The sequence below is a fragment of the Mytilus edulis genome, chromosome 10, assembly GCF_963676685.1.
Source record: "Mytilus edulis chromosome 10, xbMytEdul2.2, whole genome shotgun sequence".
In the NCBI taxonomy this organism is placed as follows: Eukaryota; Metazoa; Mollusca; class Bivalvia; order Mytilida; family Mytilidae; genus Mytilus; species Mytilus edulis.
This window is the reverse complement of record NC_092353.1, coordinates 68416530-68538064: the sequence shown is the minus strand read 5'-3', so window position 1 is coordinate 68538064 and position 121535 is coordinate 68416530. Positions and strand designations below refer to the sequence as shown.

General features: G+C 31.7%; 8 protein-coding genes across 13 annotated transcripts; 4 read left to right on the top strand and 4 right to left on the bottom strand.

Moving 5' to 3' along the window:
• Positions 1 to 3395: 3395 nt before the first annotated feature.
• On the bottom strand, positions 3396 to 28078 carry LOC139491762 (neurofilament heavy polypeptide-like). 2 transcript variants are annotated; one of them, XM_071279611.1, is made up of 21 exons: positions 27968 to 28078; positions 25540 to 25622; positions 24699 to 24836; positions 24299 to 24390; positions 23729 to 23897; positions 23211 to 23341; positions 21167 to 21296; positions 19002 to 19115; positions 17699 to 17914; positions 17201 to 17279; positions 14781 to 14835; positions 14339 to 14495; positions 10372 to 10672; positions 8943 to 9208; positions 8154 to 8233; positions 7379 to 7678; positions 6346 to 6508; positions 5826 to 5985; positions 5264 to 5347; positions 4699 to 4766; positions 3396 to 3799 (listed from the first exon to the last, which is right to left on the bottom strand). In XM_071279611.1, exons 1-21 carry the CDS (start codon positions 27975 to 27977, stop codon positions 3521 to 3523), a joined length of 3075 nt encoding a protein of 1024 aa, XP_071135712.1. In that variant the 5' UTR covers positions 27978 to 28078; the 3' UTR covers positions 3396 to 3520. The 2 variants fall into 2 exon arrangements, with proteins under 2 accessions (XP_071135712.1, XP_071135713.1); XM_071279612.1 differs by having other exon boundaries at positions 17234 to 17279.
• Positions 28079 to 31103: 3025 nt separating this feature from the next.
• Positions 31104 to 35456, top strand: LOC139491742 (uncharacterized). Of its 3 annotated transcripts, none has more exons than XM_071279576.1 (2): positions 31104 to 31314; positions 33938 to 35456. In XM_071279576.1, the coding sequence occupies exon 2, from the start codon at positions 33989 to 33991 to the stop codon at positions 35372 to 35374; it is 1386 nt and encodes a 461-aa protein (XP_071135677.1). In that variant the 5' UTR covers positions 31104 to 31314; positions 33938 to 33988; the 3' UTR covers positions 35375 to 35456. The 3 variants fall into 3 exon arrangements, with proteins under 3 accessions (XP_071135677.1, XP_071135678.1, XP_071135679.1); XM_071279577.1 differs by having other exon boundaries at positions 31287 to 31532; XM_071279578.1 differs by lacking the exon at positions 31104 to 31314 and adding an exon at positions 31726 to 31830.
• Positions 35457 to 37298: 1842 nt separating this feature from the next.
• On the top strand, positions 37299 to 40112 carry LOC139491741 (uncharacterized). Its single transcript, XM_071279575.1, has 2 exons — positions 37299 to 37456; positions 38410 to 40112. Exon 2 carries the CDS (start codon positions 38470 to 38472, stop codon positions 39856 to 39858), a length of 1389 nt encoding a protein of 462 aa, XP_071135676.1. The 5' UTR covers positions 37299 to 37456; positions 38410 to 38469; the 3' UTR covers positions 39859 to 40112.
• Positions 40113 to 46116: 6004 nt separating this feature from the next.
• LOC139491760 (charged multivesicular body protein 2a-like) lies at positions 46117 to 56537 on the bottom strand. 2 transcript variants are annotated; one of them, XM_071279608.1, is made up of 6 exons: positions 56457 to 56537; positions 55504 to 55684; positions 54708 to 54887; positions 53680 to 53810; positions 50993 to 51054; positions 46117 to 48684 (listed from the first exon to the last, which is right to left on the bottom strand). In XM_071279608.1, the coding sequence occupies exons 1-6, from the start codon at positions 56468 to 56470 to the stop codon at positions 48551 to 48553; spliced, it is 702 nt and encodes a 233-aa protein (XP_071135709.1). In that variant the 5' UTR covers positions 56471 to 56537; the 3' UTR covers positions 46117 to 48550. The 2 variants fall into 2 exon arrangements, with proteins under 2 accessions (XP_071135709.1, XP_071135710.1); XM_071279609.1 differs by lacking the exon at positions 56457 to 56537 and having other exon boundaries at positions 47930 to 48684.
• Positions 56538 to 56699: 162 nt separating this feature from the next.
• LOC139491757 (cold shock domain-containing protein E1-like) lies at positions 56700 to 77408 on the top strand. 2 transcript variants are annotated; one of them, XM_071279602.1, is made up of 18 exons: positions 56700 to 56775; positions 58838 to 59026; positions 59772 to 59897; positions 60829 to 60925; positions 61788 to 61948; positions 62848 to 63002; positions 63656 to 63857; positions 64195 to 64358; positions 64974 to 65145; positions 66432 to 66575; positions 69039 to 69180; positions 69973 to 70094; positions 70949 to 71121; positions 71582 to 71708; positions 72453 to 72564; positions 73133 to 73323; positions 74188 to 74351; positions 75602 to 77408. In XM_071279602.1, the coding sequence occupies exons 2-18, from the start codon at positions 58988 to 58990 to the stop codon at positions 75753 to 75755; spliced, it is 2445 nt and encodes an 814-aa protein (XP_071135703.1). In that variant the 5' UTR covers positions 56700 to 56775; positions 58838 to 58987; the 3' UTR covers positions 75756 to 77408. The 2 variants fall into 2 exon arrangements, with proteins under 2 accessions (XP_071135703.1, XP_071135706.1); XM_071279605.1 differs by having other exon boundaries at positions 56712 to 56775; positions 73136 to 73323.
• LOC139491759 (uncharacterized) lies at positions 77203 to 86609 on the bottom strand. Its single transcript, XM_071279607.1, has 2 exons — positions 86514 to 86609; positions 77203 to 80086 (listed from the first exon to the last, which is right to left on the bottom strand). Exon 2 carries the CDS (start codon positions 80041 to 80043, stop codon positions 78880 to 78882), a length of 1164 nt encoding a protein of 387 aa, XP_071135708.1. The 5' UTR covers positions 80044 to 80086; positions 86514 to 86609; the 3' UTR covers positions 77203 to 78879.
• LOC139491758 (protein arginine N-methyltransferase 3-like) lies at positions 86602 to 111235 on the top strand. The gene is made up of 11 exons (XM_071279606.1): positions 86602 to 86680; positions 92922 to 93214; positions 94119 to 94224; positions 94871 to 95093; positions 96466 to 96607; positions 98311 to 98498; positions 98821 to 98999; positions 99683 to 99870; positions 105289 to 105426; positions 105967 to 106054; positions 111110 to 111235. The coding sequence occupies exons 1-11, from the start codon at positions 86614 to 86616 to the stop codon at positions 111217 to 111219; spliced, it is 1722 nt and encodes a 573-aa protein (XP_071135707.1). The 5' UTR covers positions 86602 to 86613; the 3' UTR covers positions 111220 to 111235.
• A 1193-nt stretch (positions 111236 to 112428) lies between these two features.
• Positions 112429 to 121306, bottom strand: LOC139491761 (uncharacterized). Its single transcript, XM_071279610.1, has 4 exons — positions 120887 to 121306; positions 116722 to 116796; positions 115785 to 115846; positions 112429 to 115159 (listed from the first exon to the last, which is right to left on the bottom strand). The coding sequence occupies exons 1-4, from the start codon at positions 121191 to 121193 to the stop codon at positions 115100 to 115102; spliced, it is 504 nt and encodes a 167-aa protein (XP_071135711.1). The 5' UTR covers positions 121194 to 121306; the 3' UTR covers positions 112429 to 115099.
• Between the last annotated feature and the right edge of the window lie 229 nt (positions 121307 to 121535).

Here is a 121535-nt window from a genome sequence, read left to right as displayed (position 1 = left end):
TTTCGTTGTCAATGAAGAAAATACACTTCTAAAAAGAATATCTATATTTAGAAATAAAGATGAAGTTTGATGGTGGTAAAACAAGTTAAAATATCAATAATCTCTTTATAGAGCAAAGGAGTAAGTAAATGTTATCAGTTCTGTTCATGCGTGTAACATTGACAGAAAAGTAAAATGTTGTATGTCAATGTTACATACATGAAGACCAGAAGATGAAAGTGGTGTGCTTAATAGTCAACTTTGGAGAAATAATATAATTGCTGCCCAGTAATATCTAATTAATCATTTAGGTTATAAAATGTTATATAAATGTCTGATTTTAAGGAAGTAATACCTTTGCATGTAACATAGAAAAATCTTGACACAAAATATTGTTGTCAATGTTACTAACTAGTGTTAAAAGACAAATTAAACAGGAAAACATGAAAACGCTTTAATTTTGTAAAATAAAAATAAGATAATAGCTCCATATGGCAGTAAGTTTTGTTTACGCATGTAACACTGGCCTGAACATGTAAAAGTCTAAATAATAGACTGTCAATGTTACATACACAATTTATTAATGAAAAAAAAGTTTAATTTGGGTTTACTTTATACAATATTTTTTAAAATAGGTATCATAATAATAACTTTGAATATTAAAAATTAGATTAACTGTTGATTTCAACACAGTAAAATCTTCTCATGTAACACAAAAAAGACCTGATACAAAAATCGTAGTCCATGCATGTTACTCATAAAGTTATCATAGGAGCATCGAAGAAATTGTGTGATGACAATATTTCAGATGTTAGTCATTAATAAACTCAAATAAACTCATTTTAAAGCTCATAACAGAGGTTTGGAAATCAATGCTTTTAAAACATTATAATTCTGGGTTATGTATGTAACATTGACAGGAACACCAACAAATGATGAAGAAAAATTGCTAGTCAATCAGGAAAAAAATAAACACAAATAATTACAACTCATTTATTTCTTTAATATCATTTTAATGAAGCAAATTTAAATTTCAACAAGATTTTATTGATTGAATAATTGTATGCACATTTATTAGGTTGTAGCATGTAACCTGGACGCAGAAGATGTGTCAATGTTACATGCCTTTAAACGATAAGAATTACAAGTAAATATTGTAAAGTCTAGAAATCAAGAAAGATCAACAACTTCTCTGTTAAGAATTCAGCATAAATTTACATTTGATTTAATATTATGCACTGGCCAATTCTGCTTTAAGTGTAATAAAGTAATATTGTTTTTATTCTGGTGTCAATGTTACATTTTATGTTTTCAAATTAAGTGGCCAGTTATCTTTATAATGCTGAGAATGAATACAAGTACTAGTTAATCAAATTGGCAATTAATCTGTGGTATTTCATGTAAAAAATTAGATTGATAAGGCAAACCGTACAAAAAAAAGCTTTTGCATGTATCATAGACACCTTTCCTTTGTAAATATTCTCGTGTCAACGTTATGTACAGAAATCTCCCCGTCAATAAAATGAATATCGTAAGGGTCAAACCTGTTTAAATACAAGATAAACTTATATTTTTTGACAAAATTGCAAAGCAAGTCACACATCATTATCAAAGAACCTAATTTACACAGAAAGTGCATGTAACACTTCATTGTGAGGTCAAATTAACCTGGTCCCACTCTCTTATCATCTGCTTGATCACTGGTATATGCCTAGTGTGAAAGATGACAAAGCCACATTTTAATAGAATTGTCAGTGTGTTGAAATGTGAAAAAAATAATTATGGTAATGCTTACTATAAAAAGTATACAACTGTTATAAAAAGATGAGTATAATGGGGCAGTATTGACACGAAAATGAAATAAATTTTCTTACCTTCTATATTTTTCAAACTTCAGTTGATTGATAAAAATCATGAAATCCAAATTGTACCCATTGTTGACACCTTTCAAAACTTGCCATGCTGGACCAATAACTTGTTTCCAAAGCTAATCAGCTAATGAAAAGGTGCATGTAACATTTGTTGACGGGAAAAGTTACATGCACTTGTCCATTTTCAAACGTATTTTATTTGCAGCAATAATCGGATTCTGTACAAAATGGGGTTTCTAAATGATAGAGGGATCATTTTGCAGTTGATTTTCAACTATTATAGTAGAACAATTCTTCAGGCATATTCTAAATATGACTAGGGGTTTTGCCACTGCAGAAATGTCACACTTTTTGTCTACAGTTTTCAACTACCAGCACATAACAAGTGCTGATTTTTTGTTGATTTTTTTAATTGGATCCATTTTTTTTGCATTTGGCAATAAAGACTAACCCACTTTGATATTTAAACAATGTTTATTCTCCATATTTGCATGATTTCTTTATTTTTTAATTGGATAAACACTATTGACCCTAAAATTTCACTAGCGAATTCCTGCCCAGATACAAAAATAAAGAAACAAAAATATCACAGTCATTGCTTACAAAACATGTTTACCAGTTATATTATAGAATCAAAATGCACTATTATAAGGCGACAATATGGAGTCAAAAATGCATTTCCTATTTTAGTATAAAAAACTTCAAAAATGTAAAATCAATATATGAAAATGAGGAGAAAATAAGAAACTTCAAGATAAGTTTTATCAACCAATCAATGGTCAAAAACATGATTTCAAATACATTATACAAAAAAAATCTGAATTGATATGATCAATTGCAGGAAAAACTGGTTAACAGAACTGCTGGTTCTCACAGTACTGGTAATATTTAAAAAATCTACTGCAAGATAACTGCAAGATAACTGCAAGATAACTTATCATATATCAAAAGTTAAAATATAAAGTCTTTGACCATGCAAGATCCACATTGTTAGAGAAGGTTGTTACAAAAACCCTCGTTCATTAATTTAGAAATTTCAAGCTTTCATTGTAAGTTTTAGAAAAAATGACATCAAGCAGAAGTTGATAATTTAACTGTATTAGTTCATGGATTTAAGAACTGCATCTTTGAAGAATGTTAAGGTTATCCTGAACTTATCCATAACTGTAGTAAGACTTTCTTTTCAAAAATTTTCAAACTGTTGAAGAAAAAAAGCTTATAACTGACTTGCATACGATACTGTATTTGAATACAGTTGTGTACTACAATATCTTTCATATTGCATAGAGAAACAAAAATACTAGAAAAAAAGAACTTTCTACAGGAAATTATCATAAAAATGTCGCTGTAACCCTGGTTTGAACCATAATCAAATATAAAAACAGTTTGAAATATCCTTTTCCAAATATCATAATCACATGACTTATTTATCAAAGTCTCATGACACATTATTTAATATTCACATGACTCATTATTAAGTCACATGACATGTTATTAATAGTCACATGACAGATTATTAATAGTCACATGACACAATATATATATATATAGTCACATGACACATTATTAATAGTCATATGACACTTAACTAATAGTCACATGACACATAATTAATAGGCACATGACTCATTATTAATAGTCACATGATACAATATTAATAGTCACATGACTCATTCCATTTCCATTTCCATTTCTGCATCTAATTCCCCAGGATCCCGTAAACTGTTTATTTGACTTTGGTTTGAGTTCATTCCTGATGACACTTTATCTTGTTGTGGAGCTGATTGACCTCGGGAGGCATTAGTTATTGTTGGTACAGGTGTATGGGGGACAACTCCATGCACATTTGCAACTGGTTCCTGTTGCTGAATGTATTTCTCCATTAACCAAGCTTGGCCTCGACTTGAAAAGTTTCTACTCAGTTCAAATAAATTCACCACAGACATTCTCTGTGAATCAGTTAAAGAAAAGTTTTATTTAGAATATAATACTACTAATAATAGGACGTACAGTGACCTATAGATAAATTCAGTGTTATTTGGTCTCTTGTGGATAATATTTGTTTCATTGGCAATCATACCACATCTTCTTTTTTAAATTGAAGATTATCTGTGTCACATCTTTATATTCTATATTTCTGAACTTTAAGAGAACTATTGAAATACTGAAATTAATATCAAGAAAAGCATGATCTGAAAATTAAATATCAGTTATAATTCATTTGAATTGTATGATATATATTTGCTTCAATATTAAAATAAAAGAATATTGAAAGAAATTATCACTCACTGTCTCAATTTAAGGTTAAGATATGACCAAAAAATATATGTCCCATAGATTTTTATTTGAGTAAATAGTGCAAATTAATGGGAACGACTGTTATCCCAATTTATTTAACCAAAAGCTATATGTAAAATGGACGTATGGCTCAAATATGCAAACCTTGGGTATAATTTAGTTAGATATCATAACATATAATGTTTTCATACATTAATGCATAATGTCCTGCCTCAACTGTTGCACTCCTTTACTAAAACATAGTTCACACAATATTTTAATAGGCAGACAATTTTCTATGACAGAAAAGCTTGTAATTTTCAAAATTCAGAAATTATTGCGACAAATGCGACAGGGTTATAATCACAAAAATTAAAACTCAGTATTTTGAATTATTTATATGTATCCAACGGAATTTTTCTGAATATTGCAAAAATTAAAATCGCTCTTTTGTCTAAAATGACAAAATCGCAATAATGAATGCATGCAATAATTTCTGAATTTAAATTAGTATTACCAATTACTCGTTGGTACCTCAACCTTTAGTAATTGTTATAATATTTAAGGATACACTTTTGGTAGGTAGTGGTGGTAACTGGAACATAGAAGGTGGTTGTGACAACCTCAAATCAGTCGACCCTGAAAAAGATAAAAATACCAATTTCTATAATCTAATAATAAGTCATTTTTGTCTAGGTCAGATAGAGCTGCTGTTTATAATTTTTATAAATCATATAACATGTGTGACTTGTAGTTAATCATATAATTGAGAAATTTTATCCTATACCTATATCATAATAGCATATCCCTGGTCACCAAATTTATATTTTGTGTACATTGAATAATAGGATACAATATAATAGGTGACCTTTTGCTGTTGTCTGTTCTATGGTCGGGTTGTTGTCTCTTTGACAAATTCCCCATTTCAATTTTTAAATTTTAAGATATTTTAATGCATTAGATTAAATGCTATTTAATTTGATAAAACTAATTGCAATTGTGTCAGAATTCAAAAAAAATAACGAATTTCTGTGTCATTTGATCTCTTGTGGAGAGTTTTCTCATTAGCAATCATACCACATCTTTTTTATATTCAACATGTGGAGTTACAGCTAAAGAAGAAAAACAAAATTTACCTGTGGCGTGGAAATACTGATGAGCTCTTGGATTAAATATTGTTCCTGTTTTGAACGGCATAAATAAAGCTGGTAAACTGACATCTGCAATTAAAAACGGTTTTAATGTTTTATAACATTTTATATAACATGTTAACTGACGAAAATGATGACGACAACGCCAATGACGACAGATACCAAGTGATGAGAAATTCAAGCCAAGTGAGCTTATAATTGGCAACAAAATGTCAAAGGTTGAATTATAAAGAAGGCTGTCTAATTTTTACAATTGGACAAATTTAACACATTTTTGAAAAGATCTTTTAATCTTAACCATAATTTCACCACATAAATTTGATGAGTTAACATTAAAGTAAAATTCATCTATTCAAAAGTTACTAAATCAGTAATTTAAAATATTTTTTTACAATTAAAAAATATTCATCTTCATCAATATCATTTTGGAGCAAAAAAAATGAACTAAAATAAATCTTAAGACCTATTAAATTAGGAGGTTATCAATTCATTTCAATCTAAAGTCTAACTAACAGAAATTTTTATATCATGACAATAGCTTGCTCACCTTTTAAAGCATCATAAATTTCTTCCTCATGTTTACTAAGTTTATGCTGACCAGCCAGTTTCTTTTCTAAATCATCCCTGATGGCTTTAGTTGTCTTTTCCATCATCTCTTTTTTATGTTGTTTGCTTTCATCTTCAAAGAACTGAAGGCGCTCAAAGAACTGAAAAACCAATGTATCCATTACAGAAAATATTTTGTATAGAAATATTTTAACATAGTCTAAAATAAACATCTAAAGGTTATTACATGGTTTTTAACTAAACATTTCTAGCTAAATTGTAATTAATTTTAACAAGACTATTAAAAGATATACATTCAACACTAAAATCCCATAAGGACAAAAAACATGGCTTTCATACAACCACTTACAGAGTTTTTGACTTGGAATTTTATATGGTCAGAATTATGTAGATTCTGTGCACTAAAATCATCCAGACCCTTTCGATGAAACTACACACATTACACAAAAAATATAAAATAAATTCAGAAAAAAATAAAGAGGGGAGATAACTGTACTTACATCTTCAGGTACTCCTGTTGCTATATGTTTATCTGGTTGTTGTGAAGCTGGAGCAGAGGTTACATTCTGTCTGGGAGCTATTGGTTTCAGTGTTTTACGAGGTCTATGAGGAGGTGCTGGATGAGGCTGAGATTGCTGTGGAATACGATCAACAGAATCCGATCTGTAATTAAAAAAAAAATATGAAAACATACATTCATTGAAGGCAATACTTTGACCTATAATTGTTAATTTTACATACATTGCGACTTGAATGGAGTGTTGTCTCATTGGTACTCATACCACATCTTCTTATTTATATTCAAGTGATAGAATGAAATTCAAAACAGTGTAGCTGTGGCCATTGATTGACACATTAAAATCATCCATTGACTGGGACAATTTAGGTGAACGTTTGTATGTAACGACCAATGCTCACTATGTACTTTTTAAAGACACTTAAACTATGGGGTCACCAAAGGTTCTCAACACCTAAATAAAGTAATTCGAAAAATTAATCAGAAATAAAACGATATTTTAATTTATATCAATTATATAAATCAAAACACAAAGGTTATTCCTGACTAATTTTTCGAATTATTTTATAATTAAAGGCGTTAAGAAACCTTTGGTGACCCCACAGTTTAAATGCCTATCGTAGGTACGTCGTGAACAGTGGTCGTTACAGACAAACGTTCACGTAAATTGTCCCAGTCAATGGATGATTTTAATGTGTCAATCAATGGCCACAGCTACACTGTTTTGAATTTCATTCTATAGATGAAAAGGGAATATTTCATATATTGGAAGTGTACAATAATATAATAAAACTTGAATTTTTTTTTAAATATTTTTTTCAATAAACCATCAATATTTTCAAAAATATTTTTACATCTATCATTCTCCAATTCTGTTTCCTGCAATATAGCAAAGTTTTAAATAAATTATAGTTATAACTTTGTGATTACCTTCAGATTATGTTACCTATAAATTAATAAATTTATAAGGAAAGAACATTTGATTTTTCATCAACCAAAAATTTGGATCAACTTACATTTCTACAAGTTTCTGAACTGGTGGTGGCTGTTCATTAGGAACCTCATGTCTCTTGTCAGGGGAGGGAACCCTTGGAGACAATCTAGCAGGTGATTTAGGAGGAGGAACTTGGTTCTGATTGGCTGATTTCCTTCCAGTACTTCCTGCTGATTTCCTACTCTCTGATGATACTGGTCGTTGATGTACCAGAGGTGGGCGTTGCTTCTGTTGTTTTTGTTGTTGTTCCAACTGTTGTTTCTGCTGATCCTGAGTTTGTTGCATTTCATGTAAGTTTTCCATCAACGACTGTAATCTCTTTCTGTTATGAAAAAGAAGAAAAAAATATATTATTTGCCATCAAAGGACGTCCATTGGTTACTTGATGATTGCTGGACATCAAGCTGTAAATCTAGTGTTTGTATATATAGGACTTTTCAATGGGATAGCCCCTTGTGTTCATTTCAGCATAGAAGCGACAAATGTTTGTTTACATTGAGTTATATTTATAGATCATGTTAATCTAGCACATGTTCCAGCCTTAATCTCAATTTTGTAGGTAATTTGATATATATCCTGTTGAAGACTGGTTCCCAGTGATTCCTGTATAAAATAATTTAGGGACAACAGTAAAAGGTCTTAACAAGGTCAACCGTAATTTTGTAAAATTTCCTTAAAATAAAATATTAGTTAGGATTTTACAAATGCTGTCAGATGTTCACTAGATCAATCAGGCAATCACCAGTGCTTCTGTACTTGTGAGTTTCTTACTAGACAGGGTCAGATTTGAGACTTACTCATATTCTTGTTGCACAAGTTCTAATTCAGCATTATGTTTATATACCAGATTTTCAACATCAGATTTCTTTACCATTTCCTTAAAAAGAAAAATATAGACAATATTCATTTAATTATTTCATACAATACAGTAAATCAATAATTGTTGAAGACGTTACTATGTTGAAAAACTAATCCATTTGTCTCTTTTTGGAACAATAAAATATGTTTAAACTAAACTAATAATTGTTCCATACTTCTAAAATAACATTAAATAATTCAAACAAGTCAATATCTTAAAAAATAAACATATTCTCAGTTGTGTTTTTATTATTGAAAATATTAAATGATTTGAATTTATAAAACAAGCAGCAAAGATAGTCAGTCACCTGATACACAGTCAGTTGGATACTCAGTTAAAAAGTGTCAATCCACCTGAATTTACAGAACAAAATAGACCATTACTCACCACTTACTAGATATCTAATTACTGTTATTTCAGAAATTATTGTGAGGTTTCATTAATAAGAATCAAGTAACTCCTTGATTATCTCAATTATATGAACTTGAATTCAATATCTAATGCATGTATTTGCATCTAGCTTTTCCTAAAATCATGCAATAAAATATCTCCCAATTACGTTTATTCTTCAAAAAAAAAAGCAAAAATAAGTCTACATAATAATTTCTCCATTTTCAATACCATGAAGTTACAAACTGTCATTGGCTTACACATGAGCACTACTTTAGAAGCATACACATGTGCACTACTTTGGAGTAGGTAAAATATTCTGGTGAACAATTCTTACCTCTTTCACAGGAGATCTCACAGGTGATTTGGCTGGCGAAGGAGGCTTTTGAATTTCAGGTGTTTGCGGCTTTGGCGGCTCTGGTGTTTTTGGTTTTGGTGGCTCAGGAGTTTTAGGTTTTGGAGGTTCTGGTGTCTTAACCTCTGGTGAAAAAGAAATGGCTGACAATGCCTCATCAGCAAACTCTCTAAACATATCATCTCTCTTCCATGATGTCAAGTCAATACCAGCAACTTCAAAAACGAGGTCATTGAAGGGCATTGTACCTGAAAATAAATTGTAAATAAATATATACCTATATTTTCTTTAAGACAGGAATAATATTAGAATTGACAAAGCGAAGAAATCAGTAACAAATGAGCAAGCAATAAAAAAATTATGAACAAAATGGGCTTTTACTTTAGAAAAAGAGTACTTTCAGTTATGTCCATTACATCTATAATGAGTTTATATTCAAAATTCTTAGAATAGCTGGCACCTTTATGGCATCATGTATGGCTACCTGCTAGATAAGCTTCTGTATCTCAGTCTTTTATGACAGCAACTGAGGCAATATCCCACAACCAAATTTGCCCTTTGACTAGTGTGTTTTCTTTTAAGTTGAACATCATTTGAAAAACAGAAATTTAAGAGAAGTATTTGCAAAATTAAGTTGGTTAGACACATAACATCCCTCACTTGAGGTGATCCAACAACCATGACACCAATGGGGAATTTCAAAAAACAAAATGACAGGGAACTCTATATAAAGTTTGGTAAGCCTTTATATAGATAAAAATTCAAATTAAGGTGGCTTGTGGGTACAAAAATTTCAGCAAAAAATTAAACCTTTATTTTTTCATTACAAATTTTATTTATTACACTATTAGTTATTACTTTATGATATGGTACAAAAATCAACCCTAAAAATCGATTGGGTTGGTCCCAGATGACTTTTAAAATGTTTATATCATTGAAAATGCTCCAAATTAACTCCCTTTGGAGCAAAAATGCCATTTTTGTTGCATTAAATTTGAAATATCTTTTTTTAACTCATCGGTGACCTATATTTTTTATTATTGTTTTCAAATAAGCTGTATATAAACTAAATAATAGTAAAATTTAAGCGATTTCTGTAATTAGGATATTTTTTTATTTGGATATTACCCCTATTTCTCCTGTTAGTTCAACAGAAAAAAAGGACATTAATAAAAATGAATGCTTCTTCCAGAGGCAGATTGTGAAATTTAATGAACAGTTACCCCGTTTTTTTTATTTCATTTTTCTTTTAAGTATATGATAAAGTTCATTTATAAAAAAATATAGTAAAATCCTATATTAGAAAAAAAAAATGATTTATAACCAGGAGCCCCCTAAACTAAAGAAAACACAGTTATTCATAAAAGATACAAACTCTTCATCAAGACAGACAACAAAGAATTATAATTACCTGCTTGTCGAACAAAAGTTCTTGGTTTGAATTTTTTGGCATAATAAAATGTAATTGGTATGTAACCACATGGTTCATGTTTTCCTCTCGTTTGATTCAGAGGATAAACAGGGAAATCAAAAGATGCAAATTTAGCTGCAGGATCAGCTTCTTTCTTTTCGTCTTTAACTTTATCTACAGATTTGTCACCCAACATTAGATCAATATCTTCTGATATTGATTCAACGTCATCACTGTCACGTGGTGTATGTGGGGCGTCATCATCTCCGTGAGGTTCAGGCAAAACAATGGTTGGGAGTTCCTATAAAATCATCAAGTAAAAAGCATGACTGTCTTATATCTACAATGGATGTAGAACATAAAGTATAGTGGGTAATTTTCTCGGCGTGTAAATTTTTGGGGATAGGACAAAATCGCCAAAATAAATTCTGCCAAATTAAAAGTGTATATGCAAAGGTATTGATAAATGTTTTGAATCTGCCAAAATAATAACCTCCAACATATTTCGTATACCTAACTGAATGAAAATCACTAAATTTTACACCCGCGAAAATAACCCACTAAATGGTACCATTGCTGTCCTTGTTGTAAAAAAAAGTAGTTTAGTAAATTATTTTGAATAATATCTGTGTTTCATAAAAAGGATTTTGTAAGATTTATTTGTAATGTACATAAGAAACTGTGCTGAAAACTTGTGATTCCAAAAGCAAATATCCCACATTGGTTTGAAAATGTACACTCTAAGCAGTCGAAATTCTTACTCACAAATAACAACTCTGGGAATAATAAAAAAAAATAAAATAGTCTACTTCTTGAACATTTCAATGATTAGGGCAAAACAATATTATGAAAAAAAAACGTTTTTTGTATAAAGCTATTATGACTAAACTGTTCCACCAAAATTTGAAAAATTCAACACACTCAAAACAAATGGTTACTAACAAAAATCAAAAACTCTAAAAAAAATTTATTATAAATTAAAAAAAACCATAAAAGTTAATTACAATTTCCTACTTCAATCTATAAATGACATTATACTTAAGATTGTAAATCATGGGGGTTTTTTACGAGCAATTTTCCTCCTTAAAACTCTGCCCAATCATGCATGCATTGCAAGCTTCAGTAAGCTTAAAGCTGTTTCTGGATAAAGGAGTAGGTTCAGTAAGACCCCTTTTTGGCTCCAAAATATAGCAGTTTTACAAAATTGTGAAAATGTGATCTTTTACCTATTTACTGGAAAGTAGAATACTTCTGCTACATAAATATGGGCTGTTTTTGACAATACTATGCACATTTATCGGGTACTAGCATCATTAAGTCATGCTAAATTACTGAAATCTTCACAATTTTAGCATTTTAGTTAAATTTTAGATGGTTTCCGTCTTAAATGAAAGTGGCTGCATTCGTGTTCATTCATAATATTGAAATGTAAGTTGTATTTGATGATATTACCTAACATATATAAAGGTTGAGGATGAACACGGATGCGGCCACTTTTAATCTTGACAAAAAACATCTGAAAAGTGACGTTTATTTTGCATATTTGATAGATTTTTCATATTTAAGCTTGAATCGAAGCGTTTTTAATGACTAAATCAGTTAAAATCTTTCACATAAACTAATTGAATCAATTGAAATAAACACTTTCAAAGTGTTTAAAAAATGTCCAAAATCTTTCGTTAGATGAACCTGAAATTTGAGGCCAAAATCGGCCCTTACCTGACCTACTCCTTTGTGATGTCTGCACGTTCATAATCTTTCACAAAATTGAACTTTGATTACTTATCTCATGTGTTTTGATGCAACAAACATTTTGCTGCCGCTATTATTTATGACTATATAAACATGTTTTTATATATAGTCACTGACTTTATATGGTTACAACTTCCAACATATTTCAGAGGGAATAAAGATACAAAGGATACCAAAGGACAAAGATTTGGATTTGAAAAAGAATATATATGGTTCTTCTACAAGTCATGCTGGTTGACTTAGAAATAAGGATAAAGTTCAGGATTAAAAACAAGGAAAATATCTGATCAGGTGATTGGAGGACAAGGATGGATATGGGAAATAAGTATGAAGATCAAGATTTGACATAGGATGTTTTTTCACCAAGATATTACTATGGGATATTTCTATACAGTATAGCTTCAATCATATTCAAACAAATCAGTAAGTTGTGAAACTTAAGATGGACAACTCTTGCTTGTCAAATAAATGTATTCACAAAAAGTTAAGAGTCTTATTGATGCTGAATATTTTTGATGGAAAATAAATCTCTTCTTTCAGAATGATGCACATGCAATATGATTGTTTTCTAAAAATGAATCTATTTAATAATCTACTTGTACATTTCAACACTACTTTTGGATCAATAAAAGAGGCAATCCTAAAGGTGAGTCCTAGACTTTCAATCTTGTATAAACTGAAAGTCATTTCCTTGGTATGGAATTTACTAAACTGCAAGTTAAGGATCATCAAAAAAGTAACTAAATGAAATCATTATATGAGATTATGGTAAGAAATTGTGCTACAACAATTATTTAAAAAAAAATATTGACTTTATTGCATTATAAACCCTTTTCAAGGCTCATATAAAGAAATTCCAGGATCAATAACTGCTAACAGACATAAAAGCTGTCCTTAGCTGTACTATAAAAAGATTGATTGATTGATTTTTAGTGTTTTAATGCCACTTTGGGGCTATTTCGTTGCGGTCATTATTTTATTGATGGAGGAAGTGCCCAGAGAAAACCACTGAACTTTCTATAAAAAGAATTACCATCTCATCAAAATCTCATCAAAATCTTGATAATACTGGACTTGTGTGTTTAGAGAGAACACGTTCTTCAGGTTTTAAATATGTATATAATTGATTGATTGATCAATTGGTGTCTAATGCCACTTACAGCACTATTTTGCTATTTTGTGGAATTTGGTTTAAAGCATTTTATTGGTGGAGGAAGCCTGAGTGTCCAGAGAGAACCACCTAACCTTGGTTGGAACTTTTAATCCCATTTGATGCAAGATTGGAGTCCTGCACACCTGCCATGTGTGGGATTCCAACTCACAACTCAAGTGTTGACAGGCTAGTTATACAGTAGTGCAACGTCTACGACCACCAAGGTCCCTAATATGTACTTTAGACTTGACTTTGTATTTAAGGACTTTACTTATGTATTTAAGACTTTACATATGTATTTAAGACTGAACATATGTATTTAAGACTGAACATATGTATTTAAGTTTTAAGATACAAGACATATACTACAGAAAAGAAATGACACTTCAAACATTGTTTTTACAAACAAACATGCATCAATCCACTAAGTCATTCAATACTGTAGCCATTCTGCAATCTACTTACCCCACGCTGTAGCAAAACAATTGTTTAAATTAATACAAACACACAGTATACAGAAAATGTCATGACAACCCAATTAAATGACAATAAAATAATTCACCACCCATGCAAAATTAAGTTTTGTTCTTTTGCATTCTGGCCTTGAATTCATAAAAAATCTTTCGAGTCATGTACTCATACTCCAAAATCAACCAATCAAAATGTTGGATTTCATTTTTCGAGCATGATTTTTGTACTCCCGAGCACTGAGCAAAGTTTTATGACTTCAACCCCTGACGTCTGAAAACTTTTGATTGTGGCTGTATTCCATTCTCAATTTTACATAAAAAGAAAGTATCCAATGATTTATCAAAATGCAAGAAAAATATTACTGTGCATAACATCAAAATGTGGCAGCTGTAAAAGTTTATATAAATTGTGCAAGTTCAACAAAAGTGAATTATTCAGTTTTATCATGCTATTTAAAAAATTATGTTCAACCTAAATGTGCATCATACCACCAATCTTTTTCAAACAAATCATTTATTTCTAGTCCCTTTAAACTGAAACTATTTACACAATTTATGTCCTCCTTATTTTCTAAAAGATATTTAAAATTACCAGAACTTGTATGTCCTCCAGATTAATGGTTGCCATGGCAATCATTTCCTCCATTTGACCTGAGTGAATAGAGACCTTGACATTTTGGTCTGGTTCCTCTTTATTAGGAGTTGGCAGACGGTCACCAGGTAAATCAAATACTACATCTTCATGAATCCTAAATAGTCAAAAAAAATAAAAGAATATTTATTGAACAATTATATTATTATTAGTTAATAAGTTCTACCAATACAACTGATGAAATTAAGTATACTGTGGCAACACTTAATATGTAATCAGCACAACAAATAGCAAAAAATGCTTTTTATGTTCTTCATTTTTTAATAATAATGGAAAAATTCAACTGATTATCATTTATTACTCTTCTATAATGAAAGTGTCTAAACAATACAATTTCACAATCAACCATGTACAAGTGGTAACAAGCCCTCTATAAACTTACGATGGCACGTCTCCTCTCATCTCCTGCATTTTCTTCTCCAATACTGCCTTTTTGTCTAAAACAAAACAATACAATATACTTATAATAACATCACTTTATAATGATCAGACAATCTTAATATAAAATATCTATTATTTAAAACTTTGGTAGTTGAACATGTTTTACAGTAAAGATAGTCATTTGACTCTAAAGGACGCTACATTACTTCAAAAAAACTTATATGGTTAATTCTAGACGTAAGAATTGGATAAATACTGATTTAAACAAATGTTTTTTTTCTCATGAATAGATTTAATATCAGATAAAGTTTATAATCTGTATTAAAAAATTGAACATCAAATGTTAGAGATAAAAAAAAAAAAAAACTTGCCCACGACTACAATAAACACTTTCTGGTTCTGTTAAATCTTTTTACAATTACTTTAAACTCTGGGCAATTCAGATATAAATATTTTATGGACATATGTCTGTTGTTGATTCTGTTTTTTACTCAGCTTCTTTGAAAAATGTGATCCCAATTTTTTTGAAACTAATCTTTCAATCTTTTCAACATTCCTTTACACAATATCTCTTTTTTAAGTTTGAAATTAATATAAATCATAACTTAATACTAAATTTGAGTAAAATGTAGTGAAACTGCATGTGAAGGGAAGTAATTATACAAAAAAGTTATATAAATGTGAAAGTAAAATTTGCTATAAAATTCATTTTTTAAACATGTGTATAAAGCAAAATATAACGGCAAACTGTTGTATTCAAATTTTTCTCAAGTTGCTATTATAATAAAATGTTATAAAGCAAGTAGATTTCAATAATCTACACACATGCAAGCTAAATATGTAAATATTACAAATTATGTAGGGTTAAAAAATATGAACTCTCAAAATTATATACTATTCAGGCTACACAACATATTTAAGTTTTTGCTTCTCATCCACTCAGTCTTGCTTTAAAAAAGAGGAGACATCAATAAATTTTACTTTAATCTTCATATTTCTTTCTGTTTTAATGATAAACAAGAAAAGAAACAAATTTCAAAGACTCTGTAAACAATCAGAAAATTATAACTAGACCCCTTGAAATCAATTAACTATGTATGAAAACATTGTTTATTAGTAAGGTATTTCAAGATAAATAAATTAAAAAAAAACACATTTGCACTTATAAATAAGCTCTTCTATCCAAAACCAAGTATGTTAAAAGGCCTGCATGAGAAACAAAATCTTCAATTGCATAGCATTACTATATCAAGTGACAAATCTGATAGCTTATTAAAATTGAATAAAACTTCACACTTTTGCTTCATAATCATACACTATATATGTCTGTCAGCATTAATAATATTATATTTAATATATACCAGTTTACATTATGCTGTTTACAAGAGCATTTAATTTAAACATAATACCTAGTATTAATTCAGTAATTTTTTAATGCATTTATCATTAAGATTGGTTGACAATAGACAAATAAGTGGAGAAAGTGGCCATGGTACAATAGATGCCCCTGCTTTCATATAATATTATAAAGGATCATAACTCAAGAAAAGTTAAAGTTATGCAACCTAAATTCAAACTTGTTAAATGGAAATAAGCATTGTGTATAAGTTTCATGTTCATTTGGCATACTTAAGTTTAGAGAAGGAAAACTTATTTTTGAATATATGTATAGATAGACAGACAAGGGTAGCAGTTGATGCCCCTTTGCTGCCGCATAAGCACAACATATGTCAAAAGTGAGTTTTTAATATTTTCAAAATGTATAGTGTCACAATTTGATATCCATGAGTTTCCCTATAGGGTATAAAAGCTAAAAATCTTGTAAGGTGTAATAACTTATTAAGTACAGCATAATGTAAGCATAGGTATAGCTAACCTATTATATCTCAAACTATAAGTATTACCTTAAGCATAGGTGTCATAGAAGGTTTAATCTGAAATTTTTCTTGATTCAAATTAATAAACAGGATATGGTTGAAAAGAAATTAATTAATCTTTGTTAAAAAACAACTTCCCAGAGCAGAGGAAAGAAGGAATATATTTATCTTAAATATAAAGTGTAGGTTAACTACATAACTATAGGATTTGTGTTGGGTATTGTTTGAAGTTGGGATAAGTTGATATATTTGAAATGATATATAAAATTAAGATTGTACATATGAAATGTATTTTTCAAATATTGAAATTTAAAGGAGGCAACAAACTATTTAGAAAAAAGACAATAGTAAAATCTATATTTTTGAATTTTAAATATATAGTAGGATTGGGATAATAAATTTTGATAATAATAAACTTGGGTATATAGAAGGATTGGGAATTACAATTTTTGATAATAATAAACTTGTGTATAAAGAAGGATCGGGAATAAAAAGTTTTGATAATGATAAACTTTCTAAAACTCCTGATGTTAGCAGCACACACCTTCAGCAGGTTTAGCTCTAGACCCAATCAAACCTTTCTTAGGTTTCACTTCCTCTTCTTTTGGGGTTTCTGGCTTCACCTAAAATACAAACAAAATTCAATCATTTCTGCAATTTTAAGTTTAAAGTTTAATTGAAAATAATGATATACCATTTTTGGATCCTGCTATCATGTTTAACCCCACCAAATTCTATATGTATGTGCCTGTCCCAAGTCAGGAGCCTGATAGTCAGTGGTTGTCGTTTGTTGCTGTGTTACATATTTGTTTTTTGTTCATTTTTATGTACATTAATTAGGCTGTTAGTTTTCTCTTTTCAATTGTTTCACATTTGTGATTTCAGGGCCTTTTATAACTGACTATGAGGTATGGGCTCATTGTTGAAGGCAGTACGGTGACCTATAGCTGTTAATTTCTGTGTCATTTGGTCTCTTGTGGAGAGTTGTCTCATTGGCAACCATATTAAAATTCAAATTTATGAACTCAATATAAATTCTCACCTCTTCCACAACATCCAGCCTACCAGTTTTAAGTATTTTATTTTGGAATGTGATCATACATTTCAGTTCTTCCTGTTTGATAGATTTTGGTGTGTGTACCCTGACATATAAATAATGATCATATTCTGGTTCATGTGTCCACACAGCCACTTCTTTCATTTCTGGTTTGGGTGGCTCAGGTGGCTTTTCTTCCTGTTCTTCTGCAAATCTTACTTTCTACAAAGATAAAAAAAAATCAGACATCTTACCTTCTTTCTGATTTGATTATAAAGATTTAGTTAATAAAGTTATAAAAACTTACAGAAAACATGTTTAACATTTTGTATGTGCTCATTACATTTTGTATGTGCCATAAGTGTCATAAGTCAGAAGCCTGTAATTCAGTGGTTATCGTTGCTGAGTTACATATTTTGCGGTTTTCGTTTATCATTATATACATAAATTAGACCTTTGGTTTTTCTAGTTTGAATTGTTTTAAAATAGTCATTTCAGGGCCTTTTATAGCTGACTATTGGGTATGGACTTTCCTCATTTTTGAAGGCTGAGTGTTGACCACCAATAGTTGTATATTTCTGTGACATTTTGATATCATGAGAAGAGTTGTCTCCAATCATACCACTTTTTGTTTTTATAGCTCTTCTGCCCATAGGTTACTTGAACATTTAATCTTAAATTGGGTTGCAGTTACCTACAATTCTTTCAATGTATACCTATATATTTAGTATAACTGCAAATTAAAAATTCTTGCACACATAAATTTATGCGAATAGGCAAGAAAAGATAAATTCAGAGACAAATTACTTTAATCATTCATTGACAGCATTTAAATAAGATCCATTTCAGCTCTACATCTCTATCATACTTTTGTTTTTAAACATATTTTCATAATATCTATTTGAAAAGTTTTTTATTCTCTACAACAATGTTGAGCATAGACAGTTTTGCAGAATTTCCACAAGCCTCTTTTTGGTTTCATGTCTGCCAAATAATGTACTGCAGATTCATTTATTTTCATGGATTATAAAGGTAAACTTATATTACCCATGTTGATGGATTTTTAATTTCTTTGTTATGCAGAAATCTGCTGAAAAGTCTTTAGGAAACTTTTCATACATTAAATATTTAATTTAGTGGTTGATCAGTGATTTATCATAAATGTTTCACATTGTTCTTTGGTTTAATGATCTCTCTTTTTTTAAGCCTTCCAAAATTTTGATTTTAAATATACCCTGTGAGGATTATTACATAAACATGTTAACCACAGGCTCAGCATGTGTTTTTTTGTCAGCCATTCTAAACAAACCTTAGGAGATTGCTCTCTTTCTGCATCACTCTCGTATTCCTCTAGTCCTAGTTTCTGATCACTATCTACACTTCCTTTGTCACTGCTAACGTCCTCACCCTCTTCTTCTAAATCCTAAAATAAACAGAAATACATTACACATGAAAGATATCACAGGGTCATTCAATCTCATAAGTCAACAAAAACTTATAACTCCATGGCTAAAAAGAAAAAGACCAACAGACAAACAATAGTACACAAACCACAACATAGAAAACTAAAGACTGAGCAACACCAACCCACCATAACCTGGGGGTCATATCAGCTTCTCTGGAAAGGTAAGCAGATCCTGCTCCACATATGGCATCTATAGTGTTGCTCATTAAGTACAAACCAGGTAAAGGGGACTGGACTGTATTTAAGACATAAGAACATATTCGCTATCATTGGTGTATTCATCAGGTATTATTGTTTCTTTGTAATGTTTTGTGGATTTTTGGGCTTAGGTTTGTCTATTTTTTTCTCTTAGTCATGTAATTGTCTCTCTTGCTTTTGAGATTTTTGTCAGATTTTCGGAGATCTCCGATTTTAACAATTTGAATTCCTTAAACATTTTTGCCCATTGACCCCCAATTTTCTATTTATAAATCTTTTACATGTATAATTATAAGCCATCTGTAAAAGTCTTATTAAATCTTTGTTATTCTTTAATAGTTTTTGAGATCTTAAACTTGTCAATGATAAAGCAATAAAAAAAAATCAAGAGATTTCATTTTCCCGCCAAAATTTCAATGGCTAATATCTTGAAAACAATTTTTTTTTTTTGCTCTTTTGGTTCCTTTATTAATTCTCTATGAATATATACTAGTGTTATGAAAAGTGTTTTATTTTGAAATTAAGTAGCGACCTTCCTTAAATTGATAATGGTTCATTTACCTCCCTTCTAGTCGTCTTCATTTTTTTAATGATATGAAATTAGTCAATTTGATTCAATACACATAAGGGTGCAGACATTGTTCTAGAATATTTGTTTCAAGACTTTTACAAACAACATAGACTCTTGCATTTTTACCCATAGTGTATAAAAATGAAGCAACAAAGTTATTCAATTTCATATTTTTATAACATACATATGTTTACGATTTCTTTAGTTTTGAAATATTTTTATTTTCAAATTCAATTAATATAAAATCGAATGGGAAATCAGAAAGTTTAAAAATTTTAATTACTATTTTACAAAGAAAATGATCTGAATGCCATTAAAATATACCACTTTTAAAAATCTATTCTAATAATAAGATATGACTAAAGTAAAAAAAGTAAAAGAAACAAAAGAAAAGAAAATAGAAGGTTCATAAAACTAATAAGAAAACCCATGTCACAGAACAGATAAAATAAAATAAACTGATAACTTCAGCAGAGCTCAAACAAGATGGATGATAGAAATCACAACTTAATCAATTCAACATTTTAAGAATCTAGCTGCTAAAGTCATGTTGCAGAGAATAACTAATCTTAATAAAAGATTATATCCTTTAAATGAATATTTTAAAGTAAAGATAAATTAAAATAAGATTTTAACAGATTTGAGTCAATATCACCAATTTGAAATTTACTTACATTTCTTCCCTATAAAAATAGCAAAAATTATTAAGACTATATCAGACATCAATTGTTAAATAACTAAGAAAGATTTTTAATTTTCTGAAAATAAGCAAGAGTTTCATCTGATCCAAGTTACAGCAGATCCTATGCCCATTTTATGTATATATATATATTAGTTCTGCTTTGCATGCATTACATGAAACAAATTCAGTTAAATAAAATTAAGCTTGTGTAATTGCCATAGTTTCAGCTAGTAACAAAGGCAGAAAATAAGACGATCACCTTATTTGCAATCAAATATCTACTTTTTTGTCTAAGAGATGATTTTTATATACATTTATTATATTGATTCTAAACTAAGCAAGTTATTTAATGCAGTCACTCATGTGAACAATATAGCATTAGTGAACCCAATATTAGTTAGTTTCCATGCATTTTCTCATCATTTAACTTGAATGGCTTGTATCCTCCCCCTCCCCCTTAAAATATATGCCTGATTTGGACAGTATTTCATTGATCACTACAAGTATTTAATTAATTAAATTTCAAAAAATTTTGAATAAAAAATAAAAATGTAGTACCGATAATTTATCACTATCATCTGCTTCATCTTGAGGCTTGAGGGATAATGGCATTTCGTCGTCCTCTTCCTCTTCTTCTTCATCAGAACTTTCCTCTAATGCTCTTGTGTACTCTTGAACATGCTCTAATCTATAATTGTAATAAAATTTATCAAGGAAAAGTGTTTGCGTCTGTACCAAGTCCGGAGCCTCTGGCCTTTTTTAAGTCTTGCATGTCTTTTAATTTTAGTTCATTTATATGTTTTGGAGTTAAGTATGACATCCACAGTGTTCTCCCCAGAAATTTTGGATAGCATCACATTTTGCGTAAAAAAAAATAACTATTTTTTTTTAATGTCATTTGTTGAGTCGCGTTAATGCTCTATTTCCTTTTTATGTTTTAGTTTATATTGTTCAATTCATAACTGAGAATACAATTATATTACAACCACAAAAACAGTTGTGTTCAGTTTATGTTTTCTTTATTCATTTATAGTTACAGAATTATTGTTTTCCTCTTGTGCCAAATAAAAATAAATATGTGGTTTCAGTTACCTTACAATAAGTCAAATGAATGAATGGTTCATTATAGTGCAACCTGTATATATACAAAACTAAATATCTAGTACACAAAATTAACTATTTTTATATTATATTAAGTAAAGATAAAGCAGCAAAAGTAGCAAAAAAAAAATCAATTTAACAACTTTTTTTTATCATGTTTATGAAATTCATTGTTTCATGGCACTCAATGAATTAGTCCCAGTTGTTTCTTATCTTTACATCAAAATGATATGTATTTTTAACAAAGTTATCTAACAAATAGTCTGTTAATGCATAGTTTTCTCTATTGATATATTTTTTCTGTCTACTGTCCATCTGCTGTCATTATCGTGAAGATGCGGATTTTTGTCATATCTGGTCCGGTTCCGATCCGTAGTTAACACAAAAATGTGCAATGGCGGCCGTAGAAAAAATTACGAAAATGAGTCCGTGAATAAACATTGTTTGACAAGAGATTGAGAATGAATAAGACGCTTTTAATGCATTAAATGGATTAAACATAAACTTAAGCCAATTATGATTACTTTTTAAAGAAGTATAAAACTTATTTTAGCTCAAAACCTAAATTCTCGCTCTCGTATTACCGGAAGAGAAAGAAAATATTTTTTGGAGAGTTGCACAAATAAACGACCTTTTTAAAAAAAAATCGTTTCAATCTTTGAAATTTCGTAATACAAAACGTAGATTTCGAATTGTTTTGTGATTGCATTTTTCCATGTCGAAATTGGTGATTGCATACACGTGGTATTAGTCATGTCACAAGTGTCAGCTTGGGATATTCGCATCCAAACAGTCTGAGGGCAATTAACACCTGGCTATTTAATCTCTTAATTGCCTTTAGTGTCCGACTTAAAGGGATTACAATTAAAGGTGATATAATTTTTATGATCATAATCGATAATAGATGAAAGTTCAAAATTGAGGACAAGTAAAATAGCATCTTCAAAATAATTATAGCGTCGCGGGAATTATTTTAGCATCACGGTGAAAAATTATAGCGTCGCGGTACCGCGACGCTAAAACGGCCTGGGGAGAACACTGATCCATTATTATTTAGGGGCCAGCTGAAGACCCATCTGGGTGTGGGATTTTCTCACTGTTTTCAAGACCCATTGGTAGCCGTTGGCTGTTTTCTGCTCTATAGTTGGGGTTGTTGTCTCTTTGACATATTCTCCATTTCAAGTCTCAATTGTATTTCAAATGTTCCATTCTTTAGCACATACCTTATCTGTTTAAAGGTAATAATTCCAATATATATTTGTAAGTTCTTTCAAACTTTTTCATATTATGAAATGTATGCCTGATATCACCAACAATGCAATTTTCTATATATATTTCAAAGGACCATCACTCCTGTAAAAGATAGCAGGTCAATGTTGATTATTGAACTAGTCAAAACCCTTGCTAATATTAACTTATGATAAAATATTTCCACATAATAGGACAGAAACTGCACACATAACTTACTCGCCAACTTAAAAAAACATATGAATAATCTTACCCTAATTTAGCTTTCTGTTTTATAGATTCTATCAGAAACTTCCATCTTCTTCCATGGCCTTTGTTGCTCATTATTTTAGAGAATAATTTCTCCCAGTTCATTATTTTCTTCTCTCTTGCAATTTGCTTTGACTAAATAAAGAAAAACAATAATTATATTTATTCAAAATGTCTCATAACAATAACTTCCAAAAGCTATACCTCAAAATTGAATTTAAAACTATTATAATAGTGATTTCAATAGCAGCTACTTTTCCTATATAGCTGCATGTAAGTAAGATAAGGGGAGATAATTTGAAATTATCTATCAATGTGTTATTTGTTTAATCTCAAATTGAGTTGAGATTTCACCTTCATATGATACATATCTATATAGCTACCTTTCGTTGCCTATAATTGAATAAATGTATTGGAGCTGCACTATAATCAACTACCCAACTTATTCTTTTATTGTATAAAATTTCATTTTCATTTTTTTTTTGTGTCCATTAAAAATCTAAAACTCAATGAAAAACATACCTGTGTTTCAACCAACTTTAATCTCTTAATTGCTATGTTTAATTGTCTCTGGTTACTCTCATAGTCCTCATGTAGTTTCTTCAGAGCAGCACTTTTTTCTTCCCACGGAGTAGAGTACACCCTTACCAGTCTTACAAGTTCATTAACTGGCATGTTAGCATCACTGACACTTAAAGGATAAAAAAAATCATTTCAAATATTTATAATGAATATGATAACTACATGTATTGTAAATAGATTCATGAAACATATTATCAATTTAGTTTCTTTACAACAAATTATTGGATTTTATTCAATATATTAAATTTGAATTTTCTTTTTTTTTAATCAAAGGTTTGCACACTACTCAAAAATATTTGTAAAATTGTTGGGTACCTTTTTACTTTTATATGTCACATTAATAAAAAAATATTAAGATTTTAGTTTAAACATATTTATTCATTAAGTTTAAATTCATTGATCATTAGTATAATTGTATTAATTTTTAAAAGTGGATTTGAAAACAATTTATTATAATTTAGATTTTAGTGCAGATAGATCATATCCACTATTTATGTTAAAAGTAAATACCTTCTAAATACTTTTCCTGTTATGGTGGCCAGCTTCACCAGAACTGTTGGAGGCAAGGCATGTTTGATCATTTCATCCTTCATTTCCAGTAACTACAAGTATAAAGATGTTTCAAAAAGTTATTAAAATAATCTAGGACTATGGAAATATTATAAGTTCTTGCAAAGGTTAAGCAGAAATTACCATGTTATCATGTTTATGTTAACACTGCACATCAATTTTCTCCTTGTCTTTAACGAATGTTTAATGTAAATAAATGTAAAATAAATGTAAAATGTGTTTAGTTTCCTAAGCACCTTTATGCTTTCCTGTAGCATTGAATTGTGATTCTTACATAGCTGTGCAAATCATACATGTAGTTATAAAAGTGAGAACTGCATAACACAAATTGTCCACCTACCTCCGTCATTGCTGTGTGAACTAAAGCCATAGCATTGAGAACTCCATCACAAAGATTGTCAAATTTGTTTGGTTCACGTCTCTTTGCTGCTGGATCAGGTTCCTCATCACCGGAACTATCTGATTCATCAGATGACCCCTAAAATATAAATACAGTTTAATATATAATTTAAATGATAGAAAGAAATGTTTATTTACAGATTCAGACAGTCATTGTTTCTTTATTTCTATGTGGAGATATGTTAACACAAGACACACAGCAAATTAAAACATCCAGATAGCAAAGAACCTTTATTGTTTTTAATATATGCTAAGCTTGTCCTATGTTAAGAGAGGTTGAGCAGTCACAAACATGTTCCCTACCACATAATGTGTTATGTGTGTTCCAATTCAGGTTCCTGTAGTTCAGTAATTGTGGTTGCTTGCTGTCTCCCATATTTTTGGGGTTAATCATTTTTAGCAGAAATCAGGCTGTTGTTTTTTTTTATTATTTGAATTGTTTCACATAGTCATACTTGTGTCTTTTATTGACTATACAGTATGGACTTTGCTGAGTTTCCTCATTGTGACAGCTGAAAAGTGCTCTATAGTTGTTTACGTCTTCATCTTTTGAACTCTGATGGATTGCTATACATAGATGTGTCACTGGCAAACATACCACATCTCTTTATTTCTATATTGGGGTAGATCTTGACCTCTAGCATAACCTTTGTCCATGATAGATGTCTTTTAATGTCTTTCTTTCTGTCTGTTTGTCTTTCTTTTATATCCTACATTTCTTCTTTATTCAAATAGTTTGTTTTTTTTAATTTGGTCTAACATTTATATAACATTGTACTTACCTGTCTCTTTCTTTCATCGTCTGAATCTTCAGGCTCCTCTCCCTCTTCCACCTCATGAAGGGCCTCGAAAAAATTGTTTCTTCCTGAAAATCAAAGCATATTTAATAACCATTGATCACATAAACTAGACCGCTAACATGTTTAACCCCACCACATTCTGTATGTATGTGGCTGTCCCAAGTCAGGAGCCTGTAATTCAGTGGTTGTCGTTTGTTTATATGTTACATATTTGTTTTTCGTTCATTTTTTGTACATAGATTAGGCCGTTAGTTTTTTGTTTGTTTTACATTGTCATTTTGGGGACTTTTATTGCTGACTATGCAGAATGGGCTTTGCTCATTGTTGAAGGCCGTACAATGACCTACATTGTATAGTTGTTTATTTCTATGTCATTTGGTTTCTTGTGGAGAGTTGTCTCAATGGAAATCATACCACATCTTCTTTTTAATAGAATTACATTAATGAATTTTTTAAACAAAAACTTATCGAACAAACAAATAGCTGTGTTTGTGATGAATCATGTAAAAATCAGGTATCCATATGTGGGTCTCATTGGGGTCTAAGCGTGATGCGGGATTGCCGATTTTTTGTAAGCGTGACACGTGAAAATCAAATTTTTGTGCCGGGAAAACGGGAAATTACAAAAAAATGAAAATTGCTTACCTACATAGTGTAAGCGGGATACAGGAATCTAACAAAACAGTTTGCGGGATCCGGGATCAGAACCCCCCAATGAGACCCCCCCATATGATAAGTACTTTTTGAAATTAGATTTCAGTCTTGATTATTTATAAGTGTTTAATTTTTTCACAATTGTTCAATGAATGTTGTTCAAACAATATGCCTTGCAAGCAATTCATGCATTACTTTATTAATGATGTTGGTTTAAGTTTGTGATCTACAATATAACATTAGAAGATTTGAATTTACTTGTGAACCATCAGGAATCAAACCTAGAACTCCACAAACGAGGGAGGGTAGGAGGGGTCCTGATCCTGAAACCCAGGGCTTAAAAACACCAGATCCCGAAATCCCGGGCTTAAAGACACGAAATCCCGAGGTCCCGAAATTTGAAAAAAAGAATTCCCGGATGCCGGAAGGGTCAACATGGATTTTTCTAGCATTCCACAGGGTCCGGTATTCGGACCCATTCCCAACGGCAAAAACCCTTCATTTTTCCCAATTTTGGCAGCAAAATTCCCAAATGATCACAAAATTCATTTTAATCTTTATTATTCATGACAGAGATGTTTATTTTATTCAACCGCTAGCTTTATGTAAAAAAATCGCCAACAAGTTATGTGTAAATCCAAGTTTGAATGAAAACAACATTGACAAACAATGGCTGCCATTAATAAATAAACAGAAAGTGTGGGAATAAACTAAAACCAGTTCAAATCCGGAAACGGACAAGTATATAATTCCGGGTTTGTCAATCAAATACAGTAAATAAAAAATGAAAAGAACCAAACATGTGACAGCTATCATAGCAACACTAAAATTGAAAACTAAAAGATATATAAAAAAGAAAATAGAAACAGGATATATTTTATACAGAACTTAAAATATTTTATTTCACAAATTTTCATGTCAAAATCAAAAAAATGTAACAATCCTTTAAGAAGCTGGAACTCATTATTTTGATACTCAAATAAACTGAAATGCCATGTTTTTATATTTAAAAAACAAAGAAGGTGTAGTCCTTACTTTATTTTCACCAACAAAAAATAATTTTATGAACTAATCCCACTAAAACTAACATCTGGTATATTGGTTGTTTTTCCCAATTTCATTGAAAACCGCGTTAAAAAATTCCCTAAACTGGCCAGGGTCCTTTTCCCCAAAATACCCAGATAAACCCCTGGTCAATCCCGAAGTCCTAAGCTTAAAAATACCCGATCACGGAGTCCCGATAAATGTCCTATCCCCCCTCACAAACTGAGCTATATTAATGTTTATGACCCAGGTAATGTAAATAAAAAAGATCAATGAGCCATTCAACTGGTTAATTGATCTCATTGTGGTCTAACTTGTGATTAACTGCATGACAAGCGATATTATTACATATATATATGAGAGAATTACAGGAATCTGACGAACAATAAGCAGGATCCTTGATCAGACCCCTGTTGTACCCTATAAGTGTATACTGTGAATGAGCTTCATTAGGTAGCCCCCCCCCCTCTCTTCATTGTGGGTTTTTTTCAGCTAGTAGGTTGTGGTGTCGTATTAAACTTGCAACTACAATTTCTAAATTTTCACATTAAAAAAAATGCATCAATAAAATCTAATAGTTTTATGAACTCCGAACGGGCACCTGTTTAACAGGCTGTTAAATTTGATGGTATGTCACACTTATACTTAGTGCAATCTTAGTTGTGCGAGAGAGACAGAGAATATCAACTGGTTTTATGTTCATGAGAATTACCTCTATCCATGGTTTATTAATTCTAACATGTAAACAAAATATTAAAGTTGGCTAATATCGTCCTCCATATTGTAAACGATGGAAGGTTGCTAGTCACGTGATACCTTGAACGGTAAAGTTGTGAATTAAATCACGGTATGTGCAACCTGTGATCTAACAAATGACGTAAATAAATAATATCTGAGACAGGTGTTACCTGTGAAAGGATAGTATCCGTATCCGATACAAAACCAGAAAACCTAAGAAACACTTTACTTTATCCCGTAAAACAGCAAATTTATATATATAAAACACGTATTGCAATTTCCAGCATAATTTCTGGCACGGTTAATTAATAATTAAGTAACATATAATTATAATTTATATTAACCATGATTTACACATAAAAACAGAAACATAGAATGCATATTATTTGAAGTATCATACGTTTCATCAAGGATTTAGCTCGATAGATACATGCAGCAGTCGAACATAAAAATTAAGTGTAGGCGAATCTTTTCTCATATGAAAAAAGGGCTTTTCCAATGGGCACTAAATGCACCCCTTTAATAGCAGACTTGTTTTTGTATTGTTATAAATCACAGTTTATGACCAGTAACGCTTGAATCAAACATGTGACAATGGCCAAATGATGTATGAAGTTGAAAAGCAATGAGGATTCAAAATTCAGAATTTCAAAGATATTTATGATCCCTTTATTAAATTTTGAAATTTTAAGGAGACTGAAAAGAAAGGAAATCATTAAAAATGTGATGTATCTGATAAATAAGCAAACAAGAATGGTCTACATATATCATCAAGAACTGTGTGTGTTAATTCAAGTATAAATATAAAATAGAAGCCTGCCATGTGGTATGATTGCCAATGAGACAACTCATTCTGACTCAACAAGAGACCAACTGACACAGAAATTAACAACTATAGGTTACATACGGCCTTCAACAATGCACAAAGCCCATACCACATAGTCAGCTATAAAAGGCTCCGAAATGACAATGTAAAACAATTCAAACGAGAAAACTAACGGCCTATTTTGAAGACAAAATATGAACGAAAAACAAATATGTAACACACCAAAAAAAAAATGACAACCACTCCTGACTTAGCCTGGCACATACGTACAGAATGGGGCGGGATTAAACATGTTAGCGGGATCCCAACCCTCCCTCTAACCTGGGACAGAGGTGTAACAGTACAACATAAGAACGAACTATAAAAATCAGTTGAAAAAGGCTTGACCAATCAGATGGATACAAATGCAAATACTGATACAGAGTGGACGTGGCCGGGTACTTGTATATCCCAACAACAAAAAAGCCACTTAGTACAGATCTGAGATTACTCACATTTACTGACAGCTAATTCAAAGCCACTAACAAGTAATAAAAAATCATGCATCTAACACTAAGTTATCGATCAGTACACATCCAACATTCAATGGATTTAGTGTAAAGACATCATAAACAGTCAGAGAAAAACTTAATTGACCTTGTGCAATGCCAAGATACATGTATAGACAGATTGTATATCCGTGAATGTATATAATGTATATAACAATAATATTTAGTTTGCTTTTAATTTACCGATAACAAATTAAAATCAATATCAAGTCCAATAAAAACAATATTCAATTATCTAAATACAGTGTTGAATTGATAACCTTTTAGAATGAGTTTATTTAAAGGATCAGTTTCCCAGGGTCGTTTCTAAATTTCAAAGGCCGGGCACGGTAACAACATTTCCGCAAAAAATGAGGATGTGTTATCCCGTGTGAAATAAGTTTTCTACAGGTACAACCAAACTTCAAAACCAAATCTTTATATCTATGGAAGAATCTAGTAAAGGTTTAAGGAATTTGTGGTAACTAAACACCCCTGGCTAATTAACCAATAATATATATAGATTACCTTCGTTAAAATCAAAAACGTCACTGTGACAACAGACATGAGCAAATAGCGAACGAGTTGCGAAATATAAACCCCGTATTCGTTAGATGGTAACAAAGAAACATCACCATCCAAAAAGGGGAAAATAACAATAGAGAACGAAAAATCGTCCCTGTTGTCGTAAATTTTAGTGTGGAGTTTCCCGTGTAAACCCGAAATATTTAAATGTAGGAAAGGAAATTATTACCGCATACATTTGATTTATCTAAAGTAAGTTCATTTGGGTAAATTTCGGCAGTATATTTAGAAAATTCTTGGTTATTTAACGAAACAATACCACCAAGATAAGTTCGTTGAGTGTTGTTGAATTTATCAATTAAATGCAATTTAGACGAGTCTTTACAGTAACCATGGTAACTGAGTTTGATCATAACAGTACAAGATTTAGGTTATTATGCAGAGAAACTTTTTTTCAATACGTTCATTACATAAGTTGATGAGTTTCAATAAACTACATATAGCTAGTAACTTTTGTAGTCTACTATTGTTAATATAAAAAAGAAGATGTGGTATGATTGCCAATGAGACAACTATCCACAAAAGACCAAAATTTAAGCATGTTAAGAGGATAATTTTATTTTTTTTAAAAGTACACAATTCTCAATCAAAACTCGGACGAAAAGAATACATTTTGTCAATAGTTTTACTTTAAGTTGTGAGGATTAATTCATCCTACCAGATTTCTTTCTATATTCTGACTTAAAAAAAACCTTGGATTTAAAATCTGTTGTCTACCGATTTCAAAGGTTATATTTTGTGAAATAAGAAACACCGGCTAGTGGTTCATATACCATATACTATTAATTTTATCATTTCGACATTATGCCGCACTAACACTTGAGCTTAAAATTCAAATTGTTAATGTCAATGAGACAGACAGGGTTCAGATATACAGTCAAAATAGAACAACTGTCGCCTGTGGGAATAGATTTTATTTAAATTTAAGCAAAAACACGAATCATTATAAAAGAAAATATGCCCATAGTTGATGATAGTAATTAATTTTAAAAAATCGTCCCAAAATAATTTTTACATAATGAATAATCTATTAATGAATGTATGAATGCATATTTTATTTGCAAAAGCATAAACATGCTATGGCAATACATAAACAATATATATACGACATGACAAAACAACAGATATAGCAGAGAACAATACATAATGTAATAAAGGTACAATTAATTCACAATGCATGATCTAATTTTCCATGCATTCCATCTGATATATGTGTTGTGAACCGAATAAAGTGTAACGAATTATGTATATAAGTATATAATTATGTTGTTTTTTAACATTTGATGAGTTCAAGGACCTGCATGTTTACATCATAAACGAAAGTACTTAAACTAAACCGGAAACAATATAGATACTGATGGAGATCATTTGCTATTCATAACAGTAAGTTTTCATTTTACAATCAAGGATTGTAAAAGAAATTAAAAAAAAAAAGTTTGAATACTTTAACGACAAATGAAATAGGAGACAATTTTTTTCTGCATTCCGAATGAGTAGTTTAAACAATGAGCACACTATTTATTTGAATGAGTTTTCCAACGGTTCCTGTAACAAAAGATAACAATTGCAAGGCAAAAGGGTCGAAAGGACTTGTCTTCTGGGTACAGTTTTTATACTTTTACTTTAATCATCCTTTATTTTTATTAACTATGTATTTACATTGTATCACAGATCAAATTTATTCGTTCATTGTGTGTCAATTTGTGTAATTACGTTTTTTGATTGAGTTAAGTCATTCCAATTGATATTTTATAGTGTGTCTTTCTATGTTGTGATGTTCTACTATTGATTCAGAAAAAGGGAGAAGATTTGGTACCATTACGTTGAATCCCGCTGCAATTGTTTGCACCTGTCCTAACTCAGGAATCTGATGTTCAGTGGTTGTCGTCTGTTTATGTGGTCCATAAGTGTTTCTCGTTTTTCGTTTTTATATAGATTAGACCGTTGGTTTTCCCGTTTGAATAATTTTGCACTAGTAATTTTTGGGGCCCTTTATAGCTTGCTGTTCGGTGTGAGCCATAGCTTCGTGTTGAAGGCCGTACCTTGACCTATAATGGTTTACTTTTATAAATTGTTACTTGGATGGAGAGTTGTCTCGATCATTAGCAATCGTACCACATCTACCTATATCTATACACAAGTGATAATCAACTTACCAAAATTTTGCAGATAACCTTAATGAATAAGTTCCTAACATGGGGTTAGTGAGTTTTAATAAATTAAACTTTACCTTACCCACTTTATAAAACAAAATCACAAATAGTAGTTTATTTTAAGGGATATCTTCGTATTCTAATATAATATTGTTATTTCAGTTTAACTAAGATTCATAGATATATTTCTATTTAGCACAAAACATATTTACTTTATCTAAGCATTTTGCAGGCTTAATGAGGAGAATGTTTGCTTTTGACCCTCTTTTACAAAAAGACTTATAAATTGAGAATGGAAATGGGGAATGTGTCAAAGAGACAACAACCCGACCATAGAGCAGACAACAACCGAAGGCCAGCAATGGGTCTTCAATGCAGCGAGAAACTCTCGCACCGGGAGGCGTCCTTCAGCTGGCCCCTAAACAAATATGTATATATGTTACAGGGAATTTGTGAAATCGGGGATTTTGTAAAATCACTGAAATTTATGGGAATTTGTAAAATCACTGAACTGATTAGGGATTTCATAAAATCCCTGATTTTGACTGGTGATTTTACAAAATCCCTGAAATAATTAAGATCTTTTTTACAGATTCACTGATTACATTCAGATAAATTGTAAAATAAATTCATTCATTTTCATTAAGAATTTCTGTGAAAAGAGCCTACAACAGTAACACTCATTAGGTTTGAGGTTAAGCTAGCCTTTAGTTTAATACTTAGTGAGCAGTTTTCACGCACTATACAGTTTATATACTGTACAAAGAACAATGACTAAAGCACAGATGTCTATAAATCAAGAGCAAACATACACACAAAAAGTTATTTCAAATAATTGAGGGAAAATTAAAGTGCAACAGATGGAACCGGTGAAAATATGATGAAATTTTGGAATATGTTGTTAATGAGCCACAGAAAGAAGACAAAATAAGCTCTTATCACTACCTTGTTTGAAAGAAAGTTACTGACAGTGTTTATTATAGTTTTTTTCTGTAATTACTGTATAAAATAAAACCAATTATATCAAGTTTTTAAAATCAAATATAAAACGGAACACTAGGTTGATTGCTGTCATAAGAGAAGAAATACACATATGTTAGGTATAAGAAATTGATTGGGTAAGGGTATGTGATCCAGTGGCAAATGTTACATATATCAATTATATATGTAATCAATTTGGTGAAATTAATATAATAAAAAAAATACATGATAGAAATATATACTAGTATGTTTTGAAAAGCAACATTTCTTTTGTCAATGATTGTTTCTTGCGCTTTATTTAGCTTTCTTGTCAGTTACAGGTACGGAATGTAAAAAAATAAGTTCTGTCTGTTCCTTTTGTAGCATATCGTTATTTCAAGAATCTGTAAAATAATATTTAAAAAAAAACTATCTTATAGAGTACATAAGCAACCAAAAAGAGAAATATGTCCACTATAATTGGAAGGACAGTTGAAAATGTTCTACTAAGTATATTAAATATTTATTGATATTTTCTTTTCAAATAGATGGACGGATTTCATTTTAAAATATCATATTGAAAATTAACACAATTTCATATAGGACTTAACTTATCTTTAACAGGGCACTATTTGCATTTCATTTGTGATGCTATTACAACAAGCACACATTTTTAGAGTATGTGTGTTACAACATTCAGGATTGACGATCAATGCGTTTGAAAGAGGACATATGATTGGAACCCCCTTTTAAAAATGGCTGGATCCGAGTTTTGCAGTTTTAGGTTTAACATCAATAGAATTTCACAGTTTATATAGATTGTATTTTTGCCAAAGAATCTTTAATGTTAGAAAGGAATATCAGTACATTCTGTAATTTGTTTATACTTTCAGTACCTTCAGTAGTTTCATCGATTCAAGTTTTCTAAGAAAGAGTTCAATAGCATGGCAAATTTAACAGAGGATTTTACAACTAACCTTGATGTAAGAAGCACTGAAAGTCTCGATAAACGATTACTTTTCTTAATGGACAAAGCAGCAAAGAAAGTCAAAGAAGTAGCGCCTATCACAGATTATGTTCATCAGAAAGTTGCAGATTATAGAAAGCAAAGACCTTACGATACAGTAACAGTGGTTGGTAGTGTAGGAAACGAGCTTTACATTCCCGAGGTCATGCCGGACGGTTCTTATTTGATAGAGGTAGATGTGTTGTATAACAGAGAAATGCCAAATGCTATCCTTCCCATGTATATGCCTCCTGATGATGTTCTGTATACCAGAGAAAAAACGCGTGTTGTCATGCCTACTGAAAAGCCGCCTGTTATAACCGTTAAGATGGATTTCATGAATGACGAAAACAAAATAGTGACTTTGCCAATAGGGGCATGCTTAGTAGAGGTTACCGGTAACATTGATGAAGTGGAAAAAGGTCAGAGGTGGAAGTTTTTCAAAGAACTTTGGAATGGTAAAACTTACTTGAAATCTTTGGGATATACATGCCTAATTCCACGACAGGAAGATCCGAGTATTTTAGGGGAGATTGAAATTGAACCATTGGAAAAGGCAAAAATTTTGCAGTTGTATAGGACATGTAGAACTGAGATGGATACTATGCTTGTTGATGGAAGAGAGCTTACATTTAGAATTTTGGTTGACAAAGTTTCTGCTCTAAAAGGTCCTTGGCCTAATATGCTGTCAGATTTCCAGAGCCGCGCGAGAAAATGGCCAGAAACAAAGATAGTAGAAAGTATTGTCAAGGATGGTTGCTTGTTGACACACAAGCCATCACTGCAGGTTTATCCTTTGCAGTGGAAAATTACATTTTCGCTAGCAGAACAACAACTGACAAAAACGTTTTCATTTCATCAGAAATATTTGTTCATATTGATCAAACAAGTGAAGAAGAAGTATCTGGACATGGGTTTAATGGAAAATGGAGTACCGATTGTGGGTTTAACATCATACCACTTGAAGACAATTTATCTATGGATGTGTGAAGCCACGGATCCTCAACAGTTTATTCATCATCCAGGTATATGCTATTTAGTTTTTCTGAAGAAGTTGAAGAAATGCATTGAATTTTACGACTGTCCGCACTTTTTCATTTCAACATTAAATGTCATGGAAGGACTTAAACAATATAAGAGACCGCCTACAGAAGAAGAAATTGAAGGATGGACGCATAAGCGGAAAATGCTCCAAAACATTACACTCCGACAAATTAGTATTTTAATGCAGAAGCCTGAAAATTTCTTGACCGACGATATTCTTGATGAAATAGATGAAACTCATATACATCTGCTACAAAGGACAATTGGAGATGAACAATAGGGTTTTCACTATGTGTGAAATTGAAAGGTGCTAAATATGAACAAAATCATTTACTTCGAATCGTGAATTTATTTATTCTAAATGATTTTTTTTATTTTCAAATATCACAATTGATCGTTCTTTTTTCTTTTTTCTTTGTTTTTCTTTTTACATATTGTGATGACAGTAAAAGTGAGAAAAACGAATAATAAATGTGCTCGTTCACACTATACGGACTTCATTGGTACGGATGCTATTCATACTGCTCCAACAGAGTTCTAGACCAATGAAATAGTCGCTGCAAACGTTTTACAGTGATCACGAATTCGTCAATTGACTAGTTGCATGTTTTCGCTGTCTGTTCTAAATACATGAATATTTTTCTTACTTGTCAATTTGTCGATCGAGTCCTATTTTTAATTGGAATATTTTTACTGAGTGGATTATCATTTTGGGTTTTGCAAACGTCTTTTTTTGTTTGTTAAAGTATGACACTCACTCATTGCAGTAGACGCGCACAGTCTCGTTCCTTTGAGGATCTTGTGATTCCAAATTTCTTACATTGATTTGTACCTTCACAGTATGTGTCAGAGGTTTGAATATCGAATAACTAATCTTCTGTTATTTTTTATTTGTCATTGAATTAGCTCATACTTTTCCCACACTGTTTAAGACGTATTTATATATATATATCATGTTTATACTAAATTGGTGGAGGGGTTTTGATTCTTTTTTTTAATCAAGGAAACCATAGTCTATTGACAAAGCTAAAATGATATGCATAAATAAATAAAAATAGAGTCAAAGACACATTGTTTCGGTTAACCAGTATACGTTTTATTACGGTAAATCATGTTAAGAGAATTGCAGTTGTTCATTCTTCATTACACTCCTCGGGCATTTTTCGAGTCAGGTCCGTGCTCTGTTTATGAGGAAGAGACTACGTCCCTTGTCGATCTTTAAATCTCGTAAATCCAGCAAAAATATACAAATTAAGCTACAAAAAATAACGAGAATCACATGAACTCCAAATAGAATGAGATAGGTTGCGTTGACAAGCATTGTCCGACATGCAAATATAAAGTTAACGCAATACTGTTACAATAGCTTAATAGGGATAAGAACGGAATCAGTAAATATATAGACGGGATAACTTCAACTTCACTATTTGAACCCTCTATCAAGGAAATCATGATAGGAAATACAAGAATATCGTATCAATTGGGAGATATTATTATACTCCGTATGCAGTAATGGAAAGTTCGCAATTGGGAAGCTAAACTCATATCGTTTGCCGTAAAATTTTATTTTCAACCTACCTTCATTGTCAATTTCTAGGTGTAAGTCAACATATGAGGCAGACTTAATTGTATCATTTATCTCTTGTTCGATTGGATAGATGCGTTCAACATAGTCACCAAATTTTGAATTATTTAGTGAGAGAACATCATCTATATAGCGGAAAGTAAGGTTAATAAGTGAATACTCATACTAAAGATGATATGTTATTTACAACTTGTATTTCAGTTGAGGCTCGTAATTGTGCCTATCAGGTTTTCATAGTATATTCAGACTGAACGTGTTGGGGTTTGAAAAAGTGTTGACGGCTTTATACTTCTGGAAAGAACTGTTTTAATATAGTTTTGAGATCCTGGCTTCAAACTTGAATGCAGGAAACTAGTATAGTAACTCGAGGTAAAGGTTTAAAACTTAAGATAAAGAAGACGGCAAAAAACTAGTTACGTGTTGACTTTCCGTTTGGATTTTGCTCGGAGTTCAGTATTTTTTTTTTATTTTACTTTCCACTGGATACTAGATTTATTAAGATGATGCATTTTAGAAACAAAATATTCTCAAATTAATGTGTTTACGACGTTTGTGTTATTAATGCTTAGACATAATATCTCAAGCAAAAAACATTCATTTTTATGATTTATGACGCACCATAAAGTCATCGATTTGTGTTATCTCAACCGAATGATTTTAAACTTATTATATGCTTAGTGTAGTATATGTATTGTAGCCTAAGTTCAAGGATATATAAACAAAACGAAAGTAAACAAATAATAAAAAAGCTGATGCTGATGTCTGTTATCTTCAACAGTAAGTACATTTTTTGGAAAACGATAATGCAAATTATGGGCATACAGTACAGTTTTTGTCCCACGGTTATTTTTTAATGAAAAATGTGCATATTATATATATAATTACCTTGTTAGTTCAAAATTAATATGCAATAGAACAATACTTTTTTGTAATATTTTAAGATATGAATGGGGTCAAAATGTTAGCACGTTTACTCAAAATTTCTGGGGTTTTATTTACATTTCTATCCCTTGAAAAAACCCAAAGGATTTGTATATATATACTATACAAATCCTTGAACAGATAGACCTTACTTTTTGTTTCTTAGATAAGCACAAGCGTATATTTGTAAACATTTTTAAATTTGTATAACAATTTTTTGGAAATAATTATTTTTCATCAAAGTTTCATAATTTTAGAAAGAAAACGGCAGTTTTTGCTGTATATTTGAAAAAAGTTTGTTAACGGCAATATACTTCTGGAAAGAACTGATTTCATATAGTTTCAAGATCCTTGTTTTAAAATTGAATGCAGTATACTAGTATAGTCACTCGAGCTTAAGGTTATATAAAAAACAATTTATCAGTGACCTTTTCATTAAAAATTGGTACATATAATCTTCACACGTAATCAAACCTAATGTTATTTTAAAAAAGAGGGGCCCATGGACTCGTTGTCAAGTTAAATCATTTTGAATGATTAAATTCAGTCGAAAAAATCATTTTTCCCGATATGTCACAGTTTAACGTCGTTTCATGTAGAGTTTGTTAGACTCGTTTCGTAGTTTTTCTTTAGTTGGCATGTAGTTTTTCTTCGAATTATGAGTTTGAATGTCAACTTGGTTACACCCACCTGCGTTTAAGTACGATTTCATATTTACGAAAACTTGATGAATATTTATATTAGAAAAAATATCTATACACATATACATATATAAGCCTGCTGAGTAGTAAAATTATTTATATTTTCAGTACCATCAAAAGTTGCACTGATTCAGAGTATACGAAGAAGGGCGCCAAGAAAGAGTCAACATGACGAGCTTACCAGAGGAGTTTTCAATTGGGTTAGATATAAGAAGTACCGAAAATCTAGATAAAAGATTACTTTTCTTGATGGAAAGAGCAGCGAATAAGGTAAAAGAAATAAAGCCTGTCCTTGATTATGTTCACCAGAAAGTTGTAGATTACAGAAAACAAAGACCTTATGATACAGTAACAGTTGTTGGTAGTGTAGGTAACGAGCTGTACTTCCCTGAGGTCATGCCGGACGGGTCTTACCTAGTTGAAGTTGATGTTTTGTATAACCGAGAAATGCCAAATGCTGCCCTTCCAATTTATTCTGAGAGTGACGAGGCGAGTGTTCTGTATAATAGAGAAGAACCTAATTTTGTTGTACCAACTGAAAAACAGCCTTTTATAACAGTTCAGATGGATTTTATGGATGACAAAAATAGACAAATTGAACTGCCAATGGGTGCATGTTTAGTACAGGTAACCAGTGATATTGATGAAGTAGATGCAGGTCAAAGGTGGAAATTTTTCAAAAAACTTTGGAATGGCAAAACTTATTTGAAATCGTTAGGATATACATGCTTAATTCCACGACAGGAAGATCCAAGTATTTTAGGCGAGATTGAAATTGAACCGTTAGAAACAATCCGAATGTTGCCATTGTATAGAACATGTCGAACTAACACGGAGACTATGATTGTTGGTGGAAGAGAACTCAAATTCAAAATTCTAGTTGATAAAGTTTCTGCCCTCAAAGGTCCATGGCCCCATAAACTATCAGACTTCCAGAACCGCGAGAGAAAATGGCCGGAAACAAAGGTAGTCGACACTATTGTTCAAGATGGCTGCTTGTTGACACACAAAACGTCAATGTTGGTTTATCCTTTGCAGTGGAAAATAACATTTGCTCTAGCAGAACAACAACTGACAACAAGGTTTTCTTTTCATCAGAAGTTTCTCTTCATTTTGCTCAAACTAGTAAAGAAAAAATATCTGGATATGGGGGTGATGGAAAACGGAGATGCGCGTGTCGGTCTTACATCATATCACTTGAAGACGATTTATCTTTGGGCGTGTGAAACCCGGGACCCTCAACAATTTGCCGAGTACCCTGGTATGGCCTTTCTAGCATTTCTGAGCAGCTTACGGAAATGCATTGAAAATTTTGTATGTCCACACTATTTCATTCCGACCTTAAATGTCATGGAAGGAATAGGCCAATACAAGAAACAGCTTACAGAAAATGACAAAAAATGGATCAAAGAGCACAAGTCAATCCAATCAACTTTACTCAAGAAAATTGACAACATAATAAGGAATCCGGAAGAGTTTTTGACGGAAGATCTTCTTGAGGTAGTAGATGAAAAACATTTACACGAATTAGAGAAGACAATCGGAGAGGTGGAGTGATGACGAAATTTCGTTCGTTAATATGTTTTCTTAATCTTTTTTTAACTAACGATTTCTAATAATAATGCTAAAAAATGAAGACAAAAAAAGTATCGGCAACACTTTTGTTAAGCATAATGCATTGTACTCTAAAACTGATATCAGGGTTAAATCAACGACTATCCTGTCCACTGAAAATAAGAATGAGTTAAGTGTCATATTAAATGTATGATGTCAGGCAGGCATACACTCTTAATTATATATGGTTTAATAATCATGATGTTTTATTTCTTAGATAATAGTTATCAAAGGTACCAGGATTACAATTAAGTACATCAGACGCGCGTTTCGTCTACAATAGACTTATCACTGACGCTCATATCAAAATAGTTATAAAAGCAAAACAAATACAAAGTTGAAGAGCATTGAGGATCCAAAATACCAAAACATTGTGCCAAATACGGCCAAGGTAATCTATGCCTGGGGTAAGAAAATCCTAGTTTTTTCGAAAAATTAAAAGTTTTGTTAACAGGAAATTTATAAAAATGACCACATAATTGATATTCATGTCAACACCGAAGAGCTGACTACTGGGCTGGTTATACCCTCGGGGACGAAACGCCCACCGGCAGTGGCATCGACCCAGCGGTTTAAATAGTTATCAAAGGTACCAGGATTATAATTTATAATAGTTTAATTAATGGTTTTATGATATCCGAACATCGGACGGGTAATCTTATATCGCCTCTTATGTAACATCAGAAGTCCATTATATAGCAATTGGCATTTGGTAACACATATAGTATATACAATGTATTCCACATATCCAATTAAATGATGTTGTCCAAAGAAGACTCACAGGATACAACAGAGACAGTTAAATCTACATTATCTATATCTTGGTTTTCGTGTAGACATTGACAATGATAGTCGGTTGAAAAAAAAAATTGACGACAGAAATGATTTAACCTCGCCAATTATAAACTTCCACTTTTTTATTTAGCAACATCCAAGCAGCACCTGCATAGGGAGCATGTATCTTTCAGGCTTGTATTGCCCATCATGATTTCCTTAGTAGAGGGTTGCTGCTCACAAGAAAGGTATTAAACCTAGAGATCCAAGTGATGTAGTTGAAATTGTTCCTTTGCTCCATTACGAATTGGTTGACCGAAAGTTATTGAATACCGGTATCTGTTTCACAGATGACAACGGGTGTGTTCCATATGTCGTATCATACAATTCCCTTTCCCCGATTGTGACCTACCGAATTAGTATTTTCCGGGTCTATACTAACATAAGCAACACGACGGGTATCATATGTGGAGCAGGATCTGCTTGTATTAACCCTTCCTTCTAAAACATGCACCTGAGATCACCCAAAGTTTTTGGTGGGGTTCGTGACGCTGTCTTTAGTTTTCTATGTTGTGTACTGTTGTTTGTCTTTTTTAGCCATGGCGTTGTTAGTTTATTTCCGACTTATGTTTTACTTAGTAGCCCGGAATTGTTTTCACTTAATCGATTCATGTCTATTGAACACCGGTATACTACTGTTGTCTTTATCTATGAGTTTGAATTAATGTCCCTTTTGTATAGCCTTACACAAAGAATACTTTTGTCAATTTGTTCTTGTAAATAAACTCATTATGGATACTAGGCTCAACATTGTATACGCCAGAAGCGCGTTTCACCTGAGACTACTATAAATAACATATTATGTTATAGTAGTACTTTAGTATCAGGTTTCATCTACAAAAAACGTAATACTTGATCAAATTAACGGCACAAGTTTTACTGCCGATCGTTAAAAAAAATCAAAACGTCAAATACAGTAAGATGTTGACAAGAATTGAAGACCCAAAATTTGGAAAGTTTGTCAAATACTGCTGAGGTAATCTATTCCCTGTGGTAATAAACACTCCTTAGAGTTTCGAAAAAGTTCATGTTTTGTAAACAATTAATTCATGTCAACATAGAAGTGCTGACTACTGGACTGGTGATAAATCACACAACAGCAGTGGCATCAAACTAAATGTTGTAAATTAACATATCATAGCAGCAACCCCTATCAATAGACCACTTTCGAGTTCATCCGTCACCGGAAAAAAAACTCGTCAATTATACGCGCCTTTATGGCGTCATTTACCAGAAAGAGGGGGTCGCCTGTATCCCTGCACTATTTACGTTCATCAAGCGTCTTGGTGATCGTCATTGTGCAGGATAAACTAGAAATAATGGTTGTTGACAGATCTCCCAAGTCCTGGAATAGTGCATTGCCCTAGAATATAGTATCAGTTTATATATAGATATATATCCTTCATGTGCAAATACTGGTATGACGGAATATAGGAATGAAACATTAACCATAGGAAGATTTAAATCACGCCTTTTTTTGCAAACGTAAGTTATCGACCGAACTTCGATGTTCATTGCAATGAATGAATCAGAACTTTTTATTCGTTAATTTTTCATTTATGCTGTTAAAAATTACATTTGTATAGCGGAAACGTATCGCTAAACGAAAAGACTGACTTATTCAATTCATTTTTATTGAGAAGCTTTTGTATGATCGAAGTGCACCGTATACAATCAGAAAAGAGAAATGAAATTGAATTACATAGACATGCTGACTTTCAGGTGAAAAAAACATGTCCATCAAACGTAAGATTTATGTGTTCTTGATGAAGTATACATTATCCTCTCCAAAAGCAGGATATATAAATCTACGTTTGCTCATTTTATGAAACAAAGTTGAACTAGTTCTTTCAACCTGTATTGTTAGCTTAAAACGAGGATATTTTTTGTTAAGAGAAGAGAAAAGACGCCAAATAGTTTATACTATTACACGTAGAGTAGGTATTTTTTGTATTCAAACATATCACAGAAATTTCAAAATGACAAAAATATATATTCATATCATATACACACAGATTGATTGGTTGTTGTTAAACGTCCAGAGGCAAATCTTTCATAAAATTGAGAATGGAAATGGGGAATATGCCAAAGAGACAACAACCCGACCATAGAAATAAAAAAAAAAAAAACAGCAGAAGGTCACCAACAGGTCTTTAATGTAGCGAGAAATTTCCGCACCCGGAGTCGTCCTTCAGCTGGCCCCTAAACAAATATATGCTAGTTCAGTGATAATGAACGCCATACTAATTTCCAAATTGTACACAAGAAACTAAAATTAAAAATAATACAAGACTAACAAAGGCCAGAGGATCCTGACTTGGGACAGGCGCAAAAATGCGGTGGGGTTAAACATGTTTGTGAGATCTCAACCCTCCCCCTATACCTCTAGCCAATGTAGAAAAGTAAACGCATAACAATACGCACATTAAAATGCATGATCAGGACGATTCACGAAGATTGTGTTTAATGATATAATAGCTTTAATAATAAAAAAAAAACTCGTGGAAAAGCATCTATGTTCAGCAATTTAACCACATTTGTAAGGAAATTGTGTAATTTAGTATCTAAACACATATCTGCACACGCTGAAATGTCACGCCGTCTTTACTAATCATTGAAATTATGTTGATAGTCCTTAATATAAAGCTTTAATACAACTGTCACATAAACTTAACATTAACCAAGAAAACTAAACATTAACCAATGAACCATGAAAATGTGGTCAAGGTCAGTTGCACCATGCCAGACAGGCATGTTTAGCTAACAATTCTTCCTTACAACAAATATAGTTGACCTATTACTTATAAGTAAGAAAAACAGACCAAAACACAAAAAAACTTAACACTGAGGCTGAGCAAAGAACTGTGAAAATGAGGTCAATGTCAAATAAAACCTGCGCGACTGACATATAGGTCATAAAATATTTCCATACACCAAATATAGTTGACCTATTGCATATATAGTATAAGAAAAAAAAGACGAAAACTCAAAAACTTAACTTTGACCACTGAACCATGAAAATGAGGTCAAGGTCAGATGACACCTGCCAGCTAGACATGTACACCTTACAATCATTCCATACACCAAATAGAGTAGACTTATTGCATACAGTATAAGAAAAACAGACCAAAACACAAATATTCAACTATAACCACTGAACCATGAAGATGAGGTCAAGGTCAGAAGACATCTGCCAGTTGGACATGTACACCTTACAGTCCTTCCATACACCCAATGTACTAGAACTATTGCTTATAGTATCTGAGATATGGACTTGACCACCAAAACTTAAAACCTTGTTCACTGATCTATGAAATGAGGTCGAGGTCAAGTAAAAACTGTTTGACAGGCATGAGGACCTTGCAAGGTATGCACATAACATGTGCAATTATCCTATTACTTATAATAAGAGAGAATTTAACATTACAAAAAATCTTAACTTTTTTGTAAGTAGTTACCGAACCATGAAAATGAGGTCAAGGACATTAGACATGTGACTGACGGAAACTTCGTAACATGAGGCATCCATATACAAAGTATGAAGCATCCAAGTCTTCCTCCTTCTAAAACATAAAGCTTTTAGGAAGTAAGCTAACGTCGCTGCCGCCGCCGGAAAACTATGTCGAGCTTTCTGCGACTAAAGTCGCAGGCTCGACAAAAAGGGGGAAAAGGGCAGATTTTAATCTTAACTGTTGACTTTTCTCTAAGTGAACAAGCATTCTGTGAGTATTGACTGGCAATACAGACAACCGCCGGTTAAGAATTCGTTGCACTGAAACAAAATGCGAAATTGATCTATAACTCATCATGGTGTAAACTTTATATCAAATTAAAGTCTTCAAGCATGACGAAAATAAGTGTGGAAAAAGATTACTTGAGTGACCAAGGACCATAACTGCATAAAATAATCATACCAGATCAAAATTCGCAATTGGCCTGTAACTTGTCATGACCAACTATATACAAATTATAAAATCAATATCTTCAAGCATGAAGAATCAAGAATGTGCTCATAGTAGTATTACTAGTAGTACACGGATACTCTATTCGCATTATCATTTTCGATGTTCAGTGGACCGTGAACTTGGGGTAAAAACTCTAATTTGACCTAAATATTTTGAAGATCATATCATAAGGAACAAGTGTATTACGTTTCAAGTTGATTGGACTTCAACTTCATCAAAAATAACCCTGACCTAAAACTTTAACCTGAAGAGCGACAGATGGATGGACGGAACCACAGAACAAAAAAGCATAATGCCCCTGAGCCCTTGTTGGCCTAAAATTTCGAAAAAAATCCACCAAATACGACTAAGGCCATCTTTTGACTGGGGTTAGAAAAACCTCAGTGTTTAGAATACCGGGTTAATTCAATTTAAATACAGAATTTACAGAAAATGACAAAATGACAAAAGGCTGTGTGTTGAAGGCTGTATTTTGACGTATAATGGTTTACTTTTTACAAATTGTGAGTTGTCTCATTGGCACTCATACCATATCTTCTTATATCTATTTCAATAAATTTAGGCAACAGTAGTATACCGCTGTTCGAAATTCATAAATCAATTGAGAAAAAAACAAATCATGGTTACAAACTAAAACTGAGGGAAACACATCAAATATGAGAGAACTACGACACAACAGAAACACAACACTTAAATGTAAGACACTCAGAAACGAACTATAATATAGCAATGGCCATTTTCTTGACTTGGTATATAACATTTTGAGAAAAAGCGATGGGTTGAACATGGTTTTGTGGATAGCCAAACCTCCCGCTTTTATGGCAATGTTAAATATATCATTAAAATGACAACATTACATGACCGGACTACAATACAAATAAATGGGAGAACATATAGGACAGAGAAACACACAAATAATAGATTTCAAAAGGTACCAGGTTTATATTTTAATACGCCCGATGCAGATTTCGTCTTCACAAGACTAACCAGTGACGCTCAGATAAAAAAAAATTGTAAGCCAAAACAAATACAAAGTTGAAGAGCATTGAGGACCAAAAGTTCCAAAACTTATGCCTAATACGGCTAAGGTTTTCTGTCTGGGATAAGAACATCCTTAGTATTTAGAATAATTCATACTTTTGCAAACAGTAAATTTATAAAAATGACTATATAATAGATCAATGATATGTCATCAATCTTGGACTTTCTGGCATCCAGCTGTGGCAATGATCCAGTGTGGCAATGATCCAGCTGTGGCAATGATCCAGTGGTTGTAAAAACTTAGATACCAGCTTTATGGCTACTTACAAAACAAGAAAAATGGTCAAGACATCTGTTTGATTTCAAAAAGACAAAGATTGGCAACCAACCAGTCAATAGTTTAAATATAACAAAAAAACTGTTATCTATCAAATGACTCTTTAATAATCACAATATAAAATTATTTACATAACTTTACACTATGATACAATATAACTATCAAAACAAATACAATAATTTATTTTAAAATAAATGAAGTCAGGAATTAATGTTTTACATTTCTCTGTATTAATTTCAGAATTGTATCAGTATACTTTTTTTGTAAGTTGATAACTAGGATTATATATATTCACATCTTGCAAAATTGTATTTGAGAATTAATACCAGATAGGATTTCAATAACAACATATAACAAGAGTTATTACTTTGGATAGGAAGAAATCCTCATAGTACTATTTTCAAATTGAAGAAAATATGAGTGTATTTTAAAAGATTGATTATTTGGGTTTAATGTCTCTTTCAACAATATTGGCTTTATAATGGTGGTCAGTTTTTAATGGTGGAGGAAGTTGGAGTGTCTGGAGAGAACACTCATCTCAGTATAGGATACTGTCAATCCTAAACAAGTATGATTGGAGTCAAACACACTGCACCTACCTTGCGTGGGGTTCAAACTCCCTACCTCCTGGTTGGCATGCAAGTGATACAGCAGATAAACTACTTAGACCACTTGGCTACCAAGGCCCGAGAGAGAAGGAAGAGAAACTATTTCTTGGACATAGTTATGTTGATTCAAAGTATGCATAATTTATAGAAGAAAGCATGTTGGTTCTTAGAGGGTTTTCAAGTCCCTCCAGAACCATTCCACATCCAGTTTAATGAAAAAGCTCTTATATTTGTAGATTTTTCTTTTATGTCGCACATAAAACAATTTTTGTTCTCACTTTTTAAAATATTCAATTCAAATATTCTTTTTAATATTTTCTAAATTAAATCTGAGGATCATCTTGTCACTCAGCAAAACAAAAATACACTCAAGATTATAAGTTAATAATCCTCCCTACTAGTGAATTTTTAACAGATATTGTTAATAAATAAGAGGTTAGTTTCTGCATATTCCATACACATATACACAAAGAGGTTGTAAATGAATAACTGCCCCCTATTTTCACAGTGATTTACCACCAAGAGTACTTTTGAACTAAATAACCTTGTTTGTACTGATACATATAGATTCTACCACTGCATCGAGTGTAATACAATATTTATCCACTCGAGACAGTTAAATTTTCAAATTTAAAATGCGAGGCTTGCCCGAGTGTTTTAAATATTTAAAATTCAACTGTCGAGAGTGGATAAATATCGTATTACACGAGATTTGGTGGTGGAATCTGTTTCTCTAATGATTTTCTAACGTTATGCAGGCAAACTTATTCCTTCTTTTCGGAATGATCTGCAAAAAGATGTGTTTTTTCTATGTGACGTCATCAGGCATGGTCGCCTTTTTTCATGCCGTCACAATAGGAAATTCAGAGGAAAGCAAGAAAATTCGACGTCATAATCGGATTTTAACCAATGAAGGACTGAGATCAAACGAACCACACGTTGATTAAATTTTTTTTATACAATGGGTGCAGAAAGGGCTAAATTGACGAAGAATTAGAGAAATATAGTTGATCAAGTACACAGTATAAAAAAATTCAGAGATTGTATAGATAAAAAATAAATAACTGGAAGAGAAAATGTCATTTTGAATGTGATTTGCAGTAATCTGACATTAAGGATAAAAGTTTGAACTTATATAACAGAAATGCAGCCTTAAAAAACATCTAGGTTTCTATATGTATAAAAATTTGGCACAGTTACATTTTGAAGGTTGTTGCTACCTTACTGTAAATGTATCAAATTCATCATGCCATCATGTCTAATGTTAGAAATGCTTGGGAACAATGTAATTTTCTTTCTGGATATTAATATTTATACAGACTAAAGCCATAGGCATATGACTACAACCAGAAACTGAATTAATTGATATGTAAGTCAAAGCGCAACGTCTTGGTTTGTCAGAACACCCCTAGTGGAAATTGCAATGTATGCAATTTATATATATTATGGCTTAAACTTTTTGCATCACCAAATTACAGGGGAAAATGCAGTTTAAAAATAATAGAAGAATATTCAAGCCCCCCCCCCCCCCCCCAAAAAAAAAATATTTTGATTTATACCAGTGGGTTCCTCAGGATCTTTTAACACCATGGGCTATCTAAAACAGATTTTATAATAGATTTTTTTAAACTAAAAGTCTGGTGCGATAGTTTACAGATAAGGCCAATGGTATTTCAAATCATTTGGCGCTAATTGAAAATACTGAAAGAAAACTGTAAAAATTCTACAGAAATAACTGACAAGTACAGATAATTCATTCCCAGAGCTCCTTCCTTTTTTGCCAAGAATACATATGTGAAGATTAATGCATGAAAGAAGGTCCCCTATTGCACACGAACAACTCTCTCATTCTACACAAATGTCATGCCCAAGTACACCACAGCCTATTTCATGTATATATTATCACAGTTTCACTGTCGTCGTAAGTTTTCTAATCGTGCCTCTAAATCAGCATCAGCATCACTAGGTCCTCCTCCTCCTGCAGCCTGTGCTTGTGGTTGTTTTGTTGCTCCAGCTGCTAATGTCCCCCCTGTTGATGGTAAACCTATAAAAAAGATATTTTTTTAAAAATAAAGAATGTTTGAACCATAACAGGTTTTTAAATCATAATCTTAGGTTTGTTAATCTTCAACTATCTTTATATCACATGTATGTTCCTATTTACTGCTGTTTATTAAACTGGTCATTTCAGGTAGAAATATGACATGGTAAAATATTTAAATTCAACATTATATTATTACTTACAATGTAATATATATTTTGTTGTTTTCTAAACAGTATAATTATTTCTATAAAATGCATATTTTAAATATTAAAAGATGATAAATACCTGAAAGTATAAAGTTTAAAAGAAACAACTCAAACTAAACTAAAAGGGACACAAGAAAGATTCATAAAGGACATCCATTCAGGATTATTTTGTTAAAAATTACATTTTGTGGTGTAGAGTGGATCCCATAGTAAGACATGGAGATAGTTTCCGACCCTCTTATTATTTACTCAACAATTTAAAATCTGTCAATTGTAAAACCTTATTGTGTATTACTTACCTGCATTTCATCTTGATCAGGTTAAGACCACATTCTTAACAATAGATTCATTTATTTTCGTGGGTACCAATTTTCGTGGATTGAGGAAAACTTACACTTCTGTGGATATTTAATTTTGTGGTTTTGCTTAAATCTGCATACAAGACTATGGAAAATTTGTAATTAGTTGAACATTTAAATTCGCAGTTCACCTTACCCACAAATTCGAAAATCAGTAGTGGGTCTCATTGGGGTCTAAGCGTGATGCCGGATTGCCGATATTTGGTAAGCGTGACACGGGAAAGTCAAATTATTGTGTCGTGAAAACGGGAAATGTGGTCTAGCGGGACCCGGGAAATGACAAAACTAGAGGCTCTCAAGAGCCTGTGTCGCTCACCTGTTAATGTGTTTACTGATGTCGACCATCTTCATTGGTAGGCGGGGTCATTAGACACTTTAAAAAAAAAAATAGATACCCTAGTATTATGATTGTGGCCAAGTTTGGTTAAATTTGGCCAAGTCGTTTTAGAAAAGATTTTTATACAAGTTACAAAAATGACGAAAAGTTGTTCAATATTGACTATAAAGGGCAATAACTCCTTAAGGGGTCCTCTAACAATTTTGATCATGCTGACTTATTTGTAGATCTTACTTTGCTGAACATTATTGCTGTTTACAGTTTATCTCTATCTATAATAGTATTCAAGATAATAACCAAAAACTGCAAAATTTCCTTAAAATCACCAATTTTAGGGCAGCAACCCAACAACAGGTTGTCCGATTCAACTCAAAATTTGTGAGGGGATATATCTTATTCTGATGGACATTTAAATCTTGAAAGATTTGCCCTAAATGTCTTAGTTTCAAAGATATAAAGCAAAAACTGCATTTTACCACTATGTTCTAATTTTAGCCATGTCGGCCATTTTGTTTGGTAGGCTGGGTCATCGGACACATTTTCTAAACTATAAACCACAATGATAATTGTGGCTAAGTTTGGTTAAATTTGGCAAAGTAGTTTTGGAGAAGAAGATTTTTAGAAAAGTTACAAAAAATGACGAAAAATTGTTAAAAATTGACTATAAAGGGCAATAACTCCTTAAGGGGTCAACTGACAATTTTGGTCATGTTTATTTATTTGTAGGTCTTACTTTGCTGAACATTATTGCTGTTTACAGTTTATCTCTATCTATAATAGTATTCCAGATAATAACCAAAAACTGCAAAATTTCCTTAAAATAACCATTTCACAGGCAGCAACCCAACAACAGGTTGTCCTATTCGTCTGAAAATTTCTAAGCAGATAGATCTTGACCTGATCAACCATTTTACCCCTGTCAGATTTGCTCTAAATGCTTTGGTTTTTGAGTTATAAGCCAAAAACTGCAATTTACCCCTATGTTCTATTTTTAGCCATGGCGGCCATCTTGGTTGGTTTGACGGGTCAAGCCACACATTTTTTAAACTAGATACCCCAAGGATGATTGTGGCCAAGTTTGGTAGAATTTGGCCCAGTAGTTTCAGAGGAGAAGATTTTTGTAAAAGTTTACGGACGACGGACGACAGACGACGGACGACGGACGCAGGACGACGGACGCCAAGTGATGAGAAAAGCTCACTTGACCTTTCAGGTCAGGTGAGCTAAAAATGAGAATTGCTTATGTACATAGTGTAAGCGGGATAAGGGAATCTGACAAAACAGTAAGCGGGATCCGGGATCGGAACCCCCCAATGAGACCCCCTCAGTATCCAATGAAAAATTTGAATCAACAGTAGACAATTGATATATCAGTTGTAAACCTAATTTCAAATAATAGGACATACCTGATAATTCATCTGTCAGTTGTAAACCTAATTCATCTAAAACTTGAGAAACTATAGCATCACTGAAAGAGAAAACATTAAGAAATTGATAGTTTAGAACAACAATTTTAAGTAGTGTGTCCAAATAGGATCAGCATAATTTTTTGGTGAACAAAATACCAAAAGAATGTATGAGGCATGTATATATAAATTAAACCAGATGCTCCCCAGGGCGCAGCTTTATACGACTGCAGAGGTTGAACCCTGAACCATTGGGCCAAGTATGGACACAACATTCAAGCTGGATTCAGCTCTAAATTTGGATTGTGATTAAATAGTTGACACAGCATAGGTTTCTGACACAGAATGAATGTGGTCTAATGAACTTAAAATATTTTTTTTGCCTTTGAGTAATTCACTATGCTGTTGAATATTAACACTCTCAAAAAAATGCTTGAAGAAATTTTCTTTTTATTTATGAAATCTGAAATGAGAAAAATTGAACCCCCCCCCCCCATTTTTTTTCAAATCCCCCTTTCCCTTTTTTCCAAAACTGATCTCAATTCAAATTTCTAATGAAGTTTACAACAATAACTACTCATTTAAATACATCATAAAATATTAAAATGTAAAATAAAGTGCTTGTTATCACTGAATGGTAAAGATTGTTTTAATTTATCAGTTGGTAGTAAAAGTGAATATACATTGTATATTGTATAAAACAATGATTTAAGTTGATTCAACTACTATTCTGGACAAAGAAAGATAACTCCAATAGAAAATTTCTTGCTATTGCACAATATTGTGCAATTAGATATTTCTTGGTATTGCGCAATACTGTGCAATTGAAAATATTTGCTATTGCACAATACTGTGCAATTGAAGATTTCTTGCTATTGCGCAATACTGTGCAATTGAAAATTTCTTGCTATTGCACAATACTGTACAATTGAAAATTTCTTGCTATTGCACAATACTTAATATAATAATTTTGGATCCTGATTTGAACCAACTTGAAAACTGGGCCCATAATCAAAAAGTACATGTTTAGATTCAGCATATCAAAAAAGCCCAAGAATTCAATTTTTGTTAAAATCAAACTTAGTTTAATTTTGGACCCTTTGGACTTTAATGTAGACCAATTTGAAAACAGGAACAAAAATTAAGAATCTACATACACAGTTAGATTTGGCATACCAAAAAACCCCAATTATTCAATTTTTGATGAAATCAAACAAAGTTTAATTTTGGACCAACTTAAAAACTGGGCCAATAATCAAAAATCTACGTACATTTTTAGATTCAGCATATCAAAGAACCCCAAGGATTCATTTTTTTGTTAAAATCAAACTAAGTTTAATTTTGGACCCTTTGGACCTTAATGTAGACCAATTTGAAAACAGGACCAAAAATTAAGAATCTACATACACAGTTAGATTCGGCATATCAAAGAACCCCTATTATTCAATTTTTGATGAAATCAAACAAAGTTCAATTTTGGACCCTTTGGGCCCCTTATTCCTAAACTGTTGGGACCAAAACTCCCAAAATCAAACCCAACCTTCCTTTTATGGTCATAAACCTTGTGTTTAAATTTCATAGATTTCTATTTACTTATACTAAAGTTATAGTGCGAAAAACCAAGAATGCTTATTTGGGCCCCTTTTTGGCCCCTAATTCCTACACTGTTGGGACCTCAACTCCCAAAATCAATCCCAACCTTCCTTTTGTGGTCATAAACCTTGTGTCAAAATTTCATAGATTTCTATTAACTTAAACTAAAGTTATAGTGCGAAAACCAAGAAAATGCTTATTTGGGCCCTTTTTGGCCCCTTATTCCTAAAATGTTGGGACCAAAACTCCCAAAATCAATCCAAACCTTCCTTTTATGGTCATAAACCTTGTGTTTAAATTTCATAAAGTTAGAGAGCGAAAACTAAAAGTATTCGGACGACGACGACGCAGACAACGTCATACCAATATACGACATATATTTACAATTTTTGCGGTCTTATAAAAAGAGAAAAAAATGGAAATAACTTTATTTTACAAGCAGGCCAAAATCTAACTTGAATATTTTGTTTGTTCAATCCTGTGCTCCATGTTTTATTTGACCAAAGGTGTTGGAATTCAGATGATTTCATCAAGGGTTGAAAAATAATAAACAGTCAGCCCCATAAAATAGTAGCTTTTTTTTCCTGTTTTGGGTGTAAATGTCAACACTTCATAAAACTTGTAAGACGTGAAAGAAAAGCATAACAAACATGGTTACATTTCATTTCTTCACATGTTTATGCATAAACTAGAAAGGCTTTTACATAATTCTGCTGTACCTTGCCTTTCATTATTGGTAAGGCTAACATTGGTGTAATATAATTTTTTAGATTAAAAGCCTGAAAATTTCAAATAGCTTCAGGCAATAAAATCAATGTTTAAATTTTTTTATTACTTAAAAATAAACAGCTTTTTCATCAATATGTGCCATCAATGAATAATGTACTTTTAACTTTTAATTCCCATTTGAATGGTTTAACACTAGTAATTTTTGGGGCCCTTTATAGCTTGCTGTTCAGTGTGAGCCTAGGCTCCATGTTGAAGACCTTACCTTGACCTATAATGGTTTACTTTTATAAATTGTGACTTGTATGGAGAGTTGTCTCATTGGCACTCATACCACATCTTCCTATATCTTTTTAATGTCACCATACCTTTCATCTTCATCGTCTTCATCACCCATAGCATCGTCTATAGCATCATTCATCATTTCTTCTTTCATTTCCATTATTTCTGATTGTTTTTCAAACTCCATCATTATCTTCTGAATTTGTGGAAGCTTCAACTGCAGAATTAATACAACGTCTTAATTACTTTGGATGCAATTGAACTCACTAACACCTATGTTCATCCATGATTTCATAATTTATTTGCAATAATAAGGATATGTTATACATGTAAAACCCTTCGACTTTCATTTTGACTTTGTATCTCATTAATTTACATTTTTTAGAAAATAAGTAAGTTTACATATTTCCTTTCTTAATACTATTTAAAAGCAGAATAATACAAATACATGAACGTGGAAAATTAACAGAAAGCGTGAGGATACAAGAAATTCCTCTTGTAATTAAGGTAGTTTGTAATACCTAAAAACTTTTGAATATATTCCTAAATGGAAGTTTTTCTTAAACTTTGCTATTTCACTCAATGTAGGCCAGCAGTATTTATATAATAAACATTTTGAACAAAATTAAGGAGATCGGTGGTTATTTGTCAATGAGACAGCAACCCAATCATAAAACAACCAAAAGACTTCATGATCTAGAGGACAAGAGTCTTCAGCAATAGCTGTCTGTCTAAAAAGTATGTTAAGCACCAAACTTACAAAGTCTATTAAAGTTGTAATAAATATAAAACAACAATCAAAGATATGCTGACAACATTTACAGCCGATTGCATTGAGTGAAGTCATTATTAGGTATGGTAAACAACCCTCCTTTTAGAGTAGACTAGTCCGACAGATAACCATGGACCTATCTATCTGTATGTAGGACTAGACTACTTCGAAAGGAGGGTAGTATACCTTACCTAATATTAACTTACGGTTCAGCTAGCAAGCAAGCTAACCAAAGATATTACCTTTACCTACACACTCAATGCAATCGGCTTTAATTACATTTCACAAAAAACTATTGAGATATATGACATGAGACAACCACCAACATGGTCCCTGGTTTACCTGTTTGTTCATTGTTTGCATGGCTCTTGTAACCCCTTTCATTGCATTGGCCATAGCATTATTTGATTTTAATGTCTGTATTTTTAGTGACACAGCCTGTATGTTTGCTCTCATCAAAATAAACTTCTTCACATAACGTCTTGTTCGAACTAAATCTTTGGCCATAATCTTTACAGCATCCTAAAATAAAGAAACATATAAACATTTATTCCATGAAAATACAAATGGTTATTCTTTTTTCTAAAAAAAACCCAAAACATGGCATACATGTATGAGTAACAAAAATACCTTACAAATATTCTTTCTGAATTGGACTACCATAAAGATATTTTTGCTTCGCCTTGTTGAACCAGAAATATATGACTTAGTTTTGTAAAAGTGTTTTTGATTAGTGATTAAATTGAACCACAGGATTCACTTGTTTTATACATGTACTAACAATGTCGGTTTTCATGTTCAGTCAAATCTTTTGGGTAATTCTACCATTTATTCTTGCATTTATTTTTTCATGAGTATAAACAATTGAATTCTTGTCACACAGAATTGGAAATTTATAAATTGTGATGACACAAATGCATGCTAAGCAGAAAAATACAATGATAAATTAAATTATAGGTAAACAATGGTAAAGGAACATCATCTCCTACACCTGAGCAAGCACTATTTTGATCATATGTAAAATGTCTGAAAATTCTCTTCCTACAATTATTTCACAATTATGCTTGAAAAACAGTTAAACCATTGGAGAATGTGCACATCAACATTAAAGCAGGAAGTAAAATTAAGATGAACAAACCATCTGTCCTTGCTTTGCCATTTTCTTAATATCAGCAATAACTTTCTTCTCTTGTTGTTCCATTTTGGCTTTTTCTCTATCCAGATCTCTCATTGCTTTGGTTAATGCCCTTTGATTCTGTCGTAACATTTCCTCCGGAGTCTTTTTCTTTCCAAAGAGCCATTCTAAAGGCATGTTGACACTGGAAAACAAGTGAAAGTTATGCCTTGTAGATTAAACGCTACAAAATGAGAGTAAATGCAAAAAAGTATTAATTAGGCTTTTGTCAAGAAATTGTAAAGGAAATATGAACCATGATCACTATAAAAACACAGCACCATAGCTGAGTTCAAGCGGATACATTGTCATTGGTAGTGTTGTTTTATTATATTTTATGTTATAACATGCTCACTGGAATTAAAACTTAGTGTGGACAATGAGTCTTTACAGGGTATGAACGATATGTTTCATTGACAATACAATCTATGGATGCCATGGAAATATGGCGGTCACGTCTTGAAAGCTTAAATTAAAATGCTGCAATATTATTTTGATTTTGATCTTGGTCTCTTATCCTCATCCATGTCGACACATGTTTTTTTGTTTGTTTGTGCTATTAAGAATGATTGTGATGTCACAATTTCCATTGAAAAATATATAGTACGAAAATTACGAAATCATATGAGGTACGCAAACTGTCCATTGCTGACCATAAATATGAAGTTTATTGACATTATTGTCACTCTTGTCGTTTCTATGTTTCTGACCCTATCCTCAAATTATTATTCATCAGTTTGGTGAAATAAAAAAGGCTGTTATAAGTTTAATCCCCCATAAATATATCTTCAGAAAAATGCCTGTAACAACTCAAGAATTTGACAGTTCAGTTATAATTTGTTTGACTTCTATGGGAATCAGAATGACACCTCAATTTTGCAGTCAAAATTTTGTGTGTTTATCTTTTACTTCTTAACCATTTGTTCAACATTAATTTTACCTTCTAAATGTGAGTTGTAAGGAATGAGTGACTCTGAGTCAGGAAATTGCTTCAATGTGTATTTTGACAATGACGTCACGGAGAATGTGGTTAGTCTCTAAAACAAAATAAAAGTTATGTTTATGTTTTGCATTTTTGTTTATTTATTTCTCTTTAATGCAAAATCTGTCATTAAAAATATTCTGTAAATAATTCTGTAAAACTGAACAAATAATCTTTCAGTTCTAAAATTTCAATAAATTAATGAGTTCGAGAGTTTGATGGCGGCTATGCTGCAGTGCTGTGCAAAATTTGGGGTAAAATTTCACTTATTATGGTGAATTATGATGGAAGTTTCATTAATAACATAAACGAAATAATAGAAAAACATTCAACGTTTATATTTTTAGTATTTTAGTTGTCCTTTGTAGTGCATAAACCCGTATTTTCAAACCGTCAACGTCAGCTGATGGATTTGCGCAATACGTACTTAGTGCAATAAATTCATGCACCTGGTTTTAACAAATTCATAACCTTAAAATTACGCAATATATTTTTATTATTAGGCGAAAATTGTATATATATCTCACTTTATTTGAAAAATTTATTAAACAGTGTTTTATAGAACCAAATCCTCATGGAATGGGGATTGGTCTTTTATTTGGCTTCTTTTCAAATTAAATAAATCAATAGACTGTGAACTTAAAACATTCTACAATGATATATAGACTGACTTTACATTGTTTTGTTTGATAAACTGTGTTTTACGATTTAATTAAAGTATAATTTACATCCAGTTTAGTTAATACAAGGGACAGGTTCTCCTTCAGGCTACTTCCCATGGCATGGATCATACACCTTATCGCTATTTAGAAATATCTGCCTATAGACCTGAGAATCATACACCAATTGCTTTTCCATTGTGGCTTCAGATATATATTCTATTATGAGTTCAACATTTTACAGTAACCTTTGAGATGTCCAGGAATGGCGGAGAAATAGCTGTAAGGTGTATTCTCATCATCTTTCATGAAGACACTTGTTCCTAAAAATTTTGACGTGAAAAGGCAATTTTAATATTTGCTGTGATGTCTTTCTTTGGTGTCGTTATTATACCCCCGCTTTGAAAAAAAGGGGGGTATACTGTTTTACCTCTGTCTGTCCTTCCATCAGTCTGTCAGTCAGTCCGTCCGTCCCATGAATATTTTTTGTCACATTTTTCTCAGGAACTACACTACCAGGATTTCTGAAATTTGGTTTCAGGCTTGATATAAGACAGCTATACTGTGTGATGCGTTTTCAGATTCATCACTCGACAACTTCCTGTTTACCGAACACTTGTATCAGTTTTACACCTGATAGCCAAGTTGAAAATTTTTCGTCACATTTTTCTCAGGAACTGCACTACCAGGATTTCTGATATTTGGTTTCAGACTTGATATAAGTCAGCTATACCGTGTGATGCGTTTTCAGATTCATCACTCGACAACTTCCTGTTTACCGAACACTTACCATTTTATTTCGTCGCATTTTTCTCAGGAACTGTAATTCTAGGATTTCTGAAATTTGGTTTCAGGATTTATATAAGTCAGCTATACCGTGTGATGCGTTTTTAGATTCATCACTCAACAACTTCCTGTTTACCGAACACTACTATCATTTTACACATGATGGCCAAGTTGAAAATTTTCGTCGCATTTTTCTCAGGAACTACAATGCCAGGATTTCTGAAATTTGGTTTCAGGGTTTATATAAGTCAGCTATACTGTGTGATGCGTTTTCAGATTCATCACTCGGCAACTTCCTGTTTACCGAACACTTAACATTATCCACTTGCGGCGGGGGTATCATCAGTGAGCAGTTGCTCACAGTTACACTTGTTTTTTCTGTTGCGAATTGAATATCAATGAATGGTTTCCTGGATTTCTGACATTCCTTCACTTTAGAATAGTTTAGAATAATTGTTTACTCAGAACTCATTAAAATTTTACAGACTTGAATTTCCAGAACGTTTTGTATATTTTCTGGAAGTTCAGATCTGTCAAAATCAACACACAAATATTAATATTATACAAGATGACAAGTGCATTTCCAAAGTAATATAATAAAAGAAAAAAAATCACCTACCTTCTTGGTACCCAATTTTTTCTGTTAGGAGGCAGGAATCAAGTTTTTATGTATTTTGGTTAATATACATGTACACTGTACCATGTTTTGCACAAAACATCAATCTCGGCTGTTTAACATGTAAATCTTCTTTAGTAAATTGGTGAGTTCAGCTTGAAAATAATTAGGTTATACTTTTTTATTACCAAACAAATAAAACTTAATCAAATAACCAACCCAAAAAAAATCACATTCTTTTTTTTCATATTTTAGCCCATAGATGTAGTACCACCCAGCATCAGAAACTGAGAAAAAAACCAAAACAAACAAAGGAAGAAATAAACAACAAAAGCCCATAAAAGAACTTAACTGCACAGACTGCACTTCTGAGGACTAGGAAACTCCCAAGGAAACAAAACAACTATGTCAGCTGTAAAGAAGTTGAACAGTCCTCAGTGGAAGGCATGTATATTTTAAATTAGTGATTCATTTTGGTCCAAGAAAACATTTATCATCCACTGTGTCAATGTCACTGGCCTGCAGGTAGAGTTTTTATTCCCGATGGTATCACAAGCCCAGTAGTCAGCACTTCTGTGTTCACATGAATTATTGTTGATATCATTGGTGGTCATAATTATAAATTAACTGCTTACAAAACTTTGATTTTTTCAAATACATAGGACTTTCAACCTCGGGAATAGATTAGCAGTAGTTGGCAAAACTTTCAATCCTGGTATCTATGAAGAGTTTTTGATTTTTTGGATGAAAACAAATATAGTTCCTATTATTGAAAATGTGTTACTTGTACATTTTTTACATACAAATTCCAAATGTATAATGCATTTATATAAAATAATAAGTAGAATAGCAGAGGGTTGGGTGAAATTACATTTAAATTTTGGTTTGGAGTTTTAAAGTAAATTAAAGTGATTATTTGGTGGAGTTGAAGAAGATAAAAAAATTATGTCTGAAACTATCAAACTGAATTTTAATTCATATTATTGTCCATATTTTGAGTCTGAGTGGTAGAAAATATAAATTTTATAGTTTTGAAAAAATTGTCTTAAAAGTAGTACACTACACTGTTAAAAGAATTTCACTTTAAAATAAACACAAAAAAAACCCACAACATTTTTAAAACATGTCAAATCTACATGATCTATAACCTGTACAAGAAATTTGATAAAATATGTTTTTGTTATATCAGAATTTCCAGCCGTCCACACAAGATCCTGCAATCGTGTCATTTCAAAGAGCCACAGCACCAGTGATCAATTCACACATCAACAGCAATGGAGTAGGGAGAGAAACAGGATTTATTGAGAAGCTTTTGGTAAATATTTGAATTCATTTAAGGTGGTACCTAACACTACAGGAAGATAACTCTGTAAAATCAGCTAAACGTTTTAATTACGTTGTGTTGTTAAGAGAATATTAAGCTTCTCAATGATCAAAATAAGTGTTTGTCAAACTGCTATATAACCAGTGTAATTTTTCTGATAAAACGGTTGGTTCAAATTTTTTGAAATTTTTATATTTTTGTAAAAGGGTCAAAGTAAATACTTTGTCAAAATTTTAAGAAAATTAAACGACCCAAATTAATTTTAGTGCAAGTGTTGGGTACCACCTTAACAATAATTGATTGATACATTTATGGTGAAATGGTTTCGCATGGAAATAGAAAAAAAATCTTTGAGATCAAGCAATTTGTCAGTATATATAGTTTCATAATTGTGCTGTCCTGAACATGCATTAAATATTTACAGGTGGATGTTAAGCAACCAACAATCAATATTTAAATCATAATTGTGAATTAAATAAAACTTTAAAGGCTTTTATTCATAATATAATAAAAAAAAATGTTTAGTGTATGCCCTTATATTTTTCAGTTATTGGTTGTTTTGCCCGTGAGAGAGCTTTCACATGTTTAAATCTTTGCTTAATTGTTATTTGAATGGAGAGTTGTCTCATTGGCACTCACACCACATCTTCCTATATCTATTAATTTTGGAAGAAATTTTCAGATGAGGTTTTATAAACAGCTTGTAAAAAGTAAAATAACAAAAATACTGAACTCTGACAAATGTCTGGGGAAAATTCAAAACGGAAAGTCCCTAATCAAATGGCAAAATCAAATGTTAAAACATATCAAACGAATGGACAACAACTGTCATATTCCTTACTTGGTCCAGGCATTCTCAAATGTAGAAAATGGTGGATTGAACCTGGTTTTATAGCGCTAACATGTTCTGTTTTACTTTCAGCATTCCTATGGATTTATTCAGTGTTGTGAAAGGGATTCACGACTCTTCTTTCATTTTAGTGAATATGGAGATGATATTAACTTGGTTAAAATTGGAGGTTAGCACTTGTTTTAAACTTTATTATAATTCATCACACTGCTCGCTTTCAGTAATTATGCAGCTTTATTAAGTTCTGTTTTTCTTAGAAAATACTGTGAGGTTTTTATTAATGCAAATTAGTTAGTATGGCAATGATATGGACTTGCATTCTGATATCTGATACACATATCTATCTTAAAGCAGATTTTCCTATATTTTAATGTTTTTTCCATTCTTTAAAAATCACAATAAAGCACTTACTAATGTTTTTTTGAATGCACAGAACTTGATCTGACTTCGGATTTAAAAAAAGACACAGTGTACTGTGTTCCTTCTGTGAAGTTTATGCTAGACATTTACTGTAAATAAAATATTTAAAAGCCTAAGTCGATGCTGTATGATTGCCAATGAGACAACCTTTTATTACAAACCACATGACATGAACAAAATATGAAACAATTCAAATGTGAACACATAAGACCTGCCTTAGCCCATATTCACGACGACTTGATTTATGATTAGCAATACACAAAAAACAAGAATAGTTAACAGTATCCAATGACAACCTCTGAATGAATTTGAACAGGCATGTACAGAATATTTAATTGTTTTCCTATTGAAACATTAATTCTAAAATGTCTTTGAAATCACATGGTCACCATAGCTATTATTTGATAGGACAAACATATATATATATATATTTTGATAAATAAAATCGTTACTATTAACGATAACAATTCTGTCTGATGAACCGCTGGAGATGCGGTGAAAGCGCTAACAGAAACAATGTTCGATTTATGATGTGATTTTTTGTGTTTTTTACTTTTAAATTATATATATATATATATATATAATGATATAATAACTTTCCTATATAACAGACCCGGTAGAGTTCCAGATGACCTATGACCGTAGGACTGGTAAACCGGTAGCAAGCCATATTGTATTGTTAAATTCTGGAAGTCAATCTTATGAAGTTTTGAGTGAGGAGAAGTTTACAGGATCTATTGCACAAGAAGCCAAGCCAACAAAGAACAAAAATGTAAGACTTGTATTTTCAGCCACAAGTAGAGAAGTACCACCCCATGTATTAGTTAGTGATAAGTTCAGTTTGTGGGGAACTGCTAGTGGTAGGACCACTATACTTGATATGCAGTTTTCTTAGCATCTCAATTCCATGGAGACTATTTGGTCCATTCTTTAAGTCATGGTCTATATATTGACTTTGCAACTTATGCTTAGTTTACATGTATTAATTTGTGATTAGGTCAGATTATCAGTACCACTTGTGGTATGTCAATGATTCTTGTATTTGGTATTCTGTTGTATTAGCATTGGCTCATCTGATTTCCATGAAGACTATTTGGCCCACCCCATCAGTCATGGATCGACTTTGAATGTTTTGCATAGGTTACATATATACTTCATGGGGCCATAAAAAAGAATAGATTTGTTTGCCCAAACCCTACCTACCCAGAAAAAAGCTGCCTACTCAAATTCTTTTATTGTCCTGATTTGAAGAAGTTTTTTTTTTATCAGAAAGGCATGAAGACTAATAAACACCCCATACTTGAAAAGAAAGAAAAAGAAAATGCCTACCTACCTACCCACTCTCTCAACCTTTGGGTAGGGTTTGGGCAAACCAAAATATTTTTTTAATTGTGGCCTGGTTGGATTAGTTTAAGAGATACCAATGATACTTGGTATGCAGATGTATTATCATTTTCAATTCTCATTTCCATGGAGGATATTTGGAACTGCACCTTCAGTCTTGGTTAAGTAACTTTGAATGTTCTGCATAGTTTAACATGTTAAAATATTGGTGTTTTAATTACAACATTTGCATTTTGCTATCAAAATTTAAAAAAATAAGACATATCTCTGTGTCAACAGTTTATAATAATGAAAATTTTTTTTTTTTAATTTTTTTTCTAATTACAGGGTTATGCTCTGTCAGAAGACAGCCTTGGGAGGGTAACTTACCAACATAATGGAGAAGTTTTCTTTTTACCGTATGGATCTGATGATGTTATTGATAAGACTTTTAAACCAATAGCCCAAGATCAAGTCCAGTTTTATATAGCAACTGATAAAAGGTATAGTAGAATAAAAATAGGTGAGTTCAAATTAGCCGTTTCATAATCTAATGCATCCTGGGTAATATTTTCAAAAGCGTACACCAAAGCGTTTTGATTGGTTTAAAACGTTAAAAACAATGGAAATTCAACCAATGACGTAACGTTATTTTCACTTTGGGGTACGAACATATGAAATTACCCATGATGCTTTAGATTCTGAAACGGCCAATTAGAATACATGATCAAGTAGGATTGTTATAGGTCAATGTACTATCATTGACAGGGAGCCTTGGCTCATATTAAAGAGCAAGCTATAAAGGGCTCCAAAAATGACAAGTGTAAAACAATTCAAACAGGAAAATCAACTGTCCAATCTATATAAAACATGAGAAACAAGAAACATATATGAACCACATAAACAAATGACAACCACTGAACATCATGTTTGTTTTATCATCTAGCATTATTTTGGTGTAACTATTTCATAATGAGAAGAAATAGTCTAATTTTATATTCAAAAATTTATTTGAAAAAAATTGCAAAGAATTTGATTGATGTGAAAAAATATCCATAGTAACAGTTTCTTGTCAAACATGATTCATAAGTCATTAACAAGCATTTAGAAGAATATCACATGTAAAGCTAACAATTAAACTGATTTCTTTTTCCAGGAACGGTAACTTACATGCAAGACAGATTGAACCAGTCAGTTGTAAAGTACAAGGAGTTGTCTGCTCTTTGAAAGATTCTTTTGGTTTTATCGAACGAGCTGATGTGGTCAAGGAGATCTTTTTCCACTACAGTGAATATAAAGGTGATATCAACAAACTAAATCTAGGGGATGATGTTGACTTTGATGTTCAAAATAGAAATGTAAGTTCAATTTGAATTATGATTAGCTTCTTCTGTTCTGTAACTTCCTCCTGCTAATAAGGAGCACATTCAAAAGGATTTTTTATAGCTGTCCTATTAAAACATAATTGTTGATGTAAAAAAATAAACTTCAGTTGACCTTTTGAAGTAAATGTAACATCAGTTTATCTTCAGGCCAAGCATAGAAATTAAGATGACTTTTGTTAGTCCTGAAAATGTTTAAAAAAACTTGTTGGAAGTTAAAGCATCTTTGATACATCTATAGACTTAATTGACACAGGAAGTGACGGTAAATATTCAAAGTTTACCTTTTTAAACCGGTTTATTTATTTTTCAGACAAAGGAAGTCGCAGTAAATATTCAAAGTGTACCCATTGGAACTGTTATATTTGAGGACATAAGTGTCAACAAAATACAAGGCTCAGTCCAGAGAACTCTTAAAAATAGTCGCCGACAAAGTGATCCTCTAGGGGGACGAATCTCTTATGAATCTGCCAAGGGGTAAAATATTTCATACTTCTCTTTTGGTTAATACTCTATCATTAAAAATTAGTTGGTTACAAAAACCTGTGAGTAGTCATTAAGGATTTTTATTCTATTAATTATGGTCTTTTAAAAAAAACAGATGTGTAGATGTGCAGGCATGTAGTTTTAAAAAATCTTGTCTTTTACTTTCATTTCTATGAAATAAAACATATATATACACTAAATACACAAAAATATTTATGACTGAATAATAGCCAACAATAAATCTCTCGGGGCAATGGATCATATAATTATGATACAGTACACTACAAAATATAATATATAACAAGTCTAAAAGGGTACATCACCAAAAAAATAACAATACAATTAACAAATGTTAGATATTTCGGATAACAGAGATCCTTCATTAGTATGATCACCATGTAAAATGAATCATGTCAATTTATTGAAATTATAAAACTATCACAATCTTGAAATTTATACAAAAAAAAAAAAGTTTTAGCGATCATCAGAGACACTGGTACAGTTTAAAAATTACCAAACATGAAATACATAAGATATAAACACTAAATACATAAGATATAAACACTAAATACATAAGATATAAATATGAATTTGATTTTTTAACAGACCTGTAGAAATTCCATTTGGTGACAAGGATCAGGGTGGGGATTACACCTTGTTGTCAGGTGACGTAGTAGAATGTAACATAGCAACGGACCGTCGAGATAAACTTCAGCGAGCAACAAACATCAAATTAATGGAGGAATCATTTACTGCCAATAAAGAGAACAGGGAAACAGTAAGTTTTAATTCGTTGTTTGTTTTGTGTATCGTTCTCTGTACCTTTGATTATACCCCCGCTTTAAAAAAGGGGGGGGTATACTGTTTTACCTCTGTCTGTCAGTCCGTCCGTCCGTCCATCAGTCCGTCCGTCCATCAGTCCGTCTGTCAGTCAGTCAGTCCGTCCCACAAAACTTTCGTCACATTTTTCTCAGGAACTACACATCCACCCTTTCTGTAATTTGGTATCAACATTTATATATGTCAGCCATACCGTGTGATGCGTTTTCAGATTCATCACTTGAAAACTTCCTGTTTACCGAACACTTGTATGATTTTACACATGATAGCCAAATTGAAAATTTTCGTCACATTTTTCTCAGGAACTACAATACAAGGATTTCTGAAATTTGGTTTCAGGATTTATATAAGTCAGCTTTACCGTGTGATGCGTTTTCAGATTCATCACTCGACAACTTCCTGTTTACCGAACACTTGTATCATTTTACACATGATAGCCAAGTTGAAAATTTTCGTCACATTTTTCTCAGGAACTACAATACAATGATTTCTGAAATTTGGTTTCAGGATTTATATAAGTCAGCTTTACTGTGTGATGCGTTTTCAGATTCATCACTCGACAACTTCCTGTTTACCGAACACTTGCATATTTTTACACTATTTATATTATCCACTTGCGGCGGGGGTATCATCAGTGAGCAGTAGCTCGCAGTTTCACTTGTTGTATTTGTTTTTAAAAATAAAAATATTTTATTGCTATTTTACGAAATTTTCCTTTGATCTTGCTAGAACAGATAATATGCTTTCTCAACAGAGTTGATTGATATGAAAAATTATCGCTAGAAACTAAGGGAACAGGTGCAGTAGTTAGAGAAATTAACAACGTCATTACAGGTAAAATAGCGAAAAACAGATTATAATTGCTAATCTGAACTCGTTTGCTTTTCGCACTTTGCTGTACCAATGCCATAAAAGAAGTAAATTTTCCCTATTTAGTCTTTAAGCATTGAGCAGGATCTATATTTTATGATGTGTAATATAGTTATATTTAGAAATAGTGCATGCTATCATACAATCCATGCACCTTTAGGATTCAGAAAGTAATGACGTATCCGTCTTTGTTCAGATGGCATCTGTTTATAAAAAAATACTGTGTGATCCTTTAATAAAGACACAGTGGCAAGTGCTGATTTTGACTATTGCTTTTTGTTAGTGCAGAAAATGTAAAATTTGTTTGATATGTAAAAACAGATTATAATTAAAACAATTGAATGGCTTTTTCAGGGTGTGATTACAAATTTAAAAGATGGATATGGATTTATACAATGTACTGAGCGAGAAGCAAGGATGTTTTTCCACTTCAGTGAATTACTGGATCCAAAAAAAGAAGTCAAAACTAACGAAGAAGTAGAATTTACAGTAACACAGGTACAAGTTATAGCATTGTTTTTAAACTAACTTGTATAAATCTTCGGATATGTCTTTCACCATGAAATTTCTTCACATAGGTATATCTTCATGATGTCATTTACCAGTTAGTCTAGCTACTGCATTGTTCAAGACGTACTTGTAGAAATCTTTCACAATAAAATTTCTTCACTTATGATGTCATTTACTATAGTGCCTAACAAGATTTTGTGAGGTAGACGAAATTGACTTTAAAACGATCGTATTGACTTTTGATGTGCAGAAATAGGCAGATCGGACATATTTTGACTTTAGTTACTTACTTCTTAAGTTTGGGATTAATTGTAATCAACATATTCCAATGAGACTGAAAAATGCTTTTTTTTGTTATGATAAATAATAATTTTACCTGCCGTAGTCGTGCGTAAAATATATTTCGGTATTTCTCTTACGAAAATGACTTGTTTAATGGAACAAAACGTATTATTTGTAAACTTTCTCTTTACTCTTCACAATAGGCTTTTAAAAAATAACCTTTCCAACTGTATATTCCGAAAATTTTGTGAAAATCGAATAAGTGGCAATTCTTACCTTTCATACCTTAACTTTCATTGATAAAACATAATATTGACTCGTCCAGTGTCCAGTTTGAAGGTCATTTTAGTTACCGGTCACATTCATGCACGTTCTAATTAATCAATAGTCATGTATGAAAAGCATAAACAAGTTTGAAGGTAAACTAATAACAACTTAATCCAATCAAATTGCCTACGATTCAATAACAATGACCAGTCCACATCATAAAAATGTATAGGGGTAAACTGGGTAGGGAGAAAATGTCAGATATATTAAGTTCACTATTTTGCAATAACGAGTAAAAATTTGTTAACCAATAGATTTGTTATAATTTCATAATCATGTCATTATGTATTGGTATAGTTTTTGGATCTTTCATTAGCGTATTTAAGGCTGTAGAAAGTTTGGCCTTCAAAAGTCAACATAATCATTGACTTTATAAAGAAAATTCGCCTTTTTAAAACATTGTATGTTTCACAAATAATACGCGACAACAAAGCAAAATCATTTCTTAAAACACTGCAAAAAAAATAATTCTGATTGATGCAGTGGTATTGTCATAAATTGCACTGGAGTGAACAGTGGTACATCAAACGTCCTATTCCCTCACACAATGTTATCACACACTATAGTTAGTCTAGGTACATACTATACTGAGCCAAAAAAGTTTAGCAACACTTTTTTTTCAAATTTGATTGATGTTGTTTCTGGATTTTTTTTTTATTAAACATCATTGATATAATCCTTAGTTTTACCTGTAATTTTAAACAGTCGTACTTTTGTCCTGGTGATTGATTTTGCGCCATTTCAGCTTTGCACGTGTAATTGAAGTTTTACCTTCTGTACCTGTACTTTTAAAACAAAATTTAAATTTTGTTTGGCACCAACGTTCAGAAACACACCATTGGTAAGAAAAACACATAAAAGTTTGAAAAAATTGCATGGGGCGTCAACTAGGCCTCTCCGAAAATGACCGTCAGATGGCTCTCAAAATGGTTGATGCTGGCATGAGTGTTGCTGACGTTGTGGCTCAATTTAATGTGCATAAGTCAACAGTTTAGAGACTAACAAACAGATATCAACAAATTGCAACTGCACAGGATAGGTCGATATGTCGTAAACTAAAACAAGCATCAACGAGGGAGGAGGGTTACCTTCGCTTTACGTCAACACGTTTTTTCTGGCCACAAGAGAAGTGCATTGACTAAGGGCAGCTGCTGGTGTGCCTTCCAATTCTTCATTGATGCACTTAGAGCATGGCCGGGAAATTGATTTTTAATAACACTATGCTCATTTCCGCATTTTGACCCTCCCGCGCTCCATACAAAAAATATCCTAATGAATATGAGTGTTAAACATTCGTGTTGTTACTGACATGTCATAATTCCATTTTTATATTATCAAAATTATATTTTGTTATGATTTGGTAATAAAATAAAATTTCATTTTTTTGTTGCTATAAAACTTTTTTGGCTCAGTATATATTGAAGACATAAAGTTATTGAAGCCAAAATGACAATTTTTTTGTAAAAGGCATATCCAAAATGATCCAAGCTAACTTACTACTTGTTTTTTGTTCTCGTTACTTATTTGTTAGAAGGACTTCACAGAAAATAGATCTCTAGACTAGAGACTCTAGTAAACATAAGTTTCTCTGGCAGAATGCTGGTGATTCTTATGGAAATTATCTGAATCAATTTATAAAATTCCATTTAAAGCCGAGTAAATCATGAAAAATTGTTGACGTCTCAGTCACATGACAACATTACGTCTATGAGCTGATATACAAAACACTGTCAGCCAATCAAAAGACTCTTTACATCCAAAATTACATTACAATGAAATAAAAAAATCATTGAACACATCAATGATTAATGTTGTAAACTAAAAGTTGATCTTTTGTTTCAGGATCCTTCAGCATCAAATGGTAACAAACTTATGGCTATCCGAATCAAATATTTATCTAAAGGAAGTGTATCATTTCTAGTCATCCATCCAGAAAAATACATTGGAACTGTTGATAAAGAACCTAATGCCCATAAAAGTCCAGGTAAATACTTATCATCAAATTCAACATGCTAACTGTTAGAAACTGTGGATTCATAAATATTTGTTGGATACCAATTTTCTTGGATTACGTGGTTACAGGGGAACCAGGAATTAAATGTTCAACGAATTACATATTTTCTAAAGGAATGTATGCAGAATTTGCCAAAACAAAAAATTTATTAAATATCCACGAATATGCAAGTTTACATCAATCCACGAAAATTGGTACCCACGAAAATAAATGAATCCACAGTAGTTAAGTTCATTCTCCTAAAACCATGCAAGTTCATAGGTTACAGAGAAATTAAAAGCATGATACAAAATATTAGATGTGATAACATATATATGCATAATAGCATGAGTTTGAATCCTGACCATGGATGAACAAAAATTTGTTGCTGCAAATTTACGGATCTAACATTGTTGTGCTGTTATTTAGATCAATTATATATACATATATGGGGTTTTATTCATTGGAAAACTGACCAGCGTATTATGCGCTCATGGTGAAGCTATTTTTATTTTGACATTAACTACCATAAAAAATCCAATTCAGCAAATGGGATACTTTTAACAAACTTATATTGTAAGCATTTAAATTTTAAACGACTTTAGTTGATAGAAAAATATCATGAATATGTAATATGGAAATAATCAAAAAGTTAAATAGCAACCAAGTATGGACACAATAAGCAAACACATCACCACAAATGCATTAACATGGATTATATTGAAATACTTTTCTATAATGTTTTTCTGTTATTTTGTTTACTATACCTATGAATTATTTCAGGTAAAATAAAGGAAGCTGAAACTGGAATTATAGTATTTGATTTTGATGAAAAAATTCAGAAAATTTCTTACACAATCAAAGATGTTTTAGAAATGAAAAATGCTCCTAGATATGGAGATAAGGTAAGGAATTATGTGATTTACAAGTTTCAAGAAATGAAAATTCTAAATACTGTTAACCAACTGATTTTCTTGAGGGATTCATTTTTTCATGATATTTGTGAGTAGACAAATATTGGTTAAATCAATTGTCACAAAAGATTTGAAAAATTAAAAAAAGAATTTGTCAAATAAGTAATAATAATCCACACAAGCAAGACCATATCTGTTTGTTACAAGATATAAGTATTAAAAATGTGTTTAAAGAGAAGTTTCCTATGTAAAATCTTTGAGTTTGAAGATTTAAACAGCAATGATTTAACTAGATATTTGTAGTAAGTTAGTTTAAGATGGATTTAATAAATTTAGGTAAAGTAAAATTGTGGATATTCAGCCCAAAAAAAATCAAGCTACTAAGTCAGACAAGCTCAAAATAATTAAGTCATTAGAACATCTGTGAACAGAATTAACCTCAAAATATGATGATTCTATTTTTGCTCCAGCATGAACTTTGAAATGGTAAGACAAAGAATCAAACAATGAAAAAATATTTAAGACACTCTCTGGTAAGATTTTCAATTCTTTGAGGCATGCCTTGAAAATTTACCTTCATAAGTCTTTTATTTCTTTGTCATTCTTGCTGGCTCATATCTTTACCATACAAATTCTCATATCTAAACCATGTTATTTTTTTCGTATTTCAACCTTGTTATTTTTCATATCTCTTTCATGTTACTTCTCGTATCTCAACCATGTTATTTCTCATATCTAAGCCATGTTATTTCTCATATCTAAACCATTATATCTCATATATCATGTTATATCTCAACCATGTTATATCTTATGTCTTAACCAATCAAAAATATTTAAAATTTCAGGTGGAATTCAATCTCGGTGAAGTTAAATCAACTAAAACAAGAACAGGTGTAAACGTGAGAGTGGTTTTACGTAACCTTAACAACAAGTGCCAGGGATTCATTGCCACGTTGAAAGATAATTATGGATTTATTGAAAACTCTGATCATGAAAAAGAAGTCTTCTTTCACTTTAGGTAAGTCAGTGTTGAAAGATAATTATGAATTTATTGAAAACTCTGATCATGAAAAAGAAACCTTCTTTCACTTAAAGTACGTCAGCATGTCACAGAAATACATGGAGATGTGGGGTATAAGACATTGAGACAGCAACATGTCAACACAACCAAAAGACATTTATAGGTCAACAAACTGTTTTCAATGACGGATGTGTGTTCATACCTTTAATCAAGCTCTAAATTGATCCAAAAATAACATAAATCAACTGAAACTATCAAAGTATTTCATCAACAACAAATTTTCCAAATAACAAAAATATTCAATGCCTGTAGACCACCATTGATGAGGGTCCTGACTTGGATAGAAATTTATAACTGTTTTGAACGCGAAATGCATAGAAATTTTGATTCAATAGAATTGTTTTTTTTATCAAATTAAAAATGAGTTTGATTAAAAAAAGACAACTTTCTTTTACAGCTCCTATGAGGGGGATCCAAACGACCTTGATCTTGGTGATGAAGTTGAATATACACTCTGCAGAAAAAGTGCCAAACACAGTGCTGAAAATATATTCAAACTGCCAAAAGGAACCATTCCAACTGAGGTAAATATGCTTTAATAAATATTCACACATACTGCAAATAATTTTTTTTTACACAAGATGTATGCAGAAAATATACATAAACAATCTCAAATGCACATGTCCAAACTATACATAAAATGTCAACAGTAAATATTCCATCAAAGATATGCAGGTTCAAAATATATTCTAACTGCCAATGGTAACCATTCCACTTAAAAGTCTTTTGAAGTTTTTGATAGAGAATTCATGCTTCCTCAAGTCTAAAAATTTAGCAGGCTGTTTTAATGTTCCAATAAAAAATTCATTCAACGTAAATGCATTTATTCTAGAACACCTTATGAATGTTGGACAGAGCTTGGATTTGTCAAAACTTCTAGATAGTCCATTTGGCCAAGTAGAGCTAGTGGGCATGCTTGTTACAATGTATATTACAAGGATAAAAGTCATAAGCAACTGGTTTAACAAGCATTTTTTGCCAGTGGTATAAGTAGTCAAACTACTGTATCGCTAGCTTGTAAACTTTGAGGTTGTGAGTTCAAATCCCACTAGTGGTAAATGCACTAGATTCCAATAGTAATCGACTAGGAATGTCAGTTTTCTTTCCAAAGGAAGGTGGTTTTTTTTCCAGACAATCCAGCTCCTTGCACCATTAAAAACTGACTGCCACTAAGTAGCACAATAGTACTGACAGTGGTGTTAAACACCAATCAATCCATCAAAATAAGTTTGACTGCCAATAGTTATGATGATTGATTTGAATTACAGGAAATTCTTCGTGATAAAGGTCAGCAGCAGGGGAAAGTATTGCGACCAATGAGAATTGTCAATCCTGATCAAGAAGAATACTGTGGACTTGTACAACCTTTTAATGTTGAAGGTATATTACATCACTATTTTCAATATCTTTTTTAACACATGGTTAATATGAATATATTATGAACTGTAGTAAATGTTCTATTAAGATATTTCATTTAACATTCTGGTAAACATGGAACCTTGAAAAACATGGAACCTTGAAATACCATCTTGTTTCTAAAAATTAAAGCATCACATTCATAACATATCCTATAAGAAAATCAATTCAGATAGCATCACATTAAAGAAATGTTGCATAACATTACCATGATGCTAAAAGGCCAAGGGTAGAATTTCATTACACATTTTTTTCTTTAAGAATTCATCTTTTTGTTTTAGTTAACAAAATATTTCCTTTTAAAATTTGGATCTTAAGAGAAAATAAAATGCTGGATTTCCATGTTTTTTAAACCAATATTACAATAAAATTTACAAATTAAATTAATCATTTCCCCATTTTCATCAGTAAGAATGTTTAATAGTACCAAGTACCTTGACTACCTTGTCAGCTATTCTTCACATTTTATTTGTTGTGAAAAAACTCCAGATCATTACTTACTACTAAATTGATGAATACTTGTCTATTTTAGTAGAAGACACAGAACCTGAGGTATATCCCTATGGAATAACAAGTCTAGCAGATAAAAGGGATTTCCTACAGAAAGGGGATTCTGTAAAGTTTAACCTGGCTTTGAACAAGTCAAATAATCAAACTAGAGCAGTTAATATTAGTGCTATCAGAAAGTTCATCAGATCTAAGGTTGATTCTGTAAAAGGACAGGTAAGTTTAACTATGAATTTCATACAGTTTTTATTATTGTTGATAAAAACTGCATAATTTTATATTATTATTATTAATCTGAAATTTTTGAAAAAAAGTTTTTTTTCTGAAAATGTAAAATTTAGAAAGGCAATCAGAAAGATCTCTAATGATACAATTTATATGATGACAATGAAATATTTGTTTTCTTGTTGATCATGTATAGTCTATTGATACAGGAAGATGTGGTAGACAACTCTCCATCCAAGTCACAATTTGTAAAATCATTTTGATCTTTTCTATAAATAAGAAAAAAGAGAAACATTTATGAACCATATCGACAAATGACAACCACAAAACAACAGGTTCTTGACTTTGGACAGATGCAAACAAATGCAGCAAGTTTAAACGTTTTAACAAGCGCCAACCTTCTTGAGTTAATTACATCATCATATTCTATTGTTTTTAGTGAAGAAAAAAATACACCCAGTGGCAGAATTTTCACTGGTTAAAATCAATCAAAATGAGTGTTGTCATCATATGCAAAATCTGGACAGAACACTGACATAAAGAAAAGTTAGAGCAGCCAAATCTTTAAACATTTTCAAGATCATGAAAACAAAAAACAGAAGAGGAAAAATCATATCAGGATATATATTAGCTTCTAAAAATCATTTATTGTTTGCATTATTAAGGATCATACAAATGGTTAACCATCTTAATTATTCTTAATAACAGCAAAAGATATATGTTTAGCTGCTGTAGTAGTCTAAAACAATGGGACCACAAGAAAATTTTATTTGTGACAATTAACTGATGATTGCAGATATTCAATTATATAAATTTCTTGACTTGTTAATTATGATCATGACATCATTTTCACAGTTTGGTTTCCTGAATTATGAGAAAGAGGATGGAAAGAAGTTGTTTTTCCACATGACGGAGGTACATGACGGAGTGGAGATACAGACTGGGGATGAGGTGGAATTTGTCGTCGTACAGAATCAGAGGAACGGAAAATACTCTGCCTGCAGTCTTAGAAAGATTACGTAAGTTTTCTGGTGTTGATGGTTGATGACCAGGGAAAGGGGGGGGGGGGGGGGGGGGTGAACAACCGTGACTCCCTATGAGGGTCTTGAATTGTCGTAAGTTGTTTTATATTTCCTGGTGTCATACAATTTTCGTGTAGATATAAGGATTGAAAATCTCTTGTTGTAAATTATCAGTATGGAAAATGAGGGATCTGATGTGTTTAATTTCTGATACAAAACTATTAGATACACTGACAAAAAATAATCCCATATATCCGCAATATGATTTTTATATCTCTATCATTAGGGTCCCGCCAAAGGCGGTCCCCTATAGTGATCAGTCTGTCCGTCCGTCCGTCTGTCCGTCCGTCCGTAACACTTTGTGTCCGCTCCATATCTAGAGAACCATTATGATTTCATACTTTATACTTTACATGTTTATTAACCACCACCAGAGGGCGTGTCATGATGTATGTACAACTTCCTAGGTCAAAGGTCAAGGTAAAAAAACTTTGGTTTCAGTTGACAACCCTGTGTCCTGTGGTGAAGATCGTGTCCGCTCTATATCTTGAGAACCGTTATGATTTCAAAGTTTATACTTGACATGTATATGAACCAACACCAGAGGGTGTGTCATAATTTATGAACGACTGCCTAGGGCATAGTTCAAGGTCAAAAACTTTGGTTTCAGTTGACAACCCCATGTCCTATGGTAAAGATTGTGTCCGCTCTATATCTTGAGAACCGTTATCATTTCAAAGTTTATACTTGACATGTATATAAACCAACACCAAAGGGTGTGTCATAATTTATGTGCAACTTCCTAGGTCAAAGGTCAAGGTCAAAAACTTTGGTTTCAGTTGACAACCCCATGTCCTATGGTAAAGATCGTGTCCGCTCTATATCTTGAGAACCTTTATCATTTCAAAGTTTATACTTGACATGTTTATAAACCAACACCAAAGGGTGTGTCATAATTTATTTACAACTTCATAGGTCAAAGGTCAAGGTCAAAAACTTTGATTTCAGTTGACAAACCCATGTCCTGTGGTAAAGATACAATTTTTTAATGCACATTATTCACAGCGGGGCCCACAGAGATGGCTCCCATCTCAATGATATCTAGTTTATATCATAAACTGTTCCAAAAAAGTACAATTATCCATAAAATTTTAATTGAAATAACTACTGAACCCTCACCACCATTTTCAATAATTTGATAGCCCTTTTCAATGTATTTTTAACACTTTTAATGTTATTCTTTACAGGGATCGCAGAAGACCAGAAAGACTTGTTAGTAGGTTAAAGAGCGTAACAGAAGACCTGTCAAGTGTTCGCATTGTTGTCATTCGTCAACCTAAAGGTCCAGACGGCACCAAAGGGTTCACACAGACCCGTGTTCCATGGACTCCACCAGCTTGAACATTCTCTCGGCTATAACAACAAGTTGTCAAGCATTCTTCAGCTTCAATACAGCATTTTATATATATTGTCAAATTGACTGGCTTTAACTGTTTATAGTGAAAAAAAATATGTAAAAAAGTAAGAGGTTTTAATCACGAAATGTTACTTGTTAGTGTGCACTTGTTTTTATTTTGCAACTGAAAGTGAAGGGAATTTTACATAGAATCAGAAGCTTAATAATAAATCCAGTTTCATTTGACCCCCATTTGCCTTTTCAGAATCTAATGCATTCTGGGTAATATTTTCAAAAGCAGGACCAAGGTTAAATCATTTGTATGCATTAGCAATGCAAAATGTCCCCAATACCCATAAAAAAAAATATTCCAGGGCTTTGTTTGTAGCAAGCACTGAACAGTTAAAAATAAAATTGAAATGATGCATTTTGGTAAAATATTTAAATAAAATCATTTACAAAAGTGAAAGGGGTCCTAATATTAACCCTTGTGTAAAATCAAAATCCAAACCCAACTGATGACTCTAATTTACAAATTCTTTTTTTTATGAGTCTACTGTGTGCCAGTATATGACAAAATGTGATATTTATATTTATACATGCATATTAGGGGAAGAAAATGAAAAAAAAATCTTCAGCCCCAGACATATATTTCCTCATACAAACTACATGTCATATTTGTTAACGTTAGTCTAAAAGGGTGGTAAAGGAATGAAGCCTTTCTAAAAAAAAGAGTGTTTTAACTCTTCACACTGGAAATTCATAAACATAGATCAAATTGATTGAGTTTGAAAAAAAAAGCACTGAATGTAACAAGAGAAAGGGACATCTTTCATTGAACATTATGATTAATCTTATAAACAATGGTTGATTGGTATATTCTCACATTTGTTTAAAGAATGTTCTTTGGTTTTAGTATTCAAGGTATGTTTTATAACCTGTTATAGTTGATATGCCCAGATAGATATATTAATTTTGTATTGTTTATTTCACAGTATATATATATCTATTTCAGTGAAGCATGGTTATTAATTCATTTCACATTTTTGATCGGTAAATTTAATATTCATCTTCAGTGATCATGGTTTTAATAAGTTGAAGTTTTTCAGTTGTCAAGTTACTTAGATATATATTTTTTATCCAAGAATGGAACACATTTGTTGCTCAAATATATGCCAAGCTCAAATTCATGCCTGTTAAATGCACTGTGGTGAAATATGTTTTTTCATTTGGTTATTTTTGACAAATAAATTTTCAAAGAATTTAATTATTTCAAAAAGAAAAACAAGATTCTAGAAAGTGCAATGAAATGCTGAAGTTGAAATTATTTCAATGCTTTGTTTCTTAAATATCTAAATTATATTTATTTTCAAAGACAAAAGTTAAGAATGTTCCTGTGGAATATGTTAGCATATTTTTTTTTTAATTATCTCCCTTTGATAAGTTTCAATGTTTTTATTAGAATTTATGTATTGAATTGTGAACTGCCTTTACCACCCTTTTACATTTGTAAAACAAGTCACAAGTTGATAGCTTGATGAATATTGATGTAAATTAAAGAGATGTAAACATTATTTCAAGTCAAGAGCCGATGGAAGTTGTTTCAAATGGTTGATTCCATTGAACTATGAAACGAAATAAAAAAAAAGATAAAACCATTTCTAGTTTTTCTCTCTTCTTCAGAAGCCATACACATTGTTTGAAGGTATGAGCGGCTGAGCTAAAAATCAAATGTATATTAAAACATCTGTTTACTTATTTCGGACTGAAAAATATCTATGCAAATAGATATAAGAAGATGTGGTATGAGTGCCAATGTGACAACTCTCCTTCCAAGTCACAATCTATAAATCACTACACACAAGGGCATGACGAACGAGCTGGGATATATAACGTCTGTTACTATTTGAAAATTGAGATGATGTAAGAATCCTACAAAACAGACCAATTTTATCTTTTTATTTCGAATTTGAATGTTCCTAAATCAATCAAACAGTTACCATGGTTACACATGAACACAGCAGCAACCAAAACGATAAATATAAGCAAAAGACATCTTGTGGGCAACATTTAAAAAAACCAGATTAGTGCAATGAGTCAAACTCTAAAGTATCTTAAGTCAATAACTTTGTGAGTTTGTTTAAAAAGAACATTCAAAGATCTGCAATTCAAATGAATAGTCAAAATAACAAAAAACATTGAGATATGACATATGACAAAACTACTGAAATACAATATATACAAAAAAACATGCCCAGCATGCAGGATTTTATTGTGTGCTCTGGATGGAAGAGTTTATCAGCTGTTTGCTTAATGTTATCAAAATAGGTAAATCCCTAACTTTTTCTGAATGAGTAATTGATATTTTTTCCTTGACCAGGCTTTCAGGTATTAATTTGGACATTGTAGAGCAGTAGAATTATTTGGGTGACCTGGCCTTATGAAATTTTTTATCAACAAAGGATCTTTATATTTTATCACAGGTATATCTTACTGGTTTACTGACTGTGCAAGGGCTGTATAGCCAGTCAAGGTCGTTAAAAGCTTCCATTTGTTGTCTTACTGGTTTGGTGTTCTGTATTGAGTGTTTAGTGGTCGATACTTTAAGAATTCAAGTTCCGCTGATGGGAAATAATTTTACGAAATGTGCATATGGTATCAAAATTACTCTTTTGCTTAGACCCCACAAAATGAAATACGACTGAAGGAGATATGAAATTAAGCTTAATGAGACAGTTACCCAACAACAAAAGCTATTTAAAAAGTAGTAAGTAACAAGTATTACCAAAAATAATGGACAAAACATCAGATCACTGAGAACAAATGTGGGAACATGACATGGTACAGACATCCTGACTTGGGTGCAGGCATGTATATATGTACAGATTACCATATACCCTTCAACAATGAGCAAGATACCTTTTGTGATTACTCACTTTTGTACCTTAAAACATGGCAGAAAAGAAATGTAAAAATATTATGTTTAAATTATATATCATCATAGTGTTATTTAACATGTTTAAACTGCATTATACCAAAAAAAGAACTCCACACTTTAAATTTTGAATTTATCATGTTTATATTAATCACGCTAATTGAATTCAAAATTGTATGTTCCATACTAAATTTTCATACGGTTTCATTATAACCAAGTAAAATATAAGTCTTTAATGGTTTTGGTAATGCATCTAGCACAAGTTGTAGTTTGTCTCCTGTAAAGTGTTGAAGTATTACAGCTCTTACTTGGAATTTCAAATTGAGCACAACTGGTAGTTTAACAGTTGTTACTGTCTGCTTAATCAAACCACTATTCTGTTGAGATTTTGACAGCCTGTACACATTCACCACAGTACTGCAGTTCGACATTTCTGTAGCAAGTAAACTTGTTTTCGGTTCATTTGTTTTGCTGCATTTTAGATTTACATTGATTTTAAATGAAAACGTTGCCTCTAAGGTCTCCGCTCTAAAACCAAATACTGCAACAAATGTGTTAACTGTAGGAAAACAAGTTAGAATTATTAAATCACAAGTTATATCATACAATAGAGATGTCTGACAAAGGGACATAACTGTATTTTCTTCCGAGCAGGTGTCTGCACTGTTATCTCCATCAATATAACCAATGCTGAATGTATTTATACAATGATCTTTGGCAGCTTTTACTTCTTGTGTTGTCATGTCATATATTCGTAGATGACATTTTGATGAAATGTTATTAAATTCTACCATCAATAGTTGACTTGGATAGTGTGGAAGAAATCTGACACAAGTGTATTTCTTGTCATGCAGCTTTGACTTGCCAATGTTACACATTTCACCATTCACTGTCAAGAGAATGTTTGCATATCTATTTAGTTTTAGCACAGCTTGTGGCAGTCTTAGTAATATAAGCTTCTTGTCTGTGCTAATGTGACATTCTACCGGTGCCACAGTCATTATATCACGACTAAAATAACACACAGAATCCTTAAATACATTTACCGATTTGTTGTCTACGTCCACAGAGAAGAATTGTATGTGTGAAACTGTGGTACAAATAAATTGAAAAACATAAAAACTTCCTTTACACCCAATACAAATGGGCTGACCAATAATTCTCTTGCTAGTTATTTCCTTTGGCACTTGAACTGCATTCCTGGTAATTCTATTAGTTCCGTCTGATTGAGGTATGAATTCTGTTATTATCAGGTCTTGACTTTTTTTATCAATTGCAGTATTTATGAATTTATTTTCTACACAATGAGGCAAAACATACTGAAACACAAAATTAGGCAGTTTTCCTGAATCGTCCATCTTAACACTTGAGGCACAAACAATAGAATCAGTTAGGGGAAATCTGAAATATAAAAGTCATGAATGAATTATGAACACATATATCATGAAACTCTCTGCCATAGCTAATATTTGACTGTCATACCAGGAAAAATATGTGTATCATTTATAACATTTATAATGAATATGGCAAGCCGTTTTACTATTTATTCTAACTTCAAGATATCTCATATAATATATAAGATATCTCATAAAATATATAAGATATCTCATATAATATATAAGATATCTTATATAATCCAGTTTTTATAAGATATCGTATAAACTTTAGAAGATATCTTATATACTTTATAAGATATCTTATAAACTTTAGAAGATATCTTATAAAGTATATAAGATATCTTCTAAAGTATATAAGATATCTTATAAAGAAAATTATATGAGATATCTTATAAATTATACATGTTATATAAGATATCTTATAAACTTTATAAGATATTTTATAAAGTATATAAGATATCTTATAAAGAATATAAGATATCTTATATATTTTTTATAAGATATCTTATAAACTATATAAGATATCTTATAAACAATAAGATATCTTATAAACTATATGAGATATCTTATGAAGTTTATTAGATATCTTGTAGTTAGAATAAATAGTAAAACGGCTTGCCATAAATGAAGGTCAAGAGTATAGGCCTTTTTAAGGATTTGTTGGGGCAGTGTGGTGTTAGAGAATTTTCAATTCGTCAAAGAGTAACATTTTACAGTGTAGAATTTTGGTAGAATCTTCATCTATAAGTCTTGATTGAGTTCTTGGTCTCATCTTAAAGATCATGAACCAAGAAACTGTCAGGTTGAAGAACAAATGAAAGCAGTGTAAAATTATTGCAATTTTCACTGTTTTGAGAACTCATGATTCTGCATACTGGTTTATACTATTTATGCATAATTTGGTCATGTTGGAAAATTACAAGATCATGCTTTACTCCATGACTGTTTATGAGATCGTTACACTAAATCTGTTGCATGTGCACTGAATGAGACTTTAGAATGGGAGAACATGTTGTAATTAGCTTTCTGCAATTAATTTTTTATCAGTGCTTTATGTCTTATGTTTTTATGTTGTTTGTGTGCCTTGTACAGGTCTTTTGAGATAAATCTAATTATTTACTTGTGCTTTTTATACTCCCCTGTCCAAGGTTAGGGGAGGGTTGAGCTCTCACATATAACACTAGTGTTGCATTGGCAATCATTTTGATTATTTTATATAAAATTTGGTTTATCTATTCAAAAGAATAGCTCAGATGTTGGTAATCTCCATGTTATTGAAACTTTGAAAGTTTCATTGACTGAAAATCATCCTGAACATGCATGAACTATTTGCCACTGGACGTTAATCAATAAACTAAGAAAAAGGCTAAATCCAGGTTCAAAACTTAGATATTACTTTACAATCCTCTGAACCTTTGTTTTCCTAAAGCTACTAAATCCTCTGTACCTATTGTTTCCTTAAGCTACTTAAGGGCATACGATCCAGTTGTGATCCCGTATTTACAGTTCGATAAAAATTTCCATATAGGCTATTTTTTGCCTGATTAAATCAAATATGTAATAAAAAATATACCTTCATGTGCTACTTTTTGAGTAAAATGAGATCGAAATTTTGTAAATTTGTTTAAAATTCAGATTTGTGGCCGTATTTTTCCTTTCAAAAGAAAATCATAACTTTTTTGTTTTAAAAGATAAACACAAATTGTTTTTTGTTAAATAATTTGTAATTTCTGTATTTTATAAGTATCCTAAAAAAAATATGCATTTTTTATTCAGAAATAACTCATATTTATCAAATGGTCATGAATTGAGAAAAAACTTCATTTTTTGCTGTATATTTATCAAAATTAAAAAAAATTGCACTATTTACAGTTTTATGAAAGGAGTAGGGGCTTTAATGGCCTAAAATGGCCCCATATTTACAAGATAATAAAAATTCTAACAGAGCAGATTTTTCTCCATAAATTATTAGAATATGAGTAAAGGATTTAAAAAAAATGTTTTTACTTAACTAAAAAAGGTTCAATGACGTCACAATGGTAGGTGTAAATGACGTCATTATTGGGAAAATAAGCAAAAATACCGAAAATTTTATGGTTTTTCTAAATTTTGACCACCGCACCATGCTTGCACCAATTAGAAATTTTAACATTTTGGCAAGTTCATACATATCAAACTTCGCATAAAAAATCTTTTTGGTGCAAGGTTGGTGCGATAGTTTATTTTATATTTTTTATAGCCAAGCGGAGCAATAAAAAGCTGAAATTTGCCGTCCAAATTGGACCAGTTCATCTGACAAAGTTTAGTTTATACATTCTTATGCCTATAGAAACTTATTTTTTTTGTTTATGAATGTAAAGTGTATTCCTAATTATATATTTTCTTAAGTATATCTAGTTAAGTTTCTTTAAAAAAAATCCGACAGCAATGACCTTCATGTGTAAGGCAGTCAATAACAACTTTGAGGACATTTTTTTATATTATGAAATTTTAGATAGACCTTCAACATAACAAAATCTGTACATTTCTGATGTTTTTGCTAATTATAAATTCAAATTTGTTGTTTGAATGGGGCAATCTTCTCTCTCTGGTATTAGGGTCAGATCCATGATTTATGTAACGAAAAAAAGGGAGGGGGTGTATTTTACTTAAATTTCCATAATTGGCGAGAAACACGAGATTTATTTCGAAGATGATCCTACCTATATTCCAATTGGATGTGTCTTTGTGGGGAATGTGCATAGAGATCTTAAAAATTTGATGGTAAAAAATGGAAACAGCATAAGGTAGACTATCCATATATCCGTATAAACATGTAGAAATATATAATTATATAAGTACGCCCGAGCCTGTGACAACTCTACAACAGATTTATCCATTGCATCACCAGCAGTGATGGTGATACATGGCTATGTACATTATGTATTTACAACTCGTCTAAACATCAACCCAACAATGTAAGATCTGTAAATTTACAAATGTATATATAAAAATATATATGGATTGATTGATTGATTGTTGGTTGCTTAACGTCCAGTGGCAAATATTTCATGCATATTCAGTACGAGAACAAGTTCACAATAAATGCAATAGGTAGGTTGATACAATAGAGGTCACCTGGGATGAAGGTCGGAGAAATTTGGACTGCCACCGGAAAAAGAGGGCATATTGGATAGGGACAGAAATTTTGCCTTGCAACAGGCCACCTACGGACCCTCAGAGAGTTGTTGCAAGGGTTCTAAACGCGCAAAGAGCGTGGCCCTCTCTTTACACGAGGCATCGGATTTAACGTCCCCCTTCTGACCGGACGTGACTGTGAACTTGATACATCCCGCACAGCCAAGCGGACGCCCCACTTCGGCAAGTGTGTTACTGCCGGTCGGGAGAAGACCAAGTGACCATATTTCTATACCCCAGTCACCCTTGGGGATTATATATATGGATAATTGACCTTTCCATGCATAGAAACAAGAGCCTGAAGTCTGTAAGCATACTACATGTCTGTTGCCTTTTTAAAGGTTATGTTTTGAATAGTTTTATAATCATGCGTAAAAATGAAGTGTACATTTTAAAATGTGACCCGGCTTTGTTGTTAAGCCCCATTTGTGGGCATTATGTTTTCTGGTCTATGCGTCTGTTCGTCCGTGCGTATGTCAGTCTGTTCGTCCGTGCGTATGTCAGTCTGTTCGTCCGTGCGTATGTCAGTCTGTTCATCCGATTGTCCTTGTGTCTCGCTTCAGGTTTAAGTGTTTGGTCAAGGTAGTTGAATCTGACATCAGACTCAGACTTTTTTTGAAGTAAATTTTAATGTGTGTATTGTGTGTTTGATTTTTTTCTACTTTGCCTAGAGGTAAACGGAGAGGGGGTTTGAGATAGCAAAAATAACATGTTTAAATCTGCCGATTTTTTGGGCCTGTCCTAACCTCGGATTTCCTGGCCATTGTTAGTCTTGCAATTTGGGCATCCATGTACTAAAGACACATTCTTGTTTTCAATAATTTTGACGAATATATAATGAATATTGAATTGTCATGATGATCAAAGACCAAGTCATACGACACTAAGATTAGTAAAGGCGAAAAGTAAACTAGCCACATTGACAAAAACTACAAAATAACAAATGATATATATATATATTTATCGCTATTTTGTGCATTTTTCTTTTGATCTTTTTTTGTGATAATTTTCATATCATGCTTCTCGCTTGAGATGGGAAAATTATCGCTAGAAACTAAGGAGTCCACGTGGCGTTGCTAACGAAATTGACATGAAATTGACAACGTCCTCATAGGTAAAATAGCGATAAACAGATTATCATTGGTCATCTCAACTCGATTGCTTTTCTCACTTTCGCTGTACCAGCTCAAGCGAGAAAATCAATCTCGTTGAGATGACCAACGATAATCTATAAATATATATATATATATATATATATATATAAATATATATAATGAATATAGAAAAAATCTAAGAATACAGATTTATTTGATATAGTAGCATGTTCCAGTTTTGTAATTATATAGAATGATACGGTTATAAGTCTGGACAACTGAAAAAGATAATAGAAATAAGATGAATTTCGAAAAGTCAACCCTAACGATCCTTTACTTAAGTCTAGAAGGGGGGGGGGGGGGGGGGGGGGGGGGGGGGGGGGGGGGGGGGTACTTCAATACTTAATACAGCTGTTTTGTCACCTTACCCAGTTTTACATTTTAAAAATATATACCTTTTCCTAAATTGCGTAGGAAAAAAAGTTATATCATATATATCTGATAGTTTTCTTAACTTTTCACTTATTCAAGCTTAAAAAGGTGTAAATAGAAGTGCCCCCCTTCAACCCCAATCCCTTCCGGAAACATAACTACTGCCATGGAAATACACTGACTTTGGAATGTGTCTGTATCTATTTATTTAAGATAATCAATATTAAGATTTCTTAGCGCTAAATGTGTCTTGCCTTTATATCATTCTTCTTGTCGCTGATAAGTGAGACCCAACCCAGCATCAGATGCACAATCTGTATATATCAGCAATATCCGGCGTTTTGTTTTGTTTGTTCCTGTTTCAATATTGCTTTCCCCCTTAATATTTACCTTGGAGTTCGTTTCTTTTTACAATTTACATCTTAAATTGCCTTTCTGTTTCAATATATTTAAAATTAAATCTTGTAAATAGAAAACAAATCGCGGTTGCCATGGGCACAGATATGTTGCTAGGGAGAAACAACAGTGAATTTGGCAAAAATGTGCAATTAATTATGTTATATTTTAAAAATAGTGTACAAGTGTAAAGTTCACTACATGCCAAACAGGTTCAATTTCAAATAAAGATATATTAAAGCTGTATAATAATCATATTTGATGAATTTAACCCCGCCATTTTAGTGGTTGCTAGGCAACAGAATAAACGAACTAGACCCAAAATTCGATTATTTTCAGAAGGTCTATGGTATAGACTTACAACATGACAAATTAAATGAAATTTGGGGGTGGGGCCAAAAATGGCCCTTATAGCCCCTAGTCCGGTCCACATAATCTCCCTGCAAAATGAAACAAAATGTCGTTTTAAAAAATAGGGGTCCATGCACTCGTTTTTCAAATTAAATCAGTTTGAATGATAAAAATCAGTCGAAAAATGCATCTTTTCCCGATATTTCACAGTTTGACGTCGCGAAAATAACATTTTACTTTAGCAACGTCATTACCTCCCCTGTAGGTGTCAGATCACCAATTACTCCCTCCAATTTAGAACGTATGTAAAAGTAGCCCTACTCTGACACAAAATAGTGCTTTTGATGTCCTTGTTTACTTGCAGAAATGAAACTTTTGGTGAAAGAGAAATATATCTAGATCATTTTGAGCCAAAATTTACTTGTCTATGAGTTTGCATTAAAAATTGAGGATTAATGCGATGCATAGTATACTAATTTTAAATTTCCAGAAAACCAGGTTTTTGTTTTGGAGTACCTCTGTTTGATGGTCAGTTATTTTGTCAGAAGGCTTTAAAGGTATGGTAGTCCAAATAATTATGACGTCTGGCAAGGCTATTTTAAATTTTTTCTGGGACGCCTTCCTAGGCGTCCCAGAAAAAAAATAAAATAGCCTTGCCAGACGTCATAATTATTTGGACTAAAGGTATGGTGAAAATTGGCATGTAGAAAGCTGATACATGTACAATTAAGGATATACATGGTTTCTATGAAGTTAAAATTAAGGTAAAATATTTAGAAAGCTGTGAAAATTGCAAAATTTGGTTGAACAGATAGGGATTTTTAATTGGTGGTCTGACACCTGTAACTGTATCGACGATGCCCAATTAAGACTATTTTTATAGGAAATTAAAAGGACATTTGTGTGTGTCCACACTTATTCTCTTTATGAAGAAAATAGCAAAAAAATGCAGACAAATGTTAATTTTTTAAGTATATTTACCTTCACCAATATAATAAAGCCAATATAATTCATACCAGTGTCATCTGTAGTCAATATATGAAGTGACTTTTAACGTGGCGAAATCTACACGTTACGGAAGATGCACTTGGATCTTCTCGGGATTTTTCCATTCACTGGTCATAAAAACATAAACAAAACTATGGCAGGTAAACACGTGGGAAGAATATGTTTTAAATAGTAAATTACGGCATGACAGTAATTTATTATCTAAAGCTTCACTAACAAGAATAACTTATGCTCAAAATTACTAGTATAACATTTGCCTTGTCGGCCTTATTTGCCTTGTTTTTTGAAAGACCCAACCCTTTTGCATAAATTATGCCAGTGGCTATCCTTTATAGAATTAACTCCTGCAACAGTGCAAACCATACATGTCATATGCAATAGCAGAGTATGACTTTTGTCTCTTGATATCTTTTTAAAACATTTCCCCTGTCTAGGTATTTCTTCTAAACAGATAATTTGTAGGGTGCAAATTTTGTAGTCCAAATAATAATATGACATCTTGAAAGGCTATTATATTTTTTTTCTTGATGCCTTACATAGACGCAGGAAGGGGTCAAAGCAAAAATTTAAAATAGCCTTCCAAGACGTCATAATTATTTGAACTGCAAATTTTGTAACCCATATGGCATGTATGGCAAGAGCATAATATGTTTATCTCAAAATTAATTACTGTACATCAATCATGATCATTGTACATATCAGACAGTTAACAAAAGTGATATTTGAATCTGGTATACCTGGCATTGTTAGCTTCCTTTCTTACAAATGAGCTTTTATAAGGGTGTATGTGGCTAGCATAGCTAATAAAGTGCTGTTTTAATTCTACTAGATAATGGTTTCTCCAACGTCTTGAAAGGCTATGTTATATTTTATGCCTCGACTTCGCAGTAAGGCGTCAAAGCAAATAAATGAAATAGCCTTTCAAGAAGTCATTATTATTTGGACTAGATAATGGGACACACTGCTATACATGTAACTCATCGATGCCTACACGTAAAACTAATTACCCTTAAAGTTACTTAACCATGGCCCATGTTCCAGCCCTTAAAAAACTAATCCATTGCCCTTGTTCCTGCCCTTAAAAATAGCATACAGTTACACTGTCTGAGAGTCAAGTTAATTTACCTCTCTTTTAATAGAACTCAGTGCTATTTACTTCATTTAAAATGGGGAAGTGTTATTCCCATTAGAATTAAAATTTCTTGAATCGTTAATTGCTTATATAGCTGCTCACTGAGCAGGTATCTGCTTTAAAATGTATTCATTGAAATATTTTCAATGGATAGTTCCGGATTCAACGTTTAATAGGAAAGAGAAAAGACAGTATACAACTTGCAAACAAGCTGGACAAGCTTGACAGAAATGTATCCAAGTCCTCCCTTCACTATTATTTACATGTACATTTAAAACCAGTGAGACTTACAAATCTAAAATTAAAAAGTCATGACTGTATCTTTAACCAATATTTTTTTTTGTTTCTTTGCTCATGTTGCTTGCAATTGCAATTGACTCAGAATTTTACAGGAAATCCATAGGATTTATGTTTCTGAGAATTTCAAGAAATTAAACTCATTTGCCTAAATCCATGTCATCAATGTTTTTTCTTCTTTTTAGAATGGAAATTATAACATATTGGTAAATTGGTAAAAACTACTATATGACTATTTTTAGGGGTTCTCAGATAATTGCTTATTACTTTACAAATCTTTATAGTTTCATCAAATTAAAAAAAAAATAGATTATAAATTGATCTGTTTGTACACTGTAACGTGACGGTACCCAAATTGCACCTATTTTGACAGTTTTTTCAACTAAGTTTTTTTATGATCAAGACAAAAATTTCCATTTTGTGTTTATTTTGTAGCCGTATCCTTCTTTATTATAAAGGTACATCAATTTGATTTTCAATCCATAAGGAATCATAGAAAAATTGGTCTGAACTTACCTCCAAACCATCCCAGATTCTGTAATGAGGAGTACCCAAATTACATCCATGCTTAAATTCGCATCGTCAAAAGTCAAATAACAGAGCTTTTGTTTATTTTTTTCAAATATTTTGAACAATTGGATATTTGTTCATGCATACTCTTCATTTTTTAAGAAATGGATACTTGAAACGTATTGTATTTGTTAATTTTAAAAAGATGACGTTTTGATGACGTCGCATGGCGACGTTTCAGTACATTTTGCTTTTTCAGTAAACACTTCATCTGTTGATAAATATTGTGAACGTTTTGTGTATATCTAAATATTTTTACCTATGTTGAAAGACGTGCATAGTATCAAATCATAAAAATACCATTTTTTTAGTCTCTAGGAAATCTTGTAAGATTTTCGCTGCTATTTTTGATAAATAGGTGCAATTTGGGTACTCGGTGCAATTTGGGTACTCGGTGCAATTTGGGTACCGTTACGTTAAGGGAAAGATATAAACATAAATAGATGTGAAATGATTAATGGCCAATGAGACAACTATCCAATTGATTCTAATTGATGTGGAATTGAAAAAACTATAGAAACAGAAAAGAAGATCACTGTGCTTAAACGGCTGTGGGTAACTTAAGTTACCCACAGCCCAAGATGGCGGACTCTAAACTCGTTGATATTTAAGTCATACAAAATGTACCTTTTGCGACGTTTTTCATGCAGAATGTAAATATTTATAGGATTATTGAATAAAGAATTGACTAACAATTACCATAAATTTGTTAATATAGAGTTCACTAAAGCGCAAGGTCAACTTTAAAAAATGCATAAGATGTCCGTAACTTTTTGATCGAAACTAAGCAGACTGTCCGTAACTTTATTTTTAGATGTGGGTAACTTTTGATTTAAAATTTTAAGAATTATAATTTCAACAATTAGAAGACAATTAACATCATATTTGTAACCTTCGCGGCCGTTTATACTACTCATTCACCACCAAATGTGATTTTATTAACGCATCATACTTACACCACAGACGTTTTATGTGGGGTTTGTGGTTCGAGTACGTACTCCATCCTGGTTATGGTTTGAACTTTTATTTACTGATGTGCGTCTTGTCGACGTTTTTCGCTTGTCAGACCAAGGCTTTTCCATACTCTTTAATGTTTTGAGTTTAATAATATGTTTGCGGTTTACCTTCACCTCTGTTTCTTTCTATGTGTATTTTGATGAATACTCTTTGACGCGGCTCGGTATTTATACATCCCACCAGTTAGTTATTGTGTTATGATTTTTTGAATATGTTTCCTAGTATGTTTTTTTTTTCTCTCTTTGTATGTTATCAGGGGTTGTTAGACTATTAAATTACCCTGTTGTCCTACGTAGTTATTTATATTTTTATATACTATGTCGAATTGTTACACTATGTTGACTGCTCTTTTCCTTTTATTGTCACTGACTTTTACCTATTGTCTCTTTTAATTTTATTCAGTTTAAGGAAATTTAATGCAACTTGCATACAAATGAAATATGCAGCTAGCTGTAAAACTAGGTTTATTCATTTATACAAAATGTCCTTTTTTAAGTTTTCCCATTTACTGTAAATCTTGGCCAGGGTGCCGCAATATCACCGTGCGCAACGTCCCAGTGTGTCCAGATTGACACCCCTTTTATTTTACTGTCAATGCTGATGGGATTTGTTTTTGTGGGGGTGAGAGAAAAGTGTTTTTGGCTTTTTAAAAAAAACGGGAAAAGTTTGTGCACTTAAGTCTCGTATAGTCTATCCACTGCATGCCTGGGCAATTTGGGTTCCCCTCCAAAATCCCGGATTCACGCTACCCTTGTCGTTGCTGGCAGAAAATCAGTAAGTGTATACATGCTACATGTATGTGTAAAAAATACTTGTGTAGACTACTTGTTCAAAAATAAAAACGAACAATGATGTTTCAACAGTTTATCTGCTATGATCGGAAACAACCCTCCGAACTAGGCGATTCGGGTACCCCGACGTTATGCAAAATGAGACCCGAGTTTTGCGGATTTATCGTGATTTTTTTCATATTTTTCCCAATTTTGTCTTCCATCGATACATTGAATTATATCATACTAGACATCTACTTCGTTTTGTGAATATGTATTCGATGCAATCTAGCTATCATCAGTTTAAACATTACATCCGTGTATGTCGATTCTTTGAAAGTTACGGACATCTCTATTGGTATGATGAAAAAAGTTACGGACAAGTTGTTTTGAAGTTACGGACAGCCTAAGTGTTTTTTAAAATCGTGCTGTGATCGTTTATTTTATAGAATTTAATCACCTTTCCAGTTTACGGGTTTCCCTAAACGATTAATACAACTTTTAAATTCAGTTGTTTAATTGATGAATTCGTGGTATTGTTATTCTATAGAAGAAAAGTATCTAACCGACGCAAGGTGGATCCATCTTGGGCTGTGGGTAACTTAAGTTACCCACAGCCGTTTAAGCACAGTGAAGATGTGGTATGATTGCAAATGAGACTACTTTTCACAAGAGACCAAATGACAAAAATCCCAGAAAAAACAAGTATATATAACATGTATAACGCAGCAACAAACAAAAACCACTAAATTACAGGCTCCTGACTTGGGACAGGCTCGTACAGAATGTTAGCAGGTTAACTGATTTCCCACCCCTCCCCTAACATGGGACAGTGGTGTAAAAGTACAGCATAAGTTGGAACTATAAACATCAGTTGAAAAAAAACTTCACTCATCAGATGGATACAAATAGAAATACATCTAAAATAAACACAAAATTAAAATGGCTGTTTTGAAAGCCCTGCAACGTTTATTAAAGTCAGACACAAGACTAGTTCAATTATCCAAATGGATGGATACTTTCTGGTACTGTGGATTCATTTATTTTTCTTGGGTACCAATTTTCGTTGATTGGGCCACACCAATTTGATTCCTTGTTCGACAGACCCGCCCGCACCTATTTTTTTCAAAACAGATTTTTTTAATTTTTTTTATATTCCCGCTTCCCGCATCCGGAAATGTAATCATGTCTATTTCCCGCACCGTTTTTTTTGTATATTTTATAAAAAGATATCAACATTGGTTTCTTTCCCCCTTACTTATATTCCCTATCAAAAAATGTTCGTTGTTAGAATAAAGTACAAAGAACTTCTGAAAGATTTGCCTTCAACTGCAATTATATTATATGCTGGCAAAACAAAACTATCTATACCCGCTGCATGTTTATGCACCTGTCCTGATTGATCCAGGGGCCTGTCGTTCAGCAGTTATCATTTGTTGATGTTGTTCATTGGTATTTTCCCGTTTGGATATATAAATTAGATCGTTGGTTTTCCTGTTCGAATTGTGTACGCTAATAATTTTGGGATCCTTTATAGCTTGCTGTTTGGTCTGTATCAAAGCCCTGTGTAAAAGGCTGTACTTTGACCTATTTTTGTTATTGTCAGGTTGAGAACAACCCTTCCTCAGACAAGGGGTCATTTTACTGATGTAGAAAAGAAAATAGAAATACCAAGGATTTGTATAGTTCTTCTATACAAAACCTTTGAAAACTTAGAATTTTGTACCCAAAAGAGGAGAGTTACATCATATTTTAAACAACTTTTTCTAAAAGAGGGGTCCACTTATTTTGAATAATATTAAACTGTTAAAGTAAATGTGTTAATTTAACATGGTTAAAGTCCAGGAATATTACAAAATTCTTGGGACATGTTTTGACCATTTAATAATAGATAGATATATAGTTCTTTGAGAAAATATGAGCCCTTTTGTACAAACAAATATATTATAACTTATATTGATCCCTCATAAAACATGTAAAAGGGATATTAATAACATTAAGGGGTTGCCCCCAAACTGATTGCGACTTGGATGGAGAATTGTCTCATTGTCAGTCACACATACATAGACCAGATTTAATTATTTCTTGGTGAACAGGGAAAAAATACTTCAGAAATTAAAGAAATGTCAAAGTGCAAGTTATAAATCAAGTTTTATTATTGTCAAAACCTACTATTTTATGTTTACAAAAAAAAAATATAATCGCTTGCCTTTACTTTTCAAGCTTCGCCTCAAAAATTTGCAAATTAAATATTTTTTTATTAAAATTTTCAAATCGCTCACTCGCCCCAAATTTTGGAGTCCAAAAATCCGTAGAACAAGAAATTAAATTGGTGTGGCCTTGAGGACAATTTGCATTTTCTTGGATATTTGATTTTGTAGCATTGCCAAAGTCTGCATACTTACCTATATAAAATTTGGAATTCATTGGACATTGAAATTCGTGGTTCCAAGGTAACCACAAAATCAAAGAAAATTGGTTTCCAATGAATAATAATGAATCCACGGTATATGACTTTTAATCTACTTGTAGATGAATTATGATACAAATTTGTACTTGATCTTATTGTCTAAAACAAATTTCTTTTTTTGACAGATTTTGCAGACTGTGAAGGTCAGTTCGAAGACTATGAAGGTCAGCTGATCGACTATGAGGAAGACAAAGACATAGATGAAATTGAAGATGATGATGATGATGTATGGGATGGAGATGGAGAGGAAAGTCCAGAGGAAAATCAATGTTTGTTTTGTGATCAGATATTTCCTTCTGTAGATGAAGTATTTAGGCATTGTGAAAAAGAACACTTTTTCAACATCATAGACATTGGAAGAAAATGGAAGTTAGATTGTATACAGTATATCAAAATGATCAACTATATTAGGTCAAAGGTAAAGCTTGCTGTCTTTTAAATTATTCACTATTTATATAAGCTCATTGATAAAAAAAAAAAATTCTTCAAATTCCTCAAAAGTATTTCTTCATCTGAAAATGTATTATTCAAATAAAAAGATTATAGATACAGGGTATGTGTAAATGAGGTAGGGAAACAACCACAAATTAGAGGACATCTAGAGGGCAACATAAACTTTTCAAGAATACGCAGATGTGACCCTGTCTTTGAATGTTGTATTTTGGAACCAAAAGGTTTATATCCTTATTTTTTGGGGGCAGATTTTAATAGGAAAAGATAGTAACTGAGTATTTTCATATAGTAAGTTATAAAAATTTGTGGTATCATTTTTTTTTTTAATCCACAACATTTTCGCTGAATCTTTATTTTGTTCATTGTATTCAATAGTAATTTTCGTCTTCGCTTAAAAACAATTCCTTAGACCAAAAATATGCATGAAATTTTATCATAAAGAGGTTGCTTAAAGGGTTTATTTGTATATATTTGCATAACAAATTAACATCCTTTCTGCTCATAATCATCTGTTTTTCACATTTTGTAAACTATTTCAATGGGAGATAACTCCTATAATCTAAGAAATTTGGGGTTAATATGAAGTATTGTATTATTGTTATCATGTTGGACAAAAACAACTTTTCCCACCTTTTGTAAACAAGTTTACTTACATACTTACTTCCCTTGTACACCATTCATGCCATTGGCGTGTAGGGCAGAAATAAAGTAAACAATCTCAATAGGAGACAACACCTGCAATTTTACTTAAGAAAATTGGCGGTAAATGTTGGCGTGAATATAAGGGATAATGTAGAAATATCAATAGTTTTGTTTTATAATTTTGACCATGTAAAAATTTTCAATTGGACATGCTAAATTTCTTACAGAAACCAACATCTCTTGAAATTACACAATTGAAAGGAGACAAGCCACTGTGGGACTCAGATGATTATCTTAAGCCACACAACATGGAAGATGGACTTCTCCAATATGGTAATACAAATTAAAGTGAAATATTTCTCAGTTTTTATCCCCGAGTGTAAAATGTCTTGCTGCGGTGAGGTGCTTTTACAGCAGGGTAATTAACTAATCAGATTGGAAGAATCTTGCTTCATAAGAAATAAGAAATAATCTGATTTACTACCATTTTATATACTGAAAATTCAGAAATTATTGCGTGCATTTATTATTGCAATTTTACATGTTTTATCATTTTAGACTAAAATGGGGTTTTAATTTTTGCGATATTCAGAAAAATACTGTTTGATGCATATAAAAAAAATCAAAATGTGAGTTTTAATTATTGCTATTATTACTCCGTCACATTTATTAAGTAAGCAAAAACATATACTGTATTAATTATAAAAAAGACAAATAAAATGCATCAACCTAAGGATTTTACCAAAAAATATTTTATTCATAGAGAGCAGAAGGTGCATGCTTATTGATTATGGTTGTTTTTGAAAATCTGAAAACATTTTCGTACATTAACATGATCAACAGATGATATAATTATTTTGAATTTAATGCATGGTGTGGTAATATAAAGTGCCATCCCATTGCCAACATTAATTTGTTTAGATGGGCAAACATAAACTTAAATAATCCATTTAATTTATTTATACTTTTCTTCTTTTAGATATTGAATATTTCATCAGTCAAAAAGTTGAGAAAGATGTGCAAAATGAAGCAACGAGTGTAGACTCCAATAGCAGTGAACAGGAACATAAACAACAAACACCTGTTGTCATGACACCATCTGAATATCATGGCCTCTGTTTGAAGTTGCAAGGAGCCAATGAGAGAGCAGAATCTGCAGAAACTGAATTGCAAAGGGCTTTACATGACCTTCAGAAAATGAGGTAAGTTTTCTTTTTCTTATGAAAACAACAGACGAAAACTTATAAAATTTATATTGGTGATAATACAAAACCCTTATTACAAATTTTATATTGACAGCATAATTCCACCTTATGTTATAATGCTGTATTTTGATTGGATGAGAAACATGGTATTTTTCACCAATTTCTATATATTGAGATTTTCTTTTCTCTGCCGAGGTATTTGCCATTAGGGAATTCCATGTGCCGGGGTATTTGCTAGCAAATACCATGGCAGATGGGGAATACCATGTCTACAAATAACTCAATGAATTATTTCTATTCTAATATGACAAATTCATGGTCATTCTAAATATATGGTTCCAGATGAAATATTTAGGATAAAAAGCATCATTATTGAATTTGAACCGAATGACGTAAAAATTCCGGGAATGACGTCATAAATAAAACTCAACGGAAACAAATTGTCAACCGGTCAACTAAAACTGGAATCCACTTGTATTACGCTTCTTCACTGAAACTGATGAACAACGTGTAGTGGTCAGCCAAGAACCAGCTTATAATCATAAAAAAAAAGATATATATACAGTGAGTGACTGTACATAAAAAAAAATGATAAGAAATGATTATACGGTCAATGCAATTTGACTGCACAAATAGCACAGCTGCAGTGTATACAAAAATTATACATTCAAGTCGAAATTTCATATGATACCTGATTATGATAAACTTTCTGAGGTGGAACATTCGGTGGAATTAAACAATTATATCAAGCTTACAAGGGATATTTGCCAAAAATACCCCTTGTAAGCATGATATACTTGTATAAAAGCTCATGGTTTATAAATCCATGAAAATCAAAGGAGGATAACTGTGTTCTCGGACCAGAATATCAATCAGTATACACATCCAATGAATTTAGCATTAAAATGTCACAAATAGGCTGAGAAAAAAACATAATCTCTAATAAGCTGTATCACATACAGTTCAGAATTTCAAGTGGGAACTTAGTGATTTGTTTGAATAAAAATTAAACAATGCATTGCTTCATTATTGACATGAGGATGTTTTGTAATTGCTCAATAACCAACACACAAACTTATCTTTTTACAAAATTTAAAACTTTCAGAATTTTTAACTTCATTATAAACTACTGATAATAATGTCCATGTAGTTCAAACTTTGGAAGTTCTACTATAATTTCCAATTTGTAACATTTAAATAGACAACTTTTGAATTTGTACCACTGGTGTAACTCATTCATTAAAAAAATCTCCAGTTTAGTGTATCACAAATTTTCAGTTTTAATAACGGTGTAAACCATGCAACAATTCTGAAATGCATAATTAGGTATACTGTCAGTATTGTTGAAATTTAAGCTTTATATTTACAGAACCATGGTACAGAATTTGGTGATGTCACAGCCAAATGAACCAATCAAACCAGAGAGTGCAGTACATACTTTGACAGAGGATGAAGATGAGGAGTATTTTGGATCGTATGCTCATTTCAGTATTCATGAAGATATGTTAAAGGTAGTTAACGATATATGAGCTAAGTCTGATAGAAACTGACCTTACTGAAATGAATATCAATACATCTGTTAACCTAGGCCATAAAAAAGAATAGGTTTGTTTGCCCAAATGCTACCTACCCAGAAAAAAGCTTCCTACTCAAATTCTTTTATTGTCCTGATTTGAAGAAGTTTTTTTAATCAGATAGGCATGAAGACTTATAAACACCTAATACTTCAATTTCTCTTTACAAAAAAGAAAAAAAAAGAAAATGCCTACCTACCTACCGAAAATGCCTACCTATCTACCCACTGTCTCAACCTTTGGGTAGGGTTTGGGCAAACCAAAATATTTTTAATTGTGGCCCTATTTCAGGTTGAAAAAATTCTATCCAAAGTATGTAACTGTTTCAAAATTTAGTTAATATGAGAACCCTACAAAACAGACCTAACTTCATAATTTTGTTTCCTATTTAAGGTGGTACCCAACACCTTGACTAAAATTAATTTGGCTCGTTTAACTTTCATAAAAATTATGATAGAATATTTACTTTGATCCTTTGAAAAAATTATAAATATTTCCAAAAACTTGAACCAATCACTTTCTCGGAAAAAAATGGTTGGATATATAGCAGTTTGACAAACACTAATTTTGATCATTGAAAAGCTTAATATTTCCTTAACGATACAAGGTGATTAAAACGTTTAACTGATTTTACAGAGTTATCTCTCTTTAGTGTTAGGTACCACTTTAAATGTTCCAAAGTCAATCAAAGTTATATACATGTACATGTATACGTGCACTTGCATAAGATGGAATTCTATCTGATGCAGCTTATATTATGAAGGTATATCATGTATAAGATAAGATAAGAATAAGAATTTTTATTAGTCTAATCAAGAACCCATAAAGGGCAGGCCCGTAGCCAGGAATTTCCATGGGGGGGTTATTTGGACCCACCAACTCGACTTTAACAGTCACAATTCGAACAGTTTTCAAGGGGGGGGGGGGGGGGGTTCGTCCAAACCCCTTGAACCCCCCCTGGCTACAGGTATGCATGGTATGCAGGGCATCATTTTACAACACAATATGATTGGAAAAAGCAAAACAGTATATATCAGGAGGAAATCTTAATATTGAAAAATGTTTTGACCACTGCTACAATATTTGATACCAAACATTTTTTATTGTATTACATTCAAAGTCAAACACTGTGATTTCAGGTATTCTTTGTTAGCTATTTCACAATTAAAGTATTCAAATAGTACTACAAATGCACTGTAGTTTATCATAATTGTATAGCACTAAAGATCAAGTTTATCTTTAAATAAAGGAAATATAGGATTTTTACACTTTTTTAGTGCAAGAAAATCTTCTTTTAATGAATTAGATTTCTGTGAAAATAATATATATATTTTTCTCAAATTATTTCGTAATTTAAGCCTTTTAGAACCCATTGTATAAAATTTGTGGATGCCGGTGATCTCAGAAGATGATTGGTTGAGTTAAAGGTCATAAACTTTATCAGTTCACTGGATGAATCAAAGTATGCTAACAGGTGTTAAAGAAATTGATAACTTTGTGGAATGTAGAAGGCACTCGAAAGGGATTTTCGTTTAAATAACAAAAAGTGATTATTTTCTTTTTAATATTTGAGAAACAGATTCTTGCATAATTACACATTGATTGTCGGATTTATCCAATCTTTTTTTACTTTTCTCCAGGACAAAGTTCGAACCGAAAGTTATCGTGATTTTATGTACAAGAACAAAGATCTGTTCAAAGATAAGGTTGTCCTGGATGTGGGTTGTGGAACTGGTATCCTATCCATGTTTGCTGTGTCTGCTGGAGCAAAACAGGTGATAGCTGTTGACCAATCAGATATTGTGTACCAAGCCATGGATATTGTCAGGTATGGTTTCCGACAAGGACAGATGGTATAGGGTTTACTAACTTTTGAATTTTTCTCCCCTAACTGTTTTAACACCATTTATTGTGCTTACAAAAACCAATAATAAGTCAAACCATCAAATGCCTTATAAATCAAAATGTATTTTATAAATGATATTAGAATAGCCAAGGTTATTTTTGTTTGTGTTTTGGTTATTCTTGTCATTGGGTTGCTGTCTCATTGACTTAAACCCAACACCTTCTTTTTAATCTTATTTACAATTCATTAGTAATAAAAAATCTGTTCAACACAATTAGTTAAAAGATTTTTGTTGTATTTTTAGGGAAAATAATCTTCAGGACAAAATAACCATATTAAAAGGCAGAATTGAGGATGTTAAACTCCCTGTAGAAGAAGTAGACATTATAATATCAGAATGGATGGGATATTTCTTACTGTTTGAATCTATGCTAGATTCTGTGTTGTATGCAAGAGACAAATATCTAAAAATAGATGGATCAGGTAATTATACTCTGGTAGAAAGGGTAATTATCAAATTGAAACAAATTTTTCTTATAATGAATAAAAAAGAAAGTTAAACAATGAACAATTGTATTTTACAAAAGTTGAAAAGCAAGATTACAGCATTTATATATATAAAAACAGACTAAGGTAAAAAAAAAATAACTGTCCTTCCCACTTATTAAATCTGAATGAAAAAACAACTCTTAAGAGAATCTATTTAGCTAAGTTTTACACTTCCTGTAACTGTCTTCAGTGGCTGATCCAGAACTTTTTATATGGGGTGGGCCCACTGACTTACCTAAAAGAGGAGGGAGGGTGTTTGAGTCATGCTTCAGTGATTCCTTTTATAATCAACAATTTTTTCCAACAAAAGGTGGGGCCCCCAGGATCCATCCGCATATAATCTTTATTAAAAAAAAAGAAGTTAAAATAGGTAGTATTGCTAGTCTGTACCAGATTAAGTATTATATTCCATGAGGTCTAAATAAATTGTGTTTCTACAAGCCCGAAATTTTTTAACTATGAGGCAAATTGTTTTATTTTCTAAATTAATTTTTTTTGGACATCTTAAATAATAAAATATAAAAAAACAAACAATACATCTTGAATGGTGCAATCTTGGATAAATATCACTTTATAATTGTTTTATATTTATTATGGAGATTTATCTTTAACAACAGTTTATCCAGATAAATGTAACATCCAGTTGGTAGCCATTGATGATAAAGATGTCCATGATAAACACATTGCATTCTGGGAAAATGTGTATGGGTTTAAAATGAGTTGTATGCAAGCTGATGTTGTGAAAGAAGCTAGTGTAGATATTGTGAAACCAGATAAAATTATTTCTGAACCTGCTGTTATTAAGGTGATTATGAAACTTTACTTGCCCATATTGTTTTTTAGAAAACAAGATTTTATTATTTTTTTTAACATATTTTAATGTGTAATATTTGGTTCTCTGATGATCCAGATTGATTAATGGCATTCTACTGCTATCTTAGCATGATTAAAAATTTGCTAAAACTGTGTTGTCTGGGTTAGAAAAGCAAAAGATAGGTTGAAGATTCGTATCAACAGGAATTTGTGAATTTGAAGATGTTGGCAGCACGGGGTTGGGGGTGGGGGGGGGGGGGTAACTTCTTATTATTGGGTATACGGGAATGTGCCAAAAATGTGGGTCATAATTTTGCGAGATTTTATATAAAAATGACCCTCCTTTTTAATGACATCCTATATTAAAATGCATTTACGTTTGATAACTGTATATTGATTTGGGGTATGATCTACATATCATAAATAAATATGCTATTGAGAATCTTACATTATTAATGGTCAATTATTATATTAAATTAAGTCAATTCATTTGAAAGTTCACCTTTCAAATAAGTTCCCAAATGAACCCCAGAAATTTGTCTCCTGATTTGATCTTCAATAAACGATGTCAATTCATATAAACTTAAGGGTAGCTGGTATAATTATGAATTATGAGTTATGATGAGTTAGTGCTTATATAAGCATGGGTCATATTTGAAATATTGTATATAAGTATAGGTCATTCTTTCTTAAATATTTATATAACTAAAGGTACTGAATTTCAGTGAATGTTATATTAAAATGGGTACGTTTTTTGAGGCAAAAATGGCACACCCTTACCAAAAAAATATCGAAGTTACCCCCCGTGGTTGGCAGCTTATTTTTTTCTATTTTCTCTATAAATTTTGTAGTGCCTCTGTTTTTTTCCTCTGCAGTGTATGACATTTTTTTTATTCATAGTTTTATTCATAGTTAGTTCTAGACTACATACTTGTATTTTAGTTGACACAATTTTAATGACTTCATTTTAAAATTCAAAAAGAATATAACAGTATCTTCAAACATTGTAATCCCCTTACTCATTTTGAGCAGCTCAAAAATAGCTAGGGTATGAAAATTTAGAAATTATTGGGTGCGTTTATTATTGCTATTTTTGAAGAATTGACAAAAATGACAGATTTCTTATTATACCCCTGCTTTGAAAAGGGGGGTATACTGTTTTACCTCTGTCTGTCCTTATACCCCTGCCTTGAAAAAGGGGGGTATACTGTTTTACCTCTGTCTGTCCGTCAGTCTGTCCGTCCGTCCGTCCGTCCGTCCGTCTGTCAGTCCATCAGTCTGTCAGTCCATCTGTCCCATGAATATTTTTCGTCACATTTTTCTCAAGAACTACAATACAAGGATTTCTGAAATTTGGTTTCTGGGTTTATATAAGTCTGTTATACCGTGTGATGCATTTTCAGATTCATCACTCGACAACTTTCTGTTTACCGAACACTTGTATGATTTTACACATGATAGCCAAGTTAATAATTTCATCACAATTTTCTAAGGAACTACAATACAAGGATTTCTGAAATTTGGTGTCGGGGTTAATATAAGTCAGCTATACTGTGTAATGCATTTTCAGGTTTATCACTTGACAACTTCCTGTTTACCAAACACTTGTATGATTATACACATGAACTTCCTGTTTACCAAACACTTGCATGTTTTTACACTATTAAAATTATCCACTTTCGACAGTATCATCAGTGAGCAGTAGCTCACAGTTTCACTTGTTGCAATTTCTGACAGTAGACAAGCTGCAAACAAATGATTTTTAGCTCACCTGGCCGAAAGGCCAAGTGAGCTTTTCTCATCACTTGGCGTCCGTCGTCCGTCTTCGTCCTGCGTTAACTTTTACAAAAATCTTCTCCTCTGAAACTACTGGGCCAAATTTAACCAAACTTAGCCACAATCATCATTGCGGTATCTAGTTTAAAAAATGTGTCCGGTGCCCCGCCCAACCAACCAAGATGGCCGCCATGGCTAAAAATAGAACATAGGGGTAAAATGCAGTTTTTGGCTTATAACTCAAAAACCAAAGCATTTAGAGCAAATCTGACATGGGGTCAAATTGTTAATCAGGTCAAGATCTATCTGCCTTGAAATTTTCAGATGAATTGGACAACCCGTTGTTAGGTTGCTGCCACTGAATTGGTAATTTTAAGGAAATTTTGCTGTTTTTTGGTTATTATCTTGAATATTATTATAGATAGAAGAGATAAACTGTAAACAGCAATAATGTTCAGCAAAGTAAGATCTACAAATAAGTCAACATGACCAAAATGGTCAGTTGACCACTTTAGGAGTTATTGCCCTTTATAGTCAATTTTTAACCATTTTTCGTAAATCTTAGTAATCTTTTAGAAAAATCTTCTCCTCTGAAACTACTGGGCCAAATTTAACCAAACTTAGCCATAATCATCATTGGGGTATCTAGTTTAAAAAATGTGTCCTGTGCCCCGCCCAACTAACCAAGATGGCCGCCATGGCTAAAAATAGAACATAGGGGTAAAATGCAGTTTTTAACCGGATTTTTGTGACAAAAATGTTGGTCATTGATTTGGGGATGTACGGCGGGCGGGAGGTCGGGCAGGCGAGCGGGCGGCAATCAAATGTTGTCCGTGCATTAACTCATGAACCATTCAACCAAAGCTTTTAAAATTTTAATATGTTATTACTGACAACTATACGAAGGTCAAGTTCAATAATGGCGATTTTGACTTTTACCGTTCAGGAGTTATGGTTCTAGAAAGATTGAAAAATGGAGTTTCCAGTCGTGTCCGTGCATTTACGCATGAACTGTTCTACCAAAGCTTCCCAAATTTTAATATGTTGTTACTTATGACAGAATGGAGGTCAAGTTCAATAATGACGAATTTGACTTTTACCGTTCAGGAGTTATGGTTCTTGAAAGATTGAAAAATGGAGTTTCCAGTCGTGTCCGTGCATTTTCTCATGAACTGTTCTACCAAAGCTTCCGAAATTTTAATATGCTGTTACTGATGACAAAATGGAGGTCAAGTTCAATAATGACGATTTTGACTTTTACCGTTCAGGAGTTATGGTTCTTGAAAGATCGTAAAATGGCGTTTCCATTCACGTTGTTGCATTTACTCATGAACCATTCAATCTAAGCTTTTCAAATTTTAATATGTTGATACTGATGACAAAATGGAGGTCAAATTTGATATTGACGATTTTCACTTTCACCATTCATCAGTAATGGTTCTTGTGATATTGCCAGGACACAAATAAATGTTAATAAATCCGGTTTGCTGTCGTTGTGACAGCCTCTTGTTGGCTTTTAACTCAAAAACCAAAGCATTTAGAGCAAATCTGACACGTGGTAAAATTGTTCATCAGGTCAAGATCTATCTGCCCTGAAATTTTCAGATGAATCGGATAATCGGTTGTTAGGTTGCTGCCCCTGAATTGGTAATTTTGAGGAAATTTTGCTGTTTTTTTGTTATTATCTTTAATAATATTATAGATAGAGATAAACTGTAAACAGCAATAATGTACAGCAGAGTAAGAACTAAAAATAAGTCAGTATGACCAAAATAGTCAATTGACCCCCTAAGGAGTTATTGCCCTTCATAGTCAATTTTTAACAATTTTCTTAAAATTTGAAGATTTTCAATAACATTTTCCACAGAAAGTACTGTTATAGATAGAGATAATTGTAAGCAGCAAGAATGTTTAGTAAAGTAAGATCTACAAACACATCACCATCACCAAAACACAATTTTGTCATGAATCCATCTGTGTCCATTGTTTAATATTCACATAGACCAAGGTGAGCGACACAGGCTCTTTAGAGCCTCTAGTTATAACCTGAAGACATTATTATGATTATCATGAGCAAAAATTTGATCCTTGTTTTACAGCAGCAATGGCTGGCAAGACACATGTTTTTGTGGAAATTTTTCAAAATATTTGATACTCCTCTAAATTCCATTTATTGCAATTAAATGTTCCTCATTGGTTAAAGTCATAAGAAACCTCAAATTAAAAAAAATAATTCATATGATTTTTTATAACTCAATGGATAGTTTTCATTATAAAACTTATGAACATATACTTTTTTATGAAGATTTTTTTTTAATTTGTTCATATTTAGAAGAAGTTTACTTTATTTTAATTGCTTCCTTGCAGGAAGCAATTCCCCGACATATTTTCCGTAAGAAAAGTGACCTCAGTGTGACCCATCTTTTAAAAATCTGGTGATCGCAATACACATGGTTGTCCCTTAAATAAACTATTATCTGATTGTACACGTTAAACACGTGCTCTATATCCATGCTTTTTGTTGATTGTTGACAAACAGGTGACAATCGTTAAACTTCAGCTTCAAAACACAAAGTTTAATTACCTGCCATATTTTCACAACAACACTGACTGATTGAAAAAAAAATTGAAGATTATACAAAATTTATGCGAAAAAAATGATAAAATCGTGCACAGAAGACTAAGTTTATGATGTTTGTATGCATTGGTTCAAGAATTGGAATAAAATTATTTTTCACTGGTCACTTGTTTATTATGACTTCAATAAAATTGACATTTTGACCACTATTTTTTATCTTAGGTTTATTGTTGGGTTGTTTTTATACGCCCATAAAAAATTTGACGGGACGTATTATGGTATACAAATGTCCGGTGTTTGTCTGTCTGTCCATCTGTCCGTCTTACTGTCCGGCGTAAACATGTCGCACCGTAACTTGAGAACAACTTATCTAAATTTCATGAAACTTAATATAGTTGTTTCTTATGATGGTCAAATGATCTGTATACTTTTTGGTGAAAATAAGATTTAAACTTTTTGAGTTACGGCACTTTGTAACTAAAACAGGGGTGTGGTTTTTTTTTTCACATGTCACACTGTATCTCAAAAACGATTCTTGATTATTGCTTAAAACTTTACACACTTCTTAGTTATATTGATCTCAATATCTTTATACTTTTTGGTGATGATTCAATATTTCATTTTTGAGTTATTGAGTATTTTGTAAAAAAGGGGATTTTTTTTTTACATGTCGCGCCGTATCTCAAAAACAATTTATGATTATTGCTTGAAACTGTACACACTACTTTGTTAAATTAATCTAAAGATCTGTATACTTTTTGGTTTGATTCAAAATTTTATTTCAGTGATATTTAGTTTTTTGTAAAAAAAAACAGGGTGAGGGGGTTTCACATGTCCCGCCGTGTCTCAAAAACAATAAATGGTTATTGCTTAAAACTTTCTCAGAAACTATTTATGATTATTGCATAAAACTTCCACACAAGACGTTGGGCGTATCATGCGCTCGTGGCGCAGCTGTTTATTTCATTTTTGTTTCCCAAAATCTCTTTTTTATTCATATTCTGATATTCAATATAAAAAGAAGGATGTTGAATTTAAGAATGATTTTTTTTGCAGGAATTAGACTGCCGCCTTTGTAAGTTTGGTGATTTACAATTCAAACAAGACTTTCAGTTGTCATTGGCAACTAAAGGGGAGATAACTGCTGTCATTGGTTATTTTGATATTCACTTTGATAGAAATTGTGGCAATAAGGTAAGTAATTCTATGATAAATTTATACTTATAGTCATAGTTTAAATATCTCTGCTAGAACTGTTATTAACTGAACTGGAAACCTGTGTGCACTGTTTAAACAACCTCTTTCTTGACAAAGTTTGTCATTATATTAAATTCTTCCAATAAAAGCAACTTGAATAATTTTCTCCAGTTTTGGAACCTTACAACTATGACGACTTCTGATCTTCACCTAGTGATATGCCCCTGTGAGGAAGACAAATATTTTGAATCTGTAGAAAAATAATCAAAAGAAAAATTAAGAATCTCATGAAAGGAAACATGAAATATTTGCCACTTGACATTTAGCCAGTAGCAATCAATCAACCTCTGGGTTATATACAATATGAATTACCTGCATATGAGATGGCCACAACAAACAATAGGTTTGTGTAGATTGGAAACTTATTATTTGGAGTAATTGCTGCATGGGTAAATTGTTTTTGAAAATTTTAAAAAGGAGATAAAATAATTCTTTTATTAAACAGTATTTTGATATGAGGATTTCTATTGTATACAGGTTATGTTTTCTACTGGACCCAAAGACACATCAACACATTGGAAACAGACTGTATTCCTGTTAGAAAAATTTATACCTGTACAAAAAGGTAAAGTTTATAAGCATGTTTTTGATAAAAACAGTTTTTGAGTTCAAATTAAGTTGGTAAATTTTGTTGACTGATTTGATCCACAAAAAAATAATTCCTATACAGGTAAAAGGGATGATGAACATTGTTATAACATAAACCAGATGCTCTGCAGGGCGCAGCTTTATACGACCGCAGAGGTCGAACCGTGAACAGTTGGGGCAAGTATGGACACAACATTTAAGCTTGATACAGCTCTGAATTGGGATTGTGATTAAATAGTTGACACAACATAGGTTTCTGACACAGAATGAATGTAGTCTAAGGACTTAAACTTAAAAACTTAAAATTTTTAAATTGGACATTTACCTATTATGGTCCAATATCCAAAATCTAAATACATGGTTAGATTCAGCATATCATAGAACCCCAAGAATTCAATTTTTGATGAAATCAAATAATGTTCAATTTTAGACCCTTTAGACCTCAATGTGGACCAATTTGATAACTGGGCCCAAATATTAAAAATCTAAATACATGGTTAGATTCAGCATATTGAAGAACCCCATATATTCAATTTTTGTTGAAATCAAACAAAGTTTAATTTTGGACCAACTGGGAAACTGGACCCATAATCAAAAATCTAAGTGCATGTTTAGATTCAGCATATCAAAGAACCCCAAGAATTCAATTTTTGTTAAAATCAAACTATGTTTAATGTTGGACCCTTTGGACCTTAATGTAGACCAATTTGAAAACAGGACCAAAAATAAGAATCTAAATACACGGTTAGATTTGGCATATCAAAGAACCCCAATAATTTTTTTTTTTGATGAAATCAAACAAAGTTTAATTTTGGACCCTTTTGGCTCCTAATTCCTAAACTGTTGGGACCAAAACTCCCAAAATCAATCCCAACCTTCCTTTTGTGGTCATAAACCTTGTGTTAAAATTTCATAGATTTCTATTTACTTATACTAAAATTATTGTACAAAAGCCAAGAAAAATGCTTATTTTGGACATTTTTATGGCCCCTAATTCCTAAACTGTTAGGACCAAAACTCCCAAAATCAATCACAACCTTCCTTTTGTGGTCATAAACCTTATGTTAAAATTTCATAGATTTCTTTTTAATTATACTAAAAGTAATGGTGCGAAAACCAACAAAAATGCTTATTTGGGCCCTTTTTCACTGTGCTTAAACGGCCTTAAGTTACCCACAGCCCAAGATGGAGCCGCCTTGCATCGGTTAGATACTTTTCTTCTATAGAATAACAATACCACGAATGCATCAATTAAACAACTGAATTCAAAAGTTGTATTAATCGTTTAGGGAAACCCCTAAACTGGAAAGGTGATTAAATTCTACAAAATGAACGATCACAGCACGATTTAAAAAACACTTAGGCTGTCCGTAACTTTTTTCATCATACCAATAGAGATGTCCGTAACTTTCAAAGAATCGACATACGAGGATGTAATGTTTAAACTGATGATAGAGATTGCATCGAATACATATTCACAAAACGAAGTAGATGTCTAGTATGATATAATTCATTGTATCGAAAGACAAAATTGGGAAAAATATGAAAAAAATCACGATAAATCCGCAAAACTCGGGGTCTCATTTTGTATAACGTCGGGGTACCCGAATCTCCTAGTTCGGAGGGTTGTTTCCGATCATAGCAGATAAACTGTTGAAACATCATTGTTTGTTTTTATTTTTGAACAAGTAGACTACACAAGTATTTTTTACACATACATGTAGCATGTATACACTTACTGATTTTCTGCCAGCAACGACAAGGGTAGCGTGAATCCGGGATTTTGGAGGGGAACCCAAATTGCCCAGGCATGCAGTGGATAGACTATACGAGACTTAAGTACACAACTGGGTCGATGCCACTGCTGGTGGACGTTTCATCCCCGAGGGTATCACCAGCCCAGTAGTCAACACTTCGGTGTTGACATGAATATCAATAATGTTGTACATTTTAATAAATTTCCTGTTACAAAACTTTGAATTTCACGAAAAATTAAGAATTTTCTTATCCCAGGCATAGATTACCTTAGCCGTATTTGGCACAACTTTTTGGAATTTTGGATCCTCTATGCTCTTCAACTTTGTACTTGTTTGGCTTTATAAATATTTTGATATGAGCGTCACTGATGAGTCTTATGTAGACGAAACGCGCGTCTGGCGTACTAAATTATAATCCTGGTACCTTTGATAACTAATTATAATCGGCATGACTTTATCAGATGACAGTACTAATCAGTGGCGGATCCAGAAGTTTTCATAAGTGGGGGCCCACTGACTGACCTAAGAGGGGGCCCGCTTCAGTCACGCTTCCCTATATAAGCTACCAAAATTTTTTCCATAAAGGGGGGCCCGGGCCCCCTGCCCCCCCCTAAATCCGCCTCTGCTAATACTAAGATTAGGCTTGCGCATAGTTATATACTTTAATTCAGTCACGGATCCGCGATAGTAGTATATAAAAATATAAATAACTACGTAGGACAACAGGGTAATTTAATAGTCTACCAACCCCTGATAACATACAAAGAGAGAAAAAAAACATACTAGGAAACATATTCAAAAAATCATAACACTATATCTAACTGGTGGGATGTATAAATACCGAGCCGCGTCAAAGAGTATATATTCATCAAAATACACATAGAAAGAAACAGAGGTGAAGGTAAACCGCAAACATATAATTAAACTCAAAACATTAAAGAGTATGGGAAAGCCTTGGTCTGACAAGCGAAAAACGTCGATAAGACGCACATCAGTAAATAAAAGTTCAAACCATAACCAGGATGGAGTACCACAAACCCCACATAAAACGTCTGTGGTGTAAGTATGATGTGTTTAATAAAATCACATTTGGTGGTGAATGAGTAGTATAAACGGCCGCGAAGGTTACAAATATGATGTTAATTGTCTTCTAATTGTTGAAAATATAATTCTTAAATCAAAAGTTACCCACATCTAAAAATAAAGTTACTGACAGTCTGCTTTGTTTCGATCAAAAAGTTACGGACATCTTATGCATTTTTTAAAGTTGACCTTGCGCTTTAGTGAACTCTATATTAACAAATTTATGGTAATTGTTAGTCACTTCTTTATTCAATAATCCTATAAATATTTACATTCTGCATGAAAAACGTCGCAAAAGGTACATTTAGTATGAATTAAATATCAACGAGTTTAGAGTCCGCCATCTTGGGCTGTGGGTAACTTAAGTTACCCACAGCCGTTTAAGCACAGTGTTTTTGGCACCTAATTCCTAAACTGTTGGGACCAAAACTCCCAAAATCAACCACAACCTTCCTTTTGTGGTCATAAACCTTATGTTAAAATTTCATAGATTTTTGTTTAATTATACTAAAGTTATTGTGGGAAAACCAAGAAGAATGCTTATTTGGGCCCTTTTTGGCACCTAATTCCTAAACTGTTGGGACCAAAACTCCCAAAATCAATCCCAACCTTACTTTTATGGTCATAAACCTTGTGTTTAGATAGATAGATTTCTATTTACTTATACTAAAGTTATAGTGCGAAAACCAAATGTCTTCGGACGACGACGAAGCCAACGTCATACCAATATACGACCAAAATTTTTTCAATTTTTGCTGTCATATAAAAATGAAATCAAACAGACATAGAAAAAAATTGCACATGGTTGCTATCTATCTATATTTACATTTATGTTTAGATTTGGTTATATGTCCGCCTCCAGTTTTCAGAGGTCATCTCTATAGTTGATAAGATTGTGTCTGGACTAAAATACATTTGAAATGCCTATATATATTTTATACAGTCCATCCATTTTTAATTGTTTATTTTAGACTTTTGGTAATTTAGATGTATGTTAAACATCAAATATAAGAATTTGTGTTAAATCAGAGAACATTAATTTGACAGCTTATGTCCCTTCTTTTGAATTCAATAATTTAACAATAGTGATTAGATAAATCTAATAATGCATGAGTAGCTATGTAAGAATCTGTTTCTCTAATAATTATCAAATAAATTTTCAAAGTTGATAAATTAAAATACCCTTTGAATGCCTTCACATTCCTACTTCATAACCATAAAAGAAATAATTGATGAGCAACACTTCATTTATGCATCTTTGGATCAAAAGGGAAAAAGATTTAATAAAAAACAAAAGAATATTGCATTTGATGAAATATATATTTATATGTATTATAAATAGTGAATAACTTGAAAAACTATTTCTGAAGGTGGAACTATTTCCCCATAGTACATGTAGTAAATGATGTTATAAAGTTGTATTTTTTTCTAACTGGTGTTTTTAAGCCCATTTGATTCAACCCTTGAACTGATAAAGGTTATGACCTTTTAACTTAAGCAACCATAGACTGAGATCATTGGCAACACATGTTGATTTATTTGTTTAAACAATGCCAATGGATTCAGATCATATTTATTTGCCAATGGATTCAGATCATGTTTATTTGCCAATGAATTCAGATCATGTTTATTTGCCAATGGATTCAGATCATGTTTATTTGCCAATGGATTCAGATCATGTTTATGTGCCAATGGATTCAGATCATGTTTATGTGCCAAAGTATTAGGAAGAATAAAGTATTTCTCTAACAAACTAAGTAATGTTCTTAGGTTAGTGAACGGCATCGATAACAAATAAATAAACTGTGTGAAAATAAATCTTTTTACTTATTCACAAAAAAACACAATATTATTCCAGATTTAGACTTTCAGCAACATTTACAAAACTATTTCACTTCTGTAAGAATCAAGGAACTGTATACACTTTTTGAATAAGCTCACCAAAGAAAAGAAAGCTAAACATGTTATAACTGAATTGAATAAGGCTATTAACAATGACTTGATAATCCCATTCTTATATATTCTACTTTTTTTTTTCATTGGTTAGCTTAAACTTAATGACCAATACTGCAATCTAGTAATGATGATAATAAAACAGGTACGAAAAAATATTCAGTAGCATAAATTAATGTTTTAAATTAATGTAGTTGGATACTGTTCACAATAATGATTAAATTTTACATAATTTTCAGGTGAAATAGTGAAAGGCACAGTCCACTGTAGGAAGAATAAAAAAGACCCCCGAGCATTACTGATAACACTCAGTATACAGGATCAATCACAAACTTATCTTATGCAATAAAAAAATACCTTTTTAATGAATATATTTATGTCTGTTTGTTTTGTTAGCAAATCATTGTCAATTTGATTTTATCATACAAGTGAGAGGTTTAGCTAGCTATAAAAAGAGGTGCTATAAAAAGAGGTTTAATCCATCATTTTTCTACATGAGAAAATGCCTGTACCAAGTCAGGTATATGATATTTGTTATCCATTCATTTGATGTGGTTGAGCTTTTGATTTTGTCATTTGATTGCAAACTTTTCAATTTGAATTTCCTTGGATTTCTTTATTTTTGTCATTTTACTCTTTGATACATTAATGTTATTATTAATGAATAACAGTTGTCTTGAGACTACTGAACACCAATGTAACTTTTTTAATGATGCTCCTTTGCTGTCCCATTATTGTACAAGTATTCACAAGTTCAGCTGTATCTAATTACTTTTTGTCAAAACATTAAAGCTTTTAAACTGAGGATAATCTGTAAATGTTGTAAAAATTGAATCATTAGGTCACCTATCACTTAATTTGGAAGCATTTGTTTATTAACTTTCAACTCATTTGGGAAATTCTAACTTGAGGCAAAGTTTCTGTTAATTTTTACATTTTCTGTCTACTTGGAACCCACAGTATACACCAAGACGAAGGTCCGATATTGATTTGTTTTGATTAAAAGAAACAGTGTTATTATAATTATCTGAATCCCAGATTTCCTATGTATGAGATTACAAACCCATACTGTTGATTCAATTATTTTCATGAATATTTTCATGAAATGAGAAAATATTGTATTTTCATGGATATTTATTTCATGGTTAAATATACTTAGTTTTCGATTGAATTTCTTCAACTGCAATAAAATTGTCACCACATTCAAATTGTGAAGTTTTTAAATTACATATATTCCAGAAACACTTACATATGGAGCATTTATACATTCTTATTGTTACAGTATTTTAGATGGATTGTTGTTTTATAAGAATTTAATTGTTAACTGCTTTATACCATCAGTGATTGTATACAAAACAAAATTAAAATGTCTATACAGACAATACAATTATATCGTGTTAAAAGTATGGTTGAAGTCTATAAAAAGTAAGAACAAATCAATTTTATTCCATGAACAGATAAAATTGGTGGACCAAACTATATGATTTGTACATTTTACATCCACATTTTCATAGGCCAAACGATTAGAACGTATAGATAAATTAATCAACGAAAATAATTACATGGTAAAAAATCTTTATTAAGATATTGCACAATAAATTATATTAGTATAATTACAAAGCTTCTACTTCTGCATAGTATGCAACATTTTTTTTAAGATGCCATGTACTATGTACTATGTACAGAATTGTACATCTTTTGGAAATTTGACATATTATCTACAAAACAATAGCATTATAAAAGTATATACAAATGGAAATATTATAAAGAAAGATTAGTTTAAAACAAAAATACTGTCGTTAACACATTAAAGTATAAGTAAACAACAGACAACATTGATAAAATTGTACCTTTGAACAGGTAAGATCATTAAAATATTTCTCAATTTTTATTGCAGGTTTCCCACTCAATGAATATTATGAAACACTAGTACTGTACAATGACCATACTTTGGATTGTGCTGAAATGTACTATTTACTGGCCTTTATAAATAATATGTGTATGAAAAACTTAAATATCACAAAGATACTCAAAAGGATCTGATAATATGAAAGAAAAATCTAGATTGTTTCACATTTTTATACCTCAGCTATTGTGAAAGAGGACGAACAGGGGTAAAAAATTCATGATTTAAAAATTAACATTATTCACCAATTGCTCATGTTTAGAAAAGAAAATATTTATAGTGATGATTTAAACTAAATTTAAGTATACAAGTCCAAGTCAAAGCACAAGATTCAAATGCATTCATGTTCTATAAATAGATTTTGTAAAAAAAAATTTCAATAAAATATTGGCTTCAATATTTCAGCAAAGGCCTAATACTAGTGATAATGATTATAAAGACAATATCAAATTAAAACCAATAAAATAGTGAGAACTGAACATTACAATATGTGTGCATGTTTTAAATAACAAAATTAATATACAAAAAATAAAAAAATATCTATAAACATAAAAATGTGTTGTAATGATGCAGATAGCATCAAAATTAAACTGGCCTAAATTTCCAATGACACTGGATATGTAATAATCTAGACTGCATTAACTAAGATCATAACTGCATATGTACATGTATTACATTCATTTTAAGACAGTTTGTGAGTTTCTGTTGAGTAATCCAGACGAGGAAAAAACAAGGTACCAAGTGCTGAAGTAACATCCTAGCAATTGCACACATTTGATTTTAAATACATTAGATAATAAAATATATTTTGTATTATAAAAAGAAATGCAGTAAAATGCCCCCCATATTGCAAATATTTATCTTTTCAGGTACGAGTGCAATTACTGAAGATTTTTGTTTTTGTTTCAACATTTCATGAATATTTTAAAGAAATGAAGGCTTTAGGGCGAATTCAATCTGATTTCCATTATATAGTATATATTTCCACGACTTGTTCACATTACAGTAGAAACAAATGTAATAATCTATATATACCCAAGGGGCATGACAATTATTTCTTTTTATCAGCAATGATTTTTAAATTTGTTCAAGACATTGAGGATATAAACCTATAATATAGATTGCATAACTATCTTGCAAGAATTGTACCCATGAGATCACTAACGTGATTTTCCTAGGTAACAATATTACTTAAGGGCATAACGTTTTTAACCAGAATTGATCGGCACTGATTTTCAAACTCGTCGAAGAAATTGTTAATATAAACCTATAATACAAATGTTCACATTTGGGTGCTCACAATGCAATGTTCAATATGCCTATATTTAACATTCTAAGGGTTGAATTTAACTCTTTAAGAATGATTTTTCAGCACTCATTTTTGAGCTCGTCAAAGACATTGCTAATACAAACCTATGTTACAAGATCATATTAGTTTCAAAAAGTTCTGGCTGGAATTATACACACGAAAGCGCTAACAATGCAATTTTGCATATAGTTAAATTACCAAAGTGCAAAGTATTGCAAAAAGTTGTTAACTTCAGCTAAATTTTAAACTTTTAAAATATTTACTCATACATTTTGTATCTCTCTATGTACAGTGAATTTGTACAATACGAGTTTTGCATAACCACGCAGTCTATTAGAGATATCTTTAAAACCCTGACTGATTAGTTTACAAAATCATTGAAATAATCGAGAACTTCCTTTAACAAATTTTCTGGTTTAATGTAACGAATTAAGCTTTAAAAAACTGTTAAAGCTTACTATCTTTTACTTGCTACCCTAATATTCGGTTTCATACTGTTATAGCTTTCCTATATCAAAAATGATTAAATAAGATTTGTTCCTTTCTGGCTAACTGCACATATAAAGTGATCTATCCATAAATACATTTCATGGATTAAAATACTTGTTATCGGGCGGGCATTTTAACAGGTCATAATTCAGACAAAAATACATTATTTTTCCTCTTTTCTTTAATATTTACATTGCATTAAACAAAAGCCTTGTTTTCACAAGAACCCTGACTTTTGGAACACTCCTTGTTGAAAAATTACATATTAGTACCTTATATTTAGAATACCATACTATGATGAGTTTATATACATTTGACATTGACAAATATTGTAGCAATAAGATTTAGGTATTGTTATGCATCACTCATTGTTCTAATTCAGTAGCATATCATAAATTTATTTATATATCTCTACTTGTAATAAATGCAATGTACTAATCAAAACTAGTTCATACAAACACGGACATACTTCAAGAAATTTTTTTGTTCTTTACAAATCTTTCATACATGTATACGACGTTGGTCTCAACATTCAAATTCAGAATCTTTACCATTTTCAGCACTGTCTTCATGTCTGCCATCCACCTGTAATTAACAATATGTACCACGTGAGGAACATTAATTTATAAATATTCGGCTCTGAGTGTTCCTGGTTAATTTAAATCGATAAAAGCGCATCAGTGCATCACATTTATAAGTATAACATGTATACCGTGTTATTTCATTTCTTTTCAAGGAAGGATTTTATTTACCGATGGAAATAATACGGGAAGTGTTTTTTATAAAGTAAATCTATACTGATGTCAAATGCGATAATTCAGTTCACATTACCAATTCACTGACATGTAACACCAGAGATAGGTACAATGTATCATGTATAATACGAAATTGAATGTTCATTTTGTACTTTAAATATCTCTGGTTACGACACACTTTCTATAAACCTATGTGCATGTTTCAATATGGAATTATGCCGTAATACGCATACATGGGGGTTTCCTTCTATATAAAGATAGCACATATTGTATGTTTAATAGCTAGAAAATATAATTATTACATATGGGGTACAACTTTCCTATGAAATATTTGTAGGTGTTTCAAAAATCAATATCATATGAAATGAAAATTTTGTTGAACGTCTGTTCCTAAATTTGAACACCTCTTTCCCCGTGCATGTAAGTTGTATTATTGGAGCTACATTAAAACTTGCCTCAGAGGAAATGATTGAACTAGACTGGTGTGGATTTGTATCTTGTACTCCAGTGAAGGCATCTAAAACAAATATTTCATAAGTTATACATTTTTAAGCAGCATGTTAAAAATGGATTGGTATATTGTCATCTTTATTAGGACACACACATGTTACATTATAAAGTGAATTGCTATATTCTCCAGCCATGTCCAGATGATTATTGTACTTTTTCGTTTGAGTCGTTGGAAATGTCAAAATTTGGAATACAAGGCTTTATTGAGCACAGTTCAAAAGGTAGTTGAATTCTTCTTTGACAAAATGTCGGGAATAGGTATAATTCTTTAATATAAATTCATTTCTCACGTCAAAATAAAACAAATCCTAAAGTTTAGGAACCTGTGAATCTGAATAATGACCTTTAAAGATGTTGTTACAATTATCTCTCAGTATCCCCATTTTAAAGTTTTTGTTGTAATTTCTTTGGAATTCGTTAAAAAAAGAAATTAAAATCGTCAAAATTGGACAAATTAAAGTCTTATTTGATGATTACATTTTTATGAAAGTCAGTCAAAGTAAATTCAAGTTATCTTTTTGAACAAATGTGCTGGTTTTTAAAGTAAAATTAAAAGGTATCATTGTGAATATCTAGCTTATTAGTAGTTGTGTTCTTAAAAGCGATTATTCCTATAATATTTAACTCAAACTTAAATTGCCATTCAAAAATAATTTTACCAGTCATGACAATTTGATATTGGTATATGTGTAGTAAACATGTTGAAGGTTTCTTCCTTTGCAATAAACTATATTTTTATCATTTTAAAATACCCAAAACGACAAGTTGACGAAATTTTCGTTGTAAATCTTTCATAAATATGTAAATAGTGTATGAATTGCATTAATTTTGTGTTTTGTTTATAAAATCAACTCATCAACAAAATATGACCGTTTTACTTACTACTGTCCATAACCATGGAAGTGCCACTGTAGGTTGAACTGGCAATTCCACTGTCTGTAGCTTGAACATTGGTTCCTATCAATAAACACATTATTCCAATAATATGTAGGTCTATAAACATAAGTGATTACAACAATAAAAAAAGATTATAATCTATTGGTTCTGAAAGTTCTCTTATGACTATTATCAATCACATTTTCTACAAAACAATTCCAATTTTAATCATATACTATTACAAAAAATAAGACCGACTAGATCAAATTCTTTATTTTCTGTTTGCCGCAATCATTCACATTTTATTTTGGGAAAATTTGAGGTGGAATGACCTTTTTATCAGTGCCGATCAATTATTTTCCAAAGTGTTAAGCTCCTTGGAAACATTATTTGTATGTAAAAAAAAAATGCATCGTTATCGCTCTCTGATGTACAGCTTTGCCAAATTTGTAAGAAATGTATAATATAGGTTTAAGTAATCAATGTTTTTGACAAGTTTAAAAATCAGTACCAATCAATTATTTTCAAAAGAGATATGCCCTTGGAAAATTTAATTATATGAACAATTGCATTATTAGCGCTCTCAAGTTGTCGTGCCAGAATTTTATGAAACTTCTATCATAGGTTTATATCGAAACGTCTTTAACACTCTTGTTACATAAGTACTAATCAAATATTTTTTTAACAAGCTACATGAGCTATGCCCAATTGTAAATAATAATTATTACAAAATCGCATGGTATTTGCTCTGAAGCCTTCATTTTTCTTATATATTTATATATTGTTTAAAAGAACAAAATAAAAAGTGTTTTTTTTTAGTTGGGACCTTTTATTGGATTTATTCTTCAATTAACCAAACATATCAAGTGACATATCAGTTCTTTTAAGAGTACTTTTTAAGTACTTTATGTTAAAAGTACTTTAAACGTGCTTAGAAAATGTTTGAACTTTGAAATTATTGAAATATTTCAGTATCATTTTCACGGTACTTAATTTGTAATTTAAATTGAAAACCATTATACATTTAATGTTTAATACACTTTAAACAACAAAACTGTTTTATAACAGTCCAATCCTTTTGATTTATTACACTTTTATTAGAATTTATATAGAGTTATATAAAATATATCGAGATATTTTATGTACTCTGATAATACTTTACTACGGAGGTACATCACTGTGCTTCTAATTTTGAATACAAAATACAAATCAAGTACTATAAATTAATTGTTCTGAAATAGTACACTACTGTTTGGCAGTTCATTTATCTAATACAATATCTAAGTACATTTGCACTACTGTAAAGTTATACTGCTAAAGATGTTAACGTGCTATAGTATAGCCGTGTAGATTAATCATTAACTTACAACAAAAAATTAATAGTAATAGTGTTTTTACTATGTTGACTGAAGTTAACTTCAAGACTTTTAAAGGGATGATTAAATTTTACTTTTCTATGAAGTCACTTTTCTGCATCTACTTCATGCATATGTAATACGAAATGCCAATTTGCCAAATGGTTGCATTGTCTATCAGGATTTGGCTGATATTTGGTTTTTTTTGTTAAGGGAAACTTTTAGACCGAGGGTTGAATGATGTATAGAAATCGTTCTATTCATCATTTAACAAGTTTAAGTCACGGTCGTTATTTAGTTAAATGCTATTGAATATATCTGTCATAGAAGACCTTTTTTATGTTTCATTTGATTTATTCACAAAATCATTCACTTCTCCACATCGAAGACATCACCGGTTGTGACCTTTCATTGGCTTTATTCTCAAAATAACGTAAACTTAAACAGTGTCACATCAGTTTTTTTCAAGAGTACATTTGTAGTACTTAAAATTAAAAGTACTGTAAATGTATTTAGATAATGTATTACATTTTCGTCACTTTGAAATTGTTGTACTATTTCAATATTATAATTTTAAAAGTACTTAACATTTGTGATTCAAGTTGAAAGAAAAACTGTAACAGTTATACATTTAATGTTTAGAATTGAGTACACTTTTAATACGCAACTGTTTTATACCAATCCAGTACTTTTGAACTATTACATTTTATTAGAATTTTATACTAATAGTTATCAAAGGTACCAGGATTATAATTTAGTACGCCAGACGCGCGTTTCGTCTACATAAGGCTCATCAGTGACGCTCATATCAAAATATTTATTAAGCCAAACAATTACAAAGTTGAAGAGCATTGAGGATCCAAAATTCCAAAACGTTATGCCAAATACGGCTAAGGTAATCTATGCCTGGGATAAGAAAATCCTTAGTTTTTCGAAAAATCATTGTAAACAGGAAATTTATAAAAACGACCACAAAAAACAATATATATTTTATCTACCCTCATAGAACTTAACTACGGAGGTACATCACTATGCTCCTAATTTTGAATACAAAATACAAATCAATTGTGCAGATTAATTATTAACTTACAACAAGACATCTATCATGTTGATAGTGATAGAATTTTGAAGTTAACTTTACGAGTTTCAAAGGGATCATTAAAATTTACGAACTGCAAACTGTTCAGTTCTATGAAGTAACCTGTAGGCAGCTGCTGCATATGCATTATATATCTCCCTGTTGCAGAGATATCAAATTTTCTAAATGGTTGAATGGTCTATAAGGATTTGGCTGATATTTGGGTTCCTGTGTAAATAGAAACTATTTAACCGAGGGTTGAATGAAGAATATAAGTCGTTCTATTCGTCATTTAAGTCGCTGTTGTGATTAAGTTGAATGCTGTTGAATATATCTGTCATAGGCGACCTTATGTATTTTTTGTTAGAGTACTTTTGTAGGACTTTAAGTTAAAAGTACTGTTAACTTGCTTAGATAATGTATTAACTTTTCCGCACTTTGAAATTGCTGTACTATTTCAATACCATAATTTCAAAGTACTTTTAAAAGTTGTAAGTTGAAAGAAACACGGTAACAGTTATACATTTAATTTTAGCACTTTTAATACTCAACTGTTTTATACCGATCCAGTACATTTGAATTATTACACTTTCATTAGAATTTTATATTAAGTCATCAAAAAAAAAATTATATATTTTATCTACCCTCATAGTACTTTACTACGTAGGTACATCACTGTGCTTCTAATAATCTTGTAATCCAAATCAAGTCCTGTTAATTTATTGTTATGAAACAGTACACCTGTTTTGCTGTACATAAAACTACTACAATGTTGAGGTACATTTGCCGTACAATAAAGTTATACTACTAAAGATATATACGTGCTAAAGTATAGCTGTGCTGATCAATCATTAACTTACAACAAGACATTTATCATGTTGATAGTGATAGAATTGTGACTGAAGTTAACTTTACGACTTTCAAAAGGATGATTAAAATTTACGAACTGTGAACTTTACAGTTCTATGAAGTAAACTTTAGGCAGCTGCTGTATGTGTAATATATATCTCCCAGTTACAGCGATATGCCAATTTTATATATGGTTGCATTGTCTATCAGGATTTGACTGATATTTTAGTTCCTGTGTAAATGGAAACTTTTAAACCGAGGGTTGAATTAATATAAGTCGTTTTATTCATCATTAAAGTTGCTGTCGTGATTTAGTACAATGCTATTGATTATATGTGTCATAGAAGACCTTATTTATGTTTCATTTGCTATATTCACAAAATCATTCAATTTTAAACAATGAAGACATTACCGGTTGTGGCCTTTAATTGGACTTATTCTATAAAATAACCAAAATATTCCTTTTAGATAATGGACACATTGGTGACCTTTGGTCGAGTTGTGATCTCTTTCATCAAAGTGAGATGGTTAGCGCTATAAAACCAGGTTTAATCCACCATTTTTCACATTTAAAAATGCCTGTACCAAGTCAGGAATATGACAGTTCTTGTCCATTCGTTTTTGATGAGTTTTGTTATTTGATTTTGCCATGTGATTATGGACTTTCCGAATTGATTTTCCTCTGAGTTCAGTATTTTTGTGATTTTACTTTTTGACACATTCCTATTTCCACCCTCAATTTCATTCATTATAAATAAGCTTTGTTGACAGCTTGTCAGTTTATATATAATAATGCCTAACCAATATGGATGAAATACGTTTTTTAATGTAATGGATTAAATTATATTAAATATTTAACTCTGACATTTGAAGACAATAATTCACTTACTTCCCGTTGCCTCACGTTTAGTTGGTATATTTGCAAGCTCTCTCCATTTTAGCCTGTTGTTATGTAATTCTGTTGTTTCAAGTATAAATTTATCAATACAAACTGTAGCTGTTTCTATTTTTCTCGAAACGTTATTTAATTTCTCTTCATTTGGAGTTGTCTCTTCATGTTTGTTTTCATGCAAATTCTTTAAACGGACATTACTGAAACGCAATTTTTGTGTGAGTTCCCCAACCATTTTCATTATTTGATCCAACTCCTGGATAGCCACTTTGTCATCACTTTCTTTTTCACAATCCATGTCCATTCTGTTTTATGTCATTTTCAATCTATAAGGTAATAAACTCAGGTACGAATGTCGTATTGAAGAAGGGGTTTTTTAAATGGATTTATCGTCTAAATTTCTCTTCCTCTTTTCTTTCAAAGTTCATTTTTTATACATTCATTGGAAGTTTAAAAAGACGTAAATGTTTATGACTTATCATTTCTATAAATATAACCAGATGGTTTATGCGAGATATAAATAAAGGTTGGATACATTACCTTTAACAAATATGCATAATGTTCCCGTCAATGTAATAGCTTGTTCACATATATTACAAAGCAACTTTTGGTAGCTCATTTACCAAATGAGGAGGGGCTGGTTGAA

Bases quoted from the DNA above. Each gene is read 5' to 3' on its own strand.
- LOC139491757 (XM_071279602.1), top strand. From the start codon at position 58,988: ATGTCAGCTGTAAAGAAGTTGAACAGTCCTCAGTGGAAG. The intron at 59,898-60,828 runs GTAAATATTTGA...TTTTACTTTCAG, and splicing joins GATTTATTGAGAAGCTTTTG to CATTCCTATGGATTTATTCA. The intron at 74,352-75,601 runs GTAAGTTTTCTG...TATTCTTTACAG, and splicing joins TGCAGTCTTAGAAAGATTAC to GGATCGCAGAAGACCAGAAA.
- LOC139491758 (XM_071279606.1), top strand. From the start codon at position 86,614: ATGCACTTGGATCTTCTCGGGATTTTTCCATTCACTGGTCATAAAAAC. The intron at 94,225-94,870 runs GTAATACAAATT...TTCTTCTTTTAG, and splicing joins AGATGGACTTCTCCAATATG to ATATTGAATATTTCATCAGT. The intron at 99,871-105,288 runs GTGATTATGAAA...TTTTTTTTGCAG, and splicing joins CTGAACCTGCTGTTATTAAG to GAATTAGACTGCCGCCTTTG.
- LOC139491742 (XM_071279576.1), top strand. From the start codon at position 33,989: ATGGCAAATTTAACAGAGGATTTTACAACTAACCTTGATGTAAGAAGC.
- LOC139491759 (XM_071279607.1), bottom strand. From the start codon at position 80,043: ATGGACGATTCAGGAAAACTGCCTAATTTTGTGTTTCAGTATGTTTTG.
- LOC139491741 (XM_071279575.1), top strand. From the start codon at position 38,470: ATGACGAGCTTACCAGAGGAGTTTTCAATTGGGTTAGATATAAGAAGT.
- LOC139491760 (XM_071279608.1), bottom strand. The intron at 51,055-53,679 runs GTATGGTGACAT...TTTCTCTTTCAG, and splicing joins GAAGACGATGAAGATGAAAG to TGATGCTATAGTTTCTCAAG. The intron at 48,685-50,992 runs GTATGTCCTATT...TCTTTTTTATAG, and splicing joins ACTGACAGATGAATTATCAG to GTTTACCATCAACAGGGGGG.
- LOC139491762 (XM_071279611.1), bottom strand. The intron at 21,297-23,210 runs GTAAGATTATTC...TTACAATTATAG, and splicing joins AAACAGAAAGCTAAATTAGG to ATTAGAGCATGTTCAAGAGT. The intron at 10,673-14,338 runs GTAATTTTAAAT...ATGATTTTATAG, and splicing joins TGGAGGACATACAAGTTCTG to GAACTCCCAACCATTGTTTT.
- LOC139491761 (XM_071279610.1), bottom strand. From the start codon at position 121,193: ATGGACATGGATTGTGAAAAAGAAAGTGATGACAAAGTGGCTATCCAG. The intron at 115,847-116,721 runs GTAAGTAAAACG...TATTTGTTTTAG, and splicing joins TTCCATGGTTATGGACAGTA to ATGCCTTCACTGGAGTACAA. The intron at 115,160-115,784 runs GCAAGTTTTAAT...TGTTAATTACAG, and splicing joins GTTCAATCATTTCCTCTGAG to GTGGATGGCAGACATGAAGA.